Consider the following 118,441-nt stretch of genomic DNA (forward strand, 5'->3'; position numbering starts at 1 on the left):
GGAACAAACAAATACCATTCTGAGAAATGGTAAATATGAGTAGTACTCAAGATCCAGTCAGAGCGGGAATGCACAACAATCCATCCAAAAGTCACTCCTGCAGCCAGATGCTGAGAGACAGCTTGCCTGAAGAGAGAGGTCTTTGCCTGCTTGTGGGGGGACAGCAAAGATGGGGCCAGCCTGGCCTCCTGTGGGAGGGAGTTCCAGAGTCTGGGAGCAGCCGCAGAGAAGGCCCTCCCCAGTGTCCCCATCAGGAACATCTGTAAAGGTGGTGGGATGGAGGGAAAGGTATCTCAATTGACTAGGTGGGCGGGGTATAAATGCAATAAATAAAAATCTCCTGATTATCTTAACTGAGAGAGACGGTCTTGGAGCTAGCATGGATATTTGTCTGAAGTAATGAATAAACATTATCTGACTGTTCTTGTGCATCACCTGATGTGGTCCCATCGTAGACTAGCAGCTAAAGGTTGAAAACACAAGAATGTATTTAGGTAGGGGCTTGTTCTGTACATCCTTCAAATACCTGGGAGGCTAAGGCTGGATTGCCGGACATGCCAGGATACTGTAAGGTCAGTTGTATGCTCCCAGGGGACAGAATGGGAGCACCAGATAAGGAGGTGGGTAAACCCACGTAACTTCCCTTCTCCTGGCCCGCTTCCCCAGTGTGGAAATGTGCTCGTTTGGACTCTACCCGATGTTTTCCACATTTAAGATGCTTTGAAAGATCATCTAAGCACAATCGGCGTGTTTTTCTCCTTTTGAACTCTTTAATCGTTGGGCGGGGTAGAGATGGGAGTTTGACAGATGACGCCTCCCATTTCATAGTCATTGCATCTCATTGTATGGGGATGTAATTATATAGGTTAATCAAGGGGGTGCCCGCTGCCGTTGTGCAGCACATACAGGCGTATTTATATCTGCAGCTATCGTTGAGCTTCATTCGGGATCCTCGGCGGATCTATTTATAATCGGACGAGCCCTTGTCTTAGATGGGAATCTAGCTGCGGATGAACCCCGTGGTTATTACAAAGCCTTGCGTTTGGCAATCCCTCGACTTTCAGGAATTAGGGACTGAGCCCGTTTATCTCGGAATCACCTGGTTCGGTGCTGTTCAAAACAGAGCGGCAGAGCCGAGTGGAAAAGGTGACCATCTCACAGAATGCCCTATAATATAACCACCACCACCCCAGTCACCGAGTCTAGTCTGGAACTTTAAAAAGCTCCAGAAATGCCACTTCGGTCGTCGCTTCTCTTAGGGGACCCCATTTTTAAAAGTGGAAGAGATGTGGCTAAAACGGCACTGTTTTAACCCACTTCGGAGTCGGCAAGTACAACAAGAAAGATGGTTACATAGAATGCTTCCAGTCCTCAGAGGAGTGGCTTCTGTTAAGTCGGAGGTACCTCTCCCTTTCCCATCTCCTTAATTCGGAGATATGGATCTGAGAATGGGGGTGGACGAAGAGGAAACTTGGAGAGGGAGGTGGATCTATCTGCCCCGGATGCCCCTGTGTTGGCTTCCCTGGAGATCCGACTGGTGCACCTGTGTTTATCCAGCATTCAGGGGCTGGCAAGGGGGGAAATCGGGGAGGGAGGAGGAAAAGCCCGACCAAGAGGGGTTTTATCTCGCTGGAAAGACCTCTCTGGCCCCAGGTGGTCTCATCCGATCAGGAAAGTTCCCACGGCGGTCTGTAAGTACTCTGGAAAGTTTGGAAGGCCTCCATAAACCTTGTGCTCCCCCACCTTTCCAAGGTTCCGAGGAAGTTCGGTTCAGAGGTAGAGTGCCACTGATTATGAGGGCTCATACCTGTTGAGAAAGCTCTCCTCCATAGAAACAACAGGCATACAAACCACTTTTTGCAAGAGCTCTCTCCCGCTTGGCAATGAAAATAACCCCCTTATGAGTTCCCCCTCTTTCCTCCCTTCCTCCTTCAAGGGCAGCCCCACCACAAGGCAGTAAGCTGTTGATTATTTATTATTTTTGTATTTTTACTGTCAGGGAAGGCACGAGGTACTTATGGGATCTTATCTTGGTTGTTATGCATCTTTATTTGTGGATTATGTGTGTGGATCGTTTGCTGTGCGGCAGGTAGCAAAGCATTTTTTCCCCAGATTCTGACTTCTCCGTCGTTCCAGGAGCCCAGCTTCTAACTTAACACCCTTGTTGGACTGCTCCCAATTTTGTTCTGCTTCCCCACCCTAGCCCTGAAGCACTCTGGAGGTTCTGGATGTGAGAACAGAGTTCTGTAACACTCTGCAGTTTTGTTCTGGGTTAGCCGATTCTTTGTTAAAATAACAAATCTGGTAGATAAATACACCTATAACAACAACACCTAATATGTTGTTATGTACCCACAAGTCCTTTCTGAGTTATAGTGACCTCATCCACTATTGACCTCTACAATATCCTTCTTCTCTTTGTACTGCCTCTATTTTTTTCACTCGTATTATTGCATTTTCCAGTTGGTGTGTTCGAAGTATGAAACACTGAATTATTTTACCTTCTCGTGAGAATTTAGGACTGATTTTACCCTTTTCTTTGTCTTTATGTATCCTCACCTGATTTTGATAAGGGCAAAAAGAATGCATTTACAGCTACATTTCACTTTTTATTTTGCAGATTATCACTCTTTCTAACCTGATATGCAAAATAAAGCCCAGAACTGGTAGTTTCTGCTAGTTTCCCAGCCTAGTAATTGCATCTCTGTCACCACCAAGCCCACCGCCCAAAACTGCCCATCTTTAGGTACCGCTCACAGATTGGGGCACTATCCCAAAAATCAATGCATTAGTTTTCAAGGTAAGTGGTGTATTTAAAGAGTAGTTTTACCAGTTCCACACCCCAATGAGCTTCCTCTTTGTTACTCTATGCACAAATCACACTGGATACCTTGTAAATGTTGCTACTGGTTTTAAAATGTTTTGTTTCTGTTTTATACTCTGGATTTAAATTCCTTCTCTCACACAACATACTTGATAAACATGATCTTGCAGCAGGATCAGGGATTCCAGTGGGACAGGAGGCCATTTTTCAGCTTGGTTAGTAGTTCAAGAACTGCACTTCCACACATTGATGAACCCCACATGAACTTATTTCTTGCTTACATAAAATTGTTAGATCCTATGATAAGATAGAACTCAGTGGTAAAGCCAATGGCCCTCTGTTTATCTCAGGCTCTGGAAAGCTTTGCTAGCTGGTTTCTGAAAGTGATTTGGAGGAGCTCAAAGGCTTTGCACATTCTTTGTGGCATTTTGGTTGCTCCTAAGCAAAAAGGTACCGTATTGCCAACTTCTGATTCCCAACCACCTCTCCTCCTCAAAGAGTTCCAGCCTGGCCAGGGATGATGACAAAGTGTTTAGTGTAGGGTGGTCAGAGGGCTGAATAAAAGCCACTGAGATCCCATGATCTTATGCCTTTGGCTTCCTTTCAATATACAGCATCCCACATCTCAGGGTTATGGCAGTGATAAAATGGGAATGGAGGTTGGGTGGGCCTCTGGTGAGCTCCCGGGGCAAATGTGTTTACCTTCACAAACTCAATGCTAAAAGGCAGATGAAAAGAGGGCAAAGTTCTTGTATCCTTCACAGTTGTGTGGAGGCAGACATTAAGGTGTTCCTGTTTTAAAGTTAGTTGGTGTACGCCTCAGTAGAAGACCTGTGTTAATCTTTTTATTGTATTCAAATTGTTGTAAGCTCCCCAGAGACCTTTGGGTAGTGTGGGCAGCAGATAAGGCAAATAAATAAATAAATAAATAAATAAATAAATAAATAAATAAATAAATAAATAAATAAATAAATAAATAAATAAAGAAAGAAAGAAAGAAAGAAAGAAAGAAAGAAAGAAAGAAAGAAAGAAAGAAAGAAAGGTTGCTGTCCTCTGAAGATGCCGGCCACAGAGACTGGCGAACCCTCAGGAAGAACAACTTTCAGAACATGGCCAAAGAGCCCGAAAAACCCAGAACAACCAAATAAATAAATAAATAAATAAATAAATAAATAAATAAATAAATAAATAAATAAATAAATAATTTCAGCAGGGTTCCCTTATGTCAAAAGCTGCCCTTGCTGAATTTTCTTCTTGTCTAAGCAGCTGTGTGAGGGCTGCAGGAATCTGGACAAAGCTGGGCTCTCCAACCCTGGCCAGAGGCCATCATCCTCACAAGAGGCCAGAGTTCCTGGCCCTTTCTTTCACCGCTGCTTGGAAGAGGACGTTTCAGCAGGTGCAGCTTGGCCCACAAGCAAGACTGGCTGAAATGCCCGCCTCCACGCGACCGTCAAAGGTAGAGGAAGCCTCGGCCTCTTTTTCACCTCGCCCGCGTTGGGCGGCAGCCATTTTGCCCGCCAGGCCTGCTAGGCCGCAAGGCTCGGCGAATGCTCCGCGAAGCCATTTCCAGCCCCAGGGAGGCCTCTTCCGGCCTCACTCCGAAGGAGAGGCATATCCTCTCCCCACCACCACCACCTTTCCCCCCCTCCTGTAATAATAGACAAGCGTGGGGGGGGGGTGTCAGGCGGGGAATGAACCACATTCGGCTGCTGCCCTTCGCCTGGTTCCCAATAAAGCTGATGAGTTGGGGCCGATTCATCATCTGCTCGTTGTGTTCGGGGGGGGGGGTGGAATGAGAAAAGCCCCGCCGCGTCAGCCGAGCCTAGGGAGGCGACCAGAGGAAGCCTCCGCTGGAACGACGGGTGGCCAACTTTGCAGACCCGACTCTGTTCCTCTGCTTTTCACAAACCATCCCACCAGAGTTGGTTTGATGCAGACACCCGCAGAGCCTCCTCCCCCCATGGGTGCCTGCAGCAAGGGCGAGGGCAAAAGGGTGCCCGCCCCTCCATCCTATATTTGCTTATTCTTTCAGTGGACACAGGCAGATAACACTTCGTTGCAGCGGCACAAAATAATATAGTAACACCACTGGGAGAAGTAAACTTTTTGACCATTGCAGTAAGAATGACGGTGTGTGATTAGGAAGCCACCCCGCATGAAAAAAAAAATTCCTTCAGCAACTCCTGGAAGCCCTTTGAAGATGTGGCAATCCTAGCCTGGACAACAAGGCTAATTTCCTGTGGAGATTTCTTGGGACAGCCTTCCCATGTTCTCAACGCGTATGATGGCTGAAGATAACTGTAGTTGTGAGTTACTGTATAGTAGTCCTTAATACATCTAAAGGGCACCAACTTGGTGTTTTTCCTTAAAGACACAGCGGGTTTGGAACATCTTCAGGAAGTGTTATGTTTTTGGTTTAAATGGGAAAAATCCAGGTGATGTACCTGAAAGCGAAATACGAACGGTCTTATAGAAGATCCAGTGTTTGCAACACGTTTTGCAAAATATTATTAGTACTTCTCACGATCTACAAAGGGGGATTGTGGTCTGTTCGAGCAAAATCCTTTGGCCCTGGCAAGTTATTGTGAGTCTCTTTGTGTCCCCGTGTATGGGACAGTCGGCACAAAAATACTTGTACAAAGGAGATACAGATGCAAATAGATGAATTACAAGTCCTCAGAAAGCAGAAGCTGTTTGTTGGATGTCCTACTCGAGGTAAAATACATTAAGGGGCGTTTCTAGCAGGAGGGGGGGAAAGCGAGGAGTCTCCTATTTAAATCGGGGGAGGGGGTCTAAGGTGTGTCGACACATATTACTGGGAATAATACATCATTTAATTTTCACTTGAATTGAGGCACGCCTTCCTGCCTACATGGATATAAAGAAATGTGTTGCTTCATTCAAAACATTATTTGTTACTTCCAAATCATGGAGCGGAGGGCTCCCAACAAACAAAATAAGAAATAAAATGCCATTAAGGGGGCATCCCACTAGAACCGAAAGGACGTCGGAGAGTTTGTAAATTTCATCGACAAAGCGAGAGGAAGGCTCTACTTCTAGATACGGTAGTTGCCTTCTGCATTGTTACCCATGTATTGTTTCAACTTCAGCTGGCAGATCCTACGTAAATAATCTACATACCGTTTATTGAGAGCTGTGTTTATCCGTGAGAATAGGGATGGAGCTGGAAAAACAACATGGTTAGGTAAAAGCTCAGAAGCAGGAAACAAACAAAAAGTGATAATGCCAGAAAGACTCTCCCTGCGCAAATGGAATCTATGAAAACCCACCAAAGTTAGGAGACCAACTTTGATCTTTGGCTGCAACCCAACAAACCCTTAACAGTGACTGTGCCCAGTTGCACTGACTTGAACAAGCACGGATTGGCAGTAGGATCGCCCTATTTTATAAGGCTAACCTTCTTTGGCTTTCTGGCTTGGCCTTCAGAATATTCCCGGAGTTATTCGACGGATCAAAGGGCATTTTAACGTGTTCGTACGTGCGAGTGTATTCATATCCTTTAGAATTGTATCGTTCCCTCTTGACCTAAAAGGTCTCAAATTCAGGATTCTTCTACGGCAAGGGTGGGTGGGGACACCTGCGCCTCTCCGGGCGCTGTAACTATTGGGTTACGGTTGGGATCAGGTTTGGCCATCAGTCATTTTGACTGGGACCGATGGAAACTATAGGAAAACCAACGTGGGGGAAGGGCTGGAGGTTCAGCCTCTGCTGGGTGTGTGTTTGTATATGAGATAATGCGTGTAATTCGCTTTTGACCATCTCAGTTAGGCACCGTCGTGCACGATCACTCCCGAGCAACTGAACACAGTAAAACTTACTCCCCAATAAACATAAACAAAGTGCTGTCGTTTAAGTACAACCTACAAAATATTTACAATGTTTTATTCTTCAAATCTGCTTTAAGGTGCAATCGAGTAGGGCACTTATGCAGAAGTTAAATTATTCTGTGTTTAAGTGGGGCTTATTTCTAGATAAGTGTACACAAGGTTGCAGTCTAAGATCACTCTTTCTCTCTCTCTCCCCTTGTGTGTTCCTAAAATTGCTGGATGGTCTTTCTTTTCTCGCCCTAAACGAATAATAATAAGATCTCGAGGAGGAAAGGAACGTGTTGTTTGGCTAAGGGCCGAGAAGAGAAAGGAGATTAGAAAGCAGTATTGTGTAGCCCGGAGTAATTGTCCTAAGCGTTATGATGGACGACCCGCAGCTAAACGTCCACTGACAAATTGCGGTGATGTCCGAAGATTCGGTCTCTTAACTACCCTATTATGCTATTTCGACACCCATTTTTTTTAATCAATGAAAACGCACTGCGATTGCGGTCAGTCCCTGTTTACTGTGAATCAGAACGGCTTTGTTTTTTTTTTAAAGTTCTTTCTTTCCTGAAACACTTCAATCTAATAGCGTTTTCACCGTGGGTTTATACTGATTTCACACACCCAAACGTTTGGGCAGGGTTGCTTAGCAATCTAGCCTTTTTTATGGAAGTGAACAGGTTCACTTACTAATTACTGAGGATCAAGTGTGTTTCAAAGACATAGGAACAGGACCTGGTTAAGACGTTGGCAACCTCGGATTCACTTATGATGGTAGGAAGAAAGTTTATCTAGACAGGATTATACAGAGGCTTTGGGTTTATCAGATTCTATGGACTGCCTTTCAGAAAAATCTAAGTTGTGAAAACATTAAGGAAAATATCTTTGGGAATTTTTTTTAAAATCAATAACAAAAAAGGGGGGAGTGTGCCTGTTCCTTTAAGCCCAGTCCGGTAGGGTTGGATATTCCCATCCCCCATTTCGATTTAATTTCATTAAAACGGGGCATGAATATTTCTATTAAACCTAAAATGAAATATGAAGCCATTTAGACTTTGCCTGCACCAATCATCCAGATTTATGGCTTTTATTCATCACATCAAGAGCTGGGGGGAAAAATGAATTTTCAGAGCCCAGGAAGGAAATAAAAACCCAGCCTCGGTCATTTCCAGAAAGCTGTTAATTTGACCGTGTGGTAATTACTTTCACAATTAACTAAAATACAAATCAACTTGACAAATCGGGTTAGTTTAGATATTAATTAGCCTGCTTAAATTTATTCATTATGAAAAGACAATTTAAGAGGACCCCGGGTGTCTGTTTTATTGCAATAAATTATGGGTAGGAAATGGGGCACTAATATAAAGAAGCAACATGTTTGAAGTGGGGTCTGCAGAAAAGGCCCGCACCATCTTGTAAAATATGTATTTGTGGTCAGTTTCCCTTTGCAATTGACATGACTTTGTTTGCGGCCAAGCCCCGTTTCCACCGGCCAGATGGAATTCCTGCGGAAATACAAAATGAAAGGAGCGGTTGTATCTCCTTGTAAAACCTTGAGTGGTGATATCAAAAACATTATAGATATATAAAGGGGGTGGGGAGGAGGAAAGGGGGGCTAATGGCAGCAAACTTGGATCGGGTCTACGTTCTGAACGGGATGAGGAGCAGAAGGACCTTCCGACTCCTCTACCACGTGAGGTTTCTCTGATTTAACACAACGTCGATAGAATCATTCCGCGCCTTTTAGCTTGTGATCTTTATAAATGTCCCTCTATTAAATTAGAAAATGATTCTCTGCTCGTTTAATTGTATTCTTTCGTTTTCTTATTTCCAATTAATTAGTCCTATCGACGTTGCAGTATTTTAAACGACTGGAGTCCGTTTGCTATCTTAAAATATATGGGTCAGCACACGTAATTTGGTGCTAGACAGAACTATATAATGTGGGTTTTAACTACTCTTCTCTCATTCGTCTTCAACAACCGTTCGAACGCATCAAAGTTTTCCTTCAATTGAGGAAAGGGCAGAGAAGCGGACTGATTAAAGCCGCCTTCTAACACAGGTGGTGTCCAGATCTAATGTAATTTGAGCTATAAATTCATTTTGCTGGATGGAATCGAAAGCCATTCCAGCTATTGGGCGGCGTTGTAATAAATAAATACCGACATACTGCGAGAATGTAAACAAATTAATATGCTTGGTTGTATAAACACAAAGGTATTTACTGTTCTAGATAAACTGCAATAATACGCTTAATAGCATACATAACAATAGTCATAGTAATGTAATGTACGTAACAAGGAAATCAATTATTTTTCCTCCACAAGAGGTTTCCAATGCCCATATATCCACACATCTCGGTCATGCAATCGCTTACATAGGTTTCTTTGTCCACGTGTACAGTATTCATATTTTACATGTACATATTTATTTATTAGAAATATTTTTACCCCACCTTACTCCTTAAAAAGGACCCAAGGCGGCTTACATAATTAAAATACAATATTTAAAGCTAAAAACAATGGGTATGCAAAGGCGGTTTACATCATGGGATGCATCATTTATTGTCTTTTTCAGCTATCAGGAAGACTGTTTTGGACGACATTAATCGGAAGTGTTAGTTCCGTGCTGAAATTTGATCCCGCCAATGAGAGAATAACGTCAAGATGAAAGTTCCCTCGGTTCCAGCATTTTAGAACCGTATTTAATTTCTCTTAAAAAAATTAAAAACAGTTATTTAAGAAACTGAGTGGAAAGATAAACCAGGAGATCTTCAATTTCCCTTTTCTAAGGAGCCTGACGCTGATTATTTTTTTTTACACTCCATTATCCTATATGCAATTACTTCAAAGTAAACCCCATTGATTTCAGAGCAGTGCAACTTACTCTCAGATAAAGTGGGATCGGACTATGAAAGTATCTGCTTAATAGAGCTTTTCATTTACATGTTGAGTAATACATTTGAGACTTGGATCATACATTTTAAAAAAAGCAGTGGTCCTTGTATTTAAAGGGTGAGCAAAGAAAGGTCCCATTTGCCACGCGATATTAATTGGGAAGGAAAAGAATCCTTTCTCGTTTCAAATGCATTTTTGATCATTACTCCAAGGAAACACTGGTATGAAACTTATATCACTTGTGAAGCTGGTCCGTTTTGTGAAAGACCCTCCCCACTTCATTAACAAAGCCCAAAGGACTAAAACATCCGTGGTACCAATTTGAAACGACTTAGAAAATAATATAATTAATTCAGTACCTGCTTGAACCACCTTCTAATTAAAAGGAATGATACTGGAAAGAAGGAACGCACACCCTTAGTCTGACTCTGTGCTTTTTGGCATGCAGTAAAAACCATAAAATCAAGAGGATTTTGAAAAAAAAAACCCATTAAAAAATAAACTGGATTTAAATGTCAATTTGCTGTATGTGGCTATAACTTTGAAAGAAGACAGATTCCCTAGTTGGAAACTGGGTGACGGACAAACAGTGGCTCTGCTCTTTGAGGAAGAGTCGAGTCCTTGAAATACACCCAGAGAAGGGAAGCCATGGAAAGAATGGTTATTGTTGTTGTTTAGTCATTAAGTCGTGTCTGACTCGTGACCCCATGGACCAGAGCACGCCAGGCCCTCCTGTCTTCCACTGCCTCCCAGAGTTGGGGTACTGTGTCTTTAATATTGAAAATCGTTTTAATGCTCTTTTAATATTTACAGTGGTGGGTTGTTGTTTTTAAAACTAAACTATAAACTGCATTGGGCCTCACTTCCTGGGAGAAAAGAGGGGTATAGATCAAATAAATCCTAAATAAAATAAATAAATAAATAAATAAATAAATAAATAAATAACAGAAGGATAAAATTTTATCATTTAATTACTTTTGATTTCAGTGGGATGGAATTAATCAGAGACAACATCCAAGACTTCCAAATTGCTAGATGGTGGAGCCCTGAAACAGCAATGATCCATTGCTTATTCCAGATTGTGTTGGGATCTACTTACCTGCTAGATCAATTAATAGCCCCTGAGCAGTTCATCAGCAGCCTTTTCTCTTCATCAAGGCTGGACAGGATATCAGTTCCTGTACATCTTCATAACCTCGGAGTGAACCTCCCTCATGCTCACTATTGTTTAGGGCCTTATCTTTCTCCTTAAATAAAAATCCAAAGTGGCTTGCAGCTTTTAAAGACAATATTTAAGAACAAAACAATGAGTATAATTGAATTGAACTGATTCTTCCAGGTAAGGTTTTGGAGAGGCGATTATACAATTCCATCTTCACATGGGAGGGAGCCCTATTGCTCTCAGACAAATTTACTTCAGAGGTGACCTGTAGAAGACTGTACAGTGAAAAGACATTGGCCTTAAAAACACTGTAGGGTTAAAAGCCTTGAACAAATCTAAGGAGCAACCTCTGAGGTTCTCCTTCTGTCAATCAACAATACTAAGAAACAATTCCTTAACAAAAGCATTGTGCCTGTTTTGATTTTTTTAGAACCTAATTAGCCCATAATTTACTGAGTGGGGAATTTGAGGAAAAGATGAAGAGAGGCGAGGTAAATACTACAATGCCATCTGCAGCTTCTATTTTTATACTGGTTTGGACAATTGAGTGTATTGGTTGCTTTGATTGGGGAGGGGCTTCAGTTGCCGATACATCAAGCATGAGGAAGAACAGAAAGCTACTGGGTTGGAAAGAAAAGTTGTTTAGTCTTGATGTGCTGTTTTTCTGTGTGCAGGGGCTTCTTAGTGATGGCATGATCACTCCTTGCCTTGTGCATTCGTAGCTGAATGGGATTATATTTGGATTTCCTAGTCATCCCCGTATACCCCAGAGTTTGCCAGTGACTGTGTTGTACTCAGCAGGACAACTGTAACCCCTCAAAAACCCATTCTTTTTGATAAGAGACCTGCACAATGAATGTTACATTCACCTTAAAATGTCATAATCCTATTCCACATGAACAAGCTTTTGCTTAATATTTTTTTGCTTCTGGATCCCTTACATCAGGGACTGAGAGACTCCAAATGTTTTGGACACACCCTAGGAAGCAGGCTGGTGGGGGCTCCTGGAAGTTGAAAAACAAAACATTTGGTGAGAAAAAGATACCTCCCCATATCTTATACTCTGCTAGCTACAGTTGTAAGATTTGCTATACTGTGAATGTGAGAACCTGAGTTAGGCAGCAGTAGATGCGGATAGAGACAGGGAGTATTTCTTTGCTTTCACTAAATTTTTTGAGAAGGTCAACCATGCTATCCTTGTAAACTAGTATAATGCAGCCTATCCAATACTTTGGCCATCTCATGAGAAGAGAAGACTCCCTGGAAAAGACTCTGATGTTAGGAAAGTGTGAAAGCAAGAGGAGAAGGGGACGACAGAGGATGAGAGGGTTGGACAGTGTCACCAAAGTGACCAACATGAATTTGATCCAACTCCGGGAGGCAGTGGAAGACAGGAGGGTCTGGTGTGCTCTGGTCCATGGGGTCACAAAGAGTTGGACACAACTAAACAACAACAACAGCCCAAAGAATGCCCACCAACAATTCATTTTGGAGAGAAGTGTAAAATAATAGGCACTTTTGTCTTTCTGGATAAGTGGTTCCTAACCTTTTTTGAGTTGTGAACCCCTTTTATAATAGGCTAATAACCCATGACCGCCTATCACCATATTTGTATAGAAAGGCATCTTTAATGTGGTAAATTAGTGTGCAAAGACAGACTTAACTGAAAAAGACAATAATGCTAGGGAAAAAAGCAGAAAGAACTTGAGATGGAGATGGTTTCAATAGAGAAAGAGAAAAAGGAAAATAATGTAATAATTATTTTCTGCTTACTTGGAGTACAATGCCCAATTCTGAATACTACAGTTTAGAAAAGCCTACTGAGAAGCTGGAACATGCCCAAAGGAGAGTAACCAAGAACCCCCTTTATATATCTGGAGCATTACGCTTTATTTGTTGTTGTGTATGTCATATGGGTGGGGGGAGATATATCATGAACCTAGAAGATGAGAGTGATCCATTAAATTATTGTTGAAAATATTGTATTTCTAGCTAGACCATGTTAAATTATCAGCTTACTGTGGTAAAAACCCAAAGTTGTGATTAAGCCCAGACTGAACGGAATCAAATGTGTTTATACAGCAAGTTGTACTTAAGCAGGTTTGATTCTATATTAACCTGATGCATCAGATTTTACCTATTTTCAATCATATCATGCTCCAGGTGAAAACCAAACAGTTCTTTTCATGAGTCAGACAGAGGTCTTACTGGGTTTAAGTTATAGCTTGAACACTTGTATGATAATCTCTCACGGCAGAAGTGATCAATAACCAAGGAAGGGGCAGTTTAATTGTCTTAATTTTGCAGCTCAGACATCATTCTGCTGAGGGTTGGAGGTTGACACCACCGGAGAGGAAACAATATTTAATTGGTGGAGTAGCAGCTGGCCTGTTAATACCATTATAGATATTAGATGAGGGGTCCACAGGAGCATATGATGGGAAATATATTGATAATGTCATTTTTCTTAAATTTTTGAAAATGTATGTAATGAATGTAATTTTGGGCTGAAAATTCATTTAATGTGCAAGAATAATTTTGACTCAAACTCATACTTTTCCCACCCTAATGGCACTCAGAGCTAATAATATCTGTCTAGCCAGCTAAAGAGGTTTTAAAAGAGTAGGCCATTAGAGTAGCCATCTGACCTTGATTAAAACTGCATTAACCTTTACATTAAAATGCATTTAAAATGCAGACACACTGAAAATATCACACACAAATAAAATAAATCTTGGTGATTCTGCGGCTTTACTATCCTTATTTGTGTGGACGACAGCAATTTGTTGTCGTGACATCTATAATTTTCTAGGGGATGGTCACTTTTTTGCTGCCTTAATTTGCGTTGTTGAGCTGGGATTTTTTGGGTCAGAGAGAAGTAATTGAAAGGAAGCAACAGAATTAATGAGCATTCCAACTATATACATTTTACAGGACATGATCTTTGTTGAAGAAGATCCGGAAGATCATTTAAAGTTAATTTTATTACTTTACAGATAAAGTGGACCATTCTGAAGGGCAATTCCAAGAGTTGTGTTCACACCAGTTTCATTGCTTGGCATGTTGTTCTCACTACACTTTCTGTAGCTTTCAAATTCTTTGCTTGACATTGGTGTCACTATTGCTGTTGTTTAGTCGTTAAGTTGTGTCCAACTCTTTGTGACCCCACGGACCAGAGCACACCAGGCCCTCCTGTCTTCCATTGCCTCCTGGAGTTGGGTCAAATTCATGTTGGTTGCTTCAATGACACTGTCCAACCACCTCGTCCTCTGTCGTCCCCTTCTCCTCCTCTTGCCTTCACACTTTCCCAACATCAAGGTCTTTTCCAAGGAGTCTTCTCTTCTCATGAGATGGTCAAAGTACTGGAGCCTCCACTTCAGGATCTGTCCTGAAGATGTGAATATTAGGGGGTGTGAATAAACTACAGGCCAGCCAGATTTGTTATGCCTACAATTCAGGTAGGTTGGCTATTTGTTGTAAACAGTTAGACTTGTTGCTAGGTAGACCTTGGTTGGTTGGAACAAACCAGCAGGGATGGGGACTTGAGTTGTAGGACACGCTTTCAAGTTGGACTTAAGTCACACCAGTGACTTCAATCAGAATTGGCTCACATTTCCCCCCCCCCCCAATAACTCAGATTTGACTCATGATTTGGAACCCACCCACTCCCTATATATATATATAGGGAGTGGGTGGGTTCCAAATCATGAGTATATATATAGGGAGTGCACAGTTCTGTATTGCAGGGCGGGATATAAATGTGTCAAAATCGTACCCCACTCTTTTCTCTAAATGGAAGTGATAATCTTTTAATGACAGTATCCAGATGTTGCAGAATGCTATCTAGATCTTGCATCAATGAACAAATGAACATTTGTCACACTGTAAACTGACCACCTTGAAGAGCCATATAATAGCCTTACTCCACATTTTCTGCCAAAGTAACATTATCTTGATGGCCTTCATAAAGATCTATGTTGATTGGGAGTCAACCTTGGCAGGGGAAGTTTGGCATTGAGCAAGTCTGTAGCATCCTTCAGAAGTTAAATATGATCCTTGTATTGACCAGCCTTTTTTGATTAATGCCATGGATAACACCATTTAGTGCATCTGTAGAATTAAGTTTGAAAAAAACACCACATAGATAGAACAAAAATCCTTTGCCACCTGGGAAGTTATTTTGATGAGGTAATGTTTTATTGACAAAATGATGGCGTGATACTGAGTTTTCTTAAAGCTTTATATTTAATTGATTAGCTCTGTTCACATGGCTATAAATCTGGAAGTAAATCTGGCTTTCAGGTGCCTGAATTCTAAACATATATGTGGCTGAGATGGTACTCATGGAAGATGCGATGGCACTCTTGTGAAAGGCAAGTAGGAGAAGCTCAGGCAATCTATGCCTGCAAAATCTGGCCGTTGCTTCAGGTTGAGGTCTTCTAACCAACTGGACCTGGAGAAAACCACAGATAAAAAAAGAACAATCAGGCTTTGAATTTCCAGTCCTACCAATTTCTGTAGTGCACACTCAGGGTATAATCTGCAAAACAGATCATCAAAGCTCTGCCTTGGAAAACATGAGATATGAATAAAAGAAATAGCAACCGTATGCAAAGTGACTTTTCTGAACTGCAACATGGGGCGAGGTTGTTCATTGTTAGTATATACTGTAAATCTCAGGGTACAGCTACACTAATGCCTTCTCCCTTAGAGACCTAGTAAGTTTCAAGGTCATCTGCTGAGGCTACAATCCACTGATGGTACAGGTATACCCTGTTTCCCCCAAAATAAGACCTAACCTGAAAATAAGCCCTAGTATGGTTTTTCAGGATGCTCGTAATATAAGCCCTACCCCAAAAATGAGCCCCAGTTAAATGAAACCCTGCCCTACACCCTTGGGCAGCAACCAGAAGAAGAGGACATGACTGTATTTAAATCAATGTAGATGGTTGTACATGAAAAAAATAAAACATCCCCTCAAAATAAGCCCAAATGCATTTTTGGAGCAAAAATTAATATAAGACCCTGTCTTATTTTCGGGGAAACACAGTGTTTGGCATGATTTGTTGCTGTTACATGCCATGAAGTCACATCCAACTTATGGCAATTCTAATGGGGTATTCAACATACTGTATGTAAGATGTTCAAGGAGTGGTTTTGAAGACAGAGTTATGTCTGGAAGGCTGCCCTGCATAATTCAATCTTTGTTGTTTTATGGATAGCATAGATTCTATACATTGATTTTTGCCCTGTTTCACAGGACCATAATGCTGTTGTGTAACTTATGGTTGTGGAAGAACGATGACATCACTAGTAGAGGGAGATTTTTGATAATTATAGACTTCTATCCTGCAGATTGTCATCAAACATAGGATAGCGGAATTGAATGGGGTTTATAAAGTCATTGAATCCAACCCCCTGCTCAATGTAGTCATTCAAATCAAAGTATATTTTTCATTTTGTTGAAGCTGTGGGAACTGTGGGATGGAAGGTGTAAATCTTCATTTCCTGAAAATCTCTTCTTGTCAGTAAAATCATCACTCTTCTACAGAAGTAACTTACACAACAGGATTTTGGGCATTGCATGATTTATGATTTGTTGACACCACTTTGAGATCTTCTGAAGTATGCAATTTATGAATACTTGTTCGTACAGAATGAAATGATTTGATATTATTATGAGACCCTTTGCTTTTTGGTACTGAAACCGAAAGTGGGTTGTGCATATTTTTAAATAAATAAAATAGTAGCCGATTGATGGATCAGAGAGAGCATATGTACTATATCAAAGTTTTATAGGGTGACCAAAGTCACAAGTAATTCTCAGTTCATTTCATTCACCCAGCTTGCATATTTGTGCAGTTCGCTACAGTGCTCATTCAGGTCAGCTTCTCGGAAATGTTATCTCAGCATAAATATCTCCTTCTCTTTTTTAAGAACCATAAGCGGCTGAATTACATGGTGTGATTAGCATAATGAAGGGAAGGACAATATTGACATTTCCTATGTCTGCACTCAGATAATGCTATATATCAAAAGAGATATCTGAAATGCTAATGGAAATGTAATTGATGTAGCCAGGGCACTTACGTTACAACCCACTGGAGAGGTTGGGAGCAAGCTTGTAAGGTAGATAAGATTAAAAGGCATTACTATTGCATTAACGGAAAACATATTTACACTGCCAAACGATAATAAGCTGGTCATCGTTTTAAATTCCGTGAGAGAAGGTGCAGCAAATTGCTCTATAATTTGTTGGTCTTCAACAGGTAGGTGTTGGCCCACAAGAGGTAGTATTGTGATTTACTGCAGGTCACACTAAGTTACGGTATTCTTTGAGAGGAGGGGAGAAAGAACTGGATGACATAGATAAGAAAAGGCAAAGAAGTGACATTATTGACACAATTTTATGTACGGTCTATATGTCTACTTAGAGGTACGTCTCATTAGATTCCATGGGACTGAACAGGCCTCACACAGAAATGCTATAGCCTTTTTCGTGGGTGCGAGCACCATTTTATAGTACTTGACGGGGCTCATTTGAGCAGACAGGTCTGGATTTGCTGTTAGATTGCAATCCTATATGTACTGTACTTTCTAGTCAGCAAGCCCACTAAATGTACTGGAGTTTTCTCAAAAAAAAAAATTAAAAAATGCATAGGCTTCCATCGTGGTACAGTTAAAAAGGATGCATTTAAAAAGGACGGGAAGTCTGGTACTGAATAAGATCTATTTAGCAGTTAAAAACAATGGGTATGTTTCAGAGAGGAACACTCCTTGTGCACATGCTGAATTTTTTGCAAAGTTCCAGAATTGCAGACCTAGTAATGAAACTCTGTGAATGTTTGCAAAATCTCATGCTGTAAGAACATCAGAAATAACGTCACTCTTCAAACCCCACAAATTGTTTTTTTATGGCAATGCTGGCTAGGATTTTCTGGGATTTGGGAGCCCCAAAAGACACTTTTCTAAGTTGTGTAATTACATCCTATGGGAAAGGGAATCCTGAAGCTTTTTAGACAATTTTTTTTTGATAGGCTTCTAGACTTCTCTGGTTTTAGGCTTTTTTTTAAAAAAAATGAATCAACAATCATTTGCTTTTTATGATTGTGCAGCCATATTATGTGGCCAATGTCAATTCTCCAGCCCAGGAGGCCCCCAAATTACCACTGAGCTGGTAAAGCATCAGAACGTGGGCCAGGTGTCAAAACCCGGGCTAGGCAGGGCCCATTAAATCTGACCCTGATCACCATGGTCTACTTTAATCCTTTCTCCTCTCCCACTCCCCCCCCTCCTAATTAAGGGTTGGCCAGCCAGACATCTACTTAATCATAGATGCACATTTTCTTATTTTGATTTTTTAAAATATTACCCTTATCCAGAAAAATTATTCTCATTTCCAAGTGAACCCATTTAGTATCGGCACAGCATAAGCAAACTGTATTTTATTTCTGTAATCCTGAGGGTGCTGTGATTCACAGGAGTTTAAAATGCAAAACTCCACATGCTCAGAGTTATTTCATTTTTTAAAAACTGAGGTTGGCGAACTGTTTTGTTCTCTGCCAAACAGATCAGAAAGGTGGGAGTAGTTTTAAAGCACGGAAAGGCCATTGGTTTGGGGGAAAGATAAATACTAGTTGCATCATTCACAAAAGAAATAACACACATGGTAATCTTAGGTACCTTCTCTACACCACCATACTACAGGGGTTTTTTGTATTTTGTGACTACTTCTTTAGAGAGAGTAACAGAAAAGAGACAGGCCGTCTTAGAGAATGTATTTTAATTCTGATGACCCCCAAGATCAAGGAATGATCTATTTCTCTCTCTCTCTCTCTCTCTCTCTCTCTCTCTCTCTCTGTGTGTGTGTGTGTGTGTGTGTATAAATATATATATGTGCCACATCACTACAGATGGCTTCAAGTTGCTTTCTAGTGGTCTCTTACATTTTCAGGCTGCAACTAAGGCTGAGAATTCTATTTCAGTTTGATTTTAATATTTACCAAAAATCACAGCTTTCTTCCTATTTGGTATGGAAAGCACATGATATATTAAAATCTGAATATGGAAGAAAGCAAAAAAAGATACATTTTCTCATTTGTAGGCTGCATATCCAATTGTATGAGACACGAGAATGTTCAACGAAATGAATGTAGAAAACTACTTCAAGCTAGGGAGGGGTTACCACTTCTAAATTTTCCCCCCAAATCCCCTGGCAAATAAAAAACATTAGCTCATTAAAGTGGGATTTAATTGCCTCTTCTTGCAGAGCTACCATCCTTTACAATTCTCCTTCATTTCACCTCCTACCGCTGCCATTAAGCTTTTTAATGAGAGTGAGAGATTTGTTCATGAAGTATCATATCTAAAGACCATGCTCTGTAAAAGAGCACCAGTTAGGGTCAATTTTAGTTTCATTGTCTACTCACAGTATTGTGGTCCTTTCATTTTAAATAAGATCAGCATCATTTTCTTGACTCACTTACACAATTAAACCAAGGTTGTTTATCTCTACAGTTATCCAGTGATTGTTTCTCATGATGGCAGAGATTATCATAGTGCCCCTCCAGACCAATCAACCTTAAGCTATTTAAGGTGGCTGTGTACTTTAAGTGTCCATAAATCAACCTAATGAATGAAACAGCACATACAGAAATTCATTACATATCAGATCCACTGGGGTATGATTTTATTATTTGATGCATGCTTGTTTTGCCACATGAAATTCAGCATATGGCAAATTACAAAAGGCTGACATTTCTTTCCCTGTAAGCGGAAGACATTTCCAAAATAAATGAAAAGAGAGAACCTACCTAAATGTTTTATTATAATAAAGTTACTTGAGGCCAGAAGTTCAATAAGGAGGATTTATAAACGTATCATTTCAGTTCTTGGAAGGATTTCAACATAATTTGCTCGTGGCGTAGCAAAGTGAGGCGAAATCCATCTACAGTCCCCATGGAGTAATAAATTTGCAGAAATGTCTGTTTAGATTTGCCTTTGAGTTTACTGTGTCACCGAAAAAGAAAATGCTCTAGATCATCCCAACCAAATATGTATAATTCTTGGGCAAGTAGAGAGTTATTTACGCTGTGCATCTTTTAAAGTAATAAAGGCCATTTTAGTTCCAAGCATTAGTAGTGGAGGTCTGCAAAACAGAAGGCTGGCCCTTGTAAATCCTGGAATCCAGATGGGGCTACTCAGATGAGTAAAGACTACTGATGTGATAAATGGTTGGTAGAGGTGAGCTCTTGGGTTTCAACCCTGTGCAATAATTCTGAATACCCTTTTAGGCTGAGTTGACAGTGTAAATACATTACAATAATGGAGGCTTCATTTGATGTCCATTTGTAAATGAACATAGATTTTTCAATTTATCTAAGTAATTAGCCTCCCGTGGTGATCAGGACTCCCCACCCCTACCCCGCACCTATTTCTGTTGCAAGGCTACAATACTTTTACAGATAACTACTGTTTTCCAGGAGGTGGGCAGCCATGTTAATCTGCTGCAGCATAAACCAACAAGTCATCTTGGGGCACCTTACAAACTAACAAGTTTTATTGGGCATGTGCTTTCATGGACTGTAGCCCACCTCTTCAGATATGTAGCAGTGATTATTCTGAAGTGGTCCATTCAAATTATGTTGTCAGTGTTGTGTAAAGGGGGGGGGGGGGAGAGAGAGAGAGAGAGGAAAAGATCAAGCTAATTAAAATAAAGGTGACATAAGCACTTGTCTTTTTTATAGTATTAGAGAGAATCATCACCATTACTCACCCGACTACCCACCACCACCTATCATGATAATTCCACTTTTCATTATTCCTTATGTCCTGGAATTCAAGGTGTACACATAAGGGTCACCAACAGGCATCTAGTTCATAACTCTACAACATCATGGCTTCATGTTGCATCAGGGACCTTCAGACTGTGCATTGGATATGATTATATTCAATGAATATTTGCTCCCAGCACATCATGGATTTTTACTTAATTTCCATGACATTGTCAAAAATATAGCCATTGATTATATTTAGTTCTGCTCATGAGGTCTTAAGCACTTTTGTCGGATGAAAAATTCAGACAGCCTCATTGTTCCTATTTATGGACATTCATCTAACAAAAGGCTGATGTCCTTTTTGAGGAAAAATAAAATAGAAATATTTTAAATAAATAAACATAGGGACAGCTGCTTTGAAAAAGCTAGGAAAGAGACTTTGCTGAATAATTATATTAGCTGTGGGAATTATGGTTTAAAAAAAGCAGATTCTCAAGTTCAGTAAAGGGCAATGATTTCAAATGACTGGGTCTAATGATGTCTGAGATCACAAGATCGATCTGAATAGGACATCAGGGTGGTATACCGAGGAGCCCTGTATGAATACAAAGTGGAATTGGCTCCTACTGATGCAACTGGCAGATGGGCAGTTGAGGATCTCAAGAGGGTGACCACTATCTGAAGATGTTGCTTCTGGGACAACAACAACAGAAGATATCACACAAGATACCTTAGGAAGCTGTGCAGTGGGAGAAGGTGTGGGAAGGCAAGATCAAATGAAGTACAAGGAAAAACAGGAAATGTCATGATTTAAGAAGCTGGCTCCAAAAGGCCTGATGTTCCAAAAGATGTTTTGATGTGTACCGAATCCCTTAGACAGAGATTCCCTGGGAAATCTGGTGCCAAGAGATCTGAGTATGTGCAAACGATTTCTCCTGATCAATAGGTAGGTAAGTGTTCATTTGAAAGATGATTCTTGCCAGGCCCAAACTAATTTCTGTTCTCTCTTCTGTCAGGCTTTCAAATTTATGAGCACTATAATTTCAATAAGGTTTAGGAGGAAAGAGGAAATAAATTGATAGCTTTTGGAAATGTAGTTAATAAAGCCTCCAGCGTATGGTGGTGTGGAATTTAGAATCATGTGGCAAATGATGCTTCAGGATGCAGATGGTGACTTCAGGAAGGTGATGCAGTATCCAGTGAAGGACAAACTCCAAAAACTGCCTTATACCAGGCCAGATTATGCGTCTGTCCTACATAGTATTGCCTACGGTGGACTTTTCTAGATGGAGCATTTGTACCTTTTGATGTTTCCCATCCAGCCTTGATCATAATGAAAATCCCCCCCCAACCCCCACATAGTACTATTTATATCTTGCTTTGTACCACTTCCTGACACACCCAACACTCCTGGTTTATTTTCTGTTATTTCTTTGTTCTGGGGCTGAAATTTAGTGCTATGTCACTTCCCTTTTGCATGGATCTCCATAGTGGGAGCATCCTGGCAAGAAGCTTTCAATTTCCCATTTGGAAATGTTAGATCCTCAATGACATTTGAATGTAGCAATATAACTTTTGCATCCAAGCAGGTGCAAACTACTCAAGGTAATCTTATTAAATGAACTATATCATCTGCAATCTAACAGACAATAGCTTGGAGGCAAATTCCTGGTCAATTCATATGTTGTATCAGCAACATGTGACATAAAGTTGGGACCAGGGGAGAAAGGGAATAAGAATGTTTTATCCTGAATAATTCTTTGACCAGCACCAGCCCTTCAGAGTCTCAGACGGAGGTATATCATGTCACCTTCACATTATTCTTCTAGCTAGAGATGCGAGGAATGGAATTAGAGACCATATGCACGTAAAGCATGTGTTCTACCACTCAGCTATGACTCCTCTCCTTCACACGGGCACAAACATGGAACAATCAAGCACACGTATAGCCATGTCAGGCCCTCCGAGAAGAAAGAACAAGGAGCTAGGTCACTGCCCAGCTGGCATCTTCTACTCAATAGAATTATCTGAGGCAACATACAAAACGACATTGTTGGGTTAAGGGGCCAGAGATGAATATAAGCAGTCAAATCATTTTTAAGGTGATATTGAAGTCAGTGCTTTGTACATGTGCAGAATGCAGAACTTTAAATGATTGGTGGCCTTGGTTATCTAATTAGCCTTATGGCACTAGATAAAAATACCTTTAAACAAACGATAATAAGGATACTTTGGAAAGGGGCGCTGGTCTATCTTTGCATTAAGTTAGTGTTCTTCTTGTGTTCTGCGCTACACATCACACTGGGCATCTCTGTACTAGGAAACAGAATCCTGATAGCCTGTGACTAGTGCTGGGATCCAGCTGAAAAATCAATAAGCTATAAGGGTGGAGGATAAGGAGAGAAGGTTATACGGGAGGGGAGAGTGAAAGTAAGAGAAGGGTTTTACTGAGATGAGTAAGAAATGGATTTTTCAAAATTTCTTGGAACTGTTTCCTTCTCCTCAGTGCTCAAAACAGGGGTAGGATTAAAATCATTGATGGGATTTTTCTTTTTCTTTCTGTAAGGCTTTACTCTAGTCCTATGATTTAAACTGAAATGGCTATTTAACATTGATTATTAAACTAAGTGCCCGCTCCAAACAAATCTTAGCAGAATTAGATCTCTGGGGTCATTAACAGTTAACTAAACTTTTGTACTAATTTCCCCATCTCTGGACATGTGTCCCCAAAGGATATTTTGAGAAGATGTAAGGAAAGAGAAGACAAGAGTTAGGACTAATGGGGCAAGGAACCAAGGAAAGCATTGGTTCCAGACAGAAGACACACTGGAAGAGGAAGGAACCAAGCTTGTGCTGCATGCAGTTAATACTCTGTCTGAAGCTTCCTTATGGTGGCCAAAATCCTGTTGCTTAATGTAGTAAAGTGCCCATGTAGAGTAGGCTCATTGAACCAATGTGGATTTGGTGAGTTAATTCCTCTGTAGGTCCCACTGATTCCAAAGAGCCTATTCTAAGTGTGACTTGCTTTAGCATAGTAAGTCACAGCTAGAGAAGGCAGATGGGAATCAATGGAACTTATGGAAGAGCTGACTGATTAAATTTCCATTGATTCAGTGGGCCTACTCTAGTGCAATTTTCAACAGGATTTTGGCCACTGAGTCAGAGCACTGGTGGGTTTTTCTTAAGCTCAGCTTTTTCAACAGTCACCACATACCTCTAGCATTTCAGATAGAAGTTCTTCAAGATCCACTTGGAAATTTCAAAAACTGAACCTAGGACATTCTGCATGTGAAGTATGAGCTCTGGTACTCACCTATAAATAGATATGGTAATCACGCTTACAAAGACACCATCAGAAGGATTGGACCCAGACCTAAGTCTCCAGAGAAATATTAGTAGATTTCAGAATGATGGCTGTAGTGAGGTGCAGAGGCAGCTGTAAGAACAAGAGACAAGTTGTAGACTTTCTCTTAGGACTTTTCCTTGCCGCCCAAGCTACAGGACCTGCAAAAGAAATCAGTGCCAGCATTCTGTAATTACCTTGTAATTATCTTGGCTGAACTTGAGCAGGAGCTACTCAAATATGGAATCCTAAGATTCTTGCCTTGCCATTTTAAAATAAGGAAGTGGAATGAGTGGTGAGGTCCAGTGAGGTATAGTTGTTAGCATGCTGGACTGCGGGCTTGAGAGAGGTGGCCCATTTGGTATAATGAGCCATTAAATGCACTCAGTGACCTTGGTCCAACCGTCCTCTCTTTCAGTCTGACCGCCTCAATGGCTTGAATGAAAATAAAGTGAGCAGGAGGAAAGAAATAACATAAAAGCAACCAATTCTTAATAAATAAAATAATAAGGAAAAGTGGGACAAATCATTAATATTGAGCCCTGGTAGCTGAGAAATCAAACTTGCAGGCTAACAGTCAAGGGTGAGTGTATGTGTTCAAGGTGTCCTCCCATTCAACCCCCAAGACTTAGTAATGTGGGGGCCATTTCCCCCTTACACAAACCTCCCTGTGAACTGGGGATCTCCCTACTTTAACAGCAAGAAAAAAAGACACACAGACCACTTGATCTGGGAAAATGCCATCTCCTCTAGAATTTACTGCCTCATTCAGAAAGTTTTGTGCTATTTCAGAGTAACTCTAACCTTCATATGTTCTTTGGGGGGTGTCTCTAAACATCAGAGCTTATTCAAACACAGGTGTTGCTGTGTCTATTCAGTTCTGGGAATGCAAGAATAGGTTTGGCAAGTGACTTCCCCTACTTTCTGTCTCTCAGAACCATGGAGAGCTCTCTGCAGGCAAATCAGACACCTATCCGTGTATTCCATTTATAGGAGTTTCTTTGAGGGGAAAGCGTGTGGCAGGGAAGCAAGAGTACAATTAATAGCGATATGTTACCTGGTTTAGAACCAGATCTTGAAACCTGCCATCATGCAATGTATTGTGGGATTAAAAGAACTCCTGTTTTCATGTGTGACCTAAGATGCACTTCTTGTGCCCAACTGGGAACATCCAGAGCAGAGCCTGGAAAGGTTAGAATTTAGGACTCAGTAGATCTGGATTCAAATCCCTGCTGAGGCATGAAACTTACTGGGAGGTGGGAATGGTAAACCAGTCTTCGAATATCTCATATTTTTCAAAAATGTTGTTAAGGTTGCCATAAACAGGACATGACCTGACAGGCCGTGGGAACAACAGTTTCCAAGATCCCCCAGATAGCATGCCATATGGATTGGAAGTTCTGGGAGTTGTAGTCCTGAAAAGTAACTTTTCCCCACTCTGATGCATACATGTACACTGGACATCACTTGTGAAAAGTGGAAGCCCTCTTGTACTCTTTCAAATCATGACCTTCAATCGAAATTGTTCCATTGATTTTAATGTGATCAACACGGAAGTATTTTGCTGGGCAGAAAGACTCATTTCAGCAATTAGTAATGAGTGGCCCTCCAGCTGTTTCAAGACTGCAAAACGAATTGGCTGGCTATATAGATAACAAAACATCTGGAGAGCCATACACCCCTCCTGCCTGCCCTACAACAAATAGATCATCTTATACCCTTTTCTTTGTGATTCTCTGTGTGCTTGATACTTCGATAATCTAAACATTAAGACAACACTCATCAAATCTATTTCACACTTCCCCTACTTTTATGTGGGATATATGACTTTTGAAACAGAGAAGCCAAGAGGGACTCAGTGTAGCTTTATTCTTTGGTTCCAACTGGCTGTTTCACTGAAGACATTTGACTAAAAGCCCTTTCTGTTGAACAGAGTTCTGCAGGAACAAAGCCAGCAATTAATGAAAGATGATAAAATAATAAAAGTAGTAATACATTAACTATATTATCCTTGCCCATTTGGGCAGTTCTTTTCATTATATCCTCTTTACAGACATCCTCCAATCACATTTGAAAAGCTTCTTTATTGCTGTCCTGTGCCTCTTTTGGTTTCTAGACATTAAAAAGTCTACTTAAATGCTAATGTTCACTTGGATGGTTCCATTTCCCCATGCTTGTTGTTAAGGAAATGCTGAAGTTTTTTCCTTCGCTGTTCTGGACATTACATCTGCACCATTTTTGGAAAGCCTGTGAACGGTGATATTTTATGTTATAAAAGTTCATGAAGTTGGAATATCTTTATGATTGTCACACACCGCGAACATTTCCTTGTAACATATCTGGGAATTGTTAAAAGAGCATGCTGAATAGATCTCTGTTATTTATGTATGCAAGTTGAATTTCAGAAAAGAAGTTTTAGATTCATACTGGCTATGCATTGATATACCATTCCTATCAGTGTGAACGTTAGCATTTACAATACCAGAATGTTGTAAAAGGGCTGATATGTAATGTGTAGTAGAAATTTTCTCCTTTTCTTTAAGCACTCCTTCCTTCCTTCCTTCCTTCCTTCCTTCCTTCCTTCCTTCCTTCCTTCCTTCCTTCCTCCCTCCCTCCCTCCCTCCCTCCCTCCCTCAACCTCCTAGGGAAAAGCATTGACAGAGCCTGAGATAAATGTCAATTAATTATCAACTCTGAATACTAAAGGGATTTATTAATTGGCACCATGCAAATCCCTAAACCAGCAGCAATAAATAATTAAAAACAAACACACATCTAGACTTGAGGAGTGCTAAAACACCTTAAATTGCTGCTGTTGCTGTTTTAAAATGATGATGAAGCTGTTTTTCCCACTGTAATCTTTGGAGGTCCTAAAATGTCTGACAAAATGGAACGAAGAGATATTATTGCTGAATGGGAATCCCCTTCCGTTGGTATAATTTCATGTCTATCTTTTCCTTTTCCTTCCCCTGCTCTCCACCCCAGTTTTCTTGGTCAACAACTTTGATATTTCCGTGGCAAACAGAAGCATTTTACAAGTCGAGCAGGCACCAGTATGTTGTAACGTGTACACGCCTGATAACAAGAATTCTTCTGTTCAGAGTTACAGCCAGCCAGGACATTCTAATCAGAGATGGGGAACATGTGAGTCCCTACCAGTCCTTGCCACGTCAACAGACACTCCCTCTTCCATCTTTTGCTCCATAAATCAGGAGACAGGTGCTTCTAACAAAACTGGGTTTATTAAAAGAAGAAGAAGGGGATCAAGAATTGTAACTGCATTTCCCGTGTATTCAGTCCCAAATCTAGAAGTTCTGTGTTTATGGCCTGTTAACACCTCTGGGAAGGTTTTCTGTACAGTCCTCCTCAATGGAGCCACCCCGTTGAGCTGCCCAATGGGTTCTATAACAGGGAGGGCTTATAAGCCCACCCTGGGGGAAGCTGTGCTGGTCTCCCTTGTCATTGCTTACTGAGCATGGCAGGCCCACTGCTGTTTCCTCTGCCAGCATCATACTTGGGTTGCCATTGATTCTCTGGTAGATCCCTTCTGGGCTAGTTGGTGATGCCTCCTCTTTTCCTATTCACCACAATAGGAAGAGCATGGAGGAGTACAAGGCTTAAGCTGCCTCTCTGCCCCATCGTTGGGCACATTGAGCTGGACCAACGTCACAGCCTAAAGTTCATCCTTATGGCTCTGAGTCTTCTGGAAGTTCTACAAAAAGAGCCCTCTTCCTCCCGTTACCCTTCTTCTACTATCAAAGCAGGGAGTAAGTATACAGTCTGTATGGCCTGGTCAAATTTCCTCTGTTGTCTTCTCTACATTCTTCCCCCATCTCCACCTCCAGTCTCTGCTTTATTCTCCCCAGGTCCCAAGGGTCTTTCCCTGACTCCAGAGGTTGCTCCTTCAGTCCCAGGTTTTCTGCTTAAGTTTCTCTGTAGGTTCTCCTCTCCTGGCCGCTGGGTTTTTCTTTCTTTCTGGAGAGTCATCAACCAGCAACGTCTGTCCCAGGTCCACTGGGGAGTTCACTGTTTAGAGCTTAGCAAGTCACAGTGAGAGGTGAGACAGCTTACCGACGGGAGCACTTGTGTCACTGGCCCCCCTCCTCACAGGAAAGTTACTTTTTCACCAACAACTTCCAGTATACCCCAGCCAGCATGACCAAATGATAAGGAAATCAAGTGGGGCATTTCAATCCCCCCTTCTAGTTTTCAGGTTTTGCCATTTTAGAACACCGATGGTGATAGAAAATGTTGGTGATCTTTGATCATCCCAAACACTAGCATTGTGCTGATCTCTTCAACATATTTCATTATCAAATGCAAGGTTATATTCATTATATAGACATTTGAGGTGTGAGCTTTGGAAGGTTAATGAAAGGACAGCAATAACGGCTCTTTGAATATAATTATATTTTCTATACATTCATTTTGCCTACCCTACAGTAGGTTAGGATGATATAAGAAACCATGTAGCTCTTTAGCTAGCTGTGTTATTAGTATTTGGCACTGGAATACATTATATAAATTTATTGAAGTGAAAGTAGAGTCCACCAAATGCAAAGTATAAAGGGCAGTTGTTGCCCAGGATATGTTTTCCACATTATGCTTGTAACTAATGACTCACAGCAATCCATTACTAGTATATATTATGCTTTGGGAGAATGCCCAAAAGCTATTTCTGCTCAAAACAGATTAAAATTAAGAAACAATTTGCATGACTGTATCAACACAAGCCAACCTCAACATATCTCCTCTTCTTGGAATCTTAGTTTTCTGACTTGGAAGGGGGTACTTGAACAGCTGTGTCCAACAGGTCACAAAAACACATGGGGCAATCATGCTACTATGAGTTCTATATGAAAGACCAACTTCTTGACAGTGCAATGTTTCTTAGAAATCCTATTAAATGCATCTACGATTGCTTCCAGATAGACAAACACAGTAATCTACACCAGATGTTACTATTGCTTGGTGGATTTGCGTGCACATAGCCACACTGTGTTCATAGATTGCTCCATCTCATCTTAGAGAAAGGTGATCAGTGGGGTTAGTCCAGATTCTCTCCTGAATTCAACATAATCTTTATAAATACAAAGGAATACAGGGTTGATAAGATGACAAAGTTCCAGTTTTAACAATGATCGATCTAAAAATTTTGCATTTTGTTAGGATGCAGTTGAGGCAGAATAAAGGCCTCTAAAGGCAGCCTCTAAAACCCAGAATCCTTCTTTTCAAGGCTACATCAATAGAAATGGAATGACCACTCCAGACTGGGAAAAGTAATGATGCCACTCTATTCTGTTTCAATTAGATCATCCCTGCAGTACTGCATCCAGTGTATGTTCAGAGAAGGGTAATGAGGACAGTGAGGAATCTTGATACCAAGACCAATAACAAAAGATTAAGTAGTTGCGACATCTTTAGCCTCTAAAGAAGACAACATGATAGCCACCTTCAAATATTTCAATGTCTCTTATATAGGTTACAAATACGTTTCCTTTTGCTTCGTAGTACTGTACAAAACCTGAATGACTTGAGTCAAGTTACAAGAAAGGAGGTGTTGATGAAATGCGAGGAAGAACATTCTGATTTTATAAACTCTTTGGATAGTGAGAAAGACTACCTTAGATGTTGGTGGATCCTTCTTCATTAGGAGTTTTAAAGCAGAGTCTAAATTCTCTCTTCTGCACAGCTGTGAAAGATACTATACAGGAGCCTTGCAATTCCTTGCATCTTATCACAACAGAAAGAGGACTAGGACACATTTATTTAACATTTTTTGTACTGAGTGGTGTTAGAGGTTTTAAATGTAAAGCAGGTTTTTTTCATAAATGTGTGTTCATTTTGGCACAGCATTTTGATGTGTGTGTGTATATGTGTGTGTGCTAATGCACTCACTCACACATATACACCTGGCAGTGATAAAGAAAATAAAAGACAGAGAGAGGATGAAACACGGTATAATAATTTCTAAGTGGCATCTGTCCTTAAGGGCTTTTACTATACTTCATCGCTGATTGAAGGATAGATTAAGCAGTGAGCGGAGCAGATGTACCAATTGTCAAGTGAGCAGTGGGGAAAGGATCCCCAGGGAAACGTCACACAGCCAGTTCAAGGCAGGAAGGCTGTCCAGGTTCCTGGGAAGCCATAAAAGGCAATAGGACATTTGCCATTTGACTTCCACTGAAACAGGATCAGCTTAATAAATCTGGGAAGCAGACGGGGTGGCTTTTGGCACATGATTAATCTGCAGCATTAGTCTAATTGCTTTAATTAATATATTTACTGTAGATCTTTAAAATACAACTTTGCAAAGCTTAAAGCAATTTCCCTGCAAAGCCAATGCTTGCTTTCAGTATTCTTCCTTCACAAAACGCCTAAGAACGGTGTGTGTAGTAAATTTAGTAGGTAGTTTATCTTTTGTTTAAACTAAAATTGTGTAATTGTAGTGTGTGCTTAAAAGCCAGAAAGTTCCTATTTAATATTAAATGTATTACTGTAACTAACTGTTGCCAGTGTTCTAATAATAAACAAATCTAGAAAAAAACCTACAATTTTACTACTGTGTACATCATGTAATGTAAGAATGAATTCTTATACAGTAGTTTCATAAAGATGCTGCATGCAACCTTTAGAACTGTGGAAGAAAGCTTCCTTCCTTATTATCTTAAGCAAGTATCAACATAAAAAAAGAACATTTTTAAAAAATCACCCCGGTGTCAACAATTTTTGGAAATCAAAAGTCTCCACCCCATGCTGTGCCCCTCAAGGCCTTCTTCACAATGAAAGGGATCCCAAGGAAGCCTTGGGACTTTCAGGGGAGAGGTGAATTGGAAATGTTTCACTTCCAGAAATCCATTACGGTTAATGACATCATCAGTCTTCTGCTGCTTAAATTCCATTACTGGATTTCAGGTACTGAAACAAATTACAAGGTCCAGCTCTATGCAATTCTTAAAATGTCCCGTGTTGGCTGTTGGGGTCTATCACCCAAAACCTCAAATGCTTCCCATCACAGTTTAGCTCTTTCATTGGGCAGATGAACTTTTTTTTGGCCTTCATTTAATATTACACTACAGAAAATATAATACTGGCATAGGACAAATCTGTAACTTCTGGAGAATTACCCCAAGTTAAGAAATGACTGTAGATATTATCAGTTACGTAGTGAGTCATATGACTCAGCATGTAAGTGATAATGTCTATAGTGAATTCGTAACTTGAGGCCATTTGTCTTCAAATGCTACACTATTGGCATAGCTACCCAAAAGGATTTTGAACAACATAGTATTTCCTTCTTTTTCCCTGATATGCTTTCCTCTTTCTTCAAATCAGATATAAATTATTTGCTAGTTATCTAAAAACTAACAAACAAACAAACAAACAAACAAACAAACAAAAATACAAAGAATAGAGCATATTAGAGCTCTTCATGTCTACAAGCTGGGAAACAAGGGAAGCATAGGGCTATGGTATTTGTGTCCTAGTTGCAGGGCTTTCCAAAAGAATCTGGTTAGCTGCCATGGGAATGCTGGAATAGATGGCACTTTTGGTCTAGTCAGGCAGATCTCCTCTTCTGTTCTTATGACCACACAGGGCATCGTAGGCCTTATGTGCTTCTGAGACTTTTTTGCAGACTCTGAAAAAGATGGTGAGCCAAACAAATGACAAAGATCTGAGCAGGGTTGGGAGCTTGATTCAAATGACAATTGTCACAGCACGGTTAGTGGTAAAGGCTTTCTGGGAGTTTTAGTCCAATAACACCAGGAGACCCGTGGTTGGGAATCAGATTTAGATGATCTACAAAGTAAGCCAACAAAATAAGTAATGAACATGGTCTAAAAATGGTTAAGAAAAACAAATGCACAGTGTTCAAGAAAAATGAACCAATAAAAGAAATGAGGCTAAAGAGTCAAGAGGGAAGTGTTGAGCATGTGGGCAAATAAATACCTTGGAATCTAATTGAATGAACAATAATATTAGTAATATTAGTCATGCAATAAAAGTCAGAATAGAGATAGCTCAGAGTAGCTTCCTTAAAGCTAGGATTAAGGGGGTAAAAGCATTTTAAACTACTCTCTTGAAAAATTTAAATATATTTTACATATAAAAATGTAAAAAAGATGTCTGAGCTGTTGGATATTTCACCAAAGAATTCATAATTGCTTCAAGCTAAACCTCAACTAATTTGGGTTTCATCACATTCTCACTACTTATTTAAATATTTCAAACGGATATGAATTCTTAGAGGCACAAGTACCTGAGTTAAAATGTACATCACCTGAAACCTTTCCCAGGTACATCAATTACAATTAAAGAGTAATAAGAATGCCAAAATTGACTTCTCAGGCACTTTCATACAGAGTTTTTGGCATTTAATATTAAACCCATTAATTGTAACTACTCTTTAAAAAAATTGTGTGTGATCTTTCAGGTACTGCACAAATTAATTTATTGCTTTTGCAGCCTTGCCAGTCTTTGTTAATTGAAGTACTTGGATTATTTATCTCTAGTGAAGATACGTTAGGAAAGCCCAGAACAAGGCCACGAAGGGCCACTGCTTCATATCACTAAGACGGTTTGGCACCTTAAGAAAAATGTTTCCAATGCCCTAATCAAAATTGATTTACAAAATGGGCTATAATTGTTTTTGAAAAGACATAGGTTTTTTTCCAGTGCTTTTCTAAAATTGGTTTTCTTTACTGCTGCTCATACCTGTTGCCTAACATTGCAATGGTATGCAAGTCTACTAAGAAATGAGTCAACATGCAAAGTGGCAGTTGGCCTTAAGAGCACCCTAAATTAAACAAGTGTAATCTCACAGCTAAATCAAAGGATCACTTGTCTCTGCATCAGAGGGTCCTTTGCTGCAGAAAACAACCCTCTCTCTGAAAGCAATACTCTTCAATTGGGGAGCTGTCCAGCTTCTCTCTAGTCTAAATGTAAAGGATCATAAGAAGGAAGGAACAAGGACTTTGAAATACTGTAATCCATCAGCAATTATCACCTAGACAACAGAAGAGCAGGCATACAGGTTACATGGTCAATTTTCTTAGCTGTCAGAAAATGTTCAAATCTGTTGCAGTGAAAATGAAAAATCTTACAGCACTGTTGCATTCAACGAAGTAAACTCGGTAGACTTTAAGGTGCTGCAAACACAGCAATTATTCCTAAGTATGCACTTACACATTAAAATTATCAAACTCATATTTGAATATTTATTTTGATATTACCTTTCTGGCCACCCTGTTTGTACATTATCATCTTGGGAGATCCTCTTCCACTGTGTCATCTAAAGCAGTGGTCCCCAACCTTGGGCCTCCAGATGTTCTTGGACATCAACTCCCAGAAATCCTGCCCAGCAGAGTTGGTGGTGAAGGTTTCTGGAAGCTGTAGTCCAAGAACATCTGGAGGCCCAAAGTTGGGATCCACTGATCTAAAGTGAGGAGGGTGGCATGAGGAAAAGGCACCAGGTGAGGGAAATGTGGTGTAACGCTTGAAACATCAATAATAAATGAATTAATTTTCCATATTCTATGGTTTAAACCTGATAAACCTGACCTCAGATTAAGTCATCATTTGTTATAATGAAAAGCCATAGTAATACTGGAAGCCAAATACACTTCATTATCCTCCTGTCTGCTTCTGATTGTTAGGAGCTGAAAGTGGGAAAAACTAGCAGGGAAGACATGAAGCAGTATGTACCAAGGATCCTGTTTACAAATCCTATTACAGTGGGCCACCACACAGGTAATGGCTGCAGCTATTTTGTACCTGGAATTGCTCCCCCTTTTTCAGATTCAGATGACTAGCTTTGAATGACTTAGCAATTTTGATTTGATTCTAAAAATCAGTGCACTGGCTAATAACCAGTTTCCAGGCTCAAATCAAAGTATTTCTGTTGCCATTAAAATCCTGTACCATTCAATACATGGAACCTTATGGAGTACCAGTCTCATTCCAGCCTGTAGGCAGCTTGTGATTAGAGTGGAGAGGGCCCCAACCTGTTGAGATTTTGGGGTGCGGTGTCCTCTTGCTTGCTTGATGAACCATCCCTTTTCACACTTCCTCATTGCCTCTTCCATCATTTGGAGAGATTCACTTCCATGAGATACCTTCTGTATATGAAGGCAGATCTCTTAAGATGCAGAATACAGTCTCCTCAGCAAAGGCACCAATTCGATATGGTAATTTGTTCAGATAATTGTATTAAATTAATTCATTACATTCTGCCACTAGGGCAAGACTTTTGTTTGCCTTTTTAAATAGACCATGGATGCACTGAACTTGCTGCTGTTTGTTTTAGGCTTCTTTAGCTTCAATCTTTCACCGTGCAATATGTTTAGTTTACAATGTTAAATCTTTATATGCTGCTTTGTCAAATTTATTGAAAAAGAAGGATTCTATCACAGATATTAACTTCCTCCATCCTTGTACAAGTCCAAAATTGCCTAGATATGAATGGCCAAGACTAAACATATCAAGATTGGCACAAAAAAATGTTGAAAATTAATTAATGTAGAAAGGGGATTTAAGTTTATTTATTCAAACCATGGTCAAGTTTACTAATTTCAGTTGTCTCTAGAATTCAGAGGTAAGGTGAGAATGTTAAATGGAATTCTGACTCTGCTGGATTTTATGAAAAGTTTGTCAATGCAACTACCTCAGTGCCAGCTAAGATTCTGCTAACTTGTTAGCATCTGGTGGTGTTGTTGGTTGTTGTTGTTGTTTTTGTGAGTGAATGTAGCAAATGGGCTATGTTAATTAATTAACTTCAGTTAATTAACATTAATGGCAATCAGTCATCTAAACCTCTTAGCAGTAACCACAGCTTGTACTTTTGTTTAATGTTATTATCTCTATTAATTTATTTGATGCAATCCTCAAATAATATTTTAAATTGAGTTCTCAGTGCTGAATGTACTTAATCACCAATAAATGACATTCAGCTGAACAGATTATGGGACTTGTTAACAAAAGGGCACTTCAAAATGTAAAGGCTTTAAATGAAGAATGCAAAACCAAAATCACATGTGGCTTTATCTTCCTTGTTTATCAGGGTTCCTGTTCCCTGAATGCGTTTTTCACTAAAGGCGATTTGCCCTGAGCTTTAATTATACTATGGAGCAAGAGTCCAAATAAATGAATAAAGAAATATCACCTTTACGTGTTAATATATGCACTTTCAGCACTATGTGATATGTCAGCATGGTTAAACTTTTGTTTAGTGTTCATGAATCTTACAGAAAGCTCAGAGCACCATTCATCTGATGATCTAATAAATTGTCCTAATAAAACTTATCAGCTGCATTAATCAGAATGTAAAATGACCACTGTGCTCAGTATTCCTTGATTCTTGAATATATTTTTCAAAAAGTGTTGAATGAAAATTTATTAAAACAATTAAACTTGTCATTAACTGTCAAACTCTATGCCTGCAGTTTAAACAGCTACTGGGCTATAACGGCAAAATGTTATTCTTGAGAAGTGTTACATTGCACTCATAAATTACCACTCAGTAGTCCATTAATTCCAACAACAAAGGGCCCTGTGACTCGTTACAATCTAACAAATTTATTACAGCATGGGTTTTTGTGGATGATCGCTTGCCCATCAGACACATGAGAAAAGAGGCTTTGTTTCTATTACTGCTTAACTCCCATTGCCATTTGAGCAGCTGATTGCTCTGGCATGGGCACCATAATGAGTAAGAGACCAAAACCAGAATTAAATGTAGGCTTTCTCCGGAAAAACAGATGTTTGGAGCGCTGCTTGCATAAACACAAAGTAGTGATTGGTTCTTTGTGTTGTATAAACACAAAGTAGTGATTGCACCCACATTTAATGGTGGTGGGTCTTTTTTTAGTGAAATAAGTGATGTAGGAAACATAGGGGGGCATTTGTGCAGCTCTCTGAGCTCTGGGGTGTGTGTCAGGGAGCTTTAGATCTCTTGAACTTCCACACTTCAGTTTTAAACTGAGAATCAGTATGATGTAGTAGTGGTTGGGTGGGGAGACGGTTTCAGCCTTCTCTTTCCTTTTTCACAATGCAGCAACCAAAGATAGTCATAAAATGATTTTTAAAAGATACTTAAGTTATAATAATGCATTGCACTTAAATGTATAATAACAGAGGACTCTTAGAACAATTAAACATTTCCAAAGAAAGAAAGGTTTTACAGCCCATTCAGTTGCCAAAAGACTGCCTGAGCAGAAAGCTCTTTGCTTGCCAGTGCTCTAGGCTGATATAGACATGGCTGCAATAATGGAGAGTAGGCCAAAGAGAACCAAACCCAATCATAGGTTGTTTGTTTTTACTGATCTTTTGTTGTAATCACCCACCGAGAGTCCAGGAGTACTCCCTAAATTTGAACTAAATTGCTTAACACCAAGGAAGTGTCAACAAATTACAAGATAGAGTTACAGAAAATACAGCAGGAAGGAGGGCGAAGTTAACTTAAAATGGAAGGGGATCCCACAGTCTGGAAGCTCTATCTCATGTCTATCATACGCACCTGTGAAGGTGGTGAACCCTAGAAGAGTCTCCGGTGAATATGATAAAAGCTTATATGGGTAAGCTTATATGAGGAGATGCAGTCCTTCAGATGGCCTTGATTCAAATCTTACTGGGCTTCATCAGTCATAGCACTTTTTCTTGATGAACGCTCTTGTTCATTAAGCTTCCTGCATGACCTTTGGTTCGTCATTATCTCTTGGTCAATTGAGCCTATTATTTATTTATTTAAAATATTTATATACTGCCGTTCTCCTAAAAAGGACCCAAAGCAGCTTACAATATTAAAAATTGTAGAAGTTAAAAGAATAAATTATTACAATATTTAAGAAAGAATTAAACAAATAGAATATTAAACTAATCAATAAAACAGTAGTAAAAATACATTTAAAAGAACAATAATAAAAACACAAGTCCAATAAAAAAAACCACATACCTTTCTCAAATAGCCAATTACTGAAAGAAAGCTTGCCTGAAGAGAAAGGTCTATTTGCCTGCTTGCAGAAGGACAGCCAAGATGGGGTCAGCCTGGCCTCCTATAGAAAGGAGTTCCAGAGTATGAAAAAGTGACAGAGAAGTCTCTTTCATGTGCCCCCTCCAAATGTACTTGTGAGGATGGTGGGATTAAGCAAAAGGTTTCCCTTGATGATCTTAAAACCTGGGTAGACTCATAAAAGGAAATACTGTACAGCATTTGAGATAGCTTGGACCCAAGCCATTTTGGCATTAAAGGTTAAAACCAGCACTTTAAATTGGTCCAGAAATGGACCAGCAGCCAGTGAAGCTGCTATAAAGATGTGTGTGGGGGGGGGGAATGTTACGTGATCCTTGTCACCAATCCCAGTAAAGAATCTGGCTGGTGCATTTTGGACCTGCTGAAGTTTCCAAACACTTTCCAAAGGCTGTCACATGCAGAGCATGTGACAGTAATCCAGCCAGGATGTAACTAAGGTATCTGTCACCATGGTCAGAACAAACACTTCCAGGAATGGGTGTAGCTGGCACACTAATTTTAACTGGCACTGCTGGCCGCCACTAAGCATCCAGGCTTAGGGACAAATTCAAGAGCACACACAAGCTGGATACTTGGTTTTCAGGAGTGTAGCCCCATCCAGCACAGACTGGATCCCTATTCCATAACCTGCCTTTCAATTGACTAGGAGGATCTCTGTCTTGTCTGGATTAAGTTTTAGTCTATTTGCCCTCATCCAGTCTACTACCGATACCAGATACTGATCTAGAATTGAAACAGCTTCCTAGGAGATTTAGATAAGAAGGAGAGATAGAGTTGGGTGTCATCCACAGGATATTCATATTTGTGTACCAAAGGATACAAATATGAGTATTGGCACCAGAGGGGCCAGCGGAAACTGAACCTTCCCCCAAGAACCCGCTGGTTTATTTACCACTCTCTGTGCAGTGTGTGTGGCCGTTGTCTATCACATAGTGCCTGACTGGGACTTCCCCACCTCTCCACACAGCTGACTTTGGCAAGAAGGCAGGATGATGAGTGTCCCCGCTCAGCTGCTGAATGGAGAGGCTGGGAAGCACCAGATGGGCTACTTCCATGATTGGCACTATGAAACTGGTGACAGCAGTCCACTTACCATATGGACAGCCGTAAGTGGACCAGTGGCTTCTAGGGGGAGGCGTCAGTTTTCGCTGGCACCTGTGGTGCCCATATTCATATCTGTATTCCTTGGGATATGAATACTAATATCCCATGTCTATTGGTGACACCAAACCTCAAAGCTCTCGACCAGAGGTCCCCAACCCCTGGTCTGCGACCCAGCAGAGGTCCGCAGCCTATCCAGGACCGGGCCACAGACGCAGATCTCCTAGCTCCCGTGAGTGCTATCGTACGCCTGCATGCAAGTGGATTCTGCCCGTGAGCTCGCTGTGCGCCTGCGCATGAGCACCCCCCAAGCACAACATCCACATGTGCATGAACGAGCTCTGCCCCCCCTGCGGGCATGCCACATCCACGCAAGCATGCCATGCCCCCCAACTGGTCCGTGGTTGAGAAAAGGCTTGGGACCACTGCTCTAGACAATTTCTCCCAGTAGTTTCATGCAGGTTTTAAATAGCATAGAGGACAAAACAGAAATCTGAGAGATGGGCCAATGGCCAGGGTGTTGAATAGCAGTTCCCCAGCTATCCCCTACCTACAGGAAGGCGTACAATCTCCCTAAAACAGAACCTCCAAGTCCCGTCCCAGAGGGACAGTCCAGAAGGATACCATGATTGATGGTATTGAAAGCTACTGAGATGTCCTGCAGAACGAGCAAGGATGCACTCCCCCTGTCCAATTCCCAATGTAGGTCATCCACTAAATTGACCAAAAGCACTCTTGATTCCTTATCAGGGCCTGAAGCCAGATTGAAATGGATCTAGAATAATCCATCTCCAGAAACCCCTGGAGCTATAAAGCTACAGCCCACTCTAAAACTTTGACCATAAATGGAACATTAGACACTGGCAGATAATTATCCAGCACCATGGAATTCAAAAAGGGCTTGAACCTACTTTACAGGGTTGTTGTAAATATGGATGATTCCTAAGTTACAATGGTTCAACATGCAACCCTCTACTTTTGTGGCTTTTCTAACAGTAGCCAATGCTCCTGAGAAACAGTCCAAACCATATATTTCCAACCATTGCGACTGGTCCATAATTATGACAATGTACAAAAAGCAGGGTGCATCATCTGATTGAATCTGCAACTGCAGTTTGAGCGGACTGTAAGTCGAGTCCTATAATCGAATAGAGGAAAGGAGAAGGGAGGGGGAAATGGAAGCTGGAAAGGAGAGAATCCATATACATACTTATGTGACAATTGTTAATTTTAAACAAGAATTTTTTCCAAGAAAGAAGTTCCATTTACAATATTGCATGTATATGGCAGAGTTCAAAAGTGCAGTCTGCTGTATTAAAAAGGGGAATCTCTGTACCTTACTTTGAATTCCTTGGAAGAAGAATAGGATAACAATCATAATAATTAATTTTTATTCTACCCTATCTTTCTTAAAGCAGCATAAATTATTATTCTTCCCCCAACCCCACCTAATTTTAACAACACTCTGGTGACTTAAATTGCTTTAAACAGAATTGTGGGGGGAGTGTAAACAGCGGTGTTAAATTTCAGTGATAATCATTCAAAAGAGCACAGTGAGCAATTATTTAAATTCAAGATCTAATACAAGGCGCGTGGAAAACCGCCGGCCTTTTGAACTTTATTTGAACTACAGCTCCCATAATTCCGTATATTGGCTGCGCTGGGTGAGGCTTCTGGGAGTTGAAGTCCAAAACAGAAAAAAAAAATCTGACAGACCCAAGATTCTCCACCTTTGCTTTAAAGGCATGAACGAAACATAAAATTAGGACAATTCACGACTGGTGTGGGGGGGAAAAAGAGACACCATTCCCCCCCCCCTCCAAGGACCTTCTCTCGCCTCACGGTGTTTGTTGTGAAAATGGACCAAGGGCGGGGGACGGGACAAAGACTTCGGAGGCCGGGCCTGAGGGAGAAGAGGAAACTTTCTCGAGTCGGGCAGACAGGACAGTTCTCAGGCGGGGAAAGCTGGAAGGTTTCGGCCTGCCATGGCTGGGTACCCGGATAGTCCGGCTTCGAGGCCAAAGCCGCGTCGCTCCCACTCGAAAAGCCCGCTTTCCTTCCCCGCCTCAGAGTCCCGCTTGGCCTGCCACCCCTTGCCCGCCTGCCTTGCGCGCGCTGGACGACCGGGAGCGCGCGGCGGCGGTGTGGGGGGGAGGAGGAGGAGGAGGCTGCAGTCGGCGGCCATCTTCTTTCAGGAACCGGCGGCTTTTTTTTTTGGTATTTTTTGTGTGTGTGTGTTTTTTTAATTTGCAAGTGAGGCAGCGCCGAGCTCGTCCTTTGGCCACGGAGGGAGCTGGAGCGGGCTTGGAAAAGGGAGAGACCAGACACCCACACCCGCGGAACGAGCGGGGAGGAGGGGGGAGGGTTAGAAACTATATATCTATATATATTTTGAAGAGGGTGGGGAAGAGGAAAAGCGCTCTTTGCCCCCCCCCTTTCCGAGCGTCTCTCTCTCTTTTTTTTAACCTCCTGAAGCAATAGGAGGGGAGGGCGCCTCAGAGACGAGCATTAGGAGCCTTCTTTAGGGTGGGTGGGGGCCGAGGCTGAGGTTGTCCCCCCCCCCTTTGCCTTGGTCCTCCTCCCTGCCAGCTCAGGAGGCCGGGGCTGCTCTCTAGATGGGAGGATAAGGCTGGGCGACCATGTTCAGCTTTGAAGGGGAATTCAAAACCAGGCCCAAGGTGTCCCTTGGAGGAGCCAGCCGGAAGGTAAGCCCCGCGTGCCGGTCTCGCCTCTTTCACTCTCCCCCCCACCCCCACCCCCCAAAAAACACCTCTTTCTTGCCCTTCTGGTTATAAATCGTCTCTTTATTTTTCCAGGCCTCTGTGGCTATCTTTGGGGGGGGAGAGGAAAAGGGTTTGGCAAGGCAGGCGTGACGAGGGCTGTCTTATCCCAGGACACCCCCCCGGGGGGAGCTCGCCCCTTGTGCCTATATTTTTTGGGGGGGATTTCCCCCACCCCACCCCACCCCACCCCAGGCCATAGACTTGAGCTCTTGCTGGTTGTGTGTGTGTTTTTTGGAGCGGATCGTGGGTGGCGAAGGGTGTGGGCATCCTCGGGAGGAGAGGGCGTGCTCGCTTGCCGTTGTGACTCGGCTTTTCTTTCCCAGGGGTTGCACCGAGCCTTAAGGGTTTGGATAGAAAGAGATCACGGAGATCATATAGTATCATGTTTTGGTTCCGGGAGAAATACGGAAGAGACGCTGAACGGGAATGAGCAGGTTTTCCTTGCCATTCCCTCCAGCTTTGCTAGTGCCCCCTTGTGAGTTGTGTCAGGTCACAAACGGTGGTCACCGCCCACCAGGTTGGGTTAAAAAAATGTAAAATAGGGGAGGAGAGAAGAAGGAGAAATGGGGTTAGGCCTCATGGTGGTGTGAAGCAACAGTGTAGCTTTAAATATATGTTATCTTTCATTTGGGAGGGAAAGGGTTTTCAGAACTTAAATGTCAGATTTCCTAAACACTATGTATTTTATATGGCTACACTGTATAGGAGGTAATAGGGAAAGTGGCTTTATTACATTATTTTAAAAAACCATTTAATAAAATCTCAGGCCAGCTTCTCAACATGGAAGGTCAAATCAGCAAGAGGTGTTATTAGTTCTCTTTTGCTGGGAGGCAGAACCCTGTGTTTTTAAATATTTCTTACCAGCACACTTTTTGAAGGGATGTTTCTGTTCAATATTGATGCAGTACAAAAGGTCACCCAAATGTATAGTGTGGTATTGGTAACAACAACAATAATATGCTGTCAAGTTGATTCCATCTTACAGTGACCTTTCTCAGGGGTTTCCAGGTGTAGATTAGATAGAAGTGGTCTACCATTCAATTCTTTGGTGGGGGGTGCTCTGAGATTGTACATCAGGCTGGCTCTTCTCCCAGGAGGCACAGCGGGGTATTGAACTTTCCTTACCTGTGGCTCCACAGCCTGGAACCCAACTCACTGAGTTACCTAGCCAGCTCTTGATATGGTAGCACTCCATCTATAAGTTCCCCAATAAAAATAAGCATATGCAATAGAAACAAATGATCTTGTAATCTGTATTCTATTCTAAATTAAGTGTGTTTATGGTATTGTGATTCAACAGTGGCACAACTGAAACTTGGCCTCAAGTGAAACTTTTGTTCTCATTTCACTTACAAGCTTTCTGCAAGTCACTACTGTAGTTCACAATGTCAGTTTCCTGTCTGTACGCTGAGAGTAGTAATGCTTATTTTATGAGATTCTTATGTGTGGGGATAGAATTGCTATCTCTCCAGATTAACACAAATATGCTAAAATGTGGATTGAAGTTGATCAAGGATCAACAACTAGTCAGCTGGTTTAAAGTGATGAAGCAGTTTTCTATTATTTTGTAGCTAATTTGCATGCTAAACAAACAGCGTCAGTTAATTCTTTATATGTTTTGAATTTTGATTATTTGTTCTAAAATTTTAAATCTTTGCTACGAACTGTAAAAAAACAGGCCTTTGAAAGAGCATGATGACTGAAGAACAATCTTGTTCTGCAGTTAAGCGTGCATAATACAAAACTAGAACCGGTAGAGAAAAAGGGGCAGAGCGGAAGTAATACCAATGAAACACTTCCATAGACATGTTATGCAACAGTTGCCATGTGAAACATGCAATTGATTGTGCAGTTGCATGCTTCTTCAGGCTCAACTCTGTTGTGCATACTTGATCAGGATTTCAACCATTGTCTAATTGTCCATAAGTACCACAGCATATGCTTTGATATATAGTATCATTTAACACACATTTTCATGAATCAAATGTGCATCAGAAATACATCAAGTAAGTGTAGCTCTTTGTCTGAATTATAGAACAACTGTCTTATTTACTGACATGTTTTAGAGCTAAAAGCCATTAATGCTCATCAGATTACATTGGTACTATTACATTGCTTTATGCACTAGACAGAATACATATTGATTGCAATTGACAAGAATGGCTTGTCCTTCAAGATTGTATCTAAAGTGCTTTATATATTTTGGCATAAAATTATGAAACTAGTAGTCCCACTTAAAGATGGTGCTTTTTTTGCTCAGAAAAGCTGGCGAGGATAATATATTTTCAGTATGGTACTGAAACTACTGGTGGATTTTAAACCACAATCAGGGGCTACGAAAAGTGTATTGTAATGTCATGTGTGGTTTATTAAGATTTCAGTACACTTAATGGCCTCACTTGCTTTTGGATTCCCAGTGTAGTGAATTTAGGTTATAAAGATCTGGTGAACTGATTGGTGAAATATTATCAAAATGATAGTGAAGTATTTACTATGCTCCTAGTAAATAAAGGGTCAGACTGAAACTCAGGAGGCCTGGATTCAAATTCTTATTTGACCATGGAAACTCACTGGAGAGTTTGAACTGAATTTGCAATGGCAAATTATTCCTTGAAGATCTCAGATAACTGGAAAACTCTGTTAGGGCTACCATAAGTGGGAACTTGGCAGTGACTTGAATACACATAGTAACAGCAACATTTATTATGCATTGCTATATGACTACTTAGAATCTGGGCGTTGTTGTTGTTCTGTGCCATTACGTTGCTTCCAGTGTATGATGACCCTATGAACTAGGGACGTCCAAAAGCTCTTGTCCTTCCTTAAGAGTTCATTTCAGATCTTACAAACTCAAGACTGAAGGCCTCCTTTATTTAGTCAATATATTTCATATTTGGTGTTCCTTATTTCCTGCCGCCTTCAGTTTTTCCCATCATTATCTTTAAAAGCATGAAAATGTAATTTATCCTTAATACAATTTATTATGTCCTTCACCCAAGTTGTTCAAAGTGTCATACAGTCTCCCACTTCTGTTTATCTTCACAATAATCCTGTAAGACAAGTTGAGTGTGTCACCTAATGCTGGCTTGAGTTTCAGCTAATGAGTTCCATGGCTGAATGATGACTTGAACCTGGGTTTCTTCCAGCTTAATCTGACACTCTGTCATGATTTACTGTGATGGTCAACTTTTTGGGTTCATTGTCCTGATTAATTCCATTGCAACTTTCAGGAACCCACTCTTTTCCTTTTCCACCTCTACAGTGGTTGCTAAAATTCTGTGGTGACTGTGGGCACTCCATGATAAGGAGAGTGGCAGAGTATAGAGCCAGTAGGAAAGAACATGGACGAGAAGTGACATTTTAGACAAACGAGGAAACAAGGGGATAAATGCACGTATTTTGGAAAAGATGGGGCTTCAGTGGCAGAATAATCTGGAGGTTTTTCAAAGCAACCTTGAGGAGCTCCATGTGGCATGTGGACTACATGTTGCTCACCACCATAGTAGATAGTAACCTTTGCCATTGATGACTGCTTGTGTTTTTGTTAGCCAGTGAGAAAAACTGTAGTATGTTTGTTTTTCCCTTACTTTTCCCGCAAGGCCAGGAGCCAAACTACAGTACCCTTATTGTTGTCCCAGCTAACAGCTATTGCCATAATGAAATATAGGTTATTATCAGTTGTCATGGTACTGTAGAATGACTTGACCTAAATTAATGAGGATGTAAATTGTCATCCCAGTTTCTGCAGATTTTCCAATTCACACTGTACATATTCATATTAAAATCATTTAACTTCCTTATTCCTAACTTGTACATAGGTTTGTAGCAAAAAGGTGTCTAAGCTGTTATTAGGACATGCAAGTCAGCGTAGCTCCCACAGGCCCCATTGCAGACTGATTTAAATTTACCTTTTCTTTCTGTCCTTTGCATATCCTTGTGTAAATCACTACTTAAATTAAGTTTCCCATGTTATATTTCATACAATCAGTGTAAAAATGTGCATACAGTGGGGTCTTGACTTGAGAACCTAATCCGTATTGGAAGGCGGTTCTCAAGTCAAAAAGTTCTCAGGTCAAATCTGCATTTCCCATAGGAATGCATTGAAAGCCATTTGATCCGTATCTGCTCTTTTCCGTCCATAGAAACTAATGGGAAGCTGCTATTCTGCCTTCGACCACTAGAGGGGGATATTTTGTTTCTTTTTTTCTTAGGTCAAGAAAGGTTCAGGGAAGGCAGGGAAAATACAGTCCAGGCAGTACCAGGCAGTCTGAACTCTGAAGACTCCCAATCCAGTCTCTAAATGCTGGGAGGAGTGAGGAAGCAGACAGGCACCCTTTTCACTGGCCAACAGTTAACTGAAAGTTCAAATTTTGCACTTTCCCTGCCTCCCACGTGGTTTTTTTCAGTTCTTAACTCAAATCTAAGTATGTAAGTCAAGTCAATATTTTCCTATGAGAGTGGTTCTTAAGTCAAAATGTTCTTAACTCGAGCCGTTCTTAAGTCAAGACCCCACTGTACTTAGTGGTTGCAGTGACATTCAAAATCAATTAGTTTGCAATTAAATAAAGTCTATTATTTGGGAGCATGTTAACTTGTGATCCTGCCTGGGAATTGGAATTTGCTTGAGAGGCTGTACTCTTAGGCTGAAAGGTAAAATCAGTCAGGCATCAGAGGTAGATTGTTTTCAGTTATGACTACCTGGAACTGGAACTCTACTCCCTGAATTACTCTTAGTATCAATTTTAGAGAGAACTATAAAAACTCATCTTTTTTTTACTTTCATTCCTTTAAGTTTAAGCTGTGTCAAGAAAATATGCACTTTGTTTTCTTCTTTCCTTTGGTGTATTTTATTTTAACTACACTATTTTTATTTGATTAATTGAACGTCCTGTTGCTAACTGTTCCATAGAGTTTGAGTTTTACTTATACTGTTCATTATATTATGCAAACCACCTTACAAAGGACTTGGTCCTACAACCAGTACATAAACAATTAAATAAATACCTGCATAAATTTAAACAATGCATGTGTTTTTAATAGGACTCATACTTACATACTTCTAAAGGACTTCCATTGTTTTAATTGCATTCATTACTACTGAATAGAGATGGGCACGAACTGCAGTTCAGTGGTTTGGCTCAGAGCCCACACAGGGATTCCGTGGGCATGGCACACTCCCCTCTCCTGCCTCCTCCGTGTATTTGCCCATTCCCCAGCTGAAGCACATTTCTCTCTGACTCCTTAGCACTATGGCCTACTCAATTATTGCAGATCTCTTTCCTCCTCTGCCTCCTCCAGCAGCTGCCTACTCAGAGTTGTGCGCTTCCCTCCCCCCCCCCTTTGTCTGAGTGGGTGGCTGCCAGAAGAGGCAGAGGAAGGAAGCATGTGCTGTGAATGGATGAGCAGGTGAGTTCACAGAGGAGACAGGACAGGGCACTGTGCTGCGCCTATAGAATACCTTTTTCAGTGGCACACTGAACTGGACCGAACCACTGAACTGTGACTCATACCCATCTCTAACTTCTCAGTAGGTTTCATGCATAGCCCAGATACAGAGGCATGGGAATGTATGGACAATTCTGATATAAATGTTAGGAATGGGAATTTATGTACATATTATCAAACTGTGTTGTCAATAGAGCTACAATGAATATGCACTCTGTGATTGTAAGAAATAAAACATACAAAACTGACTGTGACTCAGCAGTAGTAATGAGATTGCAGATTTCTGTGGTATTCATCAGTTTAAGGATTGGCTATTATTAGGGCTTGTTGATTTTTTTTTTAGAGATGATGGACCTTCTAGAAAGCAATGACATTTGATCAGCTCTTTTCTGTTACCAGTGTATTTGGAAATAAAAAGGCAGCTGGATAAATAAACATGCACTTTGTAGTGGAAGTGATTTTCTGAAATTTCCTAAAAAGCAAGACTAGTGATCACCAAAGCTTCCTTTAAAACAAATGAACTGTCCAGTCTTTCCACCCCACTCCACCAGTCTTATCCACCAGTATAAATGTTTACTTCTGCTTTGTAGGCTGTACTAAAAATATTAAGTATTTGGATTTACCCACTTTTATCTGGGAAAGTATTGTAAGGATGCCTAGGTCTCGTTAGGAAACAAATTTGCTGGGTTTGAAAAAGTACATTATTTACTTTATCCATATAATAAAATCAAATAAAGTGACCAAAATCTTCCAATGTTATATTAAAGGGATCTTTTGGGGTGAATCTTTCACATGTTGTTAACTCAGTTGGACAAGGATGGCTGCCCTGCCCCCCCTCCAGAGGTGATTATCATTTATTCATGCAGATTTATTAAGCAGTTAGATCTATTAGCCAACATCAGGGCAATATACATCAGTTAAAACCTAATATCAATTTGAATGGAAACAAGAATCTCATACATCTGTTTGTAATTGAGGTCTTGAGATAGAATGTATTAAGACAGGTGGTGTTTATGTGTTGATACTGTTAATGTGTCAAATTGATAGTTGTGGATCCAGATCTTTAAAAAGAGAAGAGGCATGTACATATTGTATATTATAGACCATATTTCAGTTTAGGAAGACTTATCTTTACACAAAACTTCATAAGCACTTGTTTAGAAGCACTGTATTATGTTCTTTTCTAGGAGGAAAAGGCATCTCTTTTGCATCGGACTCAGGAGGAGAGACGGAAACGAGAGGTATGATCCAAGTGGAGCCTTACAAAACAGAAGCTATCAGTTGAAATTAATTCTGTGTGATAAAAAGTAGAATGAAAAAAAAATCTTATGGAATGAAAAACCATACCAACGAACTTAAAACCACCGTTTCTGATCCTGGTTAAAGTGCAAACTTCCTTTGCATTACCTGTGCTAACCTTCCACAGAACTGTTACTTGGCCCTACATAGGAAGCTGCCTGTGTTCCGTCCACAGTTGTCCAGAGTGCTTTGCACCAGCTTTCCAGGAGTCAGAAGACAGCTGCCTTTCCCACCCCTGCCTTAAGATCCTAGTGACAGAATCTGGGATTTTTGTGTGTGCAAAGTACATGCTCTCTTATTGAGCTTTTCAGCGTGCTTCAGCTGAAGCAAACTATTAGGATAAGACTCTGTGGTCTGATAATGTGATCTTACCTTTTTCCTTGATCAGTCTAGTGTGTTATTTTCATTTTTATGTTTGTTGAATTTTCAGAGGCATGAAAGGGCAGGCTTTCTTTAGTTGTTTGATTTTTGCACAGAATTCTTATTTTGCTAGAATTGTTTGTGCAAGTGTGTTGTCTTAAAATCCCTAAAATGATCTTGACTCACCAGCAGAAACATCAGTTTCATCCTGATTCACACCTTTTGTTTGACTGTCAGCGTAACATGTACCACGTCATTGTTTTCAAAGATTTGCTTAAATACATTTTGTGATTCAGCAGCTATGGAGATGCAGTTATGTGGAGAACTATCTGTATTTCAGAGAGTACTTTTGTTGACCTGTGGAATGAATGTTTGTACACTTATTGCTTGCACTACATGGCATGAAACCCCAACTGTCATTATCCTACTAACTTGTTTAGCTATATTTACTATTTATTTAAAATATCCTGTTTCCCTGAAAATAAGACCTAACCTGAAAATAAGCCGTAGAATGATTTTTCAGGATGCTCGTTATATAAGCCCTACCTCAAAAATAAGCCTAATTAAGTGAAACCTCGCTCTCCACCATTGTGCAGCAACCAGATGACATGACTGTATTTGAATAAATGTAGATTGTTGTACATGGGAGAAAAAAATCCCCTGAAAATAAGCCCTAATGCGTTTTTTGGAGCAAAAATTAATATAAGACCCTGTCTTATTTTTGGGGAAACACGGTATTTTTATGCTACTTTTTTCCTTTAAAAGGACTCAAGGCAGCTTACATGTTTAAAAGATAAAAACAATGAATATACAAAGGCAGTTAACATTGTTAAAAGACAATATTAACTATGTAAATTCTGTGAGTACCAGCCTTGCAGAAAATGACTAGCAAATAGTTATCCATGAAACATTGGCACAGAAAATGTGCATAATAAACAAGCCACTGTATTTATAGAAATATATACATTTTTCCCCCTTTTGAAGATACATCTTATCTCTATATTTTACAAATTTTATGAAATGAAAGAACATATCTGTCGAGAATAAATTCAAACAGAGCTTTAAAAAGGAAATGAATATAGTGCTCTTGCATCATTGACCTCCAGTTTCAAACATTTGCAATTATGGGTCACTAATTGACAATTATGTATTCTTGGATGAAACCTAGGCCTATAGAGCAGAACATAACTGTCTCATGTTGTAATTCAACTGTGTTATGGAAAATCAGCAGCTGTTTCTGACGCGAGTCCAAACTGAAAAAAAAACTTTCTGTTTTCAGAGTTATAGATATTCTTTTCTCATTTGTTGTCAAGTATTTTCATGTAAAACTTCTTGATTCTGTTGATAGCATTTTTTTTCATTTAACTTGCTAATGCAGATGCATAGTACTGTGCACAAATATGAATTTTACTCATAGTGGATAAAAATCAGTAATTTTTAAAAAATAAATTGAATTGATTTAAATAATTTTAATCACAATTTAAATTAAAAATGATTTTAAAAAAATTTAAATAGTCAAAAAAATCTGATTTTTTAAACCATGATTTAAATTGTGATTTGAATCAAATCCACCCTGATTCTGCCTCAAGAAACCCAGATTAAATTCTGAGGATTCCATATGACTTTGCATGATTTATTCTAATAACATTCATTCTATGAACATTTTAGCAGCTTTTATTCAACATTCTGAATAGAGTCTGGGGCAAGAAAGTAACAATGGACTCAAGTTGCTATTAGTGGATGAGAAAAGCAGGGAGCTCTACCAGATGTTGATGCATGTTGTGATTTCTGAAACTAGAACCCTTTCCAAATTCCATTTGTTTTGAGTCTTCAGCATAAAGGCTAGGAATATTTTTTTAAAAAAGAAATCAAACTTCTTATTTTGACAAATCATCCAAGAAATGCCTGATTACCTTACATGATAGGCTTCTTATGAATATAGCAGCCTCAGCAGTTCTGAGAGTTGTAGCCCAAAAACATGAATGTGCACATTTCTGATCCATATGATAGCAGAGGTTCTGGTGATAGAAGAAGGCAGTAGTGTCAAGTCTAAAATAAGTTGCTTTTAATAGCCAGTAAGATATTTTATTTGTGAACTGCTTAAATTTTAATAGTATAGAAATATTCTATACAGAAAAATTGTATGTGCATGTGTATGTATCTGACACTAGTATTTTTGAACCCTACCCATGATTGGATTCTCAATGCTACAGTCGTGCCTCGCTTTAGGATTGCCCCGCATTACGACGAAACCACATTACGACGATCTTTTTGCAATTGCAATTGCGATCGCAAAACGATGGTCTAAATGGGTGTTTTTCGCTTTGCAATGATCGGTTTCCTGCTTCGAGAACCGATTCTTTGCAAAACAACATTTTTTAAACAGCTGATCAGCAGTTTCAAAATGGCCACCGGGTAAACAAAATGGCTCTCCGCTATTTTCTGGGACGGATTCCTCGCAAGACAGGCAGCGAAAATGGCTGCCCTATGGAGGATCTTCGCTGGACGGTGAGTTTTGACCCCATTGGAATGCATTGAAGGGGTTTCAATGCATTTCAATGGGGTTTTTTCACATTACGATGTTTTCGCTTAACGGCGATTTTCCTGGAACGGATTATCGTCGTTAAGCGAGGCACCACTGTATTTTTCAGTCCAATTTACTTGGACAATTCTGCTCTTTTCTGCTCCAAAACCCACTATTTTTTTTTCCTTTGTTGTTATCAAAGAATTAATACATATATGAGGAATGTTTTCTGGTATGTCCGTTTTTTCAGTGGATTCATGGGTGTGTTTCTTGTCGTTGCTTTGCACTGTTAGCTACAGTGCAGCAAATTTTTATTTTGACCTTTGTTTTGTTTCCTTAGGAAGAAAGGAGAAGACTGAAAAATGCAATAATCATCCAGTCCTTTGTACGGGGGTACAGGGACAGAAAACACCAAGTAGGCCCTTTTATGCAGTTATCTTTTCTTAAATCTGTTTTTGAAATTGTATGATGGATTATCATAAATGTTGTCTTAATGGTTGTCACTGTCATTATTCTGACTTTCTTTTTGCTGAGCTTCCCAGCATGTAATACCAGTGCAGCAGTTCTTTTGTTCCAAGCACAATGTGCATGTTTTGGTGCTCTTCTGAGCATCCAGTCCTGCTGCAGTATATATGAAGTGCAGTTTCCAAGCCATGCACAAGGGCTTTCTCAGAGTTTGCTCCCAAGCTTTGGAATGGGCTGCTGGGTGATCCCCTTCCTTTTTGTCCTTCTGTCATCAAAGGTCTTCTTTTTCCAGGAAGGCTTTTAAGTAGTAGGTGGTTGGTTTTTTTTATAGAAATGCTACAGTTACTGCCTTTTAGATGTTTAATGTTTTTGGAAGTGTTTTAAAAAATGTTTTTAAGTTGTGGTTTTAATGTTGAAAAATGTTAAGTCTTTTTATATAAATTTTATGACATTTAAAAATTTGTAATTGTTGTATGGTTTTAATTGTGAGTCTCCTTAGCTTCCTTATGGAGAAAAAGATAGAATATGAGTAAGAAATAAATAAATAAAACCAGATATAAATGTATTCCAGTAGTTTTATTATCAGATTACTGGTGAATGGATCACAGTATCAGTGCTGTGCCTGTTAATAACAAGTACATTCACCACCCCCCAAGGTGATAATGGGCCCCATCATTCAGAATTTTTGTACCCTTTGCACCATCTTGATATATTTGAGGAATTTCACACAACTGTTCTTGTGTAGTAATACAACCCACATAATTGTTTTGGGGTACGTTAAAATCCTGCTTGAGTGTCCTGATCTCTGAGACTAAATTTCATTAACTTTATGTTTTTTCTCTATTTTAAGTATTCCATTCAGAGGAGTGAGTTTGACCGCTATGCTAATTTAGCACAGTCTGGAGGAGGTTTCTCCACTGCCAATGGAGCAAATCTGACACTCTTAGTTCGCCAGCTTCTGTTTTTCTATAGGCATAATGAGGATTCCAAACGTTTGGTAAGTCCTCAGCTTTCATTAAGGAAGCTTATTCTTTTTTTTTTTTACAAGTTTTAAGTAATGTAATGTATTATTTATGCTTCACTAATCAGTAGTATAGGAATAGCTTAGTTTCTTGTGTGTACTCGTGATGATGTATTTTAATGTGTTTTAATTTTACTGTTTATTGTTTGTTTAATGTATGTTTTAATTTGCCTTTAAACTGCCCAGAATAGTACTCCTGAACTAATAGGGCGGCCAATCAATCAGGTGGAGAAATCAGACTTGTGCAAAGTTTCTTCTCTTTAAGTTTTAACACTTTGTGTATAATACAAGTGCTTTATGCACCCTAAGGGGCAATGTTGTTGGAAAATGGCTTGATTCATGGGAATCATACATAGGCTATTGGGACGTTTGTTGGGATATTGCATTGCCCCTTTCTCTCTGAATTCTCTAATGTTCTTCAGTTCACAGTTTTGTAAATAGAAGCTTGCCACAATATCCACATTGGGCTATGTTGTCCTCCCCAGATTGTGATTTGCTCAGTTTAGTTGTTCCTTCTGAATCAGGACATTAGAGAGGGACTCTTTGTGTGAATGAACTATGTCCTACACTATGTGAGTCTTAGGTACTTAATTGATGAAGTGTCTTTTCTTGTATTGCTCAGTTTCTACTTCTCCCTGAAGGGAGCTTAGACTGGCTGCTTTGCCCCATTGGACCTTTAAAATAGATTTAACTTAATAGTATAGAATCATAGAACTATAGTGCTGGGAGGGCCCCCTGAGTCTTCAGGTCCAGTCATCTACCAAAGCAGGAAATCCACAGTAAAGCCTCTTTGATAGATAGCCATTTAATCTGTCTGCTTTATATACATAGCTATACCTTTTCCCTGGAGGTGTAGGTTTGGCTTTTGCTTATTTTTCTTCTCTGTAAAATACAAACATATCTGTAACAATTTTCTTAGTATTTTCATGCAAATTGACAGATTTTGCTTGCTCCAAAGAAAATCCAAGTCTCTCTCGGTTGCACTGCGAAATGACTCATTGAAGCCATTTATACTGAGAAGGAAGGAAGAGCCAGATGTTCTTGTTTTGTTTTGCATTTTTACTACATGGGTTAGGATTAAGTACATTAATATCCAGAGTACAAAAAGCAGTAATATTTCTAAAGCATTTTAATACTTATGTTTATGGATTTCTTTGATTTTCCCTAGATATGGATGTGTCAAAACTTGATTAAACAACATTCTCAGTTTGTGAAGCAACTTGATGGCCCTGACAAGCTTACATGCCTATTTCAGATAAAAAGACTGCTGGGTCTGTGTTGCAGGTAAATAAGATAAACTTACTCCAGAATACACTATATCCCTAGAGCTGGATTCATATTAAGTATGTAGAGCCATATTAAGTGTAAATTAAATTGTGAACTTAGAATCTTTAGCTTCAGTCAGCTTCAGTGAAACAACATGGAGTAGGTTGTGGTTGTGTTCAGTGCTTAGAGTATGGATCTTCAAACTTTTCACACAGAGGGCAACATAATATTTGCAATATTTTCAAGGGCTGAAGAAACGTGTGTATGTACGTGCGCCTGCCCACACTCCTGCCCGCACACACTCCCAGCCACCCACCCGCATGCACGCAGTTCTCTGATTTTAGCAAGACTGGCTCTTGAACTGTTTATAACTCACTACAGCATTAATCTAAAATTATTTTTAACCATAAAAAACGTAAAAAAATGTTCTCCTGGTCTTCCAAAATCACACCCCAAATGCAAAAATTTACGAGAAACAAGCGTTAAAACACTCAATATTTTTCCTTGTTATGTCTTGTTATAAATAATCTTATGCCTTCATTACTAAAGACTTAGTGTGCTATAGATAACACTGTCCCCAATCCTGTTTTGTTTTTATGCCTGTGGATGAAAAATCATGGAAGTTGCTGTGGTGAATTAGATCTGATTCACAAGTTGTTGGACACATGACAAACACATGCCCATAGGTGTCCAGCACTTAATTGCACTGGCTTCTGTGATTCTTCTGTGCATGTAAAACCACAATAGAAGTTGCCCATTGTTGTCTCTAATACCTTCTAAAGTCCATAAGGCCAAAGTGCTGGCACTGATTCATCTGTGGCAGAAAGGAAATTCTGACATTTTACCAGTGCATACTTATTATGTGATAACTTGTATTCTGTAATCACGTATTTTCACAGAGAAGAAATCTGAAAACTAATCCCATTGTTTTCAAATTATTACAGTATACTACTTTTTTTCTGCTAGAAAGGAAAACCTCTGTACCTCTTGTGTAATACTCTTTACTTTGTCATAGATTACTCCAAAGCTGCAATGATGACAGTCTGAATGTTGCACTTCCTATGAGGATGCTTGAAGTATTTTCGTCTGAGAATACCTATTTGCCTGTTATACAAGATGCTAACAAGGTAGCATCAATAATTGAACAAATCTTGCACTATGTGATTCAGAAAGGTTAGTGTGATGATCGATTTGCAACATTATGATGAATTTTGAACACACAATGACAAGCAACTATGTATTTAAGTTTGCTTTCAAATATCACAAATGACAATTAAATGGCTTGGGTCCAAGCTAAAAGACTGTACAGTGGTGCCTTGCATTACAACGTTAATTCGTTCCAGCGAAATTGCTGTAGAACGAAAATGTAATGCGAAAATAAAAAGCCCATTGAAATGGATTGAAACCCCTTCAATGAGTTCGAATGGGCTGAAAACTCCAGTGAAGATCCTCCATAGGGCGGCCATTTTTTGTGGCTGTCTTGCGAGGAATCCATCCCTAAACACAGCAGGGAGCCATTTTATTTACCCGGCGGCCATTTTGAAACCGCCGATCAGCTGGAGGAAAATCGTTGTTTTGTGAAGAATTGGTTCCCGAAGCAGGGAACTGATCACCGCAAAGTGAAAAACCCCATTCAGACCATCGTTTTGCAATTGCAATAAGATCGTCGTAATGCGGTTTCGTCATAATGCGGGGCAATCATAAAGCGAGGCACCACTGTATCTCCCTAAAAGACCCTATCTCCCTTATGAGCCTACCCACGTATTAAGATCTTCAAGAGGTGCCTTTCTCTCAGTCCCATTATTGTCATAGGCACATTTGGTGGGGACACGGGAGAGAGTCTTCTCTGTTGCTGCTCACAGACTCTGGAACTCCCTCCCACAGGAAGCCAGGCTGGCCCCATTTTTGCTGTCCTTTCGCAAGACATTTCTCTTGAGGCAGACTTTCCTCTAAATCGTGGGTCTTCAAACTTTTCAGAGTGATGGCCACCAACGGTCCTTTTGCTGATTTAATCCCACTCCACACCCCCATATTTATGAAATCATAGATATTAAGAAAAGTTTGAAAGCTATAATCTTATTAGATTTTACATAAAGTTTGTGTAATTTGCTAAAGCTAATTGTAATTAATTGATAAAGTACCAGGGCATATTTCAGTTGTGCAGTCAGGTGTGTGGCCAAGTGCATGGCTCAGACCAACCCTGGCACCTTATCAATTAGCTGCAATTAGCCATGGCACGTTAATCAAGGTATACATGAATACCAGTAGGATGCTAACCATTGTGACATTAAATACTGACGCTGATAGATACTTCTAGAAGTACTTGTAACTAGTGCCATAGCATACATGTAGATAAATCTAGTTCTGAATATTAGGGCTGTAATCCTAAACATACTCCTGGTGCAGTGGTTAAATTGCTGTACTGCAACTAAAGCTGTGGTCACGACCTGGGGTTCAATCCCAGGTAGCAGGCTCAAGGTTGACTCAGCCTTCTATCCTTCCAAGGTCGGTAAAATGAGTACCCAGCTCATTGGGGGGAGGGGGCAAGGTGTAGCCTGCACTTGTAAACCGCCCAGAGAGTGCTTGAAGCACTATGGGGCGGTTTATAAGCAGCACACTTTGCTTTGCTTTGAACATACAAACCATGAAAACTTATCTCTTCTTAACATGCAACAACATCCTTTCTTGTTGTTTGCTGCAACAGACAACAGGGCTGTAGTGCTGGAATATATTAAAATGTCTCATTTAATTGCCTGCCTTAAAATAGGCACTTTGTTTCTTTGTCTCTTTCTTTCAGGATACTATAGGTCTTTATATCTGCTAATAAATAACAAGCTTCCATCAAGTATTGAGTATTGTGATGTTTCTCGGGCTCCTATTGCAAAAATACTGTTAGAGAATGTTCTGAAGCCATTGCACTTTAACTATAGCTCCTGCCCTGAAGATGCCAGGTAAGCAGTGGACACCTTTAGTTCTGCAACTGATCTCTAGTAGCTCTTTCTGCTTGCTGCAACAATGTGCATGTCGATAGTACGATGTGAAATGAAACAAACAGGCAAAAGATGACTAGGTCAGTACTGTCTAGGGATTTCTAGTCTTAAAACCGTGCATTGTTTTTCTGTGGGCTTGTTTAGCCAAAAAGTAATAAGACAAAAGAATAAGCAGTAGAGCAGAATTTCACTCTGAAAAAACGGATCAATAGAGTTTTATAAAGAATTAATGAAATGTTATTTACATTTGTGATCTGCTTTGTCATAGTCAGACTTGTAACACGATTGGGTATGAATATATTTGTGAAAGACTGAGTTGACAGATTCCATAAAGAGAACCCATTCTTTACCTGCTGCAGGCAACGGATTTTTGCTGCTTTTACAGAAGAGTTCCTGGCAGCACCTTTTACAGACCAGATATTCCATTTCATCATTCCAGCGCTTGCAGATGTGCAAACCTGTTTCCCTTATGAACTCTTTCTGAATGCACTGTTATTGACAGAAAACAAGCGTTTGAGGAAAAGTGAGAGAGCTCCTTGGCTTTTTTACTTCGTTTTAACAGTTGGTGAAACATACTTAGGTAAATGAGTGCATTTCACAAAGGTTATCAGCTTTTAGTGTGCTTTTTTCTGAAATTGCTCAGTTGCTGTTTTATGTTTAGAAAATATTATTATTCTTATATTTGTATCCTACTCTTCATCTAATAGCCTCTACTCCTGTGGTCCCCAACCTTGGGCCTCCAGATGTTATTGGACTTCAACTGCCAGAAATCCTGGCCAGCAGAGGTGGTGGTGAGGGCTTCTGGGAGTTGTATTCCAAGAACATCTGGAGGCCCAAGGTTGGGGACCACTGCTCTACTCAATTTGCACTAATGTTATCCTAAAGAGGTATATTTAGCTGAGAACTAGTACCTTCAGTCACTGGGGACTTGCCATGCCTGAATTGAATAAAGGGGCAGGTCTTCCTGATTTGAGCCTGATTTCAGCGTTGAATGCTACAGTGGGAAACAGGGTAGCCAGAAGGCTTCAGTGGCTGACTCTCTAAAAGTATTTGAAAAAGACATCATCATAATAATTATATTTGCAGTATTATATTTTTGTTGATGATACACAATGTGGTGCAGTGGGTAGAGTGATAGACTAAGACTCAGGAGGCCTGGGTTCAAATCACTGTTCAGCCACAGAAACTCACTGGGGGTGTGGAACTGGTTAATATCTCACCAACCTTTAGAGCCCTATTAAGGTAGCTATAAGGTGGTTCCAACTTGACAGCACATAATAGCAACAACTTTTGTTGATTGCAGCATTTGTTGATTGCAGCATTTGTGGTTGTTAGGCTTTTATTAGGAACAGTGAGGTCTAGAAAATATTGTTCTATTTTCCAAAACGGAATAAGGATGACAAGGATATTTTAATATCCCAACCTACTCATTGAAGTTTCTGATTATAGTATAATTTGGAACCGGCCTAGATCAGTTGAGTTCTCATTGGAATAAGTCTGATTTAGCCTAAGTAGGTTGTTTTTTTTGGACCTAATTGCAACTGACTTACTCAGATAACATGTACTGTGTATTATAGAACAATTTTTAATGTGTAATTTGGAGTATTAAGTCATTCATGAGAGTTGTTCAACGTCTTACAAAGAAATGATAATAAAAAATGATTTATAATTGAGTCCTATTCAGCAGAAGTGTATGCTCTTAATTTTTTCATTAATTACAACCATTTTTCTGTAGGATCCCTTTCAGAAGAAGGGCTACTCGTGTATTTGCGGGTTCTCCAGATGTTTCTTTCTCAGTTACCAGTAACTACAACAGGTACAGATTGTCAAGATTCAAATAGTGACTCTGAAGATGAAGAAATTAGTAAGATGACTTCAACGCCGGTAAGTATTTATTAGTTTATTTACATTTTTAAAGTACTTTTTATGCTTCTCCCCATGCAGAGCAGCATATGGAAAGGATGGTAAAAATAAATTTTTATATGATTATCAAACAACTGTAGTTGAAATTTGCTTGATAAAGCTGCTTTGGCGACACAAGCTGCTATGTCTGTCAAAAGCAACCTTAAACAAGATGGTCTTCAAAGCCTTTGAAATGCTAGAGTAACAAGAGGGAAGGTTAAGTCTGTTGAAAGGGATTTCCAGAGATTCAAGACTGCCACTGAGAAGTAGGGTGGATAAAAATCAATGATTTTTTAAAAAAATCAATTTTATTTATTTAAATCATTCAAAATCCATTTTTTAAAATTTAAATAATGATTTGATTTAAATCAATTTGATTTAAATCATATCCACTCTGCTGAAAAAACTCTGCCAGTTGTGATAAGACACAGACATTCAAGAAAGTGCCTTCAGACATACATTAGCATGGGGCCAAAATTGTATGGGTAAAAGTGGGCCTTGGAAAACCTGGTGCACAACCTAGAAATGCTTCAAAAGTTAAGGGAGGTATTTTTGAATTAGGCCCAGAAGTGTACTGATACCCTTGCAATCAAAACCATGTCCTCAGATTTTCCCCCTCCCTCCAGATTCTGGATGTCCTCAATTCGAACCAGTTGTAGTTCCAGGGCGTCTTCAGAAACAACCCCACATAAAGTCCATTTAAATAGTCTGTTTTGGAGGCAACTAGAGTATGGATAACAGTAGTCATGTCTTACTGGTCCAATTAGGAACTGGTTCATTTGGCAGTTATGACCACCTCATTGTGGTTTACCTAGGTCAGCATGTGGTATGTTAAGGAGGGTGCAATTCCATCCAGGACTAGTTGTACACTTTTAAACCCATGAAACCACAATCTTACCAGCTTGGTCTCCCTCCTAAATTTCAGATGAGATTCCAGACGTGTCTTTGAAGACATCCATAGCGTTCTTGAGATCCTTGGTGGGAGAGAGAGGTAGAGTTACATCTCATCAGCAACAGTGATTGCATGAAAGACCTAGATGACATCTCTCACCAACTTCATGTAAAAGAGCATTTGGGGGCCTACAGAGCCATGTGTAATTTTATAAGACAGAGGTCATGTGGCAGAAGATCAATTACCTTATAGTAACTTCTGTGTTTCACTTCTTAGGCAGGGTGCAAACCATTGTAGCACTGTGTCTTGTAAGTCCAGTCTGGCCAGTTGAGACAAGAGGTTATCGTGGTCATTAAGAGGATCAAGGGATATCAAGAGAATTGCACTCCCACTAGTTAGTCCTTAGCATAAGTCAGGCTGTTAGGGTGACAAAGGCTGTTTCTATTCCAAACTTGGAAGGGAACCCGAACCTTTAAAGAGAACCATGGCCATGCCCTATCGCAAGTAGTTATTTACCTACCTGGGAAGTGTTGTGTCTTCAAGCTCACTTGATACTTTTACTTTTTCAAGTGATCTTGAATAAATTTTATAATGGCAACGCTCAAGTTGGAGCAGGCATGCTTTGCTGTAACCCTGCAGTTTGGGGCAGCAAAATACATTAGCAATAGTCCTTTCATTTCTATTTGCCTTGGTCTTTTTTTACGAGTGAACAGTTTGTAGGTTTCCTTTCATTCAGTGGAAAGTGCAAAAGTTGAACTGTTATTGTTCGAATTGTGTATATATAGTGCTTGCCACCCAGTTTGCAGGTGTTTTGTTATAGGTTGCTTACAATGGCTTTTATATGGCTAGGATTGTCAGTTGCAGTCAAGTAGAACATTACGCAGGTGGCTACATAATGTACTGTGATTTATTGTGGAAGAGAATGGAATTCTAATGGGGGCATAGAATTTAATGGCTGTTCAGAAAGATCAGCAGTGAGGTTGTGTATAAAAGCCTCTCTTCTCCTTCTATAGATTTATAAATAGCATTCTGATTTGTCAAGTTAAGGTAATGAAGAAATACTAAAGTACTGATATTAGAACCACACCTTGTAATTAGATAAATGCTACCTGGTTCTCCTCTTTTTTACAGCGAAATATGAACTAGTGATAAAAACTATATCAGATTTAATGTCTTAAAATTTAAAGCAATTCTTAAGAATTATTAACCATAATTTATACCACAGTCTTAGGCATCTTTTCTCAGAAGTACTTTCTGATAGGTTCAGTGAGGCATCTGTCCAGTTAATCCAGACTTATGTTTTTAATATATTCCCAAACTGTGCTATGAAAATACATAGATCAAAAAGAAAATATAATAGTTTTCTGCTACACTTTGGGCTTTACAATCTCGCTTCTGATATGTAGCTTCATATACTATTTTTTAATTGTCAAGAGGGTACAAACTGAACTATTTTTAATTGACAAGAGGGTACAAACTGAACAAATTAGAAGCATGTGTGGATTGTAGCGCTCAAAAATTAACTGTCAATAATTAATGACAATACTATATAAGATGAATGCTTACAGAACAAGAGCTCCAGTACGGGGGGTTTAAATATAAGTTAGGTTAACTATATCACAGTCCTGCCTTTGCTGTGGGCTATTATTTTTCATCACCTTTTAGTCATTTAAAAGGCATTTTGTTCACATCCACTTGTGTACATATAAAATGAACTTTGAATGCTTGAATGCCATGCAAATTAATTTGAGAGGTGTGAGGTATGTACAGAGAGAGCCATTGTTATAACATGGCATGTCTACTTGTATCTGTAGAATGGTTAGGTTGACCATATTGTGGTTATGCCTTTGCTCAGAGCGGATATCTTCTCTGTTTAGCTCCCTTGCATGGCAGCTTCCATGTTGTGGAACTAGTATTATGGTATTACATTAAAAATCCAGAAAAGACACTGGAAGAATCCGTCAAGAAAAAGAAAAAGAAAACATTTTTTCACCTTTGATAGCAGACATGTTTATTTAGACAATACAAATGGTGCAGGTTAATGTTCTTTTTTGCTCCTGCAAACCTTTCCCCATGTTGGTGTTGTGAGATTCAGAAGCACACTGGCATCAATTTTTCACTCATTCAAAATGCAAGGCTGATACTCTGTTATTTGTGGAAGAAGATAGTTGGCACCCCAATAAGCGTTTTGGTCCTGCACTTCAGTGTTCACCCTCTTTCACCAGAAAGGAGCAGCATCAGTATGGAAAAAGTCTTCTTTGAAATATTCTTCTCTTTTTATTTTGCAGGGAGATGGAAGAATATCAGTGCAGTATATAACCGAGGAGTGTCTTTCAAAGCTGGATACTAAACAGCAGACAAATACTTTGCTAAACATGGTTTGGAGAGACTCAGCGAGTGAAGAGGTCTTCACTCTGATGGCTTCAATTTGCCACACATTAATGGTGCAGCACCGGATGATGGTGCCAAAAGTCAGGCAAGTGTAAAAGATTTGCACATTCATAAACTTAAACCTACTTCTCTTGGGATGATTCATGTGTGCCTCTGTTATTTCAACAACCCAAAGTACTCCAGATGTTTTAAACTACGGTCTGTGATAATCCTTGTCAATAGGATATAATAAGGGGTTGTAGTCCAGAACATCTTGAAAGTGTCATATTGAGGAAGGTAGCCTGTTGCATTAGTCCCATCTTACTGTTAGCTGAAGTGTTGGACTAAATCATCATTATGTTCATTGACTTGAAAGATGTAACCTCTAATTTCCAGTGCATTATTATCTGGGACAGTGCAGTATTATTTGGGTTTTGAACTCTTGATAAATGGTGGTCATGGCAGCTTTGATATGCTTATAAGAGTATTTTCTGTTCATTTCTTCTTCTCCTGTCCTCTTTCTTTGTAAACTTATGTACTTATTGAGAAAACGCTAAAGAAATGTTGCGATGATCTGTAAATGTTTGAAAGCTAAGAGCCAGAGAGCTCCTCCACTGCTATATCATTTTTGTTCAGGATGGACAAAGTGTGACCCTCCAGACATTGGGTTACAGCTGGTAATCAGCCTTAGCAGCCTTGTCAGCTTAGACAAATGTGCAGAATTATGTGAGTTATAGTCTGACAACATCTGGAGGACTGCATTTTGCCAATCCTGTTTTAGATTATAGAATGTTTTAGTGTATTATTGGCTAATGTTATAAAGCAGGCACATAATGGGTTGTTTGCTGTTGAGTGGCTTGTTTAAATCAATGATAAAAATACAGTGCCATAAATTCCTGGAAATTGCGAGTTACAACGTCTTTATTATCATATAGACATTTGAAATATTTCACATACGATCCCCATAACCACACAGCTAATTTTGTGAAGCCGAAAAGACATTAGATCCCTCAAACAGCAGCCTCACTTATGTTCTTGGGGGAAATTTCAAAAATAGTTTTAGTATCGTTTAGTATTGCAGTGGAGGTGCCACCTAGTTAGAAGGAAAAAAGTATAAAATACACATCTTCATAATTAAGAGGTTGCCTGTGTATGAGTGATATTGACAGATTAATGTAAATGTGACTGTCCAGTAAACAGTGGAAAATATACCAAATAGGTGCAAAGATTAGGGAGGTTGTATTCATGTTTCTTCAGAAATAAATGGTGTGTTTTGAACATATCAAAACTGGTAAATGGAGGAATGAGGAACAGAAAGTTAACTGGAGATACCCCTGGTATTTCTGGAATGCTGTAAACACAGTTAGTTCTAACTGCTTTGTAAACAGTGGTACAGAAAACTAATTTTCTTTAGTCTACTGATGTTTATAGCTGTTTAAGGAAGTGAGATGTCAGTGAAGCTGTGATCACTTGATTAGGGTAATTAGTTCTTTGTCAAGTAATTGCATTAGAGCAGGATGTGAGATCTGGAGATCATAGCAAAAACTGAATTAGTGTACCTCCTTTTATTGCAACTGGTCTCTTGCTTTGAATAGTAATTACAGGATTTCTATGCACCATTGCTCTGACTTGTGTTTTATTGGTGAATTGTGTAGAAAAGGTGTGTAATTAGTGTAGTCTCCATAGCCTTAATTGTGCAGCTATGGTATGTGTTTCCTTCAAAGAACCCTGCTTAAATTTCTAGAGAGAGAATGAGAATGCCAATGCCAATATATGAGATCAGTGCATTAAATTAAATTTCTTGTGAGGAAGCTGCTGTATCGGGATAGTATCTCCACGTGAGTAAGAACCTTTTGGGCATTCTGGAACTGAGTACAGCAGCCTCCCACTAAATTAGTCTAATTTAGTGCACACGTCACTGAAGGTGCGGTGCATTCCCTCCCCCCACCCCCAGCCTGACCGGTTGTCTCACAAGCTGGTGTGCACTGGCCAGGTCATTTGCCTGGGGTGGCTTTCCACTGGGGTGGGCTTTCCTGCCCTGCCTCCTCTGGCAGCCGGCCACTCAAATGAGGAGGTCAGATGGGGATTCTTGCTGTACACCGTTAAGTGGCTGGCTGCTGGATGAGGCGGGGAAGGGAAGCCCAAACTCCTGCCTGGAGTGGACAGCTGCCCCAGGAGGATGACATGGACAGTGTGCACCGGCTTGTGAGTGGGGCAGCTGGCCAAGGGGGTTGGGGGAGGGAACATGTGGCACCTGTGGCACCGCGTGTCTAAATTTAGACAAACTGGGCTGAATCAATTCATGCCCATGGCTACTTCCAAGCATTGTCAAGGGTGGATGTAGTTCACTGGATCAGAGCATCTGGGTAGAGAGCCAGAGTTGAGAATTGAGGTCCACAGTGTGTTCCTGGGAGAGGGGAACTGAGATAATCCAAAACATGTGTGGCTGATATAGTTATGTGACTTGCAACTTGTTTAGTCCTGGGCACTGTTCCAGAGTGTCACTGTAAGAAGGGACTGGTAAAATGCTTCAGAGTAGTTTAGCCAAGGAAACCTAATGAGAGTTGCCCAGAATTAGAAATAACTTGATGGCACATCTTTTATTTTCCCATAGCCATTCAGCAGCGTTGGCTTCTTCTGTCAAATGCTGTACCTTTTTGAGAGTGAATGTTACTATGTCTCTGCTTTAATTGTCCTTATTGAGGAACTTTGTGTCTCACCTCTGTGGCTAAATACTGTACTGAAATTTGCATCTCTGTCATTGCAGTTCTGAAAAATATCAGTCTAGCTGATTACTGATAATACGCTTGCTACTTTTTTCTTATAAGAAAACTCATTGTGTCACCCTGAATAGATGAGAATTTGGAATGTTGACATTATAGCCATAAAGAATCAATGTGCCTATATTTAGTAAAGTTATTATAGGTATCTCTGGAGTGCACTTGATGTAAAATGATCTTCACAGTGAAAGTAACATTTCCATATGAGTTTAATATGACTCTTTGGACATTTAAAAAACCCTTATTGATAAAATATCCATGTATCAGTGTTAAAATTTTTAAGTGCATTTTCCTTGTTGGTGCAAGGAGGACACTCTAGAGAGGGAATTGTAAGGAAAGCAACATTCATTTACAGTTGCATGCTAGTGGAGGTCTGCCACTCTCTTAATCTCATGTAATTGCAGTGGCATCTGTTACCTTCTACCTGTGGCACCTTCCAGTTTAAAGGAAGTGTCAAAATACGCAGCCCCGCTGTAGTGACCTTTCTCCAACCGTATGAGCTTGTCTCATTCTATTGTATTCTCTTCATTAACTTAAATGGTCTCAGTGGGAAACTGGGCCCAATTTATGACCTAGACTGAAAATCTTGCCTTCAGCTAATTAACTTATAGCAGTGCTTCAGCTAAATAAAGCTTAATGGGTCATTTAATCTCCCCCATTGTACCAGGAAGAATTTGGCAAAAAAAGCATCTGCCAAAAATATATAAATCAGGTACCCTTGTGAACAGTGATGTGCCTGCTTGGTTCTGTATAAAGAGACTGAGCTACAGGATCTTTTGACTTGACAAAAAACGTAAAATAAAAACAGAAAAACTATGACAAGCCTTGTTGAAGCCCTTAGAGTTAAAACTGCGGTGATTTCTTCCTCCATTCCATTAATATTTTTAAATTTTAAAATGTTTTCATTCTGCCACTAAGTCTTAAAACTCTACAGATTAAAGCATTAGATATATTAAAATAACAAGAATTAAAAGGAAATACTAGAACAGTAACCGGTGATTAAAAAAAAAATTTAATCACACCTGTAAGAAGAGAAAATAAGCATGGTCTAGTTATAACTACTAAACAGTGTAGTTTAGTAGACAGAGTGACAGATAAGGGTTCTGGAGAACAGGGTTGGAAATCCCCACTTGGCCATGGAAAATGATTGGGGGAGTGGAACTGGTAAAACCACTTCCTAAATATCTCACTTAGGGTCGCTATCAGTCAGTTCTGACTTGTTGGCATCGAGCACATATTCAGTTGTAACTTAAATGCCTAGATGACAGAAGCTTGACAAATTCTGAGGGTAGAAGATTTCAAGCATCAGTACTTGCAAAGTAAAAGTAATGCAAGCTGCAAAGTAATAATTACAAATGTATGATCACGGACAGGATAGATGCTTCAGTTGGAGATAAAGCAAGTCAGGCCTCATGGCACCGTGATTAAACTGCAGTATTGCAATCAAGCCTCTGCTCACAACCTGAGTTCAATCCTGACAAGCTCAGGTGGCTGGTTTAAGATTGACTCAGCCTTCCCTCCTCCTGAGGATGGTTAATTGAGTAGTCAGCCTGCTGGGGGATGGAGGCAATGGGTAGCCTGCATAATTAAATTGTAAACCTCTCAGAGAGTGCTTTAAGCACCATTTTGCTTTTGTGTTGGGAGAGATGTACTTTGTTATTACACGCAAATAAATAGATTTAAAGTAACATGAAAAGTTATGCTTACAAATTTATATGTAATTGGGGAGTAGTAACTGGAAAATTTTGCGACACGCATCCCTCCTTTATAATTATTTCCAAAAGTGAGGAGGTAGATTATATGGTTTTCAGAAGAGTTTAATTTTGTTGGATTTTAAAAAAAAAACCTTTGAATTGTATCCTTGGAGATAAAAGTTGCAGCACGAGATCTTTGCTGTGAATCTTGATGCTTCTTCTTTTCATAGTGATAACAATATACATAGCATTAGAAATTCAAGGACTTTGGATTTACAGTTTATCATGACCCCCATGATGAGTTAATAATGTTCAGGTGTGTGATGTGTAGGGCCTTAGTTCAGTTTTCCAGTGAAAATATTCTTGGACATTTCATATGTGTTTTATGGATTCCTAGGGAATGTACACAGAGTATGTGAGTAAGAAAGAATTTATAAACAGAAGATTAACAATTTTGAAAAGTTAGAAAATGTGGTCTACATCTTTCTATATTACCTTAATCTTAATACAGTTTTTTACTTAGTAGTTGAAAGTTTGATATGTAACTGCATGATATTGTGGAAGAGCACGCTAATGGTTGGAAGAACAGGATGACTAAGCAGATCACTCTGATTACTTTTGTCTCTTATTATTTTATATCTCCGTGTTTTTATTCTGATTTTATTTGATTATATTTGTATTTTAAACAATTGTGACGGATTTTAGCTAATACAATACACTTAAACTTGGCTATAGATTACTTTTGGTATGATAAATAAGCACTAGCATCCTTCAAAGGCACTAGTGTTGCTAGAATATGTCTTTATCAATGTTGTATTGGGAAAGATAGTGAAAAAAATTTAAGATACCTTTGTATAATGTTTTTCTCCCTATCTTTTATTTTAGACTTTTGTACAGCTTAGCTTTTAATGCCAGGTTCCTGAGGCATCTTTGGTATTTAATATCTTCAATGACAACGCGAATGATTACTGGGTATGTAGTACTCTTGTAAAAAATCTAATCAGATATTAAGCAGCATGTACTGTAGAGCAGAGGTCCCCAACCCCCAGTCTGCGTCCCAGTGCCGGTCCGTGGCCTGAGCTGGACTGGGCCACAAAGACAGACCTCCCCCACACGCACTCCCCCCTGCACAGCCTGTTTGCGCCTGCACACGAGCGTGCCTGCACAAGCGCTGTGCCGCCCTATGCGCATGAGCATGCATGCACCTGCATAAGCGCCCCTGCTCCTTTGCGCATGCGCACGAGCACCGCCTTCCCCAGCCAGTCCATGGGGCTGAAAAGGTTGGGGACCACTGCTGTAGAGGTTGAAATAATACTATGAGACTGAAAGAGAGAAGTTCTAAAATCACACTAGGCTATGTTAGGTGATTACAGTATGTCTAATTTTTACTGGGGCTGCAACATTTAATGTTTTTAAAAGAACAGATTTTCTTTGCTTAGAAGGTGCCTGTTAATAGATTCATTTTAAAATTAATTTTAATGGAAGTACTTATGCAAGCTCAAGGTGGCAAGTATTCCTAAGTATTTCTTATATGAGAGAAAAGAGGGAATGTCTCTTTTAAAGCAATGTATGCTGTAATATATGTGTGGAGAGGTGGATCATGGACAGAACAATGGGTACACCTCTTCTCAAAACTGAACAAGGGGAGAGACTCACCCCACTTCAGTTTGGAGCTACTTGGACATATGGGTTATCTGAAAATAGTGTTTTTTGCCCTCCTATTTTGTGAGTATGTGCCTGAAATCCGGGAGTACTGTAAATTGCAACTAGAATAGGGGATTTGGTGGGTGAACTCCTCATAAGGTCCATTGATTCAATGGGCCTGCTCTACTTGCAGCTTCCTACTGGATTTTGGCCTGTGTGTTTGCATGCACACAGTTCATTATGTTAACTGTGTGAAGCTTATTTGGGGGCCCTTGGGGAGCAGTATCTGCCCAGCTGTCCTCCCTTTCTTACTTTTTTTTCCTGAGGAGGTACGCTTCCTCAGCGGTGCTAGTGACTGAATGGAGTAATTGCAGTTGCTACTTAGATGTGATTGTTTCTGGCTGATAGTTGGGCATAAGTTGTTTTTATTATTATTATTATTGTTGTTGTTGTTGTTGTTGTTATTCATCATCATCATCGTCATCATCATCATCTATAAAATATGATACTTTGTTATATGTTGTAAATCAAAAATACAGTATCTCTTTTTAAATTCTGTAAATCCAGCAGGACTTTATATTAAACTGATGGTTATAGAGTTGGTTGTTTTCATTGTGTGTAGTTAGTTTGTTTTTGTTTCTTTTAGCTTAGATGGAATGTTGGTCATGTTTATTTTTGAGTAGAAGTCTGTCGATTAGCAAACTAGACATGATTATCTTTTTGGTACATTTGTGTATTGATGGTGCAAAGGGGGGGACAGGAAGCAACAGTTAGAACTGGATATGGAGTGTGACAAGGCTGTATATTGTCCCCCGGCTTATGTAACTTGTATGCAGAATACATCATGCGGAAGGCTGGACTGGAGGAATCCCAAGCCGGAATTAAGATTGCCGGAAGAAATATCAACAATCTCAGATATGCAGATGATACCACTCTGATGGCAGAAAGTGAGGAGGAATTAATGAGAGTGAAAGAGGAGAGTACAAAAAACGGCCTGAAACTCAACATCCAAAAAACTAAGATGATGGCCACTGGTCCCATCACCTCCTGGCAAATAGAAGGGGAAGATATGGAGGCAGTGACAGATTTTACTTTCTTGGGCTCCATGATCACTGCAGATGGAGACAGCAGCCACGAAATTAAAAGACGCCTGCTTCTGGGGAGGAAAGCGATGACAAACCTTGACAGCATCTTGAAAGGCGGAGACATCACCTTGCCAACAAAAGTCCGAATAGTCAAAGCTATGGTTTTTCCTGTAGTGATGTATGGAAGTGAGAGATGGACCATAAAGAAAGCAGACCGCTGAAGAATTGATGCCATTGAACTGTGGTGCTGGAGGAGGCTCTTGAGAGTCCCCTGGACTGCAAGGAGAACAAACCTATCAATTCTAAAGGAAATCAACCCTGAGTGCTCACTGGAAGGACAGATCCTGAAGCTGAGGCTCCAGTACTTTGGCCATCTCATGAGAAGAGAAGACTCCTTGGAAAAGACCTTGATGTTAGGAAAGTGTGACGGCAAGAGGAGAAGGGGACGACCAAGGATGAGATGACTGGACGGTGTCTGCGACGCAACCAACATGAAATTGACAGAACTCCGGGAGGCAGTGGAAGATAGGAGGGCCTGGCATGCTCTGGTCCATGGGGGTCACGAAGAGTCGGACACGACTAAACGACTAAACAACGACGGTGCAAAGGAGCACAGCACTGAAGATGCTGCGATAGAATATCATAACGTTGATAAGAATATCAAGTTTGATATACTTCGTACTTTAGCTTTTTCCACATCCAGCAGATCATGCCACTCACGGCCTCCTAGGAAGAAAATGGGAGGCAAATGGAGGAAACCAGTTTTACTTATCTGGCAGTCAAGAACTGCTGCCCCAGTTCTTGCTCCTTCTCCTTCTCCACAATTCCTTTTAAATCTGATTAATTAGATGATGAACTGGGGGCAGAGGCTCTGGTTTTTCTTTAGTGTCCACCTAGTGCTTTGAAGTATTTGAAAGTGCCTTTTCTGGTGCCTTTTAATTTGGGGGGGTGGAATTCTGAAAAAGAACATTGTAGACAATAATGTATCCTTCTGTATGGGATTTTAGAACCCTTTTCCTCCACTCTTAGTCATGTCTATAAATTGACAGTTGTTCTGTATCTTTTGTTTTCTTCTGTTAAGGTCTATGGTGCCCCTTCTTCAGGTGATATCACGTGGCTCACCTATGTCTTTAGAAGATTCTAGTCGGATCATCCCTCTCTTTTACCTTTTTAGCTCTCTGTTTAGTCACTCGCTGATTTCTATACATGATAATGAATTCTTTGGTGATCCTATTGAAGGTAAGAGCACAATATTTTATAGGTTTTGTCCCCCTGCCAATATTCCTATGGGGACTGGTCCTTCAACTTAAGAATTTGCATTCAATGCATTCCTATGAGAAATGGTGCTTCGACTTAAGAATGTTTCGACTTAAGAACGCAGTCCCAATACGGATTAAGTTCTTAAGTCGAGGTACCATTGTACAGTTAAAGACCCCTACAAAACTCTATTAGATAGTTTTGAAATACTTCCCTGTTTATTCATCTGTGCATTCCCCCCCTTTCCAATTATACTGTTTCCTGAAAATGGAGCACAAAAAAATTTATATGGAGTCCAAGAGAATTAATGGGGCCAACACAATGTGTGACCTGTTGTGTGTTTATTTGATAATCCCAAGCAGGCAAGAAGTAATTCTGGAGCTGTCATATTTGAAAAGTTGGCTGTGTTTGGCTTAATGGGTTATAAATTATGGAGACCTGATGTAAATAAATTATCAAAGAGTATTAAAATGTGTTAAGTTGTAATAGGTGACACTGCAGGGAAGATTTTGCACTGTTTGCATCACTTATATAGCAGAACTTGGAAGTACCGTGTATCCCCGAAAATAAGACAGGGTCTTATATTAATTTTTGCTCCAAAAAGCATTAGGGCTTATTTTCAGGGGATGTTTTTTTCCCCCCATGTACAATAATCTACGTTTATTCAAATACAGTCATGTCATCTTCTGGTTGCTGCACAGTGGTGGAGGGAGGGCTTTCACTTAACTAGGGCTTATTTTGGGGGTAGGGCTTATATTACGAGCATCCTGAAAAATCCTACTAGGGTTTATTTTCAGGTTAGGTCTTATTTTCAGGGAAACACGGTAACATTGAAATTGCCTGTAAGATGCTACCTTTTGTGGATTTAATTAAGTTAAAATTACATTTCAAAAGTAATTCACATGGGAATTATTAGTGTAGCAGCTAATATTCTATAGATGCTTTTATATCTTAAAGGGAATTTTAGAGGCATATTGATAGATTCCCCCCCCTCCCTAATTTTATGCCACTTTTTAACTTATGGAAAAGTGACAGAGAAGTAACAGCCAATGCAGTGAGAAATGCAGTGAGTTACTTTTAAATACAGTGGACCCTTGACTTACAGACGGCTTGACTTACAGACTTTTTGAGTTACAGACTTCTCTGGCCGCAAAATTTAGGTTTGACTTGCAGACTGAGATTTGACTTACAGACCAGAAAAAAAAAAACAAAATGGAACAAAAACAGCCTGTTATGGGATTAATTGGTTTTCAATGCACTGTAGGTCAATGGAGACTTGACTTACAGACTTTTTGACTTGAGAACCGCCTTCCAATACGGATTAAGTTCTCAAGTCAAGACCCCACTGTAGTGCAAGGACTGATAACAACAAATTACTTGTTAATCAGTATGACAACTAATGAAAACGAATTGTTTTGCTAAAATTAACTTTCTAAGCTCTATTGCATAAATGGACATATGCAAATTTTAAATCAGATGTAATTCTTCATCTAGTACAATAGAATGGCTAATTCTCACCTATACTGAAAACAAAAACATGTACATCTGACTAGCTTCATGGCATGGATCCACGTTATTAGTTTGTTTTGTCTTAATAATTTTGGGATCATAAGAGCAAGTTCTTAGCTATGGTTTGTGTTTTGTGTAGTTGTAGGTCAAAGACAATCATCAATGATGCCTTTTCCATTAGATGATTTGGTAATATTATCACGCTGCCTTCGAGATGCCTGTCTAGGAATTATTAAATTGGCATATCCAGAAACCAAGCCAGAAGTTCGTGAGGAATATATTGCAGCTTTTAGAAGTGTTGGAGTCACTACCAATACAGAAATGCAACAGTGTATACAAACAGAACAAAAACGGTGGATTCAACTCTTTAAGGTAAATACAGTGTCATCTATATAGAGTGAGCCAAAAGAAATGGCACTTCATTCTTTTTCATGCACTTTGAAAGCGAAGAATTGCAGGTAATGGCAAATCTAAGACTAGAGTAAGCACTTGGTTCAGTGGCCAGGTTAATAAGCATTCAACTTTAAATGTTTAAATTTTTTTCCATGCAGTACTTTATCATAAATGCTATTATAAAATATGCATTTTTGCCATTCTGAAATATAATTTTGCTCTTTAGAGCTCATTTTCTTGAGAGCCTTAAATGCAGAAGAACAATCTACCTTAGAATCCAGCTGTGGACATGGACTCCACATGTCCTGCATATAGTCCTACAAGACCCCTATTTACAGTTTTTCAGGAGATTGTTCACAAGTTTCTGTGATCTGTTAATCAAACATCGCTAGGTATTTGCCAGTATTTTACACAGTTTGTTCACCCAGACCACCAGTATTGCAGTTCTGGTGCAACTACAATTGTTCTGAAAAATAATTTCAGAACAAAGTGGTGGGGAAGGAATCAAGGATGTAACTGTTGCACAAGACAGTGCTTGACTTGCCATGAAATTTCTACAGCAAACACATATAGTCAGCTAAAATTACTCATTAAAGCAGTGGAAGCAGAAGAAATGCATTTTCCAAATTGAATGCTAGATTTACAGTCCGTTTAATACCGGTGACCTCTCACACACTAATGTTCAGTTCGAGTCATCAGCTGTCCCTTCAGGTCTTTTATCACTGCTTTTGTCAAGCTATCTATTTAATTGAAAGAAGTTAATTGAATGAAAATGATCAACTAAGCTTGTATTAATATTGCTAATGGAACTTTCTTCTTGGCCATGTTTGGAGAAAGATGTCATGCTAGACTTTAGGAAAGGCCCATTAATGCTTGCACTTAACCTGATGGGCTAATTAAGGAATGCTTATTCATTCTACAAGTCTACAACAGCCTCTATCCCACCCATTTTCCCTGAGTTTTACAACACATTTCACTTATGAGCATGAACATTATGGATATTACTGGCCTTGGAATAACTGATAATGTTTTGACTGTGTTGGATACTGTCCCGTTACATGGCTAAATGAAGAGTTTTTACAGATTTACTAAATTGCAAAATTTTATTTAGCTATATTTCCTTTCAGTTTCTAAGATGAGACCCAACATACGTTCTCATGTGTCTTGGGTAAAACATGCCACATCTTTGTACGATGCATTATTATACCTATTCAGCTAATGATCGTGTTTTTTGTCTGTGCTGCTGTGTAAAAAATTATGTTCAGTTGGTATGATATTGGAAGATATCATGCATGACATTCAATCTGGGTTACCAAAAAGAATTCCATGATAATGATGTTTAGCAAAGTTTGAATAACTAGAAATACATACAGTATGGTTCTCTAAATTTGCATATGTTTTTGGTGGTTAAAAAATGAACTGCAGAAGAGTCTCTCTGGACGATATCAATATGTTTTCTATAGCATGCATATACATGAAATGCAGCATCTTGTTTAGATCTTTATTCTGTGTTAATGTTGAAAGAGGACCAGAATAGAAGCCACAATATTTTAACTGTACAGATAATTTCAAGACAAGGATGCCAAAATAAATAAATTCCTGTCTCTGACCGTTATCTGTGAAACTTGAAAAGGTGGGAGCACCTGGAATACATGTTAAGAAAATCTTAAGGAACAATATCTTTGTGCTCTGAAATGGTAGAGGGTATGAAAACCTTTTAGTATCCATCTTTTTTAAGGAGAAAAGCTACTGTTTGCATTTTCACAGTATTAAATGTGGGTTGAGCAAATTAGCATCTTATAGAGTTGCCTTCATTCTCTGTGTGGAAACAGTTGATCTAAAAGGGGGAAAAGTTTGTTGTGACATGGGGCCTGCAGCCTGTTTCATAAAGCTCTGTGAAAGACATGGGGCAATAACTTGAAATCCCCCCACCCCATTGCAATAATGGGTGGGTTTTTGTAAAATAAGCAGATTTTTTCCCCTAAAGCATTGTTATGGGGTCTTTAGAGCAACCAGGTTCCCTACGATAAATGTATTACATTCTGTGACTGAAGGAACTGTAGTAAGATTGATAAAGGTTTCAAAGGGAATCTATGGGAGTTTATTGCAGCAAAACCACGAGAGTTATGTCAGCACACTTAAGACTGAGAGTTGATTTACAGCATGAGTAATCCATAATTACAGCATGGAATGCAGTCTACTTCCTCAGGTACATGGGGTTCAGTCTTAGAGGCAAAGATATGTTGTATATGCACAGGATGTGTGGATGGTGTATTGTGACAATAATGTTTAATAGAACGTAATCGGTACTAGAAAGACTTTCAAGTGCTGCACCAAATGTTCGTGGGATTTACATTTTGACATACAAGTTGTCATAGGAGTGTTGTGTGTGTGTGAAAGAGAGATTCCACCTGACAAAAAGGGTAGCTGTGCTTTCTCTCTCTCAAACCCACACCATCTGGGTGCCAAGCTATGTGCAATGTAATCCTACTCCTTCTCTTGTACCTGTAGAAGAAGGGAAATGCTTTTTGTTGAGGATTACTGTCCTTTGAAACAGTAACCCCCATTTTAAATGGGGGCAATTTGGAACAATCAGGCTTCTTCCATCTGCATCAAAGCCATACGAAAAGAATGTAGCTTCAAAAAAGCATTTTTGTCATTTTGTGGATGCTTCATACAGGTAGCTGGGAACTCCTCTTTTGACTTAATGCCAAAAACTTTGTGTGTACAAAATGTTTCTATCAGAAAGGTAGTTTTCCTTCCTGTTTTCTCATTATCTTCCTTTAAGTCTCATTCAAAGTCACAACAAAATATTATATATGATATTTATCTAATATGTAAACGAAACCCAAAAAAATGAATTTAAAGGAATATAATTTTAAAAGTTAAATTGACGCTTGTTCCTTTTTTAGGGTTCTCTTCCTTTATATTAATGGGTTTGATAATGTTTGTAGGGCTTTGGTCCCCACAAAAAAGCAGTAAAAGGCTCTGCTTAATTTCTTAGAATGTCTTTCAAATTACTTTCTTCAGTGCCTGGAACATTTGACATGCAGTACCACTTCATAGGGTGCTCAGTTGTCATCTAATGGAATTGGCACTTTAGTGACCAACTTAGTTAACCCGCATTGAACTTTATAAAGGGCAAGGTGGTGAAATAATTTCTGTGTAATCATATAGATATTCTAATGGTTTGCTTTTTAGAATATTTATTCCATAGTGTGAAAATCTCACTTACCAAATCATGTCATTAAAACAGTATGTGCAAAGGAAACTCTTTTGAATGTCCATTAAGGCTTTCTTTTTCTCTTATGCTTTTGGCATTTGCCCACACATCCACCAATTGACACACTACTGAAGTAACTGCTTGAAACAACCATTAGTGCAGTATATTGCCTTACCTCCATAATTCTTCTTTCCAGCTTGATATAAGTTCAGTGATACAGTTTAGTCCTGTGATATACAGCTGAACATCTTAAAGTCTACTTGGTCCTGAGTTATTATTATGTACATACATAGATCTTGTGGAAAGTCTGGAGACAAGGAAAGCTTGTAACATTCTTCCTCTAGCACACATGAAATATCATAGGTAATTCTCCAGTCTTCAGGAGTGGGGTGTAGATCATTTCATCACACATAGTATTGGATATATGTATATTCCTGATTGTCAGGATAATTTGAAGCCAGGATTGGTGTGCTGGTCAGTTGACAAGTCAATATTGTCAGTATTTCCCTACTACCTGACTGTTGTCAAATGTTGGTGGCTATTCTGTGAAGTCATAACCGATGGCTGTAGCAATAATTGAATACAAATATAAACCCTGTTTTTAAATCCGTTTTGTTCTAATAAAGTTAATGCTTTAAAAATACATACAGTACTTGACTATTCAGATGATCAAATGTTTTTAAAAAATCAAATGCTTAACCTCAGTGTTACTGGCTCTTAATATGAAAGAAACAGAGGTTCAAACCTTTTGAACAATATACAGTGGTGCCTCACTTAGCGATGTTAATTCGCTCCGAAAAATCGCTGCTAAGCGATAACATCGCTAAGCGAAAATAAAAAGCCCATAGAAACGCATTGAAACCCCTTCAATGCGTTCCTATGGGCTTAAAACTCACCTTTAAGCGAAGATCCTCTATAGCGCCGCCATTTTCGGTGCCTCTAAAGCGAGGAATCCGTGCCTGAAAACAGTGGGCGGCCATTTTGTTTACCAGGTGGCCATTTTGAAACCGCCAATCAGCTGGCCGAAAATGGGGGCTTTGTGATGATCGCTTCCCTGCGATCATCGCAAAGCTAAATTCACCCATAGGGACCATTGCAAAGTGATCGCTTTTGCGATCGCAAAAACATCGTCGCAAAGCGATTTTGCCACAAAATGGAGCGATCGCTATGCGAGGCACCACTGTACTAGGTTTTAACTCCCTATATCTAGGTATCATCTCTTGAGTAGATTCTTGGTATTCACGTAGTACTAAATCATGTTTTGGGATTGAGAAACTGAGTATCACAAACATGGGGCTTTCCCCCCACTGAACCATGGACAATAATCTACATGTATTTCTAAATTGCAGTTTATTGCTAGGACAATGGATCATTGTAAACCTCAGGCTCTCTTACGTGTTGTGCTCGTGAAAAGCAATTTGAAAGTGTTTGCATCTTTCCAAATCTAGTAAAAGCAGCTAATCATAACTATATGAAACTGGCCTGTTTCGACAAATTGTCATTGAAACTACTGCAGTTTAGGATTTGTATGCCCCACTAAACTACAGTTAATCTAATGGCAAAGTTTTAGATTTCTGCTTTAAAGCTTCGGGGATGGTGAAGGATTGTTTTATTCTCTGTCATGTATAAATAAATTCACTAAGTCTGATAAAGCTGGAATTCCTATTTTGAATTTTTTTAAAAATTGTGCTAACATTTTGTGTTAAGGGATTACAGTAGACTCTGTGAAGCAGCTGTTTAAAGTAACCTACTATCTAGTGAACTATGGCCAAATCTTCAGTTTGTTAATCACATATTTTAAGAATGAAAATACTGTAGAGGCTTTCCAGTAACTTTTATATATATATAAAAGTTACTGGAATTTTTATATATATAAATATATATCACTGCTTTTAAAAATATAAGGTTCAGTATGTCTGTCTTTTTGTATAATACCATTTTATATTGGACTATTTCTGCATACAGGTGATCACCAACTTAGTGAAAATGTTGAAAGCCAGAGATACAAGACGGAATTTCTGCCCACCAAATCATTGGCTTTCAGAACAGGAAAACATTAGAGCAGATAAGGTAACACAGAGGTGTTTTTTTTAACTTTTATAAACAGGGGTGGAAAATTTCCTACCAAACTGTGTTTACAGATTACAGTAAATGTAGTTTTATGCTTAAATCTAAATCCAGTTTTTAATAATCTCAGAACTCTGCATTACTAAAATCTAGCATAGGTGTTAGCTGACCTCTTGAGATATTTTAATGTTTAATATCCATGTTCTTTGTTTTCCCTATAATATGAAAGTATTTGACAAATATTACTTAATACAATGCATATTTACTCAAAAGAAATTTTCACTAAGTTCAGTGGTATGTACTTGGGGTGTGTGTAGGACTACAGTTAACGTATTTGTTTCATCTGCTGTAACCTTGTGATCTCTTATTCTAAGGGTGAATGTAGTTTACAGTTCATCAGAAGTTATCATCCAGGTGTGGTATACTGTAAAGTAGAGCTTGTAATGCCCTTAAAGTCTTTCTGTGAAGGGTATGACTAAAGACGATTGCACATTGAATTCTTACATGTTTAGTGCTGGTCTTTGATTTGTTCTATATGGGTGAAGTATCACTTTAATACCTGAAACTGCCCATAGGAACATCTCTCCATTACCTGCCTCCAAAGTTACTTGATCTTTGGAGAGGCTGTAATGCCTATGGATTTCTTTTTGATAGTGATACATATACTTTCTCTGAAGTGCCCCTCATCCATGGGATCATCTTCCTTCTGCTGTATGTTAGGCTTCATCACTAACATGTTTTAAACATCTATTGAAAACTTGTCTTTTTACTTTGGCCATTCCTCCCTATGAGCCATTTGAACTTATTCGTACATTATATGATTGTGGTCTTCTTTGGCTTCTTCTATTTCATATGACATTGTAAATATCTTTAAGACTTCTGCAAATAAGCATTAAAGAAATATTTCAGAGAAAGAATGTTTTCCTTCTGTTTTAATATATTGTAACTATATTTTCAAATCTTTTCCTGGCAACGATTAAATTGAAGGAAAAATTATAACCCTGAGCTTTTTAATTTGAGATATTTAATCACGGTGTTCAATGAATCACTAGGTTACACAACTTTATGTGCCATCAGCCAGGCATGTATGGAGAGTGAGAAGAATGGGAAGAATAGGGCCATTGCAGTCTACTTTGGATGGTAAGTTTATATAAGTGATTTTTTAAAAATTAAACCTTTCCAACTTTGGTTATTAATTACCAAAAATCACTACTTCTGGGGTTACTTTATCTGTAGTAAATTTTCAGTAATTAGATACTTCCCCCCCCCCCCTAATGTCATCAGCCTTATTTGGTGAAGGTTATGGCAATAGGATTTCAACCTCTATGTTCCACTTACATTTTTGAGTGAAAATGTCTTCAACCTGCAAATGTGCTCATTCTTTCTAGATGACCAGTGAACACCTTTGAAGTGGGAAAAGATGTGATAAACATGATTATGTGAAGACGGGCACATAACAGTGTGCTTATTATTTGTTTAATCTCACTTGACTCCATATGGGCTAAAACCAATTAGTGTGAAAGAACCACTAGCTCACATATGGCCATGTTTATCTGTGCTTTTTCATTTACTTAAATGGCAAGCCCTTGAGTTCTAAATGTCTTGTGTATTGATGATTCAATCCCATAATTCTCTTTAAAGATGGAAATGTTGATGGGGCAATGTAGATACAATTGACTAATTGACCAGAATAATTGAACTGATGAAGTTAGATTGTAGTTTACCTTTGCTGTACATGCACTTTCTGTTTTTTCTGTTTTAACCATTAGTTTAAAAGATAGCATGTATTGATAGTAAATAAAAACTTACTGAAAGCACTCAGATTCCAATAGTTTGAAGTATTGCCAAACCTTCTCAGATGTCTTATGTTCTTATTGCATGACGCTCTTTTAAATAACTATAATTTAAAAACAGTTTAAAGTATAACGTGTTACTCGTGATGGTTACTGAAAAAAAATCCAATTTGAGTGTTTTCCCTTTGATGTAAAAATTATACATGCTAGCAGTACTGAGATTTTTTTTCCTGCAGAGTGCCTATATGTCCTTGTGAATGGATCTTTATTCAGACCATGAAAACCTTGAACCTTTTGGCTTTGGAAAGTTTCATTTTCAGTTATGTTGGTTGACCATAGGCCTCATCAAAATATCTGAAATGTGCAGTTTTATTTGGGTCATATATGTCATGCGAAAATTATGGTTTTACTTACCATAAGTAGGAAGTCAGAGATAATTGCTGTTGTCCTGCCCATTCTTCTGTACATTCACTTAAGCTTCTCCCTGGCTTCCTTTCCCAGCCATAGTTCTTTACTTTGTATTGGAAAATGCTCCTACCATTCCCATGTTGTGGCAGTAACAAGTTCCACGCCACAAAATGTGATGGATTAAGTAGGAAGAGAAGCCAGATTCCAAATACTTGAGCAGGAGCTCTTAGATGAACTCTTTGTCTTGAATCCAGTGATGTCATTGCATTTGCTTAGAGTGGTCTTAACCGACCAGATAGGTGGGATATTAAATAAATAAATAAATAAATAAATAAATAAATAAATAAATAAATAAATAAATAAATAAATAAAATTAGGTTACCTTATTCTAAATGAAAGTGAACTTCTGGAAGTACTGTATTTTTCCGTGTATAAAACGAGACTTTTTTAACTTAAATAATTAGAAAATTGAGGGTTGTTTTATACATGGCAGGCAGCCGCTTTCCCTGCCTTTTGCGAAGCCACAGAGTAAAGCAGCCATGAAACGGCAGCACGGTCGCACCCCTTTGATCCTGAAGCAGCCATGAAAGGGCGGGAGGATCAAAGGGGCGCGAGCGTGCTGCCCTTTCATGGCTGCATTACCCATTTCCTAAGCTCCTCAGGACTTAGGAAGCAGGGAAACCGAGCCAGGAAAGCGGGAAAGCATGGGAGGATCAAAGGGGCGTGAGCCTGCGAATTTTCTAATTTGGGGGTTAGAAAAGGGGGGGTTGTCTTATACTTTAGGTCATCTTGTAAACGGAAAAATACGGTAAGCAGGAGAGTGATCCAGTGGAGTTTCCTGGTGCGTAAGAAATAATGGGCCCTCACATTCTTTGGGGAAAGCTCCTTCCATGTCCCCCAGGTTCATACTGCATCTAAACTTCTTGATCCTAGTTAATGTTGGTTATAAATCATCAGCAGGCTTGGTTCATTAGAAATCCTTGCTCTTTATTTACACAAAAGAATGGAAAAGGTAATATATTGTATTGCACATTATATAATAAGAACTGACTCCATGCTCATTTTTTTATTTTCTACTAAAAGTGGGCTTGGATCCGGCACCTCTTTCTGTGTCAGAGGAACGACAACTTGCAATATTGACTGAGCTACCATTTGTGGTTCCTTTTGAGGAAAGAGTAAAGGTACTTCATTTGATTAATGCTTGTACTTCTGACAATATGTGTATAAATCACTTACTATATTTGCTAAATGTGCAGTCTTGCACATTGTCTGTCCCTTTGCGCGTAAGAGTCTTCTCTCTGCCCGTGTCATTTCATTCTTTTAAAAATCAGGCAATAATGATGGTAATGTTCAAATGTTCTTTAAATACCGTAGTTCGTTCCTTTTAAAAACACCTGGAGATGTGTTTCTTCCAAATTGTGCTTAATTTTATTGTGTTTTTAAATAGCCTAGGTCCCAAATGACTTTTCATGTTCATCATTCCCTCCGTGTGCTTCCCCCACTGAAGACTTGGGGGGGGGGCAGTTCTGTCCAAAGTTTCCTTATTTTGCCCTGATGCTTGCCTTCAGAATTTCTATGAACTACCACTGGAGCTTCTTATGGGGCACAAAGGATTGGTACGAAGAAGGGTCTGTGTCTCAGGCACTCTGCTGTTGACATAGGGGCCTTCCATATTCCAGCCTGGATCTTAACGGTTATAGATTAATAGTAACAAGAATTGCAAACCACATAGCTTTAACTTCCCAGAACTTTGTTGCTACCTGTGTGTGTTCATAGTATTGAGAAAATGTTAAATATTATAGAAGAAACAAATGGTTTCTCTGAAGGACAATGATAAAGATAGGGAAAATGTTTTTCTTAGTATTATTGAGAAAGTTACAACTACTACAGAATGGAATTAAAACATACATGTTGATCTATTAATGCAGGTTATATCTTTTTATCGCTTCCATAACCCAACTTTTCAGTGTTTTTATCATTTTGTAGCACAGTTTGGAATGCAAGCCTCAGTGTTGTAGCATATATTGAACATTTGCATTTAAATAAGATTATTTTTCTTCTTGTCCCTTCTCAATACAAGATATTTCAAAGGCTGATCTACGCTGATAAACAGGAGGTTCAAGGAGAAGGTCCATTTCTGGATGGAATAAATGTCACTATCAGAAGAAATTACATTTATGAAGATGCATATGACAAACTTTCCCCTGAAAATGGTATTAATTAAAAATAGAGTTCATAATAGTAAAATCACTTGTCTTAGTACTTTTATAAGTATGTATATGCATAGAATCATAGAATAATGGAGTTGTAATGGGCCTATAAAACCATTGAATCCAACTCCTGTTCAAGGCAGGAATCCTAATCAAGCCAATCTGACAGAGGGTCGTCCAGTTTTCTCTTGAATGCCTCCAGCGTTCAAGAGAAACGCTGTATCTAGGAAGCCTGTGTCTAGATTATGTACCAGTTTTGTTAGTGTATCACATGAAGATAAAGGGCCCCAGAGTTTGTGAATTCCACAATTTTTAGAATTCCCATTTAAGATTTCATTTTTCTAAGGTTCTTTAATTCCAAAATTCTGCATATGCATTAGTGAGGCTATATTCTGGCTATGACCCTGTTGCATAAATGATTCAGTATAGGACTGATTATGTCATCAACCACAGCAATTTTTCAGAATTATTTTTTAAAAATCTGTTTCTTCCCAGAGTGTCCCAAGGCTCAGACAAAATCCCTTTAATCACTGGGAAGTTGTTGAGGGTTACAGGACAGGAGGGGGAAGTCTTTAATTACTGACAATTGATCGGCTGGTAAATCCATGCCTGTGGTGACAGTTTTTGCTATTTAAAGGCTTTTCCTCAAAATTGAATACTAGATTTATAGTCCTTTGGCCCCAAGTAGCTTCACAATGATGAAAGAGATTCCCCAGGAGCTTCAGGAACTTTGAGGGAGAAATCAAAAATGTTTTATTTCTGAAAAATTGCAACAGCTGATGATGATGTAAACTTTATACAGCATAAGTTATGGCAACAGGATTTCAGCCTCTGTGTCAGAAGCATAGGAGTTTGTATGAATTACAGTGGTGTCCCGCATAGCGACGTTAATCCGTTCCGGATTAATCGTCGCTATGTGGAAACATCACTAAACGGAACGGAAAAACCCATAGGAATGCATTAAACTTTGTTTAATGTGTTCTTATGGGGCCCAAACTGACCATTCAGCGAAGATCCTCCATAGCGCAGCCATTTTGGGCACCCGGCGGCCATTTTGGAACCGCCAATCAACTGTTTGAAAAACATCGCAATGCGAAGATCGGTAAGCGAAACGCTTACTGATTATCGCAATGCAATGTTTTGCCGATTAAAACATCGCAATGCGATCGCGTTAGCGATCTTAAAAAAGATCGCTATGCGGATTCGCCGTTAAACGGTGCGCTCGTTATGCAAGGCACCACTGTACTTCCCTATGATTTGGAGTATTAGTCATCTAAAATTACAGTTGTGGACTTTTCATACTTGCCCTTGTTATTGCATGTTGATATAGCCCTGAACAGTCATCATGGGTAGGATTTCCAAGCTTCTAAGTTCTTTGGTGAGTTATCCTTCAGTTTGTGCACAAGAAACACAAACATTAAAAAGTTCTCAAAAGTCAGAAAAGATGTAGGGTACTTAATTTTTGTTGTCCTTCACTGTGAAGTCTAGTGCTAGATATACTCTTAAGACGTGGTCTTATGTATTGTTGGTCTTATGTAGCCTGCATAATTAATTTGTAAACCACCCAGATAATGCTTGAAGTACTATGGGGTGGTATATAAGCAGCACGTTTTGCTTTATGTATTGAATAAAATCACCTTGTGCTTTAGGCCCAGATCAAACAGTGCACTTCGATATCCTGCCAGCAAAATTGCAGCTTTTTTCCTTCCCCTCCTAGATCACCGGGGCAGGTTTTTAGAGTTTGGAGCGGTGCTGTAGGATGCAGGGAAATCACAAATTCTACCAGAACTGGCAACAAGTGGCAGAAGTGTGCCATTGGATTCTGGGCTTAGCACACTAGAATAGGATAGGATATTGGGCATTTAACAGTGTGGACTTCAGAAAGGCCTGTGATTGGAAGACTGAAGGAGCTCTAGGCTAGAAGAGAGACAAATTTGCTCATTTTCTCAAAGTGAAAAGGAAAGTGCATCTTTCTAAAACAAAACTATGTTGTCCTCTGTCAAGAAATGTGGACTGATATAGGTAGTTTAATAATGTTTTTTGAGTCATTAAATTGAAGAGCCCTCCTTGCATTGGGCAAATTTCCAAGGGAAAAAAAATCTTTATGGAAAGCTGATATTGTAAATGACAGCAGGGGAGCAATGAGCCATGTAAATCTAAGACAGAGTGGGGATCCATACAGTATCAGTCTGTGTGAACAGCCCTTACATGATAGCTGCTTCAAAATATGTTGCATGGATGTTGTGTGAATACAAACATTTCATCTACAACAGAGGTAGGAAATCTGCTATGTTTCAAATATTTTCGTCTGTACTTCCCAATATTCCTGATCAGTAAGTGACGATGCCAGATGGGAGTTGTGGTCCAAAATATCTGGACAGCATAGAACTTTTTAGTAATTAAATACTTCCTGCTTCTGTCCCATGGCTTGTCCAACTCACATGTAATCAGTCTCATCTGCAAGCAGTGTGAGCTAGGGCAGTGGTTCTTAACGTGGGTGATAATGCCCCCCAGGGGGCGATTTCATTTTTCAGGGGGGTGGTAGAACGAAAAGGGGCGGCGTGGGGGCGCTGGAGCAGGAGGGGGCGGTAGGGGGGCACTGGAGCAAGCCAGACCTGTGAAGATAGCTGCAGCCTTTTTACAGTGTGCATGAATATATATTTTCCTCCAATTTTAATTTAGTTTCAGACTTTTTGTCTTGAAATTTTTAGTTCCTGCATTTGTTTTTATGCCCTTTTTATATTTCTTTTTGCGTCTTAAAATTCACTTGCAACTGAATCATTAAATGTTACTTTTTGGGGGGCATTTCATTTTCTTGGAATTTAATTTTGTTTTCAGGGGTCATTGGATTTAAGTGTAATGAATGAATGAATGAATGAATGAATGAATGAATGAATAAATAAATAAATAAATAAATAAATAAATAAATAAATAATCATCGCGGGGAGGGGGGCGATGATAACTTCCTCAATGGCTCAAGGGGGCGTTTCTTTCAAAAAGGTTAAGAACCACTGAGCTAGGGGAAGAAAGTAGGAACTTTTAATATAATTCTCGCTTCTGTTGTGGAATGCACATTGCTTGTGCACAATGGGACTGATTATATATGAGTGGAGCAACCTATGGAGCTAAAGCTGGATCTGTTTAATTACTGAAAATCTCCCCCTGTCAGTGATATCATCACGCTTATGCAGGCATAAGTGTGGATAATTTATTGCCCATGGATAGATTGGACAATAATTAGTTTGTATTCATAAAATTAGTTAGTTTTCATAATTACTAAAACTTTCAATACAAAACTATTGGATTTAAAATGTATGAATGTAAAAAGGTGTTTCACCAATTCCTTTGTGACGTTCTTTCCCTTGTTTCCCCAGAACCTGATTTGAAGAAGAGAATTCGTGTTCATTTACTTAATGCTCATGGTTTAGATGAAGCTGGTATTGATGGAGGTGGAATATTCAGAGAATTTTTGAATGAACTACTAAAATCAGGATTTAATCCTAACCAAGGATTTTTTAAAACCACGAATGAAGGACTGCTTTACCCTAACCCTGCAGCACAGATGCTTGTAGGAGATTCTTACGCAAGGCACTACTATTTCCTTGGGAGGATGCTGGGAAAGGTAAAACATACTGCATTTTTATACCTAATAAGTGCTTTTATACTACAAAACATAAGTAGCATACAAGGAAGAATTTTAATGGAATATTTTCGGAAATGTAATGAACCTGGGAAACAGAAATATATTTGTAGTCATTTGGGGAGACCAAATTAGGCCCCTTACCCGATCAGGTCATAGGGGCACACTCATCACTGAATCTTGATGGGTGGTAGCAACATATAGAATGTACCATTTGGCCTTGCTTTTAAATGGTATGAAAAATGACTGCAGCAGACTCTCTGGCTCATCAAAGACATCACACACTGGAGATTACCTGGCAATATGCACGCTAAAAGTGGCCACATCCAAGGGCACTATAGTAGTTCAAAAAGGATCCCAGCACATTTTGGTTGAAAAAGTTTCCAGGAACCATCGACCAAAATAGACAATAGACTTTTTAAAAATGTGTAAGAATTTAACAATTTGGTACATCTAAGAATGAACTGTAAAATGGTGTGTGGGATGAGAAATAGCTGTGTAGCCATTTTAAAATTTAAGTCTAAAATCCTTTAGAAAAATTTATGTGTATTTAACATGATTCTAAAAGTATTGTACAAAAATGCATGTGAACGTGTGAAAGAAGTAAGCTTTGGTGGCCAAAATCTAGCAGCAAAAAAACGGGAAAGGAAGCCAATATACAGTAGATCTTTTTCAAAGCTTTTGCCAGTAGCTGAAATGCATTCTAGATATCAGTTGTTTAAAATATATAAAAGCATAGGGGGGAAAGTGACCTCAGGCTGAGAAAAATGGAATAAAGTCTCTGTGTTTTGCAATGAGAAAGGACCCAGTTGCCTATCATTTTGAAAGCAGAGAAGTATTGTGTGTCTTCCATGTTTACATAAGGCACAAAATGACTGTGTTATTTAATAATTAGCTGTACCCAGGTGTAGAAACCCTCTTTAACTGGCATGTTTGGAAAGTTGATGAATTCAGTAGTGAGATAAGGCACAATCTTACTGTTTAAGCCCAACCTCAGTCCCTGCCAGAATTGTGGTTTCAATTGAAGACCTTGGATGCTTATTCATCCACTTACGAAAATGCTTCCATTTTATTCCTTTGCAATTAATTCCTAAAATACAGCAATATGTTAATAAAAGCCTTGTGTAAATAAATTGCATATGTTGCAAAGGAAATACGATGATATGCACAACTATTTCTTATCTGTACAAAACAAAAGGCAAAGATTGTTGTTGTTAAGAACTCTGTTTATATGTTACAGCATTATCAGAAAAATACATTAAAATCAAATAATTTACATTTATTCTCTGTTCTGTTAGCCATTGACTGATGGTGGTTATTGTGTTTTGGTTAGCGCTGAATGTCTCTTACCCATTCTGCTTGTTCCTGTCTGATAATTAACCACCCCGAAAACCTTCATCAAGGTGGTTGTTGTTTGAAAGTAGCGTGTGAATCCTGATAATCACCTATAATCAGATAATAGATAGATAGAATGCACAGGTGCACACACAACCTCCCCTAACGTATTTCTGAGGAGATGATTTCTTAGCTTATTAGGGTTGCCGTCAGCAAAAGTAGCAGCATTTACAGAGTAATACTATGCATTTCTGTTCAGTGTGAGTCCTGTAGAGTTCAATGAGCCATATTCTTAGGTGAGAAAATATAGTATTGCAGCCTTAAAGGACTGATTGGCAAGACTGATTTAATACATTTTGGTTAACTTAAAGAGTTTATGATTGAATGAGCAAGCAGATTTTAAGTGTTTGTATGTATGTGGTATGAAACGTATGAAGTAGTCCTAAAACCTGCATGTGCAATCTTAGAAGAGGTATTTCACCTTCTGTCTCACAAAGAGGGAAGCCAGCTCTTCTGAAGCAGTGCCAGCCACGAAAAGCAAGGCTTGGCTAAAGCTAAAGCATGCTACCTGTTTCAAAACTTTTGTCTTGAAAGAAAATTTCATTCAGTTAGACTCCTATCTCTTTGCTGTATTTTTGCCTGTCATTAAGGAAATGAAAAGTTTTTCCCAGTCTCATCATGAGAAGAGTTGTTGGATTTTTGCAATCTGCAGCTAGCCAGGGGGCCCTTTTGAAAGAGCCGTCCCTTAAGGAGGTAAGAGGGACGGCTTGTAGACAAAGGGCCTTTTCGGCAGCTGCCCCCAGACTATGGAATGCCCTCCCGACTGAGATTCGTCTGGCGCCGACGCTGATGACATTTCGGCACCAGGTCAAAACCTTCCTGTTCCAGAAGGCTTTTAATTGAAATAATATTAGCTGTGGGTCTGATGGCAATTTTAATTGTATTTTAATTGTATTTTAATTATTTTATCTTTTGCTGTATTGAATTTTAATTATTGTAAGCCGCCCAGAGACCTCTGGGTAGTTTGGGCGGCATATAAATTGAATGAATAAATAAAATGAATATTATGGGGCCAGGTGTTTTTTGGGGGGAAAAAATTAGATAGTCCTCAGGATAGCAGGGTATGTAGAAAATTTGGAGAGGTTAGAATTCTGTCTTGCGTTTGAAAGCCCCAGCTGTAAACTCTGTGGTTCTTTGTTTGTATTTTAAATGGATTTCAAATGAAAACTAGGAATTATTTTTACAGAGCTTTTACGTTTTGTAAAAATACACATTTGACCTTTCACTTCGGTTATTTGCTCCAGGCATTGAGAGAAGAGTCTGCATGTTGTGCATCAGCCAAAGAAATATGTACTTCGGTAATATGACAAAATCATCCCCAAACAATGTTGACTGGCTAATACTCCAGAAATCTGTGCATTTCGTATTGTTCAATTATGTCCTATATATTCATTTATTTTTTAAATGGTTAATATAAGTTGTAGCTTTCTGTATACTAGTTTCATTAATATAACCAATTATCCTTTCATTACAAATGACTAAACTTAGTACCAGCATTTGTAAATACATTTCCACTACTAAAAGTGTGGTATTTTAACACTAAATCTTTGAGAGAGAAAAGATTGTATTGATTGTGATATTTATTGGGTCATAATGTATTTAAATTTTCTTTAATGCATATGTTAGTGATTGTTTACTGTGATAAAGTGCAGAAAGGTCTTTGCAAGCACTTCTACATAGAAAGAATTACCTCATGTCAGTGGTCACTTCTCAATTAAAAGTTCCATTAGCAGATGATTCCAGCTTCTGGTCTGTGTACTGATTGCATTTTATAGCTCCTAAATCAGGCTTCCTGGACAGGGAATAAATAAACAGTTAAAGTATGTGGTAATGGAATCCTGATCCTTTTTTTGCCTTTGGAAACACCTAGGTCCTTTTAAGTCAATTAAGTTCAGAGTATTTATGGAAATAAATTGTTATGTTTGAACTCTTACTGAAAATGAGTACTTTGCTGATTTGAAAATATTGATTTGTTTTGATCTATATCTCATGACCTAGATTGATGATAGTTACCTTCACACTGTTTTTTTAAAAAATGATTCATTTAACAAAGTTACATATTGCACCAGTAATTTACTCTCAAGAGCTCATATTCATTTCTGCATGAGCTTGCAACAGAGCATACTTTCGAATACACTAATTTAGGAATCTGTATGCTCTCTAAGGAGCAAAAGTCCATGAACTGTCCCTCACCCTGGACTAATATAGCTGTTTTTACTTATTAGAATTGTTTTATGCACAGAAGCCAGATGTTTGAAATACGACTTTAAAGTTTCTTCTAAGTAAAGCATACAGATAGACCAGCAATCTAAAGTCCTTTCATCTGTGCTTTTTTCCTGTGTTTGTATGACTGTCTTCCCCACACTACCCTGTTTCCCTGAAAATAAGACCTAACCTGAAAATAAGCTCTAGTATGATTTTTCAGGATGCTCATAATATAAGCCCTATACCAAAAGTAAGCCCCAGTTAAGTGAAACCCCGCCCTCCACCCTTGTGCAGCAAGCAGTAGATGACATGACTGTATTTGAATCAATGTAGATTGTTATAAATGAAAAAAATACAACATCGCCTGAAAATAAGCCCTAATGCGTTTTTGGAGCAAAAATTAAGACCCTGTCTTATTTTGGGGGAAAACACAGTAGCAGCTTCCAGATGTTGGATTTTGATACATGTCATCTCTGGCCAGGATGGAGGGCAAGAAGTGTTGAAGTGCCTCCAGAAGCTGCTGTGGAGGTAGCAACAGCACAGTTTGGGGGTTCTTGGTGCAGATAGTAAAATAGTTTTAGTGATGTGGAAAGTAAACACAGTAGCAGCTTCCAGATGTTGGATTTTGATACATGTCATCTCTGGTCAGGATGGAGGGCAAGAAGTGTTGAAATGCCTCCAGAAGCTGCTGTGGAGGTAGCAACAGCACAGTTTGGGGGTTCTTGGTGCAGATAGTAAAATAGTTTTAGTGATGTGGAAAGTAAACACAGTAGCAGCTTCCAGATGTTGGATTTTGATACATGTCATCTCTGGTCAGGATGGAGGGCAAGAAGTGTTGAAATGCCTCCAGAAGCTGCTGTGGAGGTAGCAACAGCACAGTTTGGGGGTTCTTGGTGCAGATAGTAAAATAGTTTTAGTGATGTGGAAAGTAAACCAAAAGGAAGAAAACTATTTTTATTTACTATTATTTAAAATATTTGTAATCCGCCTTTCTCATTAAAAACAACCCATACAAGAATTATAAAAGACAACATTTAAGCCAAAACAGTGAGTATACAATACTAAATAACATGAAGCAACAGCAAAACATATTCAGTGCAGTTAGGTACAACAATTCATTTAAAACCCCACTCAGCAGCCAGTTACTCAGGTAAAGTTTGCCTGAAAAGAAAGGTCTTTCTTTGCCTTATTGTGAAAGGACAGTAAAGACGGGGTCAGCCTATCCTCACGTGGCAGGGGCTCCAGAGTCTGGGAGCAGTAAGAAATTTGTACTGTTAATGAAATGTAGTTGTAAGCTCCTAGAATTTTAGTTAGAAAGATCATCACGTCCTGCTTCTTTCTGATGCAGGAAATCCACAGGTAAAGCATCTCTGTCAGATAGCCATCCAACCTTTGTCTGAAAATCTCCAATGGAGGGGGGTCCATCATTTGCTGAACTAAATAGTTCTGACCATCAGGAAGTTCTTCCTCCAGGCTCAGAAATGCTGACAAACTAGACGGATTGATATGGACGAGGACCTCTCTTGGCAGGAAGTCCCAGGACTTCTTCCTAATGGAAAATCCAAATCTCCTTTCATGTGATTTGAATACAGTGGCTTGAGTCCAGTGCTCTTCAGCCCTTCAGATATTTGAAGATGGCTCACTCATAAGGGTGAGTGTGGGCCTGAATTCAGTCGCAGGTTCCAATCAGAATAGACCTGTCGAATCAGTGGAATTTATATAGGTGTCCACTCACAATTCAGTAATTATTTTGATGGTCTTATCTGGTTGGGAATAATAATTGTACTTAAGCCATAAATTCCTTTATTTCCATGATTTTAAAAATAAATAAATCACTTGGGGGGGGGATCACACTTAATGTGGCCAAGGCAATTCTAGAAGAATGGGATGTGCACAATTAATGACTTATTGTATTTTGCTGCCTGAAAAGAGCAGAGCTCAAGTGCAATTAAGTTAACAAAGAATTATTGTACATTTGAGAGATGCTCATTACAAAACTTAGCTTTTACTCTAATTGGAATATTAACTATTCATCTAACCCTGTTTATGAATCCTCCTTTATTTATTTGGAAGAACTTAGCTACAGAATATGTGTTTAATTAAAATGATAATAAAGCCAATCAAGGTGGCATACAAATACTTTATATAGTTTTTAGATTAAATTATAAATATTTGCTGTGGAGTTACCTGAAGATTGATAGAGATGCATTTGAAAAGCATTATTTTTTTTATCGATTCTTAATGTAGTAAATTACTAAAGTTATTTGGCAGCAAACAGAAATGGCCTGTGATGTTGTTCACGTTTATTCTCCTGATAGCACCACAATTTGCATTAATTGCATTGCTAGTGCACTCACTTATATTAAAAGGCTTCTACTATAATTAATCCTTTTTATTTCAAATCATTTTGGCACAATTTCCAGCAATAAACACTCATAAAAGACAGACACTTGAAAAATAACAAGCAGGTTCCTCCAATATACCTATTGCTGTTTTCCCTTGGTATAGAGTTATTGATAGGCTTCTAGGAGCCAGTGCTACATATGGCTAAGAATTAAGACCCATATGAAAAATGCTAAGTGGATTATTTTGCATAAAAAATAGACGGTTCTTGAATCTGTGTAATTAACCTGTGTTTAGAAAATACCTTGATTTATGCCTACATTTGTATTTCAGTTGCATACATTATGGAAATTTAGTTTATAATCCATTTAGCTGATGTGATCATAGTGCTTAAGGCCATCATTTATTAGTGCTTGTATATTAAATGCTTTAAAGGTTTAAACCTGAATTGTGTTTTAAAAAGAGTTGAAGGGAAAAGAACCCTACACTTGCAGAAGTATTGAGTGAGTTGTAGATGAAATTTCACTTTAATTTCAGAGAGCTTTGATGTATTTAACAAAGGTAGTGGTATGTGTATTTTTGTGTCACTAATTCAGAACAGCAAATAATGACTTTTCAGATTGCAAATTAATGATTTACACTTGAAGTTTACTTTCTTAATTCAGCCATACAAATGTTGTTCACTCTCCATCTTTTATTAAATTACCGTGCTCTGCTTTGATCTGATTCATGCATTTTGAGTTGTAGGTCTAAATTGTCACATGACATCTGTGTATTAAAGTATGTTTGATGAGTCACCAATAGGATATCGATTCAATTCTTGGTTTGACAGTCCACCTGCTTTAGACCATGGGCACAGAAAGTTTAGAACCACTACTGTATGTATATTTGTGTATGCACTGAATTCTGTATCTCCATTTTAGATCAGGGTTGCAGAACCTGTGGCCTGTCAGATATCATTGGACTCCAGTTGCTTTCAGGCACACCCAGCACTACCGATGACTAATAGTTACAGAGTTGCATCCCAACAACACTTGTAAAGCCATTACTGTAGTTACTTACCCAGTTTAGACATATTAAAGCTTACATACCAACATGAATTTGACCCAACTCCAGGAGGCAGTGGAAGATAGGAGGGCCTGGCGTGTTCTAGTCCATGGGGTCCCAAAGAGTCGGACACAACTAAACAACAACAAAGCTTACATACATAATTAGAAGTAGCCTTCAGCTGTGAGAAATCCATGTTTCTCACTCAGTCTTGGTCTCCAGTTATCCAGTCAAAATGCTGAACGTGGTATGGAGTAAACCTCTGCTTTTATTTGAATGACCGTCTCACAGAGTTGTTCTAGCAAAATAAATTACGCTAAGAAAGCATGGGCAGGAACATCTCCTTAATTGACAGAATACTCCAGAAATGCACTTTGATGAGTACAGGATTTGTACTTGGTGCTAATTTTTGGTAACAGCGTTCCATGTCTAGTCACGCTGGCCACGTGACCACGGAAACTGTCTATGGACAAATGCTGGCTCTACAGCTTGGAGACTGGGATGAGCATCGCACCCTAGAGTCGGACACGACTGGACTAAATGTCAAGGGGAATCTTTACCTTTACAGAATTGTAAGGTATTTGTATCACAATTATGCACAGATTTGATGTCTTTCAGCTGTGTTTTGATAAAATGAAGTTGTAGAGTAATTAAACAACATGGTCCCTAAAGTAGATTTGGTGCTGAATACAGACAACTAACTGCCATAATGAAAAAAAATTGTATTTTTATGTTTATTGGATAAAGATATTGAGCTTTTCTTCATAGGATGAACAATGATGATTGAGTAGCTGACATAGTACAGCCTGGCTACTTGCTTACATATGGAGTGTGCAATACAAAGAGGAGAGTGGGGAATGTATACAATTTTCATAGATGGAGGAGATTGTGTGTTTAATGGAGAGATCAACTGGAAGTTTTTGAAATGAAAGAATGTATGAAAATTTTCAGATTTTGGAAATATAGCAAAATGAGTAAATTAATGTTCAGCTGTTTCCTTTATTGTTTTTTTTAAAGGCTTTATATGAAAACATGCTTGTTGAGCTCCCATTCGCCAGTTTTTTCCTTTCTAAGTTGCTGGGGACCAGCGCAGATGTGGACATTCATCATTTGGCTTCTCTAGATCCTGAAATGTACAAGAACCTGCTTTTTCTTAAGAGCTATGAAGGGGACGTAGAAGAACTGGGGCTGAATTTTACTGTGGTGAATAATGACTTAGGTGAGGCACAGGTAAGAGATTTGTTTTTTTCCATTCCTAGTATAGCCAGTTAACTATTAATTTCTCAGCAACATTTGCATTCAGATGTCATAGTGATAAGGCACGTGTGCCACAACTGCTGTTCAGGCAGCTTGGGAGTCAAAGTAGACATATTCTGACTAGTTTACTATTCTGGACATAATCTTCCTCAGTAAGCCAAAAGCTGTTTGCGTATATCAGTAGTAGCACTTGCTTTTTGATATCAAGTTGGACTGTTTGAAAGAGGAAAATTATTGAATGATTATATTCTTTCAAAAAAAAAGAAGAAGAATAGTTAAATGAAGAATGCTTTTAATTGACCTTAGGCTTTTCATTGAAACATTTGGATGATCTGGTATCAAGGTACTTGTTTCATTATCTTTTGTATTGTATTTCAGAAAGCAATTGCTGAAGTCAATTGTTCTGAAATGCTGACATGCAAAGTATAAAACAGGATATGCTGGTATGTATTCCAGCAATTGGTGGGTCCAGAGCAAAGTGGTCTGAGGTCAGATCAGGGTGGATTTGATTGAAATCAAATTGATTCAGGTTAACATATAAACCGAGGTCTGTCTCTAATAATATATTTAGTTTGCAAAGTGTAAATTGTAATTTAAGGTTTTTTTGATTGGTTTTTTTGATGGCTTAAAATAAAAAAAAATCAATTAAAAATTAAATCATGATTTAAATAAATTTGATTTTAAAAAAGCATTGATCTTTATCCACCCTGGGTCAGATGTTACTTCTTAGAATTTGGAGATTTTCCCATCTTGCAAACAAAGTATAATTCGATTCTAAGGATGCCCTCTTATGAATAAGGCCCAGAGAAACAGTTTTCCTGCCTGTATAGCACAACTGATTTCCATGCAACACTTTCCTGCCAGGAGAACACAGCACACATCCTTAAAACACCTTTCTTACCTACAGAGCCCCACAAGATTCCACACAGAGTAGTTGCAGTTTAAATAGCTTTACATATTTTCATATCACCTCTCAGTGATTAGATGTAACAGTAGAAGAGATTTGCATGTTAGGCAGGAAATCTCCATAGTCCACCTCTGCCCACTAGGAGAAATTCTGTGTTCCACGGTGCTGAATTTGTAGACATTCACAGTGGCATGACAAATAGTTCTATGTGCTAAACCAGTTTTTCTTAACCTGTTCCTTTCGAAATGTTTTAAATTAAAACTTCTACCACCTTTTGTCAGGAGATTCAGTGATCATGAATGGTGGAAGTTATACTCCAGAAGACCTGGAAAGCTTCAGGTTTGGGAATGCTGGAGTAGATGGTTATCAGAGTGGAAAAATAGATTATAAAAGCAATCCCCGGCATATAAACAAGTTGTTCTCCCCTAAACTCCCCTAAGCAGTTAGGATTGAGAACAGAAACAATGATTTGAGATAATGAATCTACTGTAAATTGGAGAATATGCCCATTGAAGGACCCTCTGAAGTGAAATATGTGAGCTTATATGTAGTACCTTCCAAATGTTTATAGGAAATGTCTTTTGAGGCTAATGAATGCCATAGACAAACACCTCCCCCCCCCCTCTTTTTTTAGTAGATCATTAACCTTTAAGGACAAGGATTTGGACTACATTAAGTGGACTTAGGTACCATTAAAAATCAATGAGACTTAAATCATGACTACTGTATTTACATTAATTTCCTTGAGACAAATGTTCAATGAACTTAGACTGGATCCAGCCCTTTGTTTGTAACAGGTTAACATACAGTAGAAACTGTGGTCTGTCTCTGATAGTGGATTTAGTTTGCGAATGTTATTTTGGTTTAGCTGCAGAGGAATTTTACAGTTAGTTTCCTGTGCCCAAGGGAGCTTTGGACTTGGGCTTCTTGGACAGAAAACGTCTGAAACTGGAAAATTATCTTCTGATACACCAAGAGGATTTACCTAAATCCTTGTGTGTTCCTAAAGTACATATTTGGATCCCTGCCATTTTAATTGCTTCTAGTGGGTTTTTCGCAGAGTTTCTTTCAAGAGAGAATTTTAAAAGAATAATCTCATACCATAATTGAATGTCTTTCTACGGAAGCAATTCACATACCAATAAAGAAAAGCTGTTATAACTTGGAGAAATTCCAGTGTTAGGTGCAATCCCCATCATGTCTGTTTGGAAACATATACTGTAACACTGAAATCATGAGATTTCTGAGTTAACTCAGTTAAGAGTGGGGTCTGAAACTGTGATGTAGTTGTCCCATCTGTTCCCAGAAACATTGCCAGATATTTGTCAGAAAAAAAACAGTTGAAAAAGGAAAGCTACTGAAAATAAAGCCCACAAGAAGAGCAATGATACACTGTTCACACCAGAAATGTTGTGATGTATAGCAATGGCGGAATATTGCATGGTGGGTTTTTTTGGTTTTTTGTTTTGGTCATTTCTAAAGATTCTGATGAAGATCCTATTGAGCAGTGGTGGAGCAGTCACTTTCACTGGAGCACTGAAGTAGGATCTTTCTGCATTCTGTTGCACTAGTTGCCATTCAAGCATATGTGACTTAAACAGAATGAGTAGTTTGACACTGTTACCACTTGGGTGATGAGATATGCAACACTTCCTTGAACACAAGTATTCTTGTCTATTGCATGAGCAGTTCTGCTGAAGAGAATCCTCATTTCTGTACTGATATTAGCCTGCATTTTAGATGTGCCCAGAAATGTTGGTTTGATAAACACTATAAATGGAAGTGATGGTACAGTCTAATAAATTGTAGTTTATTCTATCAAGATTTGTCATGTCTAAACCAGTCTTGAAATTATTACTACTAATAGTCATTTGCTGCCAAATCAATTCTGACTTGTGGTGTGGCCTTTCAAGGTTTTCCAGGTAGAGAATAGTCAGATGTGGTTTACCATTCCCTCCTTCTGCGGGCATCCTGGGACAGTCCAGCTTGCCCAAAGCCACACAGGTTACCCTTTCTAGGATGCACAGTGGAGAATTAAACTCTCAGCCTCTGGCTCCGTAACCAGAAACCTAAACCACTGAGCTATTCAGCCAGCTTTGAAATAACTAGGATCTCTTAATTAATCTAATTAATCTGTATATTGAGTACTCTTGATTAGATTTTGATTTAAAAACAAGTTTTCGTGTCTAATAAACAAATACTTAGTGCAGTGCATTATGGTGTTCCTTAGGCATCATTAGACCTAGTCATGGAGGACTCTCTCATACTGAGAGTGTTGGACCAGTTGACACAGTATGGTGCCTCTGCTGACAAACGATGATTTTCAGGAGATGGTGTTTTCCCAGATTTTATCCTGAAATACTAGAATACACCACAGGGGTAAAAAGCTGGGGAAAGTTGCACTCTAATGTGGCACATTAACATAGTACAGTGGTGCCTCACTTAGCGATGTTAATCCGTTCTGGAAAAAACATCGCTAAGTGATTTAATTGCTAAGCCATTTTAAAAAGCCCATAGGAACGTATTAAAACGTGTTTAATATGTTCCTATGGGCTAAAAACTTACCTTAAAGTGAAATTCCTCCATAGTGGCGGCCATTTTGGGCGCCTCTATAGCGAGGCAAAACAGCGGTGGCCATTTTTTGCAGTGGCCATTTTGGAACCGCCGATCAGCTGTTTAAAAAAGTTCGCTTTGCGATGATCACTTCCCTGCGATCATCGCAAAGCGAATTTTAGCCATAGAGGACATCGCTAAGCGATTGCTCCAGCGATGGCCAAAAGTCCATCGCAAAGCGATTTCATTGCTCAATGGAGCGATCGCTAAGCGAGGCACCACTGTACACGACAATTGACTAGTAGTAGTTTGGGTACTCCTGTGAGCATCACTGTATTATGTTTGCCTGTTCTTGTAAAAAAGAAATCGTCTTCAGAATTTAGGCAGAATAGAACTGATTTCTGGCTCTATGCAAGTTTTCCTGACTGAAATTATGAAATCTTTAAAAATACGTTCATTGCAGTTCAGCCATCAGTTGAACTATGACCTGCATGATTTGGATAAGATTCTGCAGGTACATTATGCCACCTTGTGGGAGACACTGTGAAGAAATAGGCCACATTATCTTCTTTGCTGCTGATTAGTGTGTTCTTCTAGACAAGCACTGTTTTTTCTCCCTTCTTTGTAAAAGTCCATCTATATTGATTGTGCTGTAATGTACTTATTGTTTAGCTGCAAGGGTGGGGGCACAGGAATTGCTATGCTAGCAAAATGTCATGAAATATATTATTAATGTTGGGGTAGAGGGGATTGCAATTCATTGCCCACGACCTTTTATAGAAAATGTTTGTGTTTTGCAGGTGGTTGAACTGAAGCCTGGTGGAAAGGATATTCCTGTCACTAGCGCCAACCGAATTGCCTACATCCATCTTGTGGCTGACTACAGGTTAAATAAACAGATCAGACAACACTGTCTCGCATTTAGGCAGGGTCTTGCCAATGTTGTTAATCTTGAATGGCTTAGAATGTTTGATCAGCAAGAAATTCAGGTACGACTGCCTAAATCAATGGAGGAAATAATTTAATAATGTGAACAAATGAAAAAGATGTGGAAGTTCTGCTTGAAAATAAATAAATATGTTTGTCTCCCATTCTTTTTAGGTTTTGATTTCTGGTGCACAGGTCCCTATTAGTCTAGATGATCTCAAAACGTTCACAAACTATTCAGGCAAGTATATTGCAGTTAAATAAGCTCTCTAAGCGTAGAGCGAAATACATGATATAGGAAAATTCAGCACAGTTTATTCTCATATACATCAACAGAATAATTAAATATATGATTAACTTTTCTTCATATTAAAATTAATGGGTGATTACTTAATTTTTATTTATTTATTTATTTATTTATTTATTTATTTATTTATTTATTTATTTATTTATTTATTTATTTATTTATTTATTTATTGCATTTATATGCCGCCCATCTAGACATGGTCTACTCTGGGCGGCTCACAACATACAAGTTACATTATGCGTCAGATCACCAATTCTAAGAACAATTCAGTTATAGGGCTTCTTTAATGAACAGCAGCAATGTTCTTACTGTTCCTAAAGTTGTATTTTATTTAGATTTTGGTGAGTAGAAGATCAGGTGCCATTAATAAAATATGGAGAACAGCAAAGTATAATATAAAGTTGTAATGAATAGCAATATTTTTACATAAATCAGTAGACCTCAGAAATTAACAACCTGTTTATTACTGTAATACGGAATAAAATGCAGTCTTACTTCTAATTATGGTTTTTAATTTCTGTTAATTAAAGTGTAATTTATTTATTATGTAATTTATATTAATATTTAGTATTCCATAGAATGTAGTAAGTTGCTTTTCCTCTTTCATGTGTTTGTTTTACTACTTCATTTATGGAACTGTGGGCTGTTTCCAACATGTGTTGACTCTCACAGTTGTGGCAAATGTAATGTATCCCTGAAAAAGCTTGTAAATATGGTTGACCCATTATGTTGCATTCATAGACTCCAGATGTTCTATGTGTCTTAGCACATGCTGGTTTTGTTGCTGGCACATTTAAAGTACAATCTGCTTATTGGTTTCCTACATTGAGTTCTGTAAGAAATTAAAATAGAAAGCCAAAATACAGCAGTTGAGTAACTTAAGAATTATGTGTTCTTCAGTAAGCATCTGCACATGATGAAATACACTACAGTTATATTCAAGTATAATATGTAATATATTGAATATTATATTTATATATTCAAATATATATTAGATCTATATTAGCAGTGCTGTTCAAGTTTAATACAATTTTATCTACTTTTGAAAATTGTAGGTGGCTATTCTGCAGATCATCCCGTCATCAAAATCTTTTGGAGAGTTGTAGAAAGCTTCACTGATGATGAAAAACGTAAATTACTCAAGTTTGTAACAAGCTGTTCACGACCTCCACTCTTGGGATTTAAGGTATCTGCCTTTCTGAATTCTGCTTGAGATCCGTATCTTAATTTGGTTTCCTGTGCCTATGAACAGAGTTTTGGTAACTTGAGGGTCCCTTGAAATGAACAGGATCTTGTGCAAGAAAACCTTTGTACTGGAGAACCTTTTGTTGAGTTTTCCTTATGAATATAAAAATACTACCACTCTGGTCCAGAGTGGAACTTCTGCATTTTTGTGTTTCCTGTTCCCATTTAATACCCATCTATAAGTACTGTATTGTAAAAGGGGGAGCGATTTTTGGATTAGTTCCATAGAGTTACTAGTAGAAAAACTACTGAACTGAAGTGCTGCATGAACACGAAGTGTGTGTTTTATCTCTTTTAATATTCTTGGAGATGAAAAGTCAGGAATAGAATATGATATTTTGAAAATAATGGCTTTAGTTCACTTTTATCAGCAGTTTAAAAAAAGGTCTGTGAAGAGGAACTCAGTGAGTTGAGTCCTTTTAAAATGTGCGTTATGCAATATCTAGTTCATGTGTGACCAGTATAAAGGGCCAATCGTACCATTAGGCACATGTGAACCATGTTTTAGTTTTTGGATTATCATTAAAATGTATCCGATTTGCCAGTGATTTAGCTTATTACAGTACTGTTACCAAGCTGCATGGTAGCAGAGAATTTTATCTGGATTTTCTGCTCCTAGCAGCAGCAATACTTGGTCTTGTTCTGCCAGGACACCCATCAGACACATGGTTGATGTTTTACCATCATTCTTTATGAACAGAGCTTTACCCATTAAATAAATGTTTGTAACTTTGGGGTTATTTTTTTAATTATCTAGAATTTATTTAAAAGCAGCTTTAAGTTTGAGCTAATTTACCCTTGCAAAAAGAATGGCACTACTGTAGTTCAGTAAATTACTTAACCCTCTGTATAGTTGATTGGGTGTAGTTCTGTGGTTCTCGCTCACATTCAGTAGTGTGCTTCCATTGTATTCCACAGTCCCCTTCCCCCCACCCTCTGTGCACCCCAAAAACATATTATTACATTCAGCTGCATCCTTATGGAGACTGTAACTCTTGGTGAGACCTTATTGCATAGATCATATTATTTGACATGAGGGATTAGAGCAGAAAAGGACTGTTTCCTCCATGTGCGGATAAAAGCCATAGCTGTTACTAACGTTTAACTGCTTTGCTTGACGAATGGCACAAATATAAAGAGTGGTTATTGTTCGCCCACCATACCGAGGGAGATGTACTGTTACCAAGCTGTGTCCTGGCAGTCTAGGAGGAACATTCATAAAACTAATGCAATTCAGTATGTATAATAAATGCTGCTGCAGTACTTTGAAGATGAAGAGCACCATGTACAGTAAGTAGTAATTAGTATTTGCCATGAAATAAGTGGATTCATTTAAGGAAAAAAATATATTGAGGGCAGCAATTAGAGCAAAATGTCTTCTGTAATTAATTGTACCTAGCTGTATTAAAATAGAAGATAATTAAATGTTACTGTTCAGGACATAACTTTCTAATAGCCTGGCTTTGAAATCTTGTCCATACTACATTGCAAAACCTTCACCTTTTGCTAAAGTTAGTTCAGACTCATTTAGAAGGATGCAGTGTGTCTTGAAGTACTTCATTTATATAAATAGCACAGTCAAGAGATATACTATTTTTTTAAAGAGAATCTTCCCTGCCAGCAGCTTGAGCTCACAATAACATATGCTAAAGCTAATTAAACTTTAATAAGTTTAATAAATGAGATTGTTACAGACAAAAAAAATCATTAAAGTGCAGTTGGAAACTGTTAAGTTGCAATCAGGTCACACGATAAATTGATGATGCTTCCCCCATCCCTGCAATTGCAGATTCCCGTTGCAGAGTATTTAATTATGAAACAAATGGTGCCCTTGACTTGACACTTCAATATAGAACTTCATTTTTAACATTTTTAAAGCTTAAAGTAGGAAAATTCAATTAGCATTTTGAAAGGAACGCTAAAAATACAGCATTTTAGCTATGACATACATTTAAGGCCTCCATTTAAACAATAATTTAACTTAAAATCTCATTAACCTCTTGCCTTGGGGTGTTAGATTTTTGGGGGGCTTTTTTTGCAGTTCCTAAACCCAGGCAATCAATTTTCACTCACCAACACATTTGATGAAATTGGTACACTTTTGCCAAGGAAAGTAGAGCTCTGGCCACGATGCATAAATGGCTTCTGTTACCCTTGTTGGCAGAGCTTTCCATTTCTAAGGCCAAAATACTGTTGGGCATTGGCAAAGCATAAAGTCTGAGAGACACAGTAATGCGTGATCTCCTACTTGCACAACTGTAGCCTTTTTGCAGGCAGAGATCTCTGTGACAAATGGCCAGCTTACACTTACTCCAATTGATACTGAATATTTCTTTGAAGGAGCCACACAGAAGGCAAACTGTTTACGCTTTGGCCATTGTGTGAGTAGCTGGACTCCCAACGAGACCCTCATGTAAAAATCTAACATCACTCTCTGACTGCTAACCTCTGGTGCTCCCCTAGCATCTGGAGACCCCCACAGCAGTCCTTAAGGTTTTCCTTAGAAGAGTCCAATATCACAGGCCTTTTGTATGTGTAGTGTACTGCTGTAAGAGAAAATGGTTTTTTTAAGGTTTCTTTAAAGATATATGTTAATAGGTCCTGTTTGCTCATATAGAGATGCCTCGTTTTTGAACAATAACACAAGAAATGTGATATGTTTCAATCTCCATTGTGCATTTTATTATGCATAGTGTAGTTTTTCAAATTACGTTTTTAAACTGCAAAGTGCTTTGAATACTTTAAATGTGCATGCACAAGTATAGGCTATTGAGAAGCCATAGTTAGGACTTTTATTTATATGGAATGTCTTTTGCTGCAAAACAATTGATTAAAATGATCATGTAATGTCTGTCTGTCTGTCTTAATTCAGTGGTTGGGAATAACACTGCTTTATAAGCTTGTCCAAGACATTTATGGTAGCCTCACAGAATATTATGTTAAATAGATTATTATCATGCATCACAAATTGCTTTTGAGTTTCAAAATACGCTTATACTATCATTAAACAAAAACCAAACTAACCCCTCCTACCTCTATCTTAAATATTGACCAGAATTTCAAAGAAACAGCATGTTAGGGAACCAGCTGTACTATACTGTTGAATAATGGAGGTATAAAAATTTCCTAATAGAAAAAAGAGTTTCAGTTGTTATTCATGTTTCAGAGTTTCACATTAATTCAAAAATTGATGTCTGGATTGTAGAATTTCTTTACGGATATATTTAAAAGGCTTTGTTTGGAAATGCTATATGATTATTAGTTCTTTTACTTTAACTGTTCTTTGATCTTTATTATTTTTTCCTTCCCAGGAATTGTATCCTGCGTTTTGCATACATAATGGAGGTTCTGATTTAGAGCGACTACCCACTGCCAGTACCTGCATGAATTTACTGAAACTTCCAGAGTTTTATGATGAGAATCTTATGCGGAGTAAGCTTCTTTATGCCATTGAATGTGCTGCTGGATTTGAGTTGAGTTGAAGTGAATTTAAATTTTAATCAGATGCTCTGTTGAAGAATTAATCAGTGCCTACTCCATCTGCAGCACCCCTACAAAGCAGATTAAAGGAATTCCATGTAGGTTTCTGCTACTCATCATACCCATCAAGTACTCTTCAATAAGTTTCAGTTTTGACACAAGATGTTGGTTTGCTGTCATTCATTAGCATTTAACTACATTGACACTATGTTCTTACTCAAATGAATGAATGCTGTGTGCAGTTTCGTAGGCTTTTTGAGAAAGAGCATATTTGGCACAGTGACATCCTAGTGAAAATAACCAAAGATAAAGCTTTGGCTTCATGCTGTTGAAATACAGTTAACTCCACAAGCTGGCAATAAAGCAGCCTGCAAAGCAGCCCGTGGGGAAGTAACAGGGTGATGGCCTTGGAGTGGGAAGCAAATGATTTGCAAGTATCCTGAAATGTCTGGGAACCTAAAGTTTGATTGAGAAAAGTAGTTCATGACTTTGCAAATGGCAGCAAGTGTTTACAGATCTTTCTGCAACTGGATTTTATTGAAACTTGGGGAGATACATTTTTATCACAATGGTAGTAAATGGTCGGTGTTGCAAGAGAAATTTGTCATTTGTGTTTTCCTTTGGCTTTAAGAAAAGAAAATCTATTCAATAATCTGAATGGGCACATCTGTTCTTCAGAAATGTAACCTTCCTCATAATCATTTGGACATTTTTACAAGTTACGTAACTATTCATATTTTCTTTCTCTGTGCTGTTCAGTTTCCTTCTCTGTCTGTACACTATTTTAATGCATCACACTTCTTTCACGTATGAACACCTTACAATACTTTGGAAAACAAATGCTTGTAACAACTATTAAAATAAATTTGAACCGAAGCATTAGGCTTTATTCTTTTATACTTGGAAGCCTGCAGATGTTCACATGTCCTCTCCACCCTGGAATAACTGCTTGTTATTAAAACTGATCTCTCTCTCATTATTTGCCATGAACAGCCAACTTATGAGTCCATTTGCTCAGTTAGAAGGTCTGCTTCAGGATGGGTGAAGAGCATGTGTTACCTGACTGATTGCCAAGTGAAAGATTAAATTTTGTAAGAAAAATTTGGTGGTTCAAAAATGGTCGCAGCACTGGGTTAACATTTGTCTTCACGTGCAATTCTCACGAGATTATTTTTTATAATATAATTAGAACCAAAATCATAAATGGGCAGAATCACGTGCATTGTTTATTGTCAGTTGGAAGAGAACTTTGCAGCTGGAGCCCACTCCATGGGTGGTCTCCTAGTGTGAGAACTATTTTACTGCTGAAGAAGCTCCTGAATTTCATATTTAATTAGCAGTAAACAGCAATATATTTTAAATGTGCAAAACAGCTCTCAGTGGTTTTAAGATGTTTACTAGTGTTAGTAAAAAAATGTATAATTTCTTGATTTGTATAAGAAATGAAGTGTTAAAAGTATTATTTGTAGTCTCCATGTACAGAAATAAAACAATTGTTTTCTTTTTGGTTTTGCTCTAAGCTGTTTTATTTATAGTAACTGTTCCTGTTACAGACCTTTGCCTGTTATGGTTGGCTGACTGCCTTGTGTGTTTGTGTGTGTGTGTGTGTGTTTTAATTTATGGAATAATACAGAAGGACTGTAGACAGACACTGTTAAGCACGCTGTTGCCTCTTAAAAGTGAAACCTGAACAGTTTTCTTTAAAGATATTTATTTTACAATTCAAAGTATTAAATATTTTGAAATTATTTTTTCCCACTGGATTCATTTGTTTGGTTAAAATTGTTGTACTTGTAAGCTGTAAAATGTAAATTAAACTTTTCTTACGGAGTCATTAGTATTTCCACTATTTTGTTGGAGTTTCATCACACAACTACAGTAGAGAAAAACTATTTACTCCTAGTGTGCAAGTACAACAGAACAAGGAGAAAGTTGACTTTTATAAAATGATTCAGACAAAAAAAAAACAGTGAATTCCTTTAGATGCACCTAGTCAAAAAATTTTACTCCCCCCCCACGCATCCTTAATGGCTTGGGGCTCATTTTCAAATTTTGTTTTGTTTCACAGGTAAGTTGCAGTAAATGTGAGGATCTTCTCTAAGAAAAACAAGAACAAAATTGAACATAGGCTGAAATCCAGTTGGTAGTCCCACCTAGGTCCATTGAATCAGTGGATATGGATAAGTGTTGATTCAGCAGTTGATTCAGTGAGTCTGGTCTCATTGGGATTAGCAGTTCAATTTAACTCATAATTCTTTGGATTTGTTTGGTACCTACTAATAACGGCTTTGGAATCCTTTAGGAATCAAATCATTGTTTTACGTGTTTTACCCACTGTGTAAAATGTACGAATCTATTTTAGCGTTGTGTGTATGGTATACTCCACATTCTATAAAATCATTAGCGGTTGACTTGACAGTATCATGGTAAAGCTATCCCATGTTAGATGGACAAAGAAGTCAGAATGTCGCTAAAGCTGCAATGCTTGGTGGATGTAAACTGCACGGAACTCAGAATTTACTTTTCCCATTGTATTATGGTAATAAGATGCAGTGAGTCAGGTACATGGCTCTGGAGCCAAAGGTTGGGGGTTCAGTTTCCCATTGTGCTTCCTGGAAGAAGAGTCAACCTGTTTAGCCTTGGGCAAACTGCACATCCCTGGAAGAAGAGAATGGTCAACTTTTGTTGTTGTTTAGTTGTTAAGTTGTGTCTGACTCTTCGTGACCCCATGGAACAGAGCACGTCAGGCCCGCCTGTCTTCCACTGCCTCCTGGAGTTGGGTCAAATTCATGTTGGTCGCTTCAGTGACACTGTCCAACCATTTCGTCCTCTGTCCTCCCCTTCTCTTCTTGCCCTCTCACTTTCCCAACATCAGGATCCTTTCCAGGGAGTCTTCTCTTCTCATGAGATGGCTCAAGTAATGGAGCTTCAGCTTCAGGATCTGTCCTTCCAGTGAGCACTCAGGGTTGATTTCCTTCAAAATGGATAGGTTTGTTCTCCTTGCAGTCCAGGGGACTCTCAAGATCCTCCTCCAGCACCACAATTCAAAAAGCATCGGTAGTCAGCTTTCTTTATGGTCCAGCTCTCACTTCCATACGTCACTACAGGAAAAACCATAGCTTTGACTATGCGGACTTTTGTTGGCAAGGTGATGTCTCTGCTTTTAAAGATGCTGTAAAGGTTTGTCATCGCTTTCCTCCCAAGAAGCAAGCGTCTTTTAATGTCGGGGCTGCTGTCTCCATCTGCAGTGATCATGGAGCCCAAGAAAGTCAAAACTGTCACTGCCTCCATATCTTCCCCTTCTATTTGCCAGGAGGTGATGGGACCAATGGCCATGATCTTAGTTTTTTTGATATTGAGCTTCAGACCGTCTTTTGCACTCTCCTCTTTCACCCTCATTACAAGGTTCCTTAATTCCTCCTCACTTTCTGCCATCAGAGTGGTATCATCTGCATATCGGAGGTTGTTGATATTTCTTCCGGCAATCTTAATTCCGGTTTGGGATTCCTCCAGTCCAGACTTTCGCATGATGTATTCTGCATATAAGTTAAATAAGCAGGGAGACAATATACAGCCTTGTCGTACTCCTTTCCCAATTTTGAACCAATCAGTTGTTCCATATCCAGTTCTAATTCTTGCTTCCTTTCCCATATATAGATCTCTCAGGAGATAGACAAGGTGGTCAGGCACTCCCATTTTTTTTCAGAACTTGCCATAGTTTGTTGTGGTCCACACAAAGGCTTTTGTGTAGTCAATGAAACAGAAGTAGATGTTTTTCTGGAACTCTCTGGCTTTCTCCCTAATTCAGCGCATGTTAGCAATTTGGTCCCTAGTTCCTCTGCCCCTTCGAAATCCAGCTTGTACTTCTGGGAGTTCTCGATCCACATACAGCTGAAGCCTACCTTGTAGAATTTTGAGCATAGCCTTGCCTAGCGTGTGAAATGAGTGCAATGGTCCTTGTTAGTCAAGGTTTACTTGAAAACATGTAGCTATTATTATTACTAGAAGTGGTATCTGGTAGACTTTTCCTTTACATGCAAATTCTAAAGTGTCAAAAGCTTTGTTGGCATGAAAACCATCACCAGTACGGTTTCCTAGGGTAAGTGAAATTGTTTGCAGCATCTCACTCTACTTGATCTCCTTTTCAGTTGTGGAATTTCATTAGCCTTGGGAACACTGCTACTAAGTCTTGCTGTAAAAGGATGCGAATCTTGCAGCCTCTTGTTTTCTCTAAATTGAGATTACTTCTCCCCCCCCCCCATCTTCAACTTTTCTTGAAGAAATGTCAAGATGCAGTGAATGGCTACAATATCTGTGCAGACATTGATGCACCCGGCAAAGGTTGAAGAAAACACCAAGATAATGCAGGATTATTGCAATTCCTGTTTAGAGTGACAAACGTCCTGTGCAGGCCTGGTTTGTACAATGAGCACAAATGTATGGATGCATTTGCCCTGGTGTAATTGGTCTGATGCTGCCTGCTGTTCTTGCAAAGCATGATATGATCTGTATTGCCCGTAGGCTTATGAGGATATACACATATTTGCTGAGCATCCTCATGCTGTAGTGAAGTCACCTTAATGCATGTTTTCCCAGTCTGCCATCTACTGCAGCCCTAATTTCCATACAGAAGCTGTGTTTGTCAGTCACAGCCTTCAATCCTGGTTGCACAACTATCCAAAGTTTTGCCTCTATCATAAAAAGGTTAGTTTTTTTAAAAAAACATTATTTGCCAAATAAACACACACACATTTAAGTTGTTTTCATGCTTAGATTAGTATCTGGTCTACTCATCTCAACCAAAAGCGGACTCATTGAATCAATTGCTGAGTGGTAAATCCACACATGTAAATATTAAGTGAATGAGTTTATTCTAGTTGAGATTAGTGCTAGGATAGTGGCTTTAGCCATACACCAAATAAAACCAACATGTCTCCTAGTATGACAATGTCTGCATTGAACCCTATATCCATCTTTTGCTAAATTAAATGTGAAGAGCTTTCAAATGATCCAAGATCATTTGATCTGTGAGAGATTGTTGGCACCTTTCCCCAGAAAAACTTCCTCCCAAATCGTTACATGTTGGTTTTGGATATTTATTTAACACCTAGAACCATAGCAGGGTTAAAATGAATGGTCAGCTCCGTCCTCCATTCTTTACAAGTATAATATATGCATTCTGAACTCTTCAGATGAACTTGAGAAGGGCTGCCTTGCTGACATATATATGTATGTATCATGTGCTGTGCACTTATCATTACCCTGCTTCCTTGGCTCAGTAAGTTCTTTTGGGTTTGGGAGACACACCCCGAAAAGCTATCAGGAACATGAAGGCCCTAAAGAATATAAAGGGACAGGACTCATGTCCTGCTTCCTCCTTGATTAAAGGATGGGTTGTTTCCTGTGAGTCTGCAAAACATGCAAATACCTACTTACTTGATGACCATGCCACCACCCAGCTGATTATCTCCCAAGCATATCTTTTGACTTGGCCAATCCAACCCTCCAGAGGGAGGAAATGGACGAATCCTGCAGCATCCCCACGTCCCAAGCTGGGTCAGCAAAGTCAGGCACTGCTTAAGCACCCTTGCTGACATGTTTTTTCTTTCACATATTGCGCCATATATTGCTCTGTACTGGATCTCCAGTGTGGTGTAATGGACAGGGTGACATCCCAGAGCCCAAGAGACCTGCATTCAAATATTCATGGAAGCTCACAGGGTGTGTATGGAAAAAACTAATCCTAAATATCACACTGATAGGATAACCAGAATAAACCGGTTTGTCTTATTCAGTGTGAAGCCCCGTAAAAGCGGGCATTGTTCTCAAACTTAAGTTTCGTTTCCTTGCAACTTTGTAAGAGGTGGAATTTTTCATGGGAAGGATACTGTTGCGCCGGTGCGATGTAAGTTTCTTGTTTCTCTGTAACCAATCATGTATTGCCAGCCTATGCAACGCCCATATATGGAGACTGTGAGCCTTACCGGACTACCCGGAAAGGACAAACTATAAAAACTGTATGTAAAAACGCCACGCCTTCGGAGAACCGCTTCCTATGTCACTTGGCAGGGAATGTTCTTCTCCCCGCTTTCTGCAGCAGGCGAAAGAAAAATAAACCTCCTTTTCTTTTATAACCTTCGTGTCTCGATCTCTTGTTTAAGGTAAATTGTTGGGCGTAACAATTTGGGGGCTCGTCCGGGATCTCTAAACGCCCCGATTGGGGCTGGATTTTTATCCAGTTGAGGTCAGGCAGAACAGGCGGCGGTGAAGTGAATCGGAAGGCGCCCCTGCCTTCTTTTAAGGCGGCCGCTTCCTTGCCGACGCTTTGGCTGCTTGGCATCAAGAACTCGGAAAGAGGCACGAACGCGAGAGTTTTTTTTTTAAGCCGGCCGGCCAACGAATCAACGAGCCAGCAGATCAACGGACCTGGTAAGTCGTAGTGGGAAACTCTGAAAGGGTTGGTTGTTGTTGTGTGAATGAAGAGTGAGTGACCTTGCGGTTCCCAGAGGTGGCCGTTGAAGTAGTCCGGGACCCTGGGCCAAGGTGTGCGACTGTTGTCTGTACCCTCCTTGTGTCCACGTCCAAGAGACCCCTTACTCTTGGCGCAAATCCCCTTCCCTAGTGTTTTTGTCTCCCGCGGGATGGGGAACCAAACATCGAGGAATGAAAGAAAGCCTAGTGGGGGCGGAAGCAAGAAAAACAAAAGGTCCGGTGGGGACCTCAGGAGGAATTTCGAGGGGGACGCCCCAACTCCAGGCCCTTCTAGGGGTGGTAATGAGTTAGGAATTCCTGGTAATAGCCCGTTGGCAAGGCTGTTACTTCATTGGGCTTCCGTGAAAGTGCAGGACTTTCAGACAGAGCAGGAGATGGTTAGAATGTGTACAGAAGTGTGGCCTCAGTTTAATATCACACCCAAATGGCCACAGTTTGGTTCCAACAACTTTGATGACATTAAACTAGTGGATGATTTTTATGTTTCTCACCCACCCCGATCAGTGTATGTAGACTCTTGGTTTTGGTATTTGATCAAATTCGGAGAAGGAGTGAGATTGGCTGTAAGTAGGAACTTGGTGGAATCTAAACTGACAGGGGAGGAGATGTCTAAATTTGACCCCCTGGAATTTATTAACTATCAGCCACCTCCTCCCCCGCCACCTGTGCAACAGCAGCAACAGGTTCCTACCGCTCCTCCATTAAATGCGCCAGAAACAGAGACACCCCAAATTTACCCAGCCTTACAGCCGCCAACATATGACCAAACCCTGAGAGAAGGGCAGCTAGAAGGGGCAGTAGGTGAAGAATCCGTAGGTCCTATTTCCCCCATTAGCAGCGATCGTACTGTAGATTACAGCACGTCGCCCCCTCCCCGACCGAACACTAGGTCCAGAAGTAGAATGCTAGAATTAGGAGAGGGAAGTCCAGGTGTGTTCCAATGCCCCTTAAGAGAGGTGCCTATGGGCTCTGCTGTTGGATTCGTGGAAGTTCCGTTAACAAATTCGGATATAAGAATTATAAAGCAGAACCTCCCCAGCCTTCCGGAAGATCCTATTGGATTTGTCACCGGTCTCCGGGATGCTCTGGGAACAATGATTTATAAACCCACGGAGCTTCTACATATCTGCAGGCAGCTAGCAGGAGCAACATATACTAATCAAGCGCTAGAACAAGCCCGCCAGCTGTGGCGTGGGCAGGCTGCTGGAGCAGCACGAACAGAGGACCAGGCAAGAGAAAGGTTCCCGGAACTTACTCCTGGGGACTGGGACTTCCAAAACCCCAATACCAGAGAGCAATGTGCTGAAATGATGCAGTTGTTACTGAAAGGATTTGAGGCAATAATTCCTAAAACTGTTAGCATGAAGCTTGCCTTTGGGCAGCCACAAGGAAAAGATGAGACCCCGGTAGAGTACCTGGAGAGGCTGAAACGCAATATGCGGAGGTACACTGGATTAGACCCAGATGACCCGGCCAACTTAAACCTTTTGCGACTGGAATTCGTATCCGGATGCTATCCGGATATAAGAATGAAATTGCAGAAATTTGACAACTTGACCACAAAACCTATGAGTGAATTATTGGCTGAGGCTCAGAAAGTTGTTGCAAGAAGAGAGGATGAAAAGGAAAAACGGAAGTTGAAGTTAATGACTCAAATGGTTGAGAAAGTAGTGGAGAGAAAGGTCCCAGGCAACGGCCCCTCTTGGGAGCGCCCCAGGGGAAGAGGATTTGGTAGAGGAGACAGAGGCGGGTATAGGAACCAAGGAAGTAGAGGAGGGTTCGCGAGAGGCAGGGGAAGAGACGGAGATGGGAAGAATCAGGTGGGAGGTCCACGAAGAACCCCGCTACCCCATGATGTGTGCGCGAATTGTGGCCAGGTTGGCCACTGGAAGCGAGAATGCAGAAATGCAAAGAGAAATGATCAGGAAGAGTTGACCCGGTTAGCCGCCTGCTATGAGGATGAATAGGGGGGTCAGGGCTGCCTGCTGAAAAGTCCCGCCTGCTCGGAGCCCTTGTTAACTTTGCGGGTGGGCACCAATGAAGTTATGGTAGAGTTTTTGGTAGACTCAGGGGCCACCCGGTCTACCCTGAGTCAGTCAATTTGGTCCGGAAAGCCTCCCCTTACGGAAGGTCGTGTTAGCGTAGTAGGGATAGAGAACCAATCCCAACAAGTAGCCATTCTGAAACCCCTAGTAGTAGTTAAACCTGACACTAAGGAGAAAATTTGGCATGATTTCCTGTGGACCCCGAATGCTGGTGTGAACTTGCTGGGCCGGGACCTAATGGCTAAATTAGGCATACAGATATTTCTTAAAGAAAACATTTGTGAAGTCCGGTTGGCTGTCCTCAGGGAGGAGGATGAAAAGAAAATTAACCCAATTGTATGGGCAAAGCCAGGGAATCCCGGCCTCATGAATGTTACACCAGCTAAAATTCATTTGAAAACAGATACACCGGTTTACCGTCCACAGTATCCGATCAGGCCAGAGGCTGAGGAAGGACTCAAACCGGTTGTGAGGGAGTTGCTGGACGATGGGCTCATCGAACCTAGTGACTCACCTTACTGCACACCTATTTTGCCAGTAAAGAAACCCAATGGGACTTGGCGCATGGTCCAAGACCTGCGGGAGGTAAATAAGGTAGTGATTCCAAGAGCCCCAATAGTTCCAGACCCACATACGATTCTGCGAAGAATCCCTGATACTCACGTGTGGTACACGGTAATAGATCTAAAGTCAGCATTTTTCAGTGTGCCGGTAGACCCGGAGTCCCGGCCGATATTTGCATTTCAATGGCCACACCCGGAAACGGGAAAACTAACTCGTTTTCAATGGAAAATATTATGTCAAGGTTATTGTGAGAGCCCCACTATATTTGGAGAACTCCTGGAGGAATTACTCCAGGGATGGTCCCCACCAGAGGGAACACTCCTTACTCAATATGTGGATGACCTACTTATTAGTGGAGAAGAAGGAAAACAGGTCAGGAAAGCTAGCATTAGTCTCCTGAACTTCCTAGGAGAGAAGGGGCTTAGAGTATCTCTGGATAAGCTACAGTTTTGTGAACCAGAGGTCAAGTACCTAGGACTTATCTTGAAGAAGGGAACCAAATGTATAAATCCCAAGAGGCTAGAGGGAATCCAAAATCTGGAAATGCCAAAGACAAAAAGGCAACTGAGGAGTTTCATTGGCACTATTAACTTTTGTAGACAGTGGATTGAGGGATTTTCTGAGTTAATTCAGCCATTCCTTAAGAAGTTGTTGAAGGAGGAACCAGAAACATTGGTTTTGGAAAAAGCAGATTACAAACTATTTGAGAGAGTCAAAAAGATACTAGTTTCAGCCCCAGCATTGGGACTTCCAAACCCAAACAAGCCCACCCATCTCTTTGTCACCACTGGAAATGGGGTGGCAAAGGGGGTATTGGCTCAGAAGAAAGCAGGACAATACCAACCTATTGGGTACTTATCTAAACATTTGGATGCAGTAGTGTTGGGATGGCCCACATGTCTTCAGGCGTGTGCGGCGGCGGCCGAATTAGTTAAACTTACTCGAAAGCTGTACCCCTTTGAGGCGATTGTTCTGCACTCTTCTCACCAGCTCAAAACTATACTCACTCACACTGCTCGACGGTGGATGACTGACAGCAGGCTTTTGCAAATTGAAGCGATATTACTAGAAAAGCCTGATTTGTTGTTAACCACCACCGACCATTATGGTCCAGCAGGAGGCCTATCAGAGGCAGTCAGAAAAGAGATGTGCAATGAACATGATTGCATTGCAATTACCGATCTGCAAACTAAATTCAGGGAAGACCTTCAGGAAGAGCCAATAGAAGGAGCATGGAACTTGTACACAGATGGGTCCTCCCGGGTAGTAAATGGGAAAAGGATTACTGGATATGCCATTGTAGAGGACGGGGGTCTAGAAGTGGAGACTGGCCCTCTCCCTCCCTCAATGTCAGCACAAACTGCTGAGTTATATGCTCTTAAAAGAGCTCTAGAAATAGGGAAAGAAAAGAATGTGAATATTTGGACCGATTCAAAATATGCCTGTGGAGTGGTGCATGTCTTTGGGAAAATTTGGAGTGAAAGAGGCCTTCTGACCTCACAGGGAAAGAATCTGGCCCATCATCAGTTGGTGTTAGACACCCTGGAAGCATTGAGTCTTCCTTCCCGGGTAGCTATAATACATATTCCGGGACACCAAAAAGGGAATGCCCCAGAAATCGTGGGAAACCGCCTGGCTGACGAGTTGGCAAGAAAGGCAGCTGAAAGAGAGTTTGATACCGCCCGTTTTGCAGCTCTGATTCCAACTTGTAGGGAAATTACTGCTCCTCTGGCATATTCACAAAAAGAATTGGAAATGGCAGAGTCACAGGGAGCCACAATGGAAAATGGCGTTCTAAAATTGAGAGATGGAAGGCAGTGGCTGCCCGAGGGCACAGCCAGAGAAATTCTTAAAGCCTTACATGAGGGGGGGCATTGGGGAGCTAAGGCCTTGGTTGCAGCCTTCTTACAGAAATATGCGGCCAGGAAGGTTTGGTCACACGTCAATACCATTTTGGCTCACTGTGTTGCGTGCCAGAAAGTGAATAAGAATAATCCCAAGAAGGCAGAAATGGGAGGACGGCCTCTGGCTATCCATCCATTTGAACACTTGCAGTGTGATTTCATTGACATGCCAAAATCAGGCCCCTGGAATCATTGCTTAGTAATTACAGACCAGTTAACGGGATGGGTAGAGGCTTTCCCTACCGCCAAGGCAACGGCCGGAGTAGTGTGCAAACTGCTATTGGAACAAATTGTTTGTAGATACGGGATAATATACTCCATGGATAGCGACCGTGGTACACATTTTTCCCAGAAGGTATTGCAGAAAGTAGCGGATGTCCTGGGTATTAAGTGGAAACTTCACACCCCGTGGCATCCGCAGAGTTCCGGAAAGACTGAGAGGATGAATCAGACCTTAAAAAAGCAAATTATGAAATTAATACAGCAGGCCAAATTGCCTTGGCCAAAGGTATTACCTCTTGCCCTTTTTGCAATCAGAACCAAACCACATAGTGGGACAGGACTGTCCCCATTTGAGAGCTTGTATGGGATGGGAATTTGGGACGTGAGTGTGCAAAAAGCTAGCCCCAATTTGGAACTGTTTAAAGATGCCTTTATAAGAAAGTATTTGCTGGCACTGTTCTCTATCCTTTCTGACATTAGGGAGCAAGGGATCTCTGTGCAGAGGCCACCTTTGGAGGTAGCGGTACATTCCTTTCAACCTGGAGGCTGGGCATACATCAAAACGTGGAAGACCGAACCCCTTACCCCGAGGTGGCTGGGACCCTTCCAGATACTCCTTACAACAGAGACTGCAATACGCACTAAAGAACTAGGTTGGACACATCATACTCGTGCCAAACACGCCGCCGACCCTGAGGGACTTTGGGAAGCTACGCCAGTATCGGGAAACGGCCTGAAAACTGTTTTTAAGAAACTTAAGTGATGACTGATGAGTGGTTAATACACAAATGTTGCCCTTTCTTTCAAGTACAGTTGAATATAAGGAAAGTAACTAACCTGATCCAGGCGTGGTACGTTGTAGTGAAACCAGAAAGGAGCAGGAGGGACTTGTATATTTACAAGGGATATTCAATTGGAGATCAAGTAGTAGTGGAAGAAAAAGATGCACATAAGAAGCCACTAGCAGAAAGGATTCTATACGGCCCTGTGTTTGGTTTGAAGGACCCCTGGTGGTGGCATACCATACTTTGTAGGGTCTGCCCAATCACCAAAGATTACCGTCTTTGTGAGGAGTCTGGGGACTCGGACTCAGAGTCCGAGGACGGGTGTGGGTGCGCTTCAGGCTCTCAGTGGGCCTCGGAGAGGTGTTTCTTTTGAAGCTGCAAGGGTTGGGTTGGCCGAGGTCGCACCCTGGCCGAGTCGGAAGAAACCCTTTCCACCCTAATACTCTCACCCCCTAATCATGAGTACGGGATACCAGGAGATATAAGAAACCTGAAGGACCCATTGACAGGACTAAACCCCTTTGAGATACACTGTTTGTTGTGGTACCCATTTTGCCCTTACCATTGGTGTGCCAGAGTGACTAAATTTGATAGCGGACCAACACTAAGGTGGTACGTGGTGAAAGTGGGGTACCCTGAGGAGTTGTGGACCGAGAGCTTGTGGGCTGTAAAAACGCCAACGGCAAGCTTCAAGTGGAAAGTGAGTTCTCAGAGCATTTCAGCGGCGGAAACTATATCTGGAGAATGGATCCGCGACGCATCTTTGGTGCACCACGAGACATGCTGGAAGTGCAGGAGCGTAAGCCCTTGGTGCACGCCCGGTCCAGACTCGGAAGACGAGGAATGGAACGCCCACTATCAACGATGGTAAGACCCACTCCCTTAGTGTCTTGGAGACATATTTGGCAAACATTGGCGGGTAGACCAAAGGTTAACGGCAAATTGGTCACGATAATTGGATTCTTGTTCGTACTGACGATGGTAACAGGTACTACTTGTCCTTGCACCACCGTCACCAGAAGGGGTAATCACGTACACCAAACCCTGATTTACAAGTCTACCTATAAGTGCCAGGGGACTGTTAACGCTTGCTACTTCAATGGAACTGAGTACAGAATCTGTAGACAGAGCAGCCAGGACCCAGTCTGTTACGACCCTAAAACAGAGCCAGAAAGAACGTGGATAGAGGTGAGGCCTATATTCCTACAGTTTGGGGGTGTCGCAAGGCAGGGTGAAGTCCTTGATAGAGCACAAAGAAGGGGAAGTCACACAATCTCCCTGAAATTTGATGCTTGTAAGCTGATATCTCTTAGTGGTGCTGCCGTTTGGCCATACAAGTGGGGATGTGGTGGCCTTGCTTGGGAACGTTCTTATCAAAAGGAGAACAAGTACATAGGATTAGAGCCTGGCCTTTGGAGTGCATGCAGGAGTCCAGACGACTTCTATGTCCCCTTCTGGTCCTGTGTCCAATGGGCCACTTGGATGGGGAAACCAGGGTCCTCAACCACCGCTTCACTGACCAAGCGAAAAGGAGATCCCCAATGTGAACAAGGAAATTGCAACCCCGTCAATTTCACTATACTCAAGCCTGAAGAATGGGACAAATTAGGGTTATGGTCCAAAAGATTTGGTCTAAGAATTGACGGAAAAGGAGGAGATCCGGGGGGGTGGTTCATTGTGCGACAGGTAAAAGAGGAGGTAATAGGAAAAGAATTACAAAGGTACCACAGCTTCTGGACGGAGGTAGATTCTGATCCTTGGGAACAATCCCTAACCACCACTACCGTAAACTTGTTTATAGAACTGGCCCAAACCATAGCTGTTACCTTGAATGTGTCCAATTGTTACATCTGTGGTGGAACTATTATGGGGGACCAATGGCCTTGGGAGGCTATCGAGTGGAATTTTACTACCCCGTATAATTTAACAGGGCAACCTGAACATTCAGGCCGAACCAGATGGGACCTCTCTAACAATCTGGTAGGAACAGCATGCATTCAAAGGACTCCTGACAGGTTAAGTGCTCCAATACCCATAGGGGATTCAAATTGTCAAAATGTCCGAGTCATAAATGGTACAAGTATGAGTACCTGGGGAAATTTAACAGGCAACCCTTGGATGAATTTGACTAGGGAAGTATCCAACCTTTGGCACAATGGTAACATGAAAAATGAAGTAATGGCTCCAAATGGTTTATATTGGATATGCGGTAAAGTAGCCTATTCGTATTTGTTAATCAATTGGACTGGAACGTGTTTTCTGGGACATCTTAAGCCATTCTTTTTCATGATTCCGTTGGACAAAGGAACAACCCTGGGCCAAGTGGGGGAAGAAATGGTAAGAGAGAAAAGAGAATTGAAAATTGGAAACTGGAAAGATGATGAATGGCCTCCGGAACGCATCATCGCTTATTATGACCCCGCCACGTGGGCGCAAGATGGTGCGTATGGATATAGAACGCCAATTTATATGCTTAATAGACTGATTAGATTGCAGGCTGTAGTAGAATTACTTACTAGGGAGAATGAACAAGCTTTGCTACTCTTAGCTAAACAAAATACGAAAATCAAAAACGCTATATATCAAAATAGACTTGCTTTAGATTACCTGCTAGCTGCGGAGGGAGGAGTATGTGGGAAATTCAACCTCACAAATTGTTGTTTGGAAATAGGGGATACGCAGGAAGCTATTGCTGAAATAACTGGAAAAATGCGGAAACTTGCCCATGTTCCAGTACAGAAATGGACTGGAATGCTGGACGATTCAGGTTGGTTAGGAGGAATCTTTAATAACTGGAAACAGGCGTTGTTTTTCTTCACTATATTCATGGTGGGCTTAATGATTTTGCCTTGTGTCATACCATTAATAAGAAATATGATTAATTCAGCAGTTGAAGCGGCAATACCAAAAACACAAATGGTTGTTAGGGCTCCCGAAATAAAATATAGAATAATTCCGGAAACTGATCAAGAGTATGAGGTCACTAATAAGTTGTGAATAAGACAAAGTTTGTGTAAAAAGAAAAGGGGGGAATTGATAGGATAACCAGAATAAACCGGTTTGTCTTATTCAGTGTGAAGCCCCGTAAAAGCGGGCATTGTTCTCAAACTTAAGTTTCGTTTCCTTGCAACTTTGTAAGAGGTGGAATTTTTCATGGGAAGGATACTGTTGCGCCGGTGCGATGTAAGTTTCTTGTTTCTCTGTAACCAATCATGTATTGCCAGCCTATGCAACGCCCATATATGGAGACTGTGAGCCTTACCGGACTACCCGGAAAGGACAAACTATAAAAACTGTATGTAAAAACGCCACGCCTTCGGAGAACCGCTTCCTATGTCACTTGGCAGGGAATGTTCTTCTCCCCGCTTTCTGCAGCAGGCGAAAGAAAAATAAACCTCCTTTTCTTTTATAACCTTCGTGTCTCGATCTCTTGTTTAAGGTAAATTGTTGGGCGTAACAACACTTATGGTGAAAACTGCATTAGGGTCACTATATCTGTTCCAGCTCCACGGTACACAATGTAGAACTACTGTTTCCCATGTTTTGGCCCATTCTGGGCACATCCCCAGAAATCTTGTTTGGAATGGTCTAGAGACAGATAGAGGGTTAAGTGCTTCCAGAACAGGGATTCAGATGCCTGCTTGGCCAAGGAAAGTCCTTAAGAGGGTTTTGTTTTGTTTTTTTTGGCACTGATAAATCTACACCTTCCATATCTCACAGAAAACCGTATTAGAGTTGCCATACCCGAGATGCCACCTGGCACCACCCAGCGTGCAACTA

At 39.6% G+C, this 118,441-nt stretch overlaps 1 protein-coding gene and 1 long non-coding RNA gene across 4 annotated transcripts; one reads left to right on the forward strand and one right to left on the reverse strand.

Moving 5' to 3' along the window:
• Positions 1–14,938: 14,938 nt before the first annotated feature.
• On the reverse strand, positions 14,939–36,885 carry LOC110071902 (uncharacterized). Its single transcript, XR_002299301.3, has 3 exons — positions 36,785–36,885; positions 23,806–23,928; positions 14,939–15,169 (listed from the first exon to the last, which is right to left on the reverse strand). It is a non-coding gene; the product is annotated as an uncharacterized LOC110071902 (long non-coding RNA).
• A 3,222-nt stretch (positions 36,886–40,107) lies between these two features.
• UBE3C (ubiquitin protein ligase E3C) lies at positions 40,108–104,155 on the forward strand. 3 transcript variants are annotated; one of them, XR_013537730.1, is made up of 23 exons: positions 40,108–40,668; positions 47,379–47,432; positions 50,715–50,789; positions 51,690–51,836; positions 53,029–53,144; positions 54,142–54,299; positions 55,924–56,077; positions 56,476–56,696; positions 57,852–58,000; positions 61,199–61,386; positions 66,640–66,726; positions 69,565–69,722; positions 71,389–71,621; positions 76,831–76,935; positions 77,985–78,072; positions 80,217–80,314; positions 81,214–81,346; positions 84,718–84,965; positions 92,991–93,192; positions 97,491–97,679; positions 97,792–97,858; positions 98,980–99,110; positions 102,481–103,525. XR_013537730.1 is itself a non-coding variant. In XM_020779712.3 (23 exons), the coding sequence occupies exons 1-23, from the start codon at positions 40,603–40,605 to the stop codon at positions 102,649–102,651; spliced, it is 3,249 nt and encodes a 1,082-aa protein (XP_020635371.3). In that variant the 5' UTR covers positions 40,108–40,602; the 3' UTR covers positions 102,652–104,155. The 3 variants fall into 3 exon arrangements, 2 of the variants coding, with proteins under 2 accessions (XP_020635371.3, XP_072858992.2); XM_020779712.3 differs by having other exon boundaries at positions 92,991–93,203; positions 102,481–104,155; XM_073002891.2 differs by having other exon boundaries at positions 40,111–40,668; positions 50,719–50,789; positions 92,991–93,203; positions 102,481–104,155.
• The last annotated feature ends 14,286 nt before the right edge of the window (positions 104,156–118,441 follow it).

This window comes from Pogona vitticeps, chromosome 6 (assembly GCF_051106095.1).
Source record: "Pogona vitticeps strain Pit_001003342236 chromosome 6, PviZW2.1, whole genome shotgun sequence".
Classification (NCBI taxonomy): domain Eukaryota; kingdom Metazoa; phylum Chordata; class Lepidosauria; order Squamata; family Agamidae; genus Pogona; species Pogona vitticeps.

What these genes read in the sequence shown, in the direction of transcription:
- UBE3C (XM_020779712.3), top strand. Translation starts at nt 40,603, where the DNA reads ATGTTCAGCTTTGAAGGGGAATTCAAAACCAGGCCCAAGGTGTCCCTT. An exon ending in ACAACGCGAATGATTACTGG is followed by an intron (nt 66,727 to 69,564) that starts GTATGTAGTACT and finishes TCTTCTGTTAAG; the next exon opens with GTCTATGGTGCCCCTTCTTC. An exon ending in ATGACTTAGGTGAGGCACAG is followed by an intron (nt 93,204 to 97,490) that starts GTAAGAGATTTG and finishes TGTGTTTTGCAG; the next exon opens with GTGGTTGAACTGAAGCCTGG.